This window comes from Puma concolor, chromosome A1 (assembly GCF_028749965.1).
Source record: "Puma concolor isolate L17-30 chromosome A1, mPumCon1.1.hap2, whole genome shotgun sequence".
Lineage (NCBI taxonomy): Eukaryota > Metazoa > Chordata > Mammalia > Carnivora > Felidae > Puma > Puma concolor.
Window position 1 is genome coordinate 182,508,766 of NC_141667.1, and position 144,179 is coordinate 182,652,944.

Consider the following 144,179-nt stretch of genomic DNA (forward strand, 5'->3'; position numbering starts at 1 on the left):
TTCCCTCCATTCCTGTTAGTAAATTTCAGCATTGTTTTTTCATTTCAATTTACCATCGATTATTATTTATCACTTTTATATTTAATTTATATTTTATATTTAACTCATTTCTCTTTTCTCATTCAGTACTACTTTATAGTTTTTCTATAAACCATCCAATCTCACTAAATCATTCATTTTATCCTTCCATTTAAGTTCACTACACATCCATACTTATAGAATTTCACTGAATTGAAATTCAGTAGTATTTATTACGCGGAAGACGAGCAGAATAGGATCTGTATATTGGGTCATTACATATTGATAAAATTTGTAACAGATTTTGAATGTTTATGGAAATCAGCCATTACAATTCAACCAGTGGAAGTTTAAGGACACGTCCTTTCGGAATGACATTTTCTTTAGATGAAATATTTTTGTAAAAAATGTAATTCCGGGGTGCCTGGTGGCTCAGTCTATTAAGCATCCAACTCTTGGTTTCAGCTCAGGTCATGATCTCATGATTCATGGGTTCAAGCCCCACATCGGCCTCTGTGCTGACAGTGCACAGCCTGCTTGGGATTCCCTCTCTTTCCCTCTCTCTCTTTCAAAATAAATAAATAAGCATTAAAAATGTAATTCATGGGGCGCCTGGGTGGCGCAGTCGGTTAAGCGTCCGACTTCAGCCAGGTCACATCTCGCGGTCCGGGAGTTCGAGCCCCGCGTCGGGCTCTGGGCTGATGGCTCAGAGCCTGGAGCCTGTTTCCGATTCTGTGTCTCCCTCTCTCTGCCCCTCCCCGCTTCATGCTCTGTCTCTCTCTGTCCCAAAAATAAATAAAAACATTGAAGAAAAAAAATGTAATTCATTTAATATATTTTGTAAATTTAGTCTATATTAGTCAGTGTTATCCAGATAAACAGATATATATACATCTAGATAAATTATATTAAATTTATATATATACACATATGTACACATACACACACACACACACACAGATTTTTTAAGAATTGGCTCATGTGATTATGGATACTGGCAAGTCTAAAATCTTTAGACTATGCCAGCAGGCTGAATATTCAGGTAAAAGTTGACATTACAGTGTTGGATCCAAAGTTTACCCATTCAAGACTATCTAGCCTCAGAAATTCCCCTTGGAAATTTCAGGCAGAGTTTTAATGTTTCAGTCTTGAGTCCAAATTTTTCCCTTTTGGGGCTTCAACTTATTAAATGAGCCCCACCAACATTATGGAAAATAATCTGCCTAACTCAAAATATATACATTTAAATATCAGTCACATCTAAAAAACATTTTTTAGCAACATCTAGACTTGGTTTGACCAAACAACTGACACTACATAGCTTACCAAGTTGACCTATGAAATCTCCTCCTTTTTGATGATGCCTCCATGCAACTGCTAAGCAATGTAATTTTCAATCTGTATCATATGCTTCTTCTAATTCTTATTCCAACTCTGAATCTTAGTTAAATTGTGTGCTTGCATTTTTTTCAATTTCAGAAGAGCCAGGTTCTCCACCAAAGCCAGAAGAATCTAGGATTCTTCAATACTTCCCTCAGCTAAATATCTAAAATTTATCATTTGCAGGTTCTGCTTTTCATATAACCGTGGGACAAAATTTTTCTAAGCTTCCTGCTACAGAATAACAAAGATTGCACTTTCTCCAGTTTCCATTTACATGCTCATCATTTCTTTCTGAAGATTTATGTACAGTTTGAGTTTATAAATTAAATATTTTCAGCACATATAGATAAAATCTCAAAATTGATATCTTTGTCATCCTTTCAAGTCTGAGTCCCCTTATTATGCTAATTTATTAGTCTAGTTGAAAAATATTTTATGCAAAGAATAACCAGAAAATTGATGTAAAATATGTAATTTGCAAGTATTATTTATTATCTGTGAAAATATTAATTCATTTAAATTGTATTAAATATAATAAATTATATATGAGTACTTATATCTATGTAGAGTCTATGCATTAATTATATAATTAATTAATTATATATTCATTATGTTCTATCTATATAGATACTTAGAAAACTAGGCCACATATTTATTTAATACTTGAAAGCATGCAAGTATCTCAGCTAAGATGGAAGTTTGCTGACATCAACAAAAGTAGATATGTGGAAGACTAAAATTATTCATTCATGTATTCATTCAACTCATATTCACTTGGGATTCATATATGTCATACTCTAGATGCGCATGTATGCAACGATGAACTTGCAACTTCTTGAAAGCAAAGGGCATGGTTTTTAGCTTGGTTCCTGCAACATTATCCTCATAACTTTATAAAAAGTTATGACAAAGAATGAAAGAATTGTGAGTAAATACATAAACAGGTAGAAATGAAATAAATTGAGTTTAGTTAGGAGGATAGATGCAGATGTGTGAAATTGAAAAATACACTGCATGGCAGATACACTGGTCTGTGTGTGTATAACCTAAATTTGCATTTGAGTTGGAGGAGGTTTAATTTGGAGACGTAGTCAAAAACAAAGGTAAAATTGAAGCATTTAAGGATTGGCAGAGGTTTAATGAGGGTAAATGACCCTTTAGCAGAATGAGCAGTCTGCACACAAGGGTTACTAATGCAGGAAGGCACTCAGGTAGATCAGTGTGGTGAAAAGTGAGATGTGAGTGAGGGAGGGACAGACAGGGCAATAAATAATTCATTCAGGAGTTGAGAATTCAGAAGTAAATTTTAGGTTTTACAGAGCAAATCTCTTGATGAAGAGTTTAAAATAGAATTATTACATGTTTGGATTTGCCTTTTTTGTATCTGTTGATAGCAATACCTGAAAAGTAGTGAAGCTGGTCAGGGGAAAGGGCAAGAAACCTGTTATAAATATCCAAATAAAGCCAGATAGGGACCCAGACTAGTGAGACAAAGGGAAGGTGATGGATTTCTATGTAAGATAATGGTTAAAAGGTCAGACAAAATAAGATGGATTTCTTTTTTTTTTTTTTTGATTCTGGTGTTTTATTTTTTTTTAATATATGAAATTTATTGTAAGATGGATTTCAAATTGATTAATCATTTCAAATGTGTTTGCAGTTGCACAACAATGTGAATGCACTTAATGGCACTGAACTGGATACTTAAAAATGTATGGTAAATTTTTATATTAGGTGTTCAAATACAATTTTTTTGAGAGAGCAACTGAGCAGAAGAGGGGCAGAGAGAGAGGGACAGAGGATCCGAAAGTGGGCTTTGAACTGACACGCTGACAGCAGCAAGCCCCATATGGGTCTTGAACTCACGACCGTGAGATCTTGACCTGAGCTGATGTCACAATCTCAACTCACTGAGCCACCCGGGTGCCCCTCATAAAATTTTAAACTTATTTTTAAAATTGTTGCAAAGGGGAACTTCTCAATAAGGCTTTTTATAAGTGTATACATCAGAATATAAAAAAAAAAATAATAGGTAAAACCTAGCAAAATACCTGTATTTATTATTTATTTGATTACCAAGGTGATTAAAAAAATCATGCCCTTCAGATTATTTAGAAGCACTAAAGAGTTTCCAAGGTGTGCCTGGATGGCTCAGTCAGTTAAGCTTCTGATGCTTGATTTCAGCTTAGGTCATGGTCTCACGGTTGGTGAGTTTGAGCCTGGTGAGTTTGAGCCCTGCATCAGCCCCATGCTGACGATGTGAAGCCTGCTTGGGACTCTCTCTCTGCCCCTCCCATTTCACTCTTTATCTCTGTCTCTCTCTAAATAAATAAATAAATAAACATTAAATGAGCTTACATAATTTAGAATCATATCATTGTGTTAATATTTTAAGCAAATAAGGTTAGGAAGAAAAACACATTGTATAGCTTTGTGTCACTTCCACTTAACTGATAGGAGGGGCAGGATGTTATGCAGGGAAAGAAAGTAATTCAGGGTTTAGGATTCAATACTAAGTATTATGGGCACACCTGGATCAAATATTTAAATTCTTGGAGAACCTGTAAAAATATCAAGGGATACATGAGGCAAGAGATTTTTAATCTTGGGATGGAAAACATAATGGTTTTAGAAGAATGGGGAGGATCAGAGATCATAATCATTGCCTAATTATTTGCTTCACAAGAGCTTCTTTTATTTTGAAATGAGTTGAAAGACTTTTCATCTTTCTCAATGTGTTCTGGAAGATGATGCTTTATTTATCTGACCTTATTTTTTGAATAAGTCAATAGTATACTAAAATTTCTGAGATAAAGTCTGTTCTAACTGAAAATAGCACTATAGAAAGCCACCAGGCAGGTTGTGTCATTATGAGTTACAGCCCCACATCTATACTACTGCTGTTTCCCTACAATCACTGCAATGAATTACAGTAATATATTCAATCCTGATAAATGATCTACTCAGCTTCTGCTAAAATTAAACTGACTGCAATCCAGATGAGTGCAGCCACATATTAACACTGGGTCCACCATTTCTTGTCTCTATCCTCGTGAATTATGGAATGGTATTCCTACCTTTATGCATTGATTAACATTGCTGCTACAGCTTTTTCACAGATCCATGTTCAAGTGGAATGGTAAGCAGGCTCAAACATTCTGCTGCCACATTTAATGCTGTCATCATAAAATAAATGTGTAGTGTTTAAAATCAAATCTTATCAATAACTCTAGACACAGCCATACTGTAAAATATTAATCACCAATTTCTTTTATTATTACTATCTTTTTTCCTAACATTATGAAGATTATATTCACAAATGTCAGTATTGATACCTAACAAGTAACGACTATTTTTTTTTAATAACATGCTTTGCCTCTTTCTGTAAAGTCTAAGAAAGACTCTTAAATTGGATGTTTCTGCATATTTTATACTACCCATTTTGAAAACCCAATCAATTGCATTTAGTTTTGTTGGAATGTATGGAACACACATACATATATTTCTCAGTGTTATCTCTTAAAAAAATAATGTTGCTATAATTTTCAGAAAACTAGATGCATACATTCTCTCTATTTCATTTTGTCCTTGGCTTGCAGGAAGCTCAGAATTGAATGAGGCACTTAAACATTTAACAACAAAAGCCAAGATTAGTTGTATAATCATTTTCTACTGCTCTGTATTTTAATGGTGCAATTTTATTCACCCTAAAGTAACATCAAATTCTGTACAAAGCATGTGGACATAAAGACATTGTAATTATGTGAGTTATAAAGATAACTGACTTTATGAGAAATGCATGATTTCTACACAGAAAAAAGGTTATTTATGATTAAAAGTGTATTACTACAATACTAAAATAATAGCATACCTTGACATTGAAAATTTCTATCCTATAATTTATTACATTTATCGTAAATTGTTTTTCTGAGAGCTTTCAAAAGATTGAAAACTAAAGTTATGTGCTAAAAAAAGTGCTAAAAAAAGATTTGGGTGGCATTATAAAAGTAATTGACTCAAAGACCCATATATGTTAGAGTCAACTACTCTTTACAACAGAATGTAATTAAACACACAAAGTTTCAGTATAAGTTTGATTTAGAACTTTCTAAATAGCCATTTTCTGTTTCACTCCTATTAAGATAAAATAAGGAATGCCCAGTACTCACTGTGGTCCAATCACTGATTTTTGATCAATCGAATTAAAATCCTTCTCTTTACTGGGAATGTAACACTACAGGGGTGGTCAGAGTTGAGTCACTTGTACAGAAAGGAGCTTAAAATTTCCAGGCCTTATAATGCTCTTGTTAATTGTATGTATGCATGTAATTGACTAGCAGACGTGTTTTCATGACATATTAAAATCTTGAATATTTTCCTTTTATCTGACTTGAAGAACAAGAAAATTGGAGGAGGGGTAGTTATCATTGATATTTTTCAGGTGCTCAAGTACATGAACCTGATTTTACCCAATACCTAAAAGTTGGCATAGTGATATGATGATGAATGTGTACATTATACTTTTATTAGAGGAACAATTAAAATTTACACCAGGAACTTCATGAACTTACAACTACCTCTGCAAGTCATTGGCTTTTTGCCTTACCTTTTAGTTTTCATTTATTGTTTTCTATTAATATTCTATTAATATTGTGATGATCCTTCATTCTGAAGCCTAAGCTAGAATGGAGTGTTCAAGATATTTTTTTATGAAAATTTTGAAGTACTCAGAAATTTTACTATTTTTATTTTACCCTTTTGTACAAATATTTATTAAAGCATATTTTTAGTGTTTTCCTATTTTAGCTTTTGATATATAATTTTTAAGGCAAATTTAAAGACAATTGGCTTTTATGCCATATGAAAATCTTTCTAAATTGTCAAAATTAGGAGGAAAAAATTCAGTATAACTTAAGACAACTTAATAGCAATCATGTATGATTTATTCAATTTCACTGTGAGCAACACTGATTACTCAGAATAATATTCTTGTTTATGAAGTGGCACCAACACAAAAATAACTCAATTGGATGAGATTTTTTCACTTAACCACCATAAAATACATTTTCTATCTTGTAATTATTTTCCTGTTGTATGTATCTCTCCTTTTTTTTCAGGTGACTTAGTCATTCCTTCTCTTCCATGGTTGAACATCTTCTAAAACAGAACAAATTTGGCTGAAGATAAAAAAAATCCAACTATCAGTTGCTGAAATATTACAATAATTTTGGAGTTAGGCAGCTGCTGAATTGGTTACACAGCCTGTAAATGTGTCCTAAATTTTCCTCATGCTTCCTACCTCACTTTCATAAAATGTTTAAGCCAATGGTAGCCATCTTTTAGTGTTCCACCTGGAAAATGGAAGAGACACACATTTTCTCTAGTGAAAAATTTCCTTCTTATTTGTGAAGAGAAGCTCATCATGAGAATTCCACTGGCATATCACCAGTAGCAGTAGTGTCAAAACACTCTTTGTTTTTTGAGTTTTTTTCAATAGGCTTTACATTTTAGAGCAGTTATAGGTTCACAGCAAATTTGAGCAGAAGGTGTGGAGACCTCCCATATACTCTCTGCCTCCAGCATAGTCTCCCCCATTATTAATATACCCCACAAAAGTGCTACATGTGTTGCAATCGACGATCCTCCACTGACACATCGCTACCACCCAAAGTTCATAGTTTCCATGAATTTTCACTTTTGGTGTTGTACATTCTATGGATCTGAAAAATGTACAATTAACTCACCTCTCAACTTTTTCGTCCACAGATATTCTTTCTAATTCTATTTAAAGTATTGAAATTTCTCCAAGATTCTTCGCTATAATTTTTAACTCTTATATTTTGTACCTATATTATAACAAATTCAAGCTTGATCATTTGCCCTTTGTTATATCTCTTGCATTCCTTTCTTTCTTATATCCAACACCCTATTTGTAGTTTTTATCAAGAGTCACCTATGTTGTTGCAAGAGACTTTGTTCTTGTTACTGATGTTGTTCAAAAAAGGACACACCAGTATTAACTAAATTCTAAACTTTATTCAGATTTCACTTGTTTTCTTATTAGTGTCCTTTTCTGTTCCAGGATGTAGTCTAGTATGCTACAGTGTATTTCATCATGATGCCTTCTTAGTCTATTCTGGCCTGTAATACTTTTCCATTGTCTTTCATGGCCTTGAAAGTTTTGAGAAGTATCTCTCAGACATTTGTGGGCTGTGTCTCTATTTGAGTTTTGTTGATATTGTCCTCATGACTATACCAAGGTATGGAATTTAGGAAAGAATACCAAAAAAAGTGATTTTCTCTTTATATCAATTCAAGGGATACATACTATCATCATGACTTATCACTTCAATTATTAATCATCAAGGCAGCATCCACCAGGTTTGTCCACTGTAGAGATTCTTCATTCTCATTTCTTCACAATACTCTTTCGGACCAAGTCAGTAAGCCCAATTCATACTCAAGGGAATGGATTCCGACGTGGGGTGATACCTGTGTAAATTATCTTTAGCATTTATTTATTTTTCAATCCCTTATTTATATCACTACGAGCTCATAGATATTTATTTTATTCTTTCTCTCTTATAATCCAATATTAAGAGATTAATTTTGTTTATAAAATTGTTCCAGATATTCACATTGAAAACTGTTTCAGGTTGGTTCCTGTTATGTCTTTTTTTTTTTAATTAACCCCTACTATTTGGGGGTGGAGGGGTGGGACAATTTATTTCTAGCAGTATAAGAGCTCCAGGCTCATTTTGTATTTATCCAGCCTTAGCTTTATAATAAGTCATTTTTCAGGGATCCTTGGAGATCAGAGGATAGTATTTTTATTAGAGATTGGAATTTCAAAAACAAGATCCTGTTACAGGAAGTGATTGTTGCTACTGGTATCTCACTGCTTCCAGACCCTCTATATAATATGATATAAGTATATTATCTATAATACATAATTATAAATATACCAGCATATACACATACCAACCTACATATGCACATATATCTAAACATAAGTTCATAGTAATGAATCCAACTCTAATTCAATTTCATATGGTTTATTCCCAGGTGATTTTTATTGCTCTATTTTTTCTCCAATACTATTTTTGCCACAGCAATTCTTTGTATTTAATAGACTGTGGTGTCTAATATGCAATACAAACCTGCTTTTTCCTCCATAATACATTTATTTTCACTATATTTATTTTTTACAAAGAATTAACAATTATCCACTCTGGGACAATTTATGCACTCAAATAAATTTAGAGTGCATTTTTTAAATATAAGAAATCCTAAAGCTTTAATTTTTTTGAAGTTTCACAATCATATTTTGTTGTAGATAATATAAATACATACTGAGGGTACATTAACATACCAATGCTATGTAATATTACATTTAATGTCCTAAATTATGTTTGGAGTTTAGATTAATAAGATCCTGGGGCAGGGAAAAGATTCACATGAGACTGATTCCATTCAATGGATGTGTCACTTCATAATGGTGTTCTGGGAAATTCTCCGAAATATCTATATTTTCTAATTCATGAACGTAAAGCATACTATGTAATCTCAGATATATTTAAAGATAGACAGAAAAAAATGTACACATTCACCAAAATGATCAAAGTCAACTTTTTCACATCTCTGGAAATTAGCAAAGGCCTTCAACAATCTAAAAGGAGCGTTAGAGCAGCAGGCTTTTGACTGTCTTTAGGATAACAAAATGCGTATCAGTGTGCTTATTGTCTAAACCTTTAAACAGCAGTTCACTAAATATTGCTTCAGTTGATGACATTTCTACAAGTTATTTTAAAAGTAGTCCGTTTGAATACCATAATGCATAAAGTCTTTAAAAGTAGGTTACATTCTTTTATATGTAAAATGTAATCCCAGTTGTTAATTCATCCGACAGCTCTAGAGATAGAGTCAAAAGTCTGGCAGAGGGGCGCCTGGGTGGCGCAGTCGGTTAAGCGTCCGACTTCAGCCAGGTCACGATCTCGCGGTCCGTGAGTTCGAGCCCCGCGTCAGGCTCTGGGCTGATGGCTCAGAGCCTGGAGCCTGTTTCCGATTCTGTGTCTCCCTCTCTCTCTGCCCCTCCCCCGTTCATGCTCTGTCTCTCTCTGTCCCAAAAATAAATAAACGTTGAAAAAAAAAAAAATTTAAAAAAAAAAAAAAGTCTGGCAGAGACCTTGGGGCAACTAATTAGTATACAGGACCATACCTGCATGAAGATGCAGTTACATCTGTAGGGAGAATAAAACAAAATTATCCTTTTGGGAAAAAAGAGAAAGAAAATATCTTTGTCTCAATTATTACTAGCTTATTTTTAAATTATTATTTCTATCTAAAGTAATCTTTTCTTTTTGCAATACATTGTATAACTTGAATAATTATTTTAATGTTTATTTATTTTTGAGAGAGAGAGAAAGAGAGACACAGAGTATGAGCGGGGGAGGAGCAGAGAGAGAGGGAGACACAGAATCTGAAGCAGACTCCAGGCAGGCTCTGAGCTGTCAGCACAGAGCTCAGGATGGGGCTCGAATTTACGAACCATGAGATCATGACCTGAGCCGAAGTCGGATGCTTAACCGACTGAGCCGCCCAGGTGCCCCATAACTTGAAATTTTAATGCAAAAATGATTATATTCTAGTTATTACCTTAAAATACAAATTGTCATTTAATACTAGATTTAACAAAATTTTTGCAAGTATTAATTTTTTACATTTAAGTCAGACTGTTTAAAATAATAAAGTTCACTTTTTTACTACAGATTTCATGAAAAATAGAAATGCAGAGCATTTCACAGTGATTTTAGTTCATCAGTACTTACTAAATCACTTAGTGACATATATTGAGAATTACTCTTGTCTTAAGAAACTGTTTATATAAAATTGACATTATAAGTGAATTATAAATAATGAAAAAATGTTAATGTACATTACAGAGTTATGGATTTTACTTACAAAGATACATTAAGAATTTTAATTTTAATTAAGCAAAACATAATCTCATTTTATGCATGACAATATTTTCTGCATATATTGCTTCCTTTAAAACGAATTTAGATTGCATAATGTATGTGTAAATCCAGTAAAGATATATTAGTAAGACTGAAAAATTAATTTCTGGTAGAATGAGAAAACGGCAGAAGAGGTGGAGGAAATGTGTTTGGAGGGCCGGCCAAAATATATATGTTTATCAGGCTACTTTATGCATTATTTTTCTCCAGAAGACTCTATGTGTTTGACCATGTTATTTATTTGTTTAAAGCCCAGAAACAGTTAAATTACAAGTGAACCTATAAACTGACTTGCCAAAAAATGTATAATCCCAAAGTCAATGACCCTGTTTGATTTATTTCCTTTTAGGATACTAATAATATTTAGAAATCTTATCCAAATATACTTTTTGTTTAAAGAAGAAACTTTTCTGATGGAAAATATAATACCCTCAAATGTTCTTGGAGCCAATTTACCACATTGCTATTTTCATTTTTAATTAACAAATTAAATACAATCTTTCACAGGTGTTCACTGAAAATGTATACGAAAGCAAGAAGCATTTCAGAAATGGCAAAGTAAGGAAGCATACAAATCTGTACCACTATAGAAGTGATGAGAATAATGGCAAAAATTATCAAAGTCAACTTTTTCACATCTCTGGAAATTAGCAAAGGCTGGCAACAATCTAAAATGAGTGTTAGAGTAGCGGGCTTTTGACATTTTCACTTGTCTGATAGCCATCTCATTCTTCAAATTCAAAATTGTTTTGAAAACCAAGGTACCTACAAGGAGGGTAGCTGTGAAATCAACACTTCCAAGCCACTTGAAGGGGGAAGAGTGAATATGGAGCTCTCTGAAAGCTCTCTGAAAGCTTCCTTCCCACATAATTGTCACCAGTTGACATGTCTGAAACTTTCCTAAAACAGTCATTTTCAGTGCTTGTTTTTATTTGAACTGACTCAGAGCTGTTATCAGCACAATGGCCTAGAAAGAATTCTGGAGACATTGTATGGTGCAAATTAGTAAATTTATTTAAGTAGCACAGGGACAAGACCCATGGGAAGAAAGAGCTACAATTTTGCAGAGTAAAGCTGGTGGTTATATGCTTAGTGCTCAAGGCGGAGAGAGTGTATTAGATCATAAATGTTTCTTTGAATTTTTACTTGTAAAACTTTCGCACTATTTCCCTGGAGCTTAGCATTCAGTTTGAAATTAACTATGGGTGAGAAACACAGGCAATCGTGAGACCTTTAAGAATGTAGTGACCACCATGTATTTGATGGAAACTATGGAAACTTATGGAAACTATGCAGACTATAGTTTAGCCTTCTGGGCTAAAGGTGAATATTTTTCAGCTTTTAGCCTTCATCATAGTTGGTAACACTACACTATATAATTGAAATTTGCTAAGAAAATGGAACTTAAATTATCTCACCAAACATTTGTGTGTGTGAAAAATACACATCTATAACATTTAAATTCATTAACCAGGTGCTGAATTAAATATGTGGTGATGTATTTAAACAGAATTTTATTTTTTAATGTTTATTTTTGAGAGAGAGACAGAGAAAGAGAGTCAGGGAGGAACAGAGAGAGAGAGGGAGACACAGAATCTGAGGCAGGCTCTGGGCTCTGAGCTGTCAGCACAGACTCCAACTCACAAACTGTGAGATCATGACCGGAGCTGAAGTCGGACACTTAACCCACTGGGCCACACAGGCTCCGCTTTAAACAGGATTTTAAAGCAAGAACTGTTTGAGGATAAGGCATTTTTTTGAAAAAAAATTACTATAATCTGAATCACGAGCCAAAATCAAAAGTGGAATGAAGAATGTTCACAGAAAACTGCTTGTGCAGTCGCTGAGGTGGGAAAGAACAGCATGTGATTGTCATATGAAAGGTCTGGAGACACAGTTAATCAAGAGCCAAGTGTCATGGTATATAGTAGGAATTACAGAGTAACTAGAAAATGTATGTACAAATTTCTTCCATAACTTGAGACAGCTATTCTATACTAGGATTCTTTTAGATCTCAGGCTTATATCACCAGTCTGGATAAATGTCTACCAACAATTTAAGGAGTTCCTTTTGTGGAAATGCCTAAAATATGAATATCTTCTTGGGTTTAAGCATTTAAGCATGGCCACATCCTTTACATATCAGTCAGCACCCCGATATAACTCCATCCCCCATGTAGTAACCTACTTCCCAGTACTTATGTAATATTTCCCATGACATGACATATATAAGCCTGCTATGGGCAATTAAACTGAGCAGTACATTTCACTTCTCATCTGAGATCAGCATTATTTTGTAATGTAAACAAGTTACCATTCAATTTTCTTTTCAAAATGTTTTTTAAAATTTCTTTTTCTTAAACTCTAAGAAAGGAACACAATATTTAAATAATAATTAACGAAGAACATTTATTATGAAAGCTCTAGTTGTTGTAAGCATTTATTGAAGACGTAACCTATGTTGTCAGTCTTTAGTTTGGCTTTCTAGACCAAGATTCAAAATTGTCTTTTCTTTCTTTTAAGTCCCTTGCTGCATGAATATAATGTGGCTAGCACTTGGTGAGAAGTAGGGTACCTTACAGATTTCTCAATCTAATCTTACATATTTCATAAATGTGGCTTATTAGAAGACAAAAAAATCTCACAAATATTGTCAAAATTAGAAAGTCTATAGCTATATTCATTACCCTGTATTAGTAATGCTAGGTTAATTCATTCAGAGTGTTTCATTTAAAACTGTGTGCAGTGTACATTTTTCAAGATATACGTACCATTTATTACTACTTTTATTATTTTTTTTAGTTAATCTGTTTCTGGATGAAAATGTCCAAATATCCTAAAAGGATGTATTCACTTAACCATAAAGCAAAGGATTATTGAGTTCCTACTGTGCACCAGAGAGCTTTACTAAATGTTACTGTCCTTATGTTTCTGGAATCTAGGGTGAAGGAAGGAAAGTCATCCCTAGTTGTCAAAAATCCACCGAATTCTAAGAACAATTGAGTTGTGATATCCTTGTAGGAGATGTCTCTCTCATCATTTTAGCCAACAGTGAATGCTACATCTTAAGATCTTTTTGTAAAACTAAATTTCAACTGTACAAAATATTTATGTAGTTCATAATGTATGCAATCATTTTAATACTTCTGATATGATTATGTTTATCTTTCCAAGATAGTAATTATACTGTAGTCATTTTTATAGCCCATTTAACATAACAGGATGACATTTATAGAATAGGTGATTAATAAATATGTGTTTCAGTAAAAATGAAATTACTTGTCTATCATTAATATGTTGTATTGAAAATCAGAGCAAATATATTTGGAAAGTAATAGCCTCTTTGATAAGTTACTTTAAAATTATTGTTCTTTCTTAATAAAAAAATTTTTTTAATTATCTCTATGCCAACAGGGGCTTGAACTCACAACCCCAAAATCAAGAGTCACATACTCTACTGAATGAGCCAGACTGGCACCTCTGTTCTTTTATAAATCAGCAAATAGATTAAGTATAATATGTTATCAGTTTTGTCTCCTAAAAGGAAGATCTCAAAAAATATGACTCTCTCATAAAATCAGAACAACTTAGAACTTTTTAGTGGATCATGACTTGCTCAATAACAACTAAGGGACTGCTAGTGATGGATCTTACCAAAATGTCAGATCCTCTTTGTTTAAAATATTCAGGGATAAAATCATGGTAATAAATGCCAACTATTTGGATTTTCCCCCTATCACAAATAACAATAATAGAGGGATAGATAAATAACAGTAATAGAGAGATACTCTCAAATACAGTTTCTCTTTTGGCTTAGAATGTATTAAAATCTTGATATCTTCTAACTACATTCAGAACAAATTATGTTATGTTTATAATCTCATAATGAAATTTAAAATATGTAAACTTCACGTGACTTGTAAATGTGTGGGTAATAGAGTTTCTGAAAACTTTTATCTCAAACAGAATGGGAATGGATAAGTGATTTTAATAACACATATACATTTGTATAAGTGTGTAAATATGTTTGTGGGTTTGTTTACATATAACCCTTAACCCTTCATGAACAAATCTCTTTGGAGCATTTAATAAATCTTTTCAAATTTTTCTGTAAGTATTATGTGGTTAGAACTTTTAATGATATATGTGCAGCCTGCAAGGAGATATATTCTATTGAAAATATTCTATTAAACACAATACAGTTAAAATTAGCTACCTTGGAAAATATAAAGTTACTTATTATTAGAGGTATCCAAACATATCCCTGGAAGGAAACTTTGTGGACATATGGTAGAATAGAGTCAAATTGGAACCGTCCGACTTCCAAATCTCCTCAAAGCAAGCACATAATATGATTTTTCATATAATTCTTCATGGCTCTGAAAAATCCCACTCTACGTATTTCTTTTTTTTTTTTTTTTTAATTTTTTTTCAACGTTTATTTATTTTTGGGACAGAGAGAGACAGAGCATGAACGGGGGAGGGGCAGAGAGAGAGGGAGACACAGAATCGGAAACAGGCTCCAGACTCTGAGCCATCAGCCCAGAGCCTGACGCGGGGCTCGAACTCACGGACCGCGAGATCGTGACCTGGCTGAAGTCGGACGCTTAACCGACTGCGCCACCCAGGCGCCCCTCTACGTATTTCTTTATAGGTCTTTCTCCATCTAATGACATTTCTCTTAGGAATCTATGTAATAATTCATTGCATTCTTTAATTTGGTAATGATTTTTTTGTAATTGCTGTTTCTGTATATGTATATCTTTTTAGACTGAGTGCTCACATCATACAAGAACCATCACATTCTCCCTAAATCTTTTTTAAGTGTTTATTCATTTTGAGAGAGAGAGTGAGAGCGCACACACACACACACACACACACACACACACACACGTAAGTGGGGGAGGGGCAGAGAGAGAGGGAGAAAGAGAATCTGGAGTCAGAAAGAGAATCTGTCAGCACAGAGCCCGAAGTGGGGCTTGATCCCACAAACTGTGAGATCATGACCTGAGCCAAAAGCAAGAGTTAGATCATCAACCAACTAAGCCACCCAGGCGCCCCTCCCTAAATCTGTATTCAAGATTTTACATAGCATGTGCTTTCAATAAATATTATTTGTGGCAGTATATACCCTTAATGAAATATCTAGCAATAAGTAGACATTTCAATGACTTAGAAATTCAAATAAATGTCAATCTATGTCAAACCTAGATTATATTATAATAATTGTATAAGTATTTTATGTCATTTATATTCTGCTTTGATTTATTTCCATGCCACTTCTCAAATTTTCTATTTTTGTAATAACTTAGGAATGCACAATAATAGCTGCATATCCAATTAAAACAATAGGTTTTCTTTCCAACTATGCTTTTGAATATATGGATAGAATTGTGGAATTTTTGGCTAATAAGGAAAGCAGAATTTAATTTCAGGCATAGCATCAGATTTGTTCCAAAATTATCTTAGAGACTACTGGAACAAATCAGGGCAGAGTGATATGTGGTCACTGAACAGTATTAGAAAACCTGAGAGTTAAGTGACAAAATGAAGATAATTCATAAAATAGTCGTGAATGAGCCACTGTTACTAGAATAAATCAGAATAAAGTGTTATCAAGTTGGTGGAAAGAATTGGAAAACCTGAATTAAATGATAAGATGAAGATAATTTAAAGTGGTTGAGAGAAAAATGAAATTCTGAGCTAAATCTATGTACTGTCTTTCCTCAGCTAATGGATTAACTTACAAGGGGAATAACTTTTGAATTTTTAACTTATAGCTTCCACTATTTTCCCAGATGGAAGAAAAATAAAACAAATTCCTATTCCTATATGATATTTTTTAATGAAATGAAGGAAGAATTTATAACACCTACATCAAATATACTTCCCTTTCTTCTGCACACATGGATTAGAATTGCCTAAATTGATTGATGTGTGGGATGCTGGTATTTCACATACAACCCAACTCTGAAATATAAAGATAAATCATCTATGCAACAGTGAAAACAAATATTGATACAAAACTTCTTTGGGTGATCTTGTCAAAATATCTAAAGAAATTGTGTCAAACTTTCCAGAGAATTAAAATGAAATCAAAAATTTCTAAATCAGTATGCAAATAAATGAGGTTCGTATTATGCTTCTTTTTTTTTTGAGAGAGAGAGAGGGACAAACAGAGCATGTTTGAATGAGTGAGAAAGGGGCAGAAGGAGAGGAAGAGAATGTTAACCAGGCTCCATGCCCAGCACAGAGCCTGACACAGGGCTGGGTTTCACAACCTTGAGATCATGACTTGAGCTGAAATCAAGAGTTGGATGCTACTGAGTCACCCAGGCACCCCATCATTTTGCTTTTCATCACAAGACATGAGTCGTTGTAAAGTCAAAATAAGTAAAATCAAATTAATGGCAAGTAGTATTGTAAGTGCAGATTTTAATGCAGCAATAAAAGCACTGAATATTTAAGTTTATTAAGGAGTCATTACAGACTAAGTCTAAATGACGTCCTAACTTTTATTGAAGCATAACATTCTCAATAGGATATCATATTTATTTGGGTATCTAAATTTCATTTGACAATTTAAAAGTTAATAACCAGAAAAAAATCAACACTATATATACTGTTATTTATGTAAGAATAATGGTATTTGGGTAATTTGGGCAATTTGTGACAAGGATATTCTTAAACTTAATTTACATAAAATAATGTTCAGTTTCACATACTACCAGTGTCTAGTGTGTGGGATATATTTGTGACTTGATGGGATGTTAGAATGTGATAACTGACTGCTCAAATTGCACTACAGTATTATAAATACAATACTATTTTAGTTGTAGCAAGATATTTAATTATTGCAATCACAGACTAAGTAAAAGAAAGTATGACTTGATTTGTACTACAACACTTTATAGCAATGCACTTGAACCTAAAACAAAATACTTTTGCTGATATTAAAATAATTCTTAAACAAACTTATAAAATCAAAAGCTAGTAAAGGATTTATAATAAAAAAGATTATCTCTTAAGTCTATAACTCAACTAGTTCCTGTTTTTTACACTTAAATATTTACTAAAATAATTTAATCCAATTCAATACAGACATAATCTAATAAACATGTTTTTCTTGATTGTTTTAAGCCTTATGCATTACTTGAAGCCTTTTCGTGGTTAGTAAGGGTTAGCTTCCTCATATCTGTCCCATTTCACTCTCTTCCTTCCCCATTTTCACCATATTTTCAAGTGCACATGGAACACTCTTCAGAAAAAATCGCATATTAGGTCACAAAACAGACCTCAACAAATACAAAAAGATTGAAATCATTCCATACACCTTTTCTGACCATAATACTATGAAACTAGAATTCAACCACAAGGAAAAATTTGGAGAGAACACAAATACTTGGAGAGAACACAAATAGGTCAACCAGGAAATCAAAAAAAGATATTTAAAAGAATACATGAAAACAAATGAAAATGAAAATAAAATATTCTAAAACCTTTGGGATGCAGAAAAAGTGATCCTAAGAGGGAAGTATATAGCAATACAGGTTTACTTCAAGAATCAAGGAAAATCTTAAATAAACAACCTAACTTTGCACCTAAAGGAGCTAGAAAAAGAACCCCACATGAAGCCTAAAGCCAGCAGAAGGAAATTAGAGCAAAAATAAATGATATAATAAATATATATATGTGTGTGTGTGTGTGTGTGTATAAAATAAATGCTCTAATAAAAATTAGAGCAAAAATACGTGATATAGAAACTAAAAAATCAATAGAACAGATCAATGAAACCAAAAGCTGGTTCTTTGAAAGAATTAATAAAGTTGATAAACCCCTAACCAGAGTTATCAAAAAGAAAAGAGAAATGACCCAGATAAATAAAATCATAATGAGAGAGGAGAAATAATAACCAATACCCCAGAAATATGATTATAAGAGACTATCAAGAAGAACTGTATGCCAACAAATGGGACAACCTGGAAAAAAATGGATAAATTCATAGAAACACATGAATTGCTAAAACTGAAGCAGGAAGAAATAGAAAATTTGAATGGACTGATAACCAGCAAAGAAATTAAGTCAGTAATCAAAAACTCCTAACATACGAAAGTCCAGGGCCAGACGGTTTCACAGGAGAATTCTATCAAACATTTAAAGAAGAGTTAATACCTATTCTTCTCAAATATCCAAAAAAATAGAAAAGGAAGAAAAACTTTCAAAATCATTCTATGAGGCAAGCATTACTCTGATAACAAAACAAGATGAAGATAGCACTAAAAGAGAGAACGAAAGGCCAATAATCCTGATCAACATAGATGCAAAAATTCTCAATAAAATACTAGCAAATTGAATCCAATAATACATTTTAAAAAATCATTCACCATGATCAAGTGGGGTTTATTTCTGGGTTGAAAGTGTGGCTCAATATTGGCAAATCAATCAATGTGATACATCACATTAATGAAATAAAGGATAAGAACCATATGATCATTTCAATAGATGCAGAAAAGAATTTGACAAAGTACAACCCCCATTTGTGATAGGAGCCCTCAATAAAGTAGGTTTAGAGGGAACATACCTCAACATAATTAAGGCCATCAAAGAAAAGCCCACAGCTAATATAATCCTAAATGAGGAAAAACTGAGAGGTTTTCCTCTATGGTCAAGCACAAGACAGGGATATTCACTCTCATTACTCTTATTTAACATAATACTGGAAGTCCTAGCCACAGCAGTCAGACAACAAAAAGAAATAAAAGGCATCCAAAACAGCAAGGAAGAAGTAAAACGTTAACTATTTGTAGATAACATGATACTCTATATAGAAAACCTGAAAGACTCTACCAAGAAACTGCTAGAACTGATAAATTCATTCAGTAAAGTCACAGGATACAAAATCAATGAACAGAAATCTGTTGCAATTCTATACACCAGTAATAAAGCAGCAGAAAGAGCAAAAAAGGTATCAATCCCATTTACAATTACACCAAAAACAATAAGACTTCTAGGAATAAATTTAACCAAAGAGGTGAAAGACCTGTATTCTAAAATGTATAAACACTGATGAAAGAAATTGAAGGTGACACAAAGAAATGGAAAAACATTCCATGCTCATGGATTGGAGCAACAAATATTGTACCCAAAGCAATGTGCACATTTAATGCAATCCCTACCAAAATAACATAGCATTTCAAACACTGCAGCATTTCACAGAGATAGAAAAAACAATCCAAAAATGTGTATGGAACCACAAAAGACCCACAAAAGCCAAAACAACCTTGAAAACAACAACAACAACAACAACAACAACAAAGCTGGAGGCATCACAATTTCATACTTCAAGTTATATTATGATACTTCAAGTTATATTATGTGATCAAAATAGTATGGTACTAGCACAAAAATAGACACATAGATCAAAAGAAGATAATGGAAAAGCCAGAAATGAGCCCACAATTGTATGGTCAATTAATCCTCAGCAAAGCAAGAACGAATATCCAATGGGAAAAAGACAGTGTCTTCAACAAAGTGTGAAGAGAATGGGAAAACTGGGCAGCAACATGCAAAAGAATGAAATTGGGCCACTTTCTTACACCATACACAAAGAGAAATTGAAAATTGATTAAAGATCTAAAATGTAAGACCTGAAACTATAAAAACCCTAGAAGAGAACATAGGCAGGAACTTCTTTGATATAAACCATAGCTACTTCTTTCTAGATATGTCTCCTGAGGCAAGGGAAACAAAAGCAAAAATAAACTATTGAGACTACATCAAAATAAAAAGCTTTTGCACAGCAAAGGAAACAATCAACAATACTAAAAGGCAACCTACTAAATGGGAGAAGATATTTGCAAATAACATATCTGATAAAGGGTTACTATCCAAATAAATAAAAAAGTTATAAAACTCAACACCCCAAAAATGAATAATCCAATTAAAAATGGGCAGAAGATATGAATAGACAGTTTTCCAAAGAAAACATACAGATAGCCAACAGACACATGAAAAGATGCTCAAATCACTGATCATCAGAAAATGCAAATGAAAGCACAATGAAACTACAATGGCTGAAATCAACAACATAAGAAACAGCAGATGCTGGGGATGATGTGGAGAAATGGGAACCCTCTTGCAGTGTTGGTGGGAATGCAGACTGGTGCAGCTACTCTGGAAAACATATGGAGGTTTCTCAAAATGTTGAAAATAGAACTACCTTACAATCTAGCAATCACAATACTAGGCATTTACCCAAAGAATACAAAATACTAATTCAAAGGGATACATGCACCCTGATGTTCATAGCAGCATTATTTACAATAGCCAAATTATGGAAACAGCCCAAGTGTCTATCTCTTGATGAACTGTCAAGAAGTTCATCATACACACACACACACACACACACACACACACACACACACAATGGAATATGGAATATTACTCTGCCATAAAAAATAATGAAATCTTGCCATTTGCAATGACCTGGATGGAACTAGACAGTATTATACTAAGTGAAATAATTGAGTCAGAATGACAAATACTGTATGATTTTACTCATATGTGGAATTTAAGAAACAAAACAAATTAGCAAAAAGAAAAGAGAGAGAGAGAGAGAGAGAGACAGAGGCAAACAAGAAACAGTCTCTTAACTATGAAGAACAAACTGATGGTTACCAGAAGGGAGGTGGGGAGGGGATGGGTTAAAAGGTGATGACTATTAAGGAGCACACTTGTGATGAGCACATGGTGATGTAAGGAAGTGCTGAATCACTGTATTGTGCACCTGAAATTAATATTACAATGTATGTCAGCTAACTAGAATTTAAATAAAAACTTCAAAAAATTTATTTTAATTTAAAAAATTATTGTTCTGTCCAGAACAATTGGATGGTTGAACAACAAGGTTTTTCTTCAACCTTGTAAGGAAAAAAAATTAAATTAATTCTTGGTAACTACCTCTACTTCATTTTCTCTATTTACTCTCTCAGAACATCCCTTTTGTTGGATATTCGATATTCTTGATCACCACATTTTCTGTTGTTTTTTTTTTCTATTTTCATTGATTTGTGTTTGCTTTATACTTCTTAGAAAGTGTTAATTTCTCTTCCATTAGAGTATCATCATCATCATCATCATCTTTGGCACAATGTACGAAAAACTTTTCTTGTCAGCAAATCCTGTCCCTTCCCTAAGGGCCATCAGGACATTGTGATGGCAAAATAGTTCTGTGCCACCCCTTACTTGTTTTAGGAAATGTCTGTACACAGAGAATCTTTCACTACTATAACTGAACATTCATTTTTTTTCTTCTTTTAGTATCTCCCCAAATGCTTCTCTGCCCTCATGTAGCTGACCAAGGACTCAATGTAGTTAAAGTTCAATTAGCAAGTCTTCTCACTTTCCAAACTTCGGCCTAAAATCATAGATTATGTCAACACTGTTCCTGTTTGTATTAGATAAAATTAACTATTTTCAAACATTTTTGTACCTGAACTGAAACAAAAGTGATGACAGATCCATGAGGGGTGGAAGTTAGTGAGGAAAAAGCCTTTGCTAATTTTTCCTTGGACTCGGTTTTGTCTTGGCACTATGTTTAATTTCAAAGTGTGCTCTTATTTTCTTTCTGTTTCATTTTATTTTTTTTAACGTTTATTTATTATTGAGAAAGAGAGAGACAGAGTGTAAGCAGGGGAGGTAAAGAGGCAGGGAAACACAGAATCTGAAGCAGGCTTCAGGTTCTGAGCTGTCAGCACAGAGCCCAATGAGGGGCTCAAACCCACAAACTGTGAGATCATGACCTGAGCCAAAGTCAGACACTTACCCAACTGAGCCACCTAGGTGCCCCTTCCTGGGTTTTTTGTTTTTCTGTGTTTTTGTTTTTTAGTTCTTGTTTTATAGATGAGCTGATTTCTCTTATATATTTTGAAGTTTTCTTCTGCTTTTTGCATTAGCTCTGATTTGGATTTCTTTTTTCCTTTTCTAGTTGTGATTTTCCAAGAAATCAAGGAGTAAACAAATAAGTAAGTTCTGCTTTCATGAGTAAGTCAAAAAGATAACAGGAAGGATGGTTAAATATTTGATGAATTTAAAAAGTTAGTATTTGTTAAGATCTCCATAAAGTTCTTGGTACTTGGTTAGCATTATTTGTTTTTCCAATTAAAGAAGGATGTTAACAGTTAGGAGGAAAAATAAAGCTAGAAAAGAGGTAGGGAAAATAAGGAGTATTTCAACTTTAAATAGAACAGTCAAGAAAGGGTGATGGGAAATACGAGCTATAAGTAGAACACTGTAGGAGGTCAAGTAGAAACGTGGAAGGGATTCACAAATCCCTTCACAAATAAGGATTCTGGATGGTAAAGGGAAATAAAGCTTCCTAAGGCAGGGCTGAACTTGGAGTGTTTCAGGAAGAGACCCATTTGGCTGGAGTGGAATCTGCAAAGGGAAGAGTATTTATAAGGTGCAGTCAGAGAGTTAACAGGGACTCAGATCTTTTGTGGCCTGAGAGACTATTCTGATGAGTTTTTCTTTATTTATAATCTACAAATATGAAATAACTTAATATTTCATATGTGAAACTACATCATATACTAAGAAAATCCAAATTAGTCTTATACTAATTGAATAAACATTATTAATTTTAGCATGCAAAATTATGTTGAGCTATAGCCAAAAATCCCACTTATAGTAATTGCCAATAGAATGTCAAAATTGAGTTTTTAAAAAATAATTGTTGTGTTTCAAATACCACTCATGCGTTCAACAAGTATTTATTGAGTACCTATTTTGTACTAATCCTTGTTATCATGAATAGGGATGAAGCAAGGAGGAAAAAGGAAAAACTAACCAATGTCCTGCTTTCTTTATGTCAATATCCCAGAAGAAAGACAGACAACCATGATCAAATAGGTTGATTATAATTACAGAAAATGTGCCTTAGAGAAGTGAAGCAATGTAACAGAATAGAAAATAAAGGGAGGATGATATTTTGGATAGGAATTATCCAAAGGGACTGTTAAGCAATCTAACATTACTTTCTAGAATCTGCCTGAAAGTATCAGTGGCACAAATTTATTTCTCATTTGTGTTAAGTCCAAACAAGTATTCCTTGTTGAGAAGCAGCATTCCATTTGTTGTACAAGCCAAGAGGCTTTCCTGCCTCTTGGTTCTGCTTCCCCCTATGGCCTGGACATAATTACTTTCAGTGGTGCAGGAAAGCAAATATATGATTAAAAGTGGAATGATTTTTTCTTTTCAATAGGCGATCTTTGGGGTTACTGCGCATTACTCACACTCCCACTCTGCTGGTGGGAACTCACTCCCATGGCCACTTGCAACTACAAGGTAGGCTGGAATTGTCTAACTCTGCACCAAGGAAGGTGAAGCAGGCTTGGGGAACACCTGACCAATTTCTAGCGAATCTTAGCATAGAACTGAGTGCATGGAAGGAATTCACCACATTACCACCCATAGGACCATAACTCCAAATGGAGGGCAGGGTGGCCAGAGCAGATGACAGAAGAACCAGCAGCTAGCTGATGAAGAGATGTGGTAGGATTTGACCATTTTATCCAAGTGTGATGCTTGAGTATTTGAGCAGTGGAATGATACGATCTATATTTTAAAGGGATCACTCTAATCTGTTTTGAGGATAATTTGCTGTGATTGAGAAACAGTGGAATTGAGGAGATGATCGAATGACAGTTGATATAATCCAGGAAGGAAGCTTTATCAGGAGATTTCCTAGAAGTTCCTCAGATGTTCTAAGAAATAAATAGCTTGGTTACGTTATCTAAGAAATAATAGGATTGAGCATCCTCCCAGGGTTGTTATTCTCTGAAATTAAAGCAGAAATAAATGAAGAAACAAAAACAATAAGAAGTGTTACATTGGGAGATTAATTCTCAGAAAATATTTCATGAACAAGAAGAATAGGCATTGCTTGAAAATATTACCTATTTATTGAGGAGACACAAATTTTGGACTACGAAACATACCTACTCAATATGATTTACATACCCCAAACTTCTTCATTTCACTTTAAAACACACTGTGCACCACTTAAATTCTTATTGACAAGTGAAACTTTTCCTTGCTTTTACATATAGCTGGATAATTATGGCCTTGGAGACTGCTGTCAGTTATGACAGTTCTTACAACATCAGCATTCTGGGGAGACCCCTTTGTGTGTGACAGTTCTCTACAGAGCCATTCTATCCTACAGAAAGAAGCACTGCCAAAATGATTTCAGTTGTAAATTGTGCCAAAATGCCAATTTGCTTCTGCCTTCTCAATTTTGGATACCATAAGGGTATTTCAAGGTTAGTCATCCACTACAGAGTAGTGTAGGCAGAATTTTATTACCTGTGCCAGACAGTCAAATTGCTAAGGACCACACATAGCATCCTTTCTTCATTCTCCTAGAAATACTGCAAATTATATTTATCTCCTTAGCCTAATTCTCATTTGTAGAGGTACCATCAATGGATATTGATTCATAACAAAAGATAAGAACTAACACTTTCAAATCCATAAAAGCAATAGGTAAAGTATGTAAGTCCTTTCGGTATTAATAATCTCATTTACTCATATAGACTTTGTAAACAATACCATGGTTCGTTCTGAATATAAATACTGATTTCAAAAGGTGACTCACAGGGCCCTTATAACCAAAAGATTAAGGTCATTTGCAATTTGAAACATTGTGTACATATATCCATTGTGGATTTTAAAATATAGATTATATTTTCTTTAATTTTCAGGGAGTTACACTTTTGGAAACAGATTTAATCTCTCTCTCTTCCCCGTGTGTGTGTGTGTGTGTGTGTGTGTGTGTGTGTGTGTGTGTAAGGGAGAGAGAGAGAGAGAGGGAGAGAGGGAGAGAGAGTTTCTGTTTGGCTTCTACTAACTAATATATGTGAAGGTTGAAACCCTAATGATGAAAATTTTGTTTTGTATTTTAAGGCATAGGACCATGTGTTTGGATATTTGGAGCTATTTGCATAGTTTAGCTGAATAGAGTTCAGATTATTTATAAGTGAAACAATGTTGGAAATTATATTTTTAAATTAAAACTATATTTTTAGAAAATAATTGTAATTACACATATATACGTTGTTTAATGCCTTTAAAATAAAAGACTTGGTAATGTACATGTACACACACACACACACACACACACACACACACATATATATATATATATAAAATAATCTTGAAGGAGGACCATCAAGAGGAGCTTAGAAGTAAGTTGCCATATTTTATTGTTGTTGGTTATATTAGACTTAAATTTTTCATGGGTAGAAGATGATTTCTGGAGTTAATTGAATATGTCTTGACAAAAGAAAAAGCTTTCTGGGGCTGACTCACAAAGATGTATGTGGTCAAAATGAGTAAATCAGAAATGCCAGCAGAATGAATAAGAAGGAAATTGGTTATATTGTGTGTAAAAAATTCTTCTACATCCATACTCAAAATATATCTGAAAGAATAAATATTTTACTTTTTTTTCCTAATCCAATTATTCATGCCTTTAAATCATGATGGCTACACTACAGTATTCTGATTGAGTGTACCAAATTCATTAAAAAAAAAATCTAGCTAAAAGAGGTTTGTTTTTTATAGGAAGGAGTTTAAAGGAATAAACTGCAAATTACATTATCTGGTTAGTTTTATATTTCCACTGAAATAAATCTTGCTCTCAATTCTCAGTACAGCAGATAATTTCAATGTTGTGTTAAATATGTAGCAGCTGGAGGTTGCCAAATGAATGTATTGAATGAGTGTATTTTAGTGAAGTGTGTACTATCTTTTTTGACATGCATGTAATGATAACACATTTTCTGGCAGCTGGATTCCCTAGGGCAAAATGAAGCTGTAATAGAAGATAAAACAGCCAGCTTATGTAATGACCATAAAATAGTATGTATATATTTAATGAAACTGTCTTAAATTGGATGAATGACTTTAGCTGAGGTCATATTTTACAATTCATATTAGTCAAACACTCTTCAATATCCTGAGTAGAATGATAAATATTAAAACAGATGCATATAACTAAATTTAGCTCTTGTAAACAAAATCTCAAATTTTACTTAACATATCAGCAAACTGTCTTAGCAAAGCAGTTTTTAAATGAAATGATAAAATGATTTTAGTAATTTGAATTTTCCCAACCATAAAGATATAAACAAAATTATAGAGAGTTTGGTGGGATTTTTTTCTTTTATTTATAATCTGATCTTGAATACATGAAGAATTTTTGTACAAAATACTAGTTAGATATTATAGCTTACTCACTCTCACAAAAAATGCCTACAGTCAGCCAATTACTTTCAATGGTGATTTTTATTCATAAGAACTACAATGTTTATCAAATGTACACTTTTAAGTATATTTGTGCCTATAATCTGGCTTTCTATTCTTACCCATCATGACTTGCTTTAATCTGCATCAATGTAATCTGGAGTTTAGTTAATATTTGAGAATGTTTAGTTATACCATAGAAGAATAAAAGTAAGATATCAGGGGTACCTGGGTGGCTCAGTTGGTTAAGCGTCCAACTCTGGCTCAGGTTACAATCTCAAGGATCGTGAATTCAAGCCCGCATTGGGCTCTCTGCTGTCAGCATGGAGCCCTCTTCCCCCCTTTCTCTGCCCCTTACCCGCTCACTCTCTCTCTCTTAAAAATAAATAATTTTTTTACAAAGTAAAATGTCAGATAGGTGAGTTTCATGAGATATGCTGATATATATAATGAATATGCCATAAAATATGAAAATAATGGTAGAATTTATAAAACGCTTTAAGTATGGATCCTAACATCTGAGACTTATAGAAATAGGTAAAATGCATTGACTAGATGATAAAAGATGTAAGAATATCCTTAATTCTGAGGAATAATAATAATAGTAATAATAATAATAAGGAAGCTTAACATTTATATAGATTGTGACATAAAATGAAAGAAAATAAGAAAACTAAAGGCAAATAAAATTGCCATGGAAATATTAACTCTCAGGCGTAGAACTTATTATTTAAGGAAAAATGAATAATAAAAAGGGGGTGATGTTTCAAGAGATGATAACGAGTTTTTTTTAATATCTCTGGGACACGTGTAGTTATTCATATCTCTCATATTTATTTATTCAAAAACATTTCTAGTTCTAAAGGTACACTATGCATTAGCATACTGTTGTACACAGTATTTTGCTAAATGTTTGAATATACTTTATGTTTGTGACTGTTAATTATTCATTTCTAATATTGATAGTTTCCTCATTTCTCCGGTTTTTATGTTCAATCTTATTGGCAGTTGTGTTTTCCATTAAAATATTTTTAAAAAATTCTTTCTTATATTTTAAAATGTATTTTGCTCTTTCTGATTCTTACTTAATTTGTCCTTTATATATGTATTACCTCCTTCCCATGACACTAATATTTATTATGTTTTAAATTTAGTTGCTCAATGGTTATTTTATTTAACTTTATTGATTAATAATAATAATATGTTACCACATTAAACACTTGCTTGTGAGTACTGTTTTGTTAGCTCCCTGTTTGCTTTTCAGATATTTGTCCACCTTAACAACAATATTTAGGGGTAATTTAATTAAACAAAGATGAATTTATTCAGGAATACAGTAAAATTGCAATTTGGGGAAAGCAAACTACAACAAACAATCAGCAAATCTAAACAGCCAAAAGGAAGGCTAGTTTTTATTAGGTTTGTGGATGAAAAGGAGAAGGGTTGTTTTGAACATCACTTCACGGGGAGAGAATGAGAGCTTGAGGTGGTTTCTCAGTGGCTGCAAGTGGGGGCAGTTACTGAGGTATGTGGAAATCTTACTTCTCTGGTCATGTAAGGTGAGATGAGTAGCATATGTGTGAAACCTCTCTCCTCATGACATCCTGATTCCACTTTATTTATCTTTATTAAAAAAAAAATTAAGTTGGGGCACCTGGGTGGCTCAGTCTAAGTGGCTGACTTCCGCTCAGGTCATGATCTCACAGTTCCTGAGTTCAAGCCCATGTCAGCCTCTGTGCTGACACCTCAGAGTCAACCCTGCTTCAGACTCTGTGTCTCCCTCTCTCTCTGCCCTTGCCCAACCTGTGCTCTGTCTCTCCCTCTCTCTCTCTCAAAAATAAACATGAAAAAAAATTTTTTTAATTTTTTAAGTTTATTTATTTGGAGAGAGAGAGACAGAGCAGGAGAGGGGCAGAGAGAGAGAGAGAGAGAGAGAGAGAGACTCTCAAGAAGGCTGTGTGCTGTCAGCATAGAGCCCAATTTGGACTTGAACTCTTGAACCATGAGTTCATGACCTGAGGCAAAACCAAGAGTCCTACACTTAACCAACTGAGCTGGCCAGGCACCCCTCCTGATTCCATTTTAAATCAGGTTTCCTTGAATACAGGCCAACATGGTGGAGAAGTAGGGGGAATCCATACTTCCCACATCTCTCAAACAAATAAGTCTAGAAGCCAAAGGTCTTTGTTCAAAGTCCTGTGAGGAAAAGAGACTGAATCTACTAGGAAGAAAATGGGAAAACTGGAAAAAAGATAGGTGGGTGACTGTGAACTGGGGGAGATAAAACAAAAAAGGCCATGTAGGCGCCGAGGGGAGGGACCCCTCTTCTGTGGAGAGACAAAGGGAAGAGAAAGAGCGGCTAGGGAAGTGTAGGACCGTTTCTGGCGGAGAAAGACCTCAGATTGAGACTGAGAGGGATCTGATCTCTAACTGTGGGGCTTTCTTCCGACTGGAGCTGGCTCCCTGTTCATGCACCTGGGGAGGAGGGGAGCCAGGGGCCTGGGTGCAGTTGTAGGTTAGGGTCTCAGTCTACAGTTGGAAAAAGTTGTTTCCTCCCTGGAGGACTGCCCAACAGTACAGAACCTGCCTGCATTCACCACCCCTGGATGCAGCGGATGGACCGAGGGCGCAGTCTGAAGGAGGATAAGGTGGCTATTTCCCTGCAGTGCTGTGGGAAAAGACAAAGCCTGCCTGTTTCTGCCACCCTGGAGGCTCACGGCGGTGAGGGTGGCGGCTCTCGGTCTGTAGTAGGAGAAAGCTGTCCTCCCTGAAGTGTGGCGGCACAAAGCCAGCCGGGACCACATCTCAGGCCACACTGAGAGGTGCTTCCCCAGTGCCAGAGCGAATGAAGTGGAACTTTGAATCCTAGCCAAGCACAGGGTCAGGGGAGCTGGTGGAGGGAGAATGACCGCCTTGTTTGCACCCGAGGCACAGTGAGGACAACTCAAACAGAGTCTGCCGGGTCCATGGAGAAGAGACTGGGAGAGCGCCATTCCTCCCTCTCCCCCCGCCCCCACCACCACCACCACAACCAAGGTGGGGCCTCAGAGATCACTCTTGGGGCCCACAGTGGAGGTGGGTCCAGATTATAGTAAACCACGCCCCTTTGCACTGGGTAACTGCCTATCCACCAGAGTGGCACAGACCCTGCGGACAGGTACTCCTGACAAGCAATGCAGCATTGCCTGGATTAACTCTGGGTCAATTCTGGATATATAGATATATTCTGCCCCAACCCCCATTTCTCCTCTTTATCTCTTCCCTCCCCTAGGCTGGTTACTCTGGTTATCGGTCTGTCTAAATAGACGCATTTAATCCATTGTCTTGATACATGTTCTACACCTCCTTCTTTACACTCCTTTCTCTCTCTCTGGAATAATCAAGCCATATAGTTTCTCTTTTGGGGTAACTTTATCTTTGTTTTGTTTTCCCCACCTCCTTCTTTATTTTTCTTTCTCTCTCCCTGGATTAAACCTTTTAGTTTCTCTGCTTAATCAAGGTTTATCCCCCCCCACACACATTTCTCTCTTTGTATGTGCTCTTCCATCAACACAGCCTCCACCCTCTTCTTTACTTGTAGTCAGTGTTTTTGGGTTTTTTGTTTTTAGTCTTTAGTTTTTTGTCTTTGTTTATTTGTTTGTTTGTGTTATTTGTTTGTGTGTATGAGTGTTTTTGTCTCCTGTTTGTCTATCTGTTTTCCTTTACAGGGATACCCCAAGGAACAAATTAAAGCACATCTGGTGGAGGGTCCAAAATATCACTACCAGTAGGATAATAAAATAACCAAAGTCACAACAACAGAGACTAAGTAACAATCTTTGAAAAAACACCTCCTAAAGGGCCAGGCCCTGGACAGTGTATGACCCCCCCTTTAATATAACAGTGCTCACAGGTGCAAAGCACACAACAAGCTTTTAAAACGCATAAAGGACAGAAAACTAGCCAAAATGATGAAACTGAAGAATTCTCCTCAAAAGAAATTCCAGGAAGTAGTGACAGCTAATAAATAGATCAAAACCGATTTAAACAATATAATAGAAAAATAATTTAGAAAAATAGTCATAAAATTAATTGCTGGCTTGAAAAAAAGCATAGAGAACAGCAGAGAATCTATTGCTACAGAGATCGAGGGTCTAAAAAATAGTCAAAATAAATTTAAAAAATGCTATAAATGAGTTGCAAAATAAAATGGAGGTGGCCACAGCACGGATTCAAGAGGCAGAGGTAAGACTAGGTGAATTAGAAGAAAATTTATGAAAAAAGAGGAAGCTGGGAAAAAGAGCAATAAAAAAAAAAATCCAGGAATACAAGGGGATAATTAGAGAACTAAGTGACTCAATCAAATGAACAATATCCATATCATAGGAATTCCAGAAGAAGAAGAGCGAGAGAAAGGAGCTGAAGGTGTACTTGAACAAATCAGAGCTGAAAACTTCCCTGATCCGGGGAAGGAAACAGGCATTGAAATCCAAGAGGCACAGAGAACCCCTTTCAGATGTAACTTGAATCGATCTTCTGCACGACACATCATAGTGAAACTGGCAAAATACACGGATAAAGAGAGAATTCTGAAAGCAGCTAGGGATAAATGGGCTCTAATTTACAAAGCTAGACACATAAGGGTAGTAGGAGACCTATCTACTGAAACTTGGCAGGCCAGAAAGGAATGGCAGGAAATCTTCAATGTGATGAACAGAAAAAAAATGCAGCTGAGAATCCTTTATCCAGCAAGTCTCTCATTCAGAATAGGAGAGATAAAGGTTTTCCCAAATAAACAAAAACTGAAGGAATTCATCACCACTAAACCAGCCCTACAAGAGATCCTAAGGGGGACTCTGTGAGTGAAATGTTGCAAGGACCACAAAGTATCAGAGACACCACTACAAGCATGAAACCTACAGGTAATACAATGACTCAAACCATATCTTTCAATAATAACACTGAATGTAAATGGACTAAATGCTCCAACCAAAAGACATAAGGTATAAGAATGGATCAAAAAACAAGACCCATCTATTTGCTGTCTACAAGAGACTCATTTTAGACCTGAGGCCACCTTCAGATTGAAAGTGAGGGGATGGAGAACTATTTATCATGCTACTAGAAGTCCAAAGAAAGCTGGAGTAGCCATACTTGTATCAGACAAACTAGACTTTCAATTAAAGGCTGTAGCAAGAGATGAAGAAGGTCATTATATAATAATTACAGGGTCTATCCATCAGGAAGAACTAACAATTATAAATGTCTACGTGCCGAATATGGGAGCCCCCAAATATATAAAACAATTACTCACAAACATAAGCAACCTTATTGATAAGAATGTGGTAATTGCAGAGGACTTTAACACTCCACTTACAGAAATGGATAGATCATCTAGACACACGGTCAATAAAGAAACAAGAGCCCTGAATGACACATTGGATCAGATGGACTTGACAGATATATTTAGAACTCTGCATCCCAAAGCAACAGAATATACTTCCTTCTCGAGTGCACATGGAACATTCTCCAAGATAGATCACATACTGGGTCACAAAACAGCCCTTCTTAAGTATATAAGAATTGAGATCATACCATGCGCACTTTCAGACCACAATGTTATGAAACTTGAAATCAACCACAGGAAAAAGTCTGGAAAATTTCCAAAAGCATGGAGGTTAAAGAACACCCTACTAAAGAATGAATGGGTCAAACAGGCAATTAGAGAAGAAATTTAAAAATATATGGAAATAAATGAAATGAAAATACAGCAGTCCAAATGCTTGGGATGCAGCAAAGGCAGTCCAGAGAGGAAAATACATTGCATCCAGGCCTATCTCAAGAAACAAGAAAAGTCCCAAATACAAAATCTAACAGCACACCTAAAGGAAATAGAAGCAGAACAGCAAAGACACCCGAAACCCAGAGAGGAGAAATAATAAAGATCAAAGCAGAAATAACCAATATCGAATCTAAAAAAACAGTAGAGCAGATCAATGAAACCAAGAGTTGTTTTTTTGAAAAAATAAACAAAATTGGTAAATCTTTAGCCAGGCTTTTCAAAAAGGAAATGGAGAGGACCCTAAAAGATAGAAAAATGAATTACAATGGAATTATTACAATCAATCCCTCAGAGATACAAGCAATGATCAGGGAATACTATGAAAAATTATATGCCAAAAAACTGGACAACCTGGAAGAAATGGACAAATTCCTAGGCACCCACACACTTCCAAAACTCAAACACGAAAAAATAGAAAATGTGAACAGAACCAGTGACGACATTGAATCAGTTATCAAAAAGCTCCCAACAAATAAGAGTCCAAGACGAGATGGCTTACCTGCGGAATTCTACCAGATTTTTAAAGCAGAGATATACCTATTCTTCTCAAGCTATTCCAAAAAATAGAAAGGGAAGGAAAACTTCCAGACTCATTCTATGAAGCCAGCATTACTTTGATTCCCAAACCAGACAGAGATCCAGCAAAAAAAGAGAACTACAGGCCAATATCCCTGATGAATATGGATGCAAAAATTCTCAACAAGATACTAGCAAATCGAATTCAACAGCATATAAAAAGAATTAGTCACCATGATCAAGTGGGATTCATTCCTTGGGTGCAGGGCTGGTTCCATTATCAAAAATCAATCAATGTGATAAATCACATTAATAAAAGAAAAGATAAGAACCATATGATTCTGTTAATCAATGCAGAAAAGGCATTTGAAAAAATTCAGCGTCCTTTTTTTTTTTTTTTTTTTTTTATATATGAAATTTATTGTCAAATTGGTTTCCATACAACACCCAGTGCTCATCCCAAAAGGTGCCCTCCTCAATACCCATCACCCACCCTCTCCTCCCTCCCACCCCCCATCAACCCTTAGTTTGTTCTCAGTTCTCAACAGTCTCTTATGCTTTGGCTCTCTCCCACTCTAACCTAATTTTTTTTTTTTTTTTTGTTCCCCTCCCCCATGGGTTTCTCTTAAGTTTCTCAGGATCCACATAAGAGTGAAACCATATGGTATCTGTCTTTCTCTGTATGGCTTATTTCACTTAGCATCACACTCTCCAGTTCCATCCACGTTGCTACAAAAGGCCATATTTCATTTTTTCTCATTGCCACGTAGTACTCCATTGTGTATATAAACCACAATTTCTTTATCCATTCATCAGTTGATGGACATTTAGGCTCTTTCCATAATTTGGCTATTGTTGAGAGTGCTGCTATGAACATTGGGGTACAAGTGCCCCTATGCATCAGTACTCCTGTGTCCCTTGGATAAATTCCTAGCAGTGCTATTGCTGGGTCATAGGGTAGGTCTATTTTTAATTTTCTGAGGAACCTCCACACTGCTTTCCAGAGCGGCTGCACCAATTTGCATTCCCACCAACAGTGCAAGAGGGTTCCCGTTTCTCCACATCCTCTCCAGCATCTATAGTCTCCTGATTTGTTCATTTTGGCCACTCTGACTGGCGTGAGGTGATATCTGAGTGTGGTTTTGATTTGTATTTCCCTGATGAGGAGCGACAGCGTCCTTTCTTAATAAACACCCTTGATAATGTCGGGAGAAAAGGAACATGCTTAAACATCTTAAAAGCCATTTATGAAAAGGCCACAACTAATATTATCCTCAATGGGGAAAAACTGAGAGCTTTCCCCCTGAGATCAGGAACAGGGATGTCCACTCTCACCTCTCTTGTTTAACATAGTGTTGGAAGTTCTAGCATCAGCAATCAGACAACAAAAGGAAATCAAAGGCATCAAAATTGGCAAAGATGAAGTCAAGCTTTCACTTTTTGCAGATGACATGACATTATACATGGAAAATCCTATAGACTCCACCAAAAGTCTCCTAGAACTAATACATTAATTCAGCAATGTCACCGGATACAAAATCAATGTACAGAAATCAGTTGCATTCTTATACACTAATAATGAAGCAACAGAAAGACAAATAAAGAAACTGGTCCCATTCACAATTGCACCAAGAAGCATAAAATACCTAGGGATACATCTAACCAAAGATGTAAAAGATCTGTAGGCTGAAACTACAGAAAGCTTATGGAGGAAATTGAAGAAGGTACTAAGAAATGGAAAAAGATTCCAAGCTCATGGACTGGAAGAATAAATACTGTTAAAATCTCAATACTGGGGCGCCTGGGTGGCGCAGTCGGTTAAGCGTCCGACTTCAGCCAGGTCACGATCTCGCGGTCCGTGAGTTCGAGCCCCGCGTCCGGCTCTGGGCTGATGGCTCAGAGCCTGGAGCCTGTTTCTGATTCTGTGTCTCCCTCTCACTCTGCCCCTCCCCCGTTCATGCTCTGTCTCTCTCTGTCCCAAAAAAATAAATAAACGTTAAAAAAAAAAAATTAAAAAAAAAAAAATCTCAATACTACCCAAAGCTATCTACATTTCAACGCAATATCAATCAAAATTGCACCAGCATTTTCTAGAAGAATCCCCTTGCGGGGAACCACAAGAAAACCCAAATAGCCAAAGTAGTATTGAAGAAGACCAAAGCGGGAGCCATCACAATCCCAGAATTTTGCCTCTACTACAAAGATGTAATCATCAAGACAGCATGGTATTCACACAAAAACAGACACATAGACCAATGGAATAGAATAGAAACCCCAGAACTAGACCCACAAAGTATGGCCAACTAATCTTTGACAAAGCAGGAAAGAACATCCAATGGAACAAAAACAGTCTCTCTAACAAATGGCTCTGGGAGAACTGGACAGCAACATGCAGAAGGTTTAAACTAGACCACTTTCTCACACCATTCACAAAAATAAACTCAAAATGGATAAAGGACCTGAATGTGAGACAGGAAACCATCAAAACCCTAGAGGAGAAAGCAGGAAAAAACCTCTCTGACCTCAGTCGTAGCAATTTCTTACTTGACACATTTCCAAAGGCAAAGGAAGTAAAAGCAAACATGAACTATTGGGACCTCATGAAGATAAAAAGCTTCTGCACAGCAAAGGAAACAATCAACAAAAGTAAAAAGCAACCAACAGAATGGGAAAAGATATTTGCAAATGACATATCGGACAAAGGGCTAGTATCCAAAATCTATAAAGAGCTCACCAAACTCCACACCCGAAAAACAAATAATCCAGTGAAGAAATGGGCAGAAAACATGAATAGACACTTCTCTAAAGAAGACATCGGATGGCCAACAGGCACATGAAAAGATGCTCAATGTCATTCCTCATTAGGGAAATACAAATCAAAACCACACTCAGATATCACCTCACGCCAGTCAGAGTGGCCAAAATGAACAAATCAGGAGACTATAGATGCTGGACAGGATGTGGAGAAAAGGGAACACTCTTGCGCTGTTGGTGGGAATGCAAACTGGTGCAGCCCCTCTGGAAAACAGTGTGGAGGTTCCTCAAAAAATTAAAAATAGACCTACCCTATGACCCAGCAGTAGCACTGCTAGGAATTTACCCAAGGGATACAGGAGTACTGATGCATAGGGGCACTTGTACCCCAATGTTTATAGCAGCACTGTCAACAATAGCCAAATTATGGAAAGAGCTTAAATGTCCATCAACTGATGAATGGATAAAGAAATTGTGGTTTATGTACACAATGGAAAACTCCTTGGCAATGAGAAAGAATGAAATATGGCCATTTGCAGCAACGTAGATGGAATGGAGACTGTTAGGCTAAGTGAAACAACTCAGGCAAAGAAAGACAGATACCATATTATTTCACTCATGTGTGGATCCTGAGAAACTTAACAGAAGACCAGGGGAGAGGGGAAGGAGGGAAAAAAAAGTTACAGAGATTGAAGTAGGCAAACCATAAGAGACTCTTAAATATTGAGAACAAACTGAGAGTTGATGGGAGGTGGGAGAGAGGGGAAAGTGGGTGATGGGCATTGAGGAGGGCACCTGTTGGGATGAGTACTGGGTGTTTATGGAAACCAATTTGACAATAAATTACATTAAAAAAATAAACAAAAACATTCTATGGAAAAAAAATAAATCAGGTTTCCTTTATTCATTTTTACAGTATATAAGCTCCTGACTGATGCAAGCGTTACTTAGGGAATTGCCTATATGGTTGCATTATTAGAATGGTTTAGCATTTTATTATTAAGTAAATTCTATCACATTCTGATCAGATGATATGGTTATATTTCTAACTGTTGATGCAAGTACAGAATTATCTTTAAATGCCAAGTGCCATATGTACGTATAACTTGCATTATTTAAATTTTATCATGTTCTGTCTTTATCAATTGATCTAATAGAGACTGTTTTGTTTTATTTGATTATTCCTAGATTTTATGTTTTGTTGAATATATTTTGACTCATCTGTTTAATTTATAAAAGCTCAATATTCTTACATTCAATCAAATTATGTGTTTTACTATAGCCCTTATTATTCCATTTAAATGTGCTTCCTTGAATTATCTTTTTTGTTTCACTAATATTGCAATTACTACTCTATTAATTTTTCACAAAAATACACAAAGTATTTTGATTTTATATTTTCACTATTAAAAAAAAACTTTGGCAATTTTTTTTATATTTAATCCTACTATTTATACTTATCATTAACTATCATATTTGATCTTAGTTATTTTTGTTTGTTCCTATTAAGTGTTATATTCCTCAGTATAGTAAATCACATATAAATTGATTGGAGTATGACTTGCATGAATTGTAAAATGCACTTATGTTATATACTTTCTCTGCTAATTTTAAATAAGTGATGCTTAAAGTATTTAAAAATTAAAAGAATGAACAAAATTTTATATTTTTCAGTTGATTCTTCTTTTTAAGAAATGTCATTCTTTATTTTGTTCAATATATTTATTAGTTTTTTAATTTTTATTTATTTTTTGAAATTTATTGTCAAATCTGTTTCCATAAAACACCCAGTGCTCATCCCAAAAGGTGCCCTCCTCCATACCCATCACCCACCCTCCACTCTCTCCCACCCCCCATCAGTCCTCAGTTTGTTCTCAGTTTTTAAGAGCCTCTTATGCTTTGGCTCTCTCCCACTCTAACCTCTTTTTTTCTTTTTCCTTCCCCTTCCCCATGGGTTTCTGGTAAGTTTCTCAGGATCCACATAAGAGTGAAAACATATGGTATCTGTCTTTCTCTGTATGGCTTATTTCACTTAGCATCACACCCTCCAGTTCCATCCATGTTGCTACAAAGGGCCATATTTCATTTTTTCTCATTGCCATGTAGTATTCCATTGTGTATATAAACCACAATTTCTTTATCCATGCATCAGCTGATGGACATTTAGGCTCTTTCCATAATTTGGCTATTGTCGAGAGTGCTGCTATAAACATTGGGGTACAAGTGCCCCTATGCATCAGTACTCCTGTATCCCTTGGGTAAATTCCTAGCAGTGCTACTGCTGGGTCATAGGGTAGGTCTATTTTTAATTTTTTGAGGAACCTCCACACTGTTTTCCAGAGGGGCTGCACCAGTTTGCATTCCCACCAACAGCGCAAGAGTGTTCCCTTTTCTCCACATCCTGTCCAGCATCTATAGTCTCCTGATTTGTTCATTTTGGCCACTCTGACTGGCGTGAGGTGATATCTGAGTGTGGTTTTGATTTGTATTTCCCTAATGAGGAATGACATTGAGCATCTTTTCATGTGCCTGTTGGCCATCCGATATCTTCTTTAGAGAAGTGTCTATTCATGTTTTCTGCCCATTTCTTCACTGGATTATTTGTTTTTCGGGTGTGGAGTTTGGTGAGCTCTTTATAGATTTTGGATACTAGCCCTTTGTCCGATATGTCATTTGCAAATATCTTTTCCCATTCTGTTGGTTGCTTTTTACTTTTGTTGATTGTTTCCTTTGCTGTGCAGAAGCTTTTTATCTTCATGAGGTCCCAATAGTTCATGTTTGCTTTTACTTCCTTTGCCTTTGGAAATGTGTCAAGTAAGAAATTGCTACGACTGAGGTCAGAGAGGTTTTTTCCTGCTTTCTCCTCTAGGGTTTTGATGGTTTCCTGTCTCACATTCAGGTCCTTTATCCATTTTGAGTTTATTTTTGTGAATGGTGTGAGAAAGTGGTCTAGTTTAAACCTTCTGCATGTTGCTGTCCAGTTCTCCCAGAGCCATTTGTTAGAGAGACTGTTTTTGTTCCATTGGATGTTCTTTCCTGCTTTGTCAAAGATTAGTTGGCCATACTTTGTGGGTCTAGTTCTGGGGTTTCTATTCTATTCCATTGGTCTATGTGTCTGTTTTTGTGTGAATACCATGCTGTCTTGATGATTACATCTTTGTAGTAGAGGCTAAAGTCTGGGATTGTGATGGCTCCTGCTTTGGTCTTCTTCTTCAAAATTACTTTGGCTATTCGGGGGCCTTTTGTGGTTCCATATGAATTTTAGGATTGGTTGTTCTAGCTTCGAGAAGAATGCTGGTGCATTTTTGATTGGGATTGCATTGGATGTGTAGATAGCTTTAGGCAGTATTGACATTTTGACAATATTTATTCTTCCAACCCATGAGCATGGAATGTTTTTCCATTTCTTAGTATCGTCTTCAATTTCCTCCGTAAGCTTTCTATAGTTTTCAGCCTACAGATCTTTTACATCTTTGGTTAGATGTATCCCTAGGTATTTTATGCTTCTTGGTGCAATTGTGAATGGGATCAGTTTCTTCATTTGTCTTTCTGTTGCTTCGTTATTAGTGTATAAGAATGCAACTGATTTCTGTACATTGATTTTGTATCCTGCAAGTTTGCTAAATTCATGTATGAGTTCTAGCAGACTTATGGTGGAATCTATCGGATTTTCCATGTATAACGTCATGTCATCTGCAAAAAGTGAAAGCTTGACTTCATCTTTGCCAATTTTGATGCCTTTGATTTCCTTTTGTTATCTGATTGCTGATGCTAGAACTTCCAACACTATGCTAAACAACAGCAGTGAGAGTGGACATCCTTGTCGTGTTCCTGATCTCAGGGAAAAAGCTCTCAGTTTTTCCCCATTGAGGATGATGTTAGCTGTGGGCTTTTCATAAATGGCTTTTATGATCTTTAAGTATGTTCCTTCTATCCCGACTTTCTCGAGGGTTTTTATTAAGAAAGGTTGCTGAATTTTGTCAAATGCCTTTTCTGCATTGATTGACAGGATCATATGGTTCTTATCTTTTCTTTTATTAAAGTGATGTATCACATTGATTGATTTGCGAAAGTTGAACCAGCCCTGCATCCCAGGAATGAATCCCACCTGATCATGGTGAATAATTCTTTTTATATGCTGTTGAATTCGATTTGCTAGTATCTTGTTGAGAATTTTTGCATCCATATTCATCAGGGATATTGTCCTGTAGTTCTCTTTTTTTACTGGGTCTCTGTCTGGTTTAGGAATCAAAGTAATGCTGGCTTCATAGAATGAGTCTGGAAGTTTTCCTTCCCTTTCTATTTTTTGGAACAGCTTGAGAAGGATAGGTATTATCTCTGCTTTAAACGTCTGTTAGAACTCCCCAGGAAGCCATCTGGTCTTGGACTCTTATTTGTTGGGAGCTTTTTGATAACTGATTCAATTTCGTCGCTGGTTATGGGTCTGTTCAAGATTTCCTTTTCCTCCTGTTGAGTTTTGGAAGTGTGTGGGTGCTTAGGAATTTGTCCATTTCTTCCAGGTTGTCCAGTTTGTTGGCATATAATTTTTCATAGTATTCCCTGATCATTGCTTGTATCTCTGAGGGATTGGTTGTAATAATTCCATTTTCATTCATAATTTTATCTATTTGGGTCATCTCCCTTTTCTTTTGAGAAGCCTGGCTAGAGGTTTATCAATTTTGTTTATTTTTTCAAAAAACCAACTCTTGGTTTCATTGATCTGCTCTACAGATTTTTTAGATTCTATATTGTTTATTTCTGCTCTGATCTTTATTATTTCTCTTCTTCTGCTGGGTTTAGGCTGTCTTTGCTGTTCTGCTTCTATTTCCTTTAGGTGTGCTGTTAGATTTTTATTTTGTATTTTCTTATTTCTTGAGATAGGCCTAGATTGCAATGTATTTTCCTCTCAGGAGTGCCTTCGCTGCATCCCAAAGTGTTTGGGTTGTTGTATTTTCATTTTCATTTGTTTCCATATATTTTTCAATTTCTTCTCTAATTGCCTGTTTGACCCATTCATTCTTTAGTAGGGTGTTCTTTAACCTCCATGCTTTTGGAGGTTTTCCAGACTTTTTCCTGTGGTTGATTTCAAGCTTCATAGCATTGTGGTTTGAAAGTATGCATGGTATGATCTCAATTCTTGTATACTTACGAAGGGCTGTTTTATGACCCAGTATGTGATCTATCTTGGAGAATGTTCCATGTGCACTCGAGAAGGAAGTATATTCTGTTGCTTTGGGATGCAGAGTTCTAAATATATCTGTCAAGTCCATCTGATCCAATGTGTCATTCAGGGCCCTGTTTCTTTATTGACCGTGTGTCTAGATGATCTATCCATTTCTGTAAGTGGAGTGTTAAAGTCCCCTGCAATTGCCATTCTTATCAATAATGTTGCTTATGTTTGTGAGTAATTGTTTTATATATTTGGGGGCTCCCATATTCGGCACATAGACATTTATAATTGTTAGTTCTTCCTGATGGATAGACCCTGTAATTATTATATAATGCCTCTCTTCATCTCTTGTTACAGCCTTTAATTGAAAGTCTAGTTTGTCTGATACAAGTATGGCTACTCCAGCTTTCTTTGGACTTCTAGTAGCATGATAAATAGTTCTCCATCCCCTCACTTTCAATCTGAAGGTGGCCTCAGGTCTAAAATGAGTCTCTTGTAGACAGCAAATAGATGGGTCTTATTTTTTGATCCATTCTGATACCCTATGTAAAAGTCATTCTTTCAATAGCATTGAATTAACACATTATATAAGATGTAGAAAAAAGTGTCCAGTGTCACAGTTGTTGTTATGTTCTAATTTCTGATTGGACACGTGTATGTGGATACACCTATGGATATCTTTAGCATAAACTTTTTTATAGGTTATTTTTTTTTTGTTTCCGTGTTGGTTTGTGTGCTAGTTTTAATTTTAATTAGGGAGAATTTTTCTGTCTTTTAGCCATCTTGAAGAAGGTTATAAGTAACTATAATAATGGTTATAGTCACATGCCAATTTTGAAATATTGATATAGTCTAAATTAGCATATTAATGAATTATTTTATGATGAAAATAATGGAATAAAACCAACATTTTATTAGTATCTTTGGAGAATATTAAAAACTATCTAAAAATGATATTAGAGTAAGAGTGCACATATATTACATATGAATATTTTTTTCTGAATATTTAATTTTATTAGAAGTCAAGCATATGTTGCCTAATTAATCATGATGTTTTCTTTGCAGTAATGCAATCAAAAAGTGTGATGATTATTATTGAACTATAAAGGCAATCAAATATAGACCAGTGTTAAATTTTATCTGGGTTTATTGAATATTTTAATCATGGGAATAATTTTAGTAAACATATTAATAGCATACTAGATATTATCTTTTTTCTTAAACCTATGAGGAAAATACTGTTATCATCATTTTACAGATAAGAATACTGAGATTTATAGAGGTGAGCCAAATTTTTTAAGGCCACATAGTTAGAAAGCAATGAGGCTGGATTAGAATTCAGGTAATCTGATTTCAGAATCAGAATTCTTAAATTTACATATTTGCCCCAACCCATCCCACTCTTTTCTTTGACTTGTATATTCTCTTTTCAATTTCTTCCCTTTCTTTTTAAACCTCACCCCCAATTTGTGTATAAATGATAAGCCCTATGTCTTTATTTCCTGTTTGGTGATAAGAATAGTGAATGCATGGGAATCCAAAAGCTTAGTTCTTCGACCCTTTTAAGCTTTCCTTGTTTCTTGAAACTTTTACGGGAGCTAATTGCAGTACAACGCCACAAAACCAATATGGTGTAGATTGCCAAGAAAACTCAAAAAATCATATGCAAGACCTGGTACATACAGGTGAGATACTAGAAACTAGAACTTGAAAGTTAGAGAACTGTTTTTGTTGTTGTTGTTAACATGAAATATTGGAAAGCAAAATTGTGATACAAAAAATGCTTTTTATAAAGTAGAACATTAGAATGTATCTGACAAGTGACATATAATAAGTGTAAATAAAATCCATGAAATTACTTTCAGAGTACCAATGTCCATAACCACATATTGTAGTAAAAATTCTTAGGGACTTCAATTGACACACATTTCAATGAATTAACATTTTGATGTGAGCACCAAAATGCTTCATGTGATCTTTTGAAGTATTTTATAATAACAAATCTTCATGTGATATTCATATGAAATTAATAGAAGCACAGTGTATAAAATACATGGTAGATTTACCACATTCTTCCTCTTAGACTGACTGTATTGAACTTGGTCATCCTTTTATCACATCCTCTCCCAGCTTTCTAATCTCCTTTAACAGCTCCACATTTTTCCAGATGCCCAGTTCACTAAGAGGAATACTCTATTTTTAAATTCTATTGCTTTCTTCTTTCTGCTACCCAAAAAGCACACAGAAATTCCACCCAAATGTAAAGGTTGTTCATTGTTTCTCAAAATATTTCTAATATTTAACCATGTCTTACTTCAACTTTTATGATCTTTTAAAAAAAATTTGTATTGTTTATTTATTCTTGAGAGCGTGAGAGAGAGCAAGGAGGGGAGGGACAGAAAGAGAGGGAGACACAGGGTCTGAAGCAGGTTCCAAGCTCCAAGGTGACAGCACAGAGCCCGATACAGAGCTCAAAATCATGAAGCGTAAGATCATGACCTGAGTCAAAGTCAGATGCTTAACCATCTGAAAGCTACCCTGGTGCCCCCAACTTTTATGATCTTAAATATACTTCCACTTTTTGGTAAATTCAACTTGTGACCAATTCTGCCCTTTGCTAACCTAATTTTTGCTCTGCAATCACATGGATCTGTCTAATATATAATTATGACAAATTCACCCTCATTGCTTTCCTCCTAATCATTGTAATAAAACTTGTGCTCCTAGGCATAGCTTGAGGGTCTAATACATGTAATAAATTATATGATTATTTCCTACCTCCCCAGTGTCACCTCATAGCACTCTATATCATAAACATAATATAATCTAGATACATAAGCATTCTTTCTTTTTTCTTAAAAGACAAAATTCAAAATTTTTTTCTCATTTTTAGGGCCTTGCTAATTGCTTTTTTTTTTTTTAACAGAAATAATCATTCTTCAGTTATTTGGAGAACATTCAAATCTCTTTATTCAGGTCTTGACTAAACTGTTATCCCCCATGACTGCAATTTCTAAAATGTTATCTTCCACCCCATTTCAGTCATTAATAACTTAGCATTCTTTATTTTCCACATAGGATATAATATTATTTGAAAATATTGTATATTTCTATTATTTTGATTGTCTATCCAACCATAATACAAACACCAGGAAGTTCATAACTTTATTTGTAACATCTAAGGCAGAGTGCATAGAATCCCTGAAAATGTTATTTATTAAGTTAACCAATTAGTTACAAAAAGAATCTGAAATTTTGTGACCATCCATCAGATATATAATGGAAAGATTAAATAATTGCAGCAAAAATTATTTTAATATTTTGGCAAAATGTTTTTTTACATTTTTTTAATGTTTATTTATGCTTGAGACAGAGAGAGACAGAGCATGAGCAGGGGAGGGGCAGAGAGAGAGAGGGAGACATAAAATCCAAAGCAGGCTCCAGGCTCTGAGCTGTCAGCACTGAGCCCAATGCTGGGCTTGAATCCATGAACAGCAAGATCATGACCTGAGCTGAAGCAGACACTTAACCGACTGAGCCACCCAGGTAGGTGCCCCTGGGCAAAATATTTTTATAATCATATATAAATTCCAAATCTTTAAAATTATATTTTCTTATTCTTTTTAGTGGCTTGATCATTATTTACTCATATAAGAAAAGTAACTCTTAATATCTAAGTAGAGGGTAAAAATGCCACCTAACAAGAATTGAAGCAGAATTTCTCTAATTCTTATCTTTGTTTCTTTTTCATAGAAAATGAGGATAAAATAAGGATAACATTTGTATAGAAAAGGAAATCTTCCTGTCAACTTTCACAAAAATATAATTTTTTAATGCAAAGCAAAACAAAGCAAAGACAACTGGAACTTAGCTCAAAACACATCCTCTGAAATGACAAAAAAAATCACTGAAGGTATAGAGAGATATCTTCCAAAGAGATTTACTTCCCTTGGAAGCATGTGTTTAGTTTACTAAGGGGGATAAAATCTTAAGAAGAGTTTACATTCCAAAGATTTTGTTTACATTAGGAAGATGATTCTTCTCTCCCTCTCTCAGGAGAAGACATTGGCAGCTGAGCAGTGTATAACCTGTATCAATGTTCAGATTCATAATCTTGGGGTTCCTCTCCTGTGGTCGGTTTAATCTTTTTTTTTTGCATATGCTCAATAATATTTGACCTTCATAGCATCTGCTTGGGAGAGAATGAAACTTACGGATCTAATGTGTTTTTTTTCTGTAAGTATTACGTCTGAAATCGGTTCCAGAAAATGTGTGTTTCATGATAAAAATGAATAAATATGGATATTAAAAACATACCAATTACTTATAATTCTTACAAAAGCACTGATTTGTGACTACAAACACTTATCCTATTTCTTTACTAAGTTTTTGTAAAAATGTTTAAAAAATGAATCAAACATGTCTTTTGCTTTTCTCCATACCTCATTTTAGTCTCATGCAAACAGCTCTGCTGAAAAGGGAAATCCCATCCATTGACTTAGAGTTGCCAACAGTGGCTGTAACAGTTGGAGTTTCCAAGTGTACTTCATTGTGATCTATGTTAGATTTTATTTTAAGAAATATTAACACAAATTATTTTAAGAGAAAATTGAGTACATTTTAAAGAACATTTTCAAATAGCAAACAAAATATGAAAAGGTGTGAAGATAATACTGGAATACGTTTAAAAGGAATTCCCACTAAACAGCTTAACTTTTATCTCACTATGTTTAAAGATCAAAGTAATCTGAATATCAGAAATCAAGTTGATAATCATACTAGAACTGGAAAATTTGGGGGAATTATCCTGATGTTATGCTATATTTCTAATAACTGCTATGTTCTGATTAAACAAGTACATTTTAATACTTTGCTATTAATATTGTGAGTTAAAAATAAGTTATATTTTGTGAATACCTTAAAAGATAAAATATTTAATAATTAATCTTAGTAATTAATACATATGCCTCTCTAAATATGTTTCTCAAAGCCAAAACTTCTAAAATTAGTTACTCCTAACACCTATAATATCAAAGTTAGTATTTAAAGTTCCAACTTCCTTCAAAATAGGTTTTGCTCTTGGGACACCTGAGTGGCTCAGTTGGTTGAGCGTCGGACTTCAGATGTGATCCCACGGTTCATGAAGTTCGTGAGTTTGAGCCCTGCATGGGGCTGCTGTCATCCCAGAGCTTACTTCAGATCCTCTGTCTCCCTGTCTCTGCCCCTTCCCCATTCACATGCACATGCACCTGCACACGCTGTCTCTCTTTCTCTCTCAAAAAATATTTTGCTCTTAAACCCAAATAGTGTATATTTACAATTAAGTTTAGGTGAAATAGAAAGTTAAACTGAACTTTGAAAATGCAGATCCTATGAAACATTAAGCCTATGGAATTTATAAAGAATGAAGTTAGAGACAGCTATGTTTAAATGTTTTCTAGTTTTTCTTTAAATTAATGTGTAGATTTTATTATTTATATATTTTTATTAAAAATGTTTTTAATGTTTATTTACTTTTGAGAGAGAGAAAGAGAAAGAGTATGAGCAGGTGAGGGGCAGAGAGAGGGGGAGACACAGAACCCAGAGCAGGCTCCAGGCTCTAAGGTGTCAGCACAGAGCCTAAGGCTGGGCTCAAACTCACGAACAATGAGATCATGACCTGGGCTAAAGTCTTACACTTAACCATCTGAGCCACCCAGGCACCCCTAATGTGTAGATTTTAAATAAATTTATATCAGCATTGTTTTCGTTACATTGTGTTGACCATAGTTTTGTTTCATTTTTTTAAAGTAAAATTGTACTCATAACAATTATGACACACTTACAATAGCAGGACCCATGCCATGTTTACATATATATATATATATATATATATATATATATATATATATGTGTGTGTGTGTGTGTGTGTGTTTGTGTGTGTGTGTGTGTATGTACACATATATATAAATTTTTTTACTTAAATTATATATAATATAATATATATTTATATTATATGTATACATTCACATGTGTCTTATGAAATGAGGAAAAGATCTTGTTCTTAAAAAATTCATTTGGGAGCTTCAGTAAATTAACATCTACTTTATGATCCACAAGGTTATATACATTTTTTAATTTAATGAACCTGTAAACATTGGTCAATGTAACATTTATGATTGATCCTTACCAATAGAAAGATAAATATTTTTTAAAAAATAATTAGAGTGTATCTGCTCTTACTTTGTAACTTATTAGGCTAGAAGAGATAATGAAAAGTACACATGTAGCTATAATGTAAGTCAAATTATTATTAATGACATAAAAATTTCTGGAGGCAAAAAATAGATATAAAATAAAATTTACACATACCGAATGGAGAAAAAATAGGGAATATGAGTGTTTGAAACAACTTTCAGTAGATGATGGTAAAGGAGACAATTTTCTAGACAGAGATGAACAACCAAAGTCATGTCACATAGTCTGGAAATCCCATGGTTTGTGGCAGAAATGGTGAGTAACATAAAATATATGCAGGGTAGTCAGGGCTAAGAAACTGGAACCACATATACTGGTTTCTGCCATGTCTCAAATTCCTAAGCACCTTTCACTTAGGAACCTAAAACTTTGGGGAAGCCAAAGTAAATAAAGGGGCACCTGGGTGGCTTAGTTGGTAAAGCTTCCAACTTCAGCTCTGGTCATGATCTCACGGTTCATGAGTTTGAGTCCTTCATCAGGCTTTGTGCTGACAGCTCAGAGCCTGGAGCCTGCTTCAGATTCTGTGTCTCCCTCTCCCCTCTCATGCTCTGTCTGTCTCTTTCTCTCAAAAATGAATAAACATTAAAAAAAATAAAATAAAATAAAAACCCAGCATGTTTATTGCTTTTGAAAAAAAGAGATTGAATGTAAGGAGACTAGAATCTTACTGCAACAATCCTGGTGAGATAAAACTAAGAATCTGAATTAGAGTCATTAATTACAGCACTATAAATGAGAGTAGAGAGTAATGACATAAGTGGATTCTATAGCCGTTGGCCGATCCAGTTGCCCTTAAGTGAGAAATATGAGGCAGAGACAGCAAGCAAATAGGGAAGACAAGTTCCATCACTTCCACCATCCTCAGGAAAGCTTGTTCTTCTTACTTCAACTAAAAACAAGACATTTATCAAATTATGGCCCTCCTCCCCTTCTTTTCCCTTTCCCTGCTCTTCCTTCTGACTTGCACATGCTTACACTGACTCATACATGTACACATTGCTCACATACACTCAAGCAAATACAGTTAACACCAGTGTCATCACCTGTAATCACTACCAACAGCATGGTTTTCAGGTCCTGCCATCCTGTTTCAGGTTGACGGTACATATAAGTTCTTCTCACATTAGCCATTTTCTCATAACTTTTCCTTACCCATTCTCACAATATCTACCTTGCCTTTACTTTTCAATTACAGAACTCATATACTTACAATTTCTCTCTATGTGTTGCTTTCAGCCATTAGTTTAATTTATCATCTTTAAATGGAACTAAATCAGAATTGTTAATAATATAATAAGATCTAAATATCTATAAAAATAAAACTATACATGGCTGAGACTGAAACAAAGTGACTCTTTTTTAAGCTTTACGTATGGAAATGTTTTATAACTAAATAAAAACCCAGAGGGGAAACAATTCTGAATTCACCAATATAATTTTTAAAAATACTCATTAAAATAAAATGATAATAAACTGGCAAACAATAAACTGACAAACTGAGAACATATTTGCAACATATATAATAAAGTGCTAATAACCTTAATGTAAAAAGAGCTGTAACAAATTAAGAAAGGAAACCCAGAATATACAACTTGGAAACAACCTAAATGTCTATACATAAAAAGGTAGTTAAAGTATGATTTATACAAACAAGGAGGAAGAAAGAATGAAAAAGGACTTTATAGAACTGATGTAGAGTGCTTTCCAAAACATATTGTAAGAAATGTTGTTAGTTGCAAAAAAGCAAATTATCAAAAATTATATATAATATATATTATACTGTCTATAAAAATGTAGGAAATAGAATGGTAGTTGCCAGGGACTGGGGGAAATGGAGGAATATTTTGGGGTTTTGGTCAAAGGGTACAGAATTTCAGTTATAAACGATGATTGAGTCCTAGAGATCTACTATAAAGCACAGTGCCTATATAGGCATTTACTGTATTGTATTATATAATATTGTATTGTATACTTGAAAATTTGCTAAGAGAATAAATCTTATGTTAAATATTCTTATTGCAAATAATACCTTTATTATTATGAATAATTGTTATATCATCATTATTATTTTAAATATAGATGATGGGAGGAAACTTTTAGAGGTGATGAATATGTTTATGGCATAGATTGTGGTGATATATATTTGTCTCTAAACTCATCAGGTTGTATACATTAAATACGTACAGCTTTCTATATATCAGTCATACCTCAATAAAGTGGTATAAAAAATAAAAAAGAAAATACACTCATATCTCTTCTTTTGCTTAAAAAATACAAAAAGGGCAATCTAGAAACTAATAAAATTGGGTAGTTGTAGGCAGTGGGTGGAAAAAGGGAGAAATGAATGTGAGAATAAAAACAAGGCAGAAGAAATGAGGAACAAGTGATACATCTCTGAGTATACCTTTCCTTAAAAATTTTTTTAATGTTTATTTAATTTTGAAAGAGAGAGAGACAGAGCACAAGCAAAGGAGGGGCAGAGACACAAAATCTGAAGCAGGCTCCAAGCTGTCAGACTGGGGCTTGAACTCACAAACTGCAAGATGGTGACCTGAACTGAAGTGGGATGCCTGACCAACTGAGCCACCCAAGCAAACTGAGTATACTTTAAACAAACAAACAAAAATTATTATGGTAAAAACGCTTAACATGAAACTAAACTTTTAGCAAAGTCTAAGCATGCAATACTACTTTTGGCTATAGATACAATGTTGAGCAGTAGATCTCTAGAACTTATCCATCTTGCCTAAATGATACTTTATGCCTATCAGTTAGTAACTCCTTGTTACTGCTCCTGGCAACCACCATTCCACTTTTTGATTCTATTCGACTATTTTAGAAACTTCATATAAGTGGAATCATGCAGTATTTGTCTTTCTGTAGAATTAAAATCAAGATCTCGAAAAGGTACTTGTTCTTACTTGCTACTGTTGTGGCATTGAGTATGATCAGAATTGGGTTTTTGTTTATTTCAGGTATATATAACTTATAATTAAACCCATTGGAGTATATTTACTGAATTTTCTTAAGTCTAACATGAAAGACCAAATTTATGTAAATATTTTAAATTTAATGAAATATTGTGTGGCAGCTTTAAAATCCTAGTCAGATAATTCTAACACCTGAGTCATCCATGGGATGAGAGAGTAGTAGCATGGAAGCCCAGCAACCCACACAGCTTTGTTAAAACCATGAGGACAAGAGGGGAATGTTTTTCTCTTGTCATTTGGCTGGTGGTCTATAGCAGGTATTGTCAAAAAGGTTTTCTGTCCTTCTGAGCCACACTTTTCCCAGTCCATTATCTAGAAAGAAGGGCTTTTGATGAAATTTTTATTTGCCACTGTTGGAGTTTCTTGTTTGGTAGCTTCTGTCATAACCTGTCAAGATATATGGGAGATAACAACAACAACGAAAAGAATAGAAATTCCTCAAATCACTAGGTCTCTTAGTAACCCTCCTTTTTCTTTCCAGTTTTCAAAGTTTTATTATCTGTGATTTTTTTTTTTTTTTTTTTTTTTTTTTTTTTTTTTTTTTAGTAGTAAGTGGAAGGACCTAGAAAGAATTGGACTACTCCATCTTACATAGCTCTTAATCATCATTACAAATGTATGTGGTTCAGGCCCTCACTTGATGGTCTGACCCTGCCACTCAACACTTATTAAGGTAATTGCATCCATGGGGTGCCTGGGCAGCTCAGTCTGTTAAGCCTCTGACTTCAGCTCAGGTCATTATCTCACAGTTTGTGGGTTTGAGCCCTGCATTGGAGTTCTATGCTGACAGCTTGGAGCCTGGAACCTGCTTCAGATTCCCTGTCTCCCTCTCTCTGCCCCTCCCCTACTTGTGCTTTGTCTCTCTGCCTCTCAAAAATGAATATATATTAAAAAATTAATTGCATCCACCCAATTCTGTTGCTTTGAAGCCTTGCCGTATTCATTATTTGGAAGCAGCCCAGGATGGGCCTCTTAGATTCCTATGCATATTGTTGGATATGTCAAGATTGCAAGGCCCTGACTACTCATTCAATCTATAGCAAGAAATTATTGTCTTGAATCAAATAAAAAAAGAGAACATATTGATAAAACAATTAAAAGTTATAGAAAAAGACAATGCAAATTATAACTGGAAAATACAATGACAGTAATAACAACCATAACACCACCAACCAAAAAACTGTATGGGTTTAATAGTACAGTGGAGATGACAGAGAATAGAATCTGTGAACTCAGTGAACTTGAACTCAGATCAGTTGAATTTACTCAATCAGAACAAAAGAAAGAAAATAGAGGAGGAGGAGGAGGAGAAGAATGAGGAGGAGGAAGAGGAGGGGGAGAAAATGAATAGAGTCTTAGGAACAAGAGCAACACTAACAAAAGAGGTAACATTCCTATCACCAGACTCCCAGACGGTAAGGAGAAAGTATGTGGGGCCATAAAAGTATTCAAAGAAATAGTGATATTAAAGTTTCCAAGTGTGGTTAAAGGCATAAATCTACAGATTTAAGAACCTGAACCTCAAATAGGATAAACCTAAAACTTATGCCAAGTTATACTATAATTAAATGTCTAAAAGGTGATGATAAATCATCTTGGAAGAAGTCAGAAAGAAATGACCTTATGTATAGCAGAAAAGCATTTCAAATATGGTGGATTTTTCATTTGAAATTGTGCATGTCAGAAGGAAATAAGCATGCTTCAAGTGTTATAAGAAAAGAATCATCAACTGTGAGATCTAGAACTGACAAAACTATCCTTCAGGAGTGAAGACAAAGTGAGACATTCTCAGATAAAGCAAAACTAAAAAACTTTGTTACTAGCAAGCCTACCCTTTCCATACACAGAAAAGAAATGATAATTGAAAAATGCATGGGATTTCAGAAAGGAAATTGAAACATGAAATCTTTACAAATAAGGGTAGACTATTAATCTCGTGATTTTCTTAAATCATATTCAATGGCTGAAGTAAAAATCATAACATCTGATGTTGTGTAGGATGTATACCAAGGAAATTCTTAAAATAATTATATAAAAATTAGGGAGGGTAAAGGGACCTAAATAGAAGTAAAATTTGAGGTGGCACGTCAGTGGCTCAGTTGGTTAAACGTCTGACTCTTGGTTTCAGCTTAGGTCATGATCTCACAGTTCGTGAGTTCCCTGCATCAGGCTCTGTGCTGAGAGTGTAGAGCCTGCCTAGGATTCTCTCCTTCCCTTTTCTCTCTCTGACCCTTTCTGTCTCTCTCTCTCAAAATAAATATTATTTTAATAATGTTTATTACTTTAAAAAATTTTTAAAAAGAGAAGTAAAATTTTGACATTTACTTTAATTGGAAAAACCATTAGTACCAGTAGACTGTGATAAACTTTTTTATGTATATTATAATATCTAGACCAATCACTAATAAAACCATGTAAGGCAAATACCATAAAACACTATAAATAATAAAAAATAAATTATGAATAAATTTCACTTATCTTGGACTATTCAGGCTACTATAACAAATTACCATAGATTGAATGGCTTAAACAACAAACATTTAGTTCTCACTGTTCTGGAGGATGGAAAGTTCAAAATCAAGTTTCCCTAGACAGGTTAATTTCTTCATGAAGGCTCTTTTCCTGTCATGTGAACAGCCATCCTCTCACTGTATTTTCATATGGTAGTATAGAAAGATCTCTGTTTTCTTATTGCTGAATGTCCAACTTTACAGATAAAGGAAATAATGCTGAGTCCCTGATATGCCACCATCCCTCAAAAAAAACATACTTGATTATAGTAGACTCTGTCAAGCTAATCCAGTGATTCATTCTTAAAGGAATAGGCATATAATTCAAGTATGTTTTCCTTTCCTTCCCAAAGGGCCTTAGCCAACACAACCGGGTAGAGCCTTATTGAGTGTTTGCTCTGTCAACATTGGATCAATTTTACCATCATATCTGTCCAAGGTTCTTTCTCATATTATTCAAAATGTTGGGAGTGGCCAACATGACATGAAATTTTTGCACTTTTAGAAATATAATTAACATTAAACATTAAATTATTTTAAATAAAACCTCCATTTCAGGGGCGCCTGGGTGGCTCAGTCGGTTAGGCGGCCGACTTCAGCTCAGGTCATGATCTCCTGGTCCGTGAGTTCGAGCCCCGCGTCGGGCTCTGTGCTGACAGCTCAGAGCCTGGAGCCTGTTTCAGATTCTGTGTCTCCCCCTCTCTCTGCCCCTCCCCCGTTCATGCTTTGTCTCTCTCTGTCTCAAAAATAAACATTAAAAAAAATTAAAAAAATAAATATAAACCTCCATTTCAAACTAGGTTTTAAAGAGCTAATAAATATTCCAGTGACCATTTTTATATTTTATCTGCATTGTCTGTGGATGGTTAATGTACTCAGTGAAATCAGTTGTCTTCCCTAATTTTTTAAAAATATTTTTATCTATCTATGTGTCTACCTATAATCAATTTTAAATTTTGTAGAAATAAGCATAATATAATGGCTACTAACACTGCAGCTAGCCCCTGCATGACTAAGAAGAGAGTGGCTTCCACCATCTGATTAATACTGAGTTATTGCTGGAAATTAGTACTAGGTATTATGGTAAGAATACTAGGTAAGAATAGTAATTAATAGAAAAGGTAAGAATTATTTTCTCCATGGATAGAGAGAAAGCACAGCAAAATCACCTGGCAAAATATGCTCAGTATTTAAGAAAATGCTACATCTAGACTCACAATAAATTAAAAAAATATTCTTTTTTCAATATTCCTAACATGGAATGTTAGGTTGAAGAGCCAGTAATGTCCGAGAAAATTTCTACCGTGGCATCGCATATTATCAGAGACAAATTTTTGTTTTGTTTTTTGGTTTGTTTATTTCAGGTATATCTAATTTATAACTAGACTTACTGAAATATATTTACCGAATTTTCTTAAATCCAATAAGAGAAACCTAATTGATATAAACATTTTAAATTTGTCCATGACTTCTCAATAGCATAATTATCCCATGTGTTGATGAAAGCAACTTTAGTTAAATGGAATATCTTGTAACTACTAACATAATTATTTAAGAGTATAAAGTGTAATTGAAACCTTTATTTCTATAATATTAACTTTAAATAGTTACAAAATGGAAATCCATGCTTTGACTAAAACTAAAGAATCAAAATAAAGGAAGCAACTAAAAACAATATATTTGAGTTGTAAAAGTATATACGTTTTGTATAAGTACATTTGAAATCAAAAGATTTTTTAGTAATAAAAAACTGTTTTAAAAATTTCTTCTGACTGATTTTTTAAAAAATGTTAATCCTTGAGAGAGACACAGGGAGAGAGAGAGAGAGAGAGACAGAGACAGAGAGACAGAGTGCAAGCAGGGGAGGGGCAGAGAGAGAGGGAGACACAGAATCTGAAGTAGGCTCCAGGCTCCAACCTGTCAGTACAGAGCCTGACGGAGGTCTCAAACTCATGAACCACAAGACCATAACTTGAGCCAAAGTTGGACTCTCAACAAACTGAGCCACCCAGGCACCCCAGTCTCCTGACTGCATTTTTTTTTTTAATTTTTTTTTTCAACATTTATTTATTTTTGGGACAGAGAGAGACAGAGCATGAACGGGGGAGGGGCAGAGAGAGAGGGAGACACAGAATCGGAAACAGGCTCCAGGCTCCGAGCCATCAGCCCAGAGCCCGACGCGGGGCTCGAACTCACGGACCGCGAGATCGTGACCTGGCTGAAGTCGGACGCTTAACCGACTGCGCCACCCAGGCGCCCCTCCTGACTGCATTTTTAATCAAGTATGAAATAGTTCCCTTAATAGAGTTGCAATGTAAAATAAGTATAGTGAAGGTTGTTCAAATTTTTGATTACTTGAAATATATATGTCTTAAGGTTTTAACTCAGTTTGTTTTCAGTGAGATAGGGCAAATTTTCCAAAGTGATTTAAACCTTTAAGGTAAATTGGTGGAGATATCTAGAGGAAAGTATCTTTATTTTGAGTGTACGTGACTAATAGTTACATTTTCATCTCATAAATCTGTAGGTAAAATTTAGTCATTTACTAAAACTCTGATTTACAACATATATGGATTTTTCTTTGAAGTAAAGAAGTCAGAATTACATTAGAAGCAAGCAGCTACAAATAAAATATGTTGAACTTTATACATGAAGATGACACTTCTGATATTCCTTGAATTGGATGAAGCATTGAGTAATTTTTTCTGGAAATTAGATGGTTGCGCTTTAAATTATCTGGTTTCTTGTTCTGTACTCTGAACTAGCTGTCACTCTAGTGAATAGAATTCACTCTATTTCTCTATGGGCTCCTGGAAACATTTAAAATTTTAGTTAATGAATTTTTATATTTCAAAACATTTCATATATATATATAAATAGATATTACAATATTAATAGGCTTGAATAAATATAAATTCAACAATGATCAAATGCATTTGAATAATGATGTATTATAAAAATATAAATAGGTTAGATATTTCAATAATTATTTCATAATAATTTAAAATTTTAAGAAATAGATGTACTACTAGATTTTCCCAGGGGAATTTGAATATATGATACCTAATGTTAGAAGACAACCATGTTCCATTGAATTACATTTTTAGAAATTCTGATTTATGCAAACAATCAATTAATAAAATAAAACCTGATCTTAGCCATACTTTCTATGAAATTTTAATGGGTTGAGAAAGGTAATTCAATTCAGTTGAATATACCAAAATTCTGCATAAGATACATTTTTTTTCCCAGTACTTGTAAATATATTTCAGACACTAAAAGTGTCATTTTTTTCCTTTTTCAAGTTTTTATTTAAATTTCAGTTAGGTTACATACAGTGTAATACTAGTTTCAAGTGTACAATTTAGTGATTCAACACTTTCATACAACACCCAGTGCTCATCACAAGTGTACTCTTTAATCCCCTTCATTATTTAACCCATCCCCCACTCATCTCTCCTCTGATAACTATCAGTTTGTTCTCTATACTTGAGTCTGTTTCTTGGTTTGCATATCTTTTTTCCTTCCTAGGATCGTGTTTTGTTTTTTAAATGCCACATATGAGTGAAATCATATGGTATTTTATTTACTATTTTTCCTATAACTTAAACAAAATTATGAAAAAATAAAGTTAAATTCAAAATGTGCTAGTGTCAGGAACCATCTTTCTTATCAAAACTGTGTCTTAAGCTGTAACTCCCTTAATGATTATTATTATTTTTGGGAAAATAATGTTTATTGGCTCTTCTTTAATTTTTATTTATTTAAAAAAATTATGTTTATTTTTGAGAAAGAGAGAGAGAGTCAAGAGTGCAAGCAGGAGAGGCAGACAGAGAAGGAAACACAGAATCTGAAGCAGGCTCCGGGCTTTGAGCTGTCAGCACAGAGCCCAATGCAGTGCTCGAACCCACAAACTGTGAGATCATGACCTGAGCCAAAGTCGGGTGCTGAAGCGACTGAGCCACCCAAGCACCCCTTCTTTAATTTTTAGACACTCATCAATGAATAGCATGGGAAACCATCAAATGCATGCATATTAAAGGCAATTGTTTTTAACAATCAGAAAAAATGTATATATAATAATTATTTGAATAAGAACACCAAACTATTAATAGTAGTTTATTCGAGTGGTGGCTATGCTTTAATTAAATACCCAGTGCATAATATTAACTTAGTCAAAATCTCAATTCAATGAAGATTATCAGCAGCAGGCAGTGTGAGGCTCTTGTTACTTGTTACTATTGTTGTTACTGTTGTTTTTAACTCTATTCTCTTTTCCAATTCTTATTATTTTTCTCTTGTAGGGACTTAAATGAAATTTGTATTTTTCACATATTTAATTATATTTTACACAAAGACATTGCGTTGTACATGTTATCATTTCCAGCTAGCCATTTAGAAGAACTCTCTATGTAGCTCTAACTATATCTAATTTGTTTTTTCCAGTTCCATAATTTTTCATAGTATATATCAACCATATTTTGTTATTGCACTTGTAAGTTTCCAGGGCACTCACCTACCTGCTACCAAAGGCAATGATAATATGAATATCTTTGAGGATACCTACCAGTGAAATATGTAAAGATTACACTAGGAAGTATGTGTAAGAGTAGAAATTCTGAGTAATAAAGCACATGCATTTCTATTTTTACATGCAATGTCAAAAAAATATTATTTTACATTTCACTTCTTTCCCTGAATGTTTCTGTATCTTTGTATTCTTGCCAACACTTGAAATTATACAGATTTCTAATATTTAGAAATATTCACATTCTGTTGAGTGTGAATAGGTTCAATTACTATTTTGATTTGCATCTTATTACTTACTATTTTTCAATATCAGTTTGACCATCTGTGTATATACTTGTCAAGAACTAGCTTTTTCTGTCTATAATCTACGTTATCTTTATTCTTAGGCAATTTTCCTTATAAGCTCTAGTATTTCTACTATTTAGGCAAGAATTTGCTGAATATTTTATATATTAATTCCTTCTTAGTCTAGGATTATCTGGGTCTAATCTCTAAGCTTTTCCAAAGTGGTTAATTTTGTCTACAGTATTTTTTGTTAATCAGAACATTTGTTTACTTTTATTATTATTTTATTTTTTTGTTAATCAGAATATTGAAATTCTCCAGAATCAGTTCCATCATTCTTTATACTTTTTGGGAATTGTGTATGAATTCACTGTTCCATTTTATATCATTTTCTCTATAGATGTTTCATAGAACATGCTTCAGTTTGAATCTGTCTAATGTTTTGTTACATTTTTCAATATGGTAGGTATGCCACAGAAATAATGATGTAGTCTTCTTAGTCTATTATATCAAGAGGCAGATGATGCCAATGTGTTCCATTAGTGTTTACTTTGATCACCTGGGTAAGATGCTAACTTTATGGTCTCTTCATTGTAATGTTATTATTGTCTCCTTTTTAATTAATAATTGCATGGTGGGAAGACACTGTGAGACTGTATAATTACAGTATTTTTTTGTTTATTCATATTGTAGAAAACAAGGGATCATCAGAAATTGTTTAATATTACAAAGTTAAAAAATATAAAATAAAAATGGAATAAAGAAAGAAGGGAACAGAACACATTTAGGAATTAAAAGAAAAGCTTAAAAATTTAAAGAATGTATAATTAACTTTCTCAAATATTGTTTCTATGTGTAACAGTAGAGATTTCTATAAAAATAGTACAAACAAGCAAATGTCTTTTAAAAACTTGACATATTATAAACATATGCTTTTTTAGTCATAAAATTTAAAGATAGAATGAGAGACAGAGACAATGAAAGAATGGAAAGATAAAGAGCAGCATTCAGCCTAACCAATATTAAAATAATCAAAGCTAAAGTAATAAAATAATGTCTGTGGTTCATGAAAAAAATAGTTTAATAAAGATATAATAGACATAGTATGTGCATATATATATGGTATTTACTGTTACACATATATTGATTTGATATATAACAACTAAGAAAACACAAATACTGTGCAAAATGAAGGTTTATCAAATTAAATAATAATAAAGGCACCTAAATGTAACACACGATCAGATATTTTCACTCATTACTTTTATGATGATTCTTGCGTGAATAATTTGTATGATGGTTATCAAACGGAAATTTCTTAACTCTCCATAGTTTCTTATCAGTTGGCTTTTCTTTTTTTAATTTTGTAATGTTTATTATTTTTGAGAGAGATAGAAGGACAGTGTGAGCGGGGGAGGGCAGAGAGAGAGAGAGAGAGAGAGAGAGAGGGAGACACAGAATCTAAAGCAGGCTCCAGGCTCTGAGCTGTCAGCAGAGCTTGATGCAAGGCCCGAACTCAAGAGCTGTGAGATCATGACCTGAACCTAAGGTGGACGCTCAAATAACTGAGCCACCCAGGCGCCTCAATAAGTTGGCTTTCTATTGTAAAGGGACTCTTTTCCTGCTACACCATTTATTTTGGTATTTATGCATCTCTATATGCATTTATTTATAGCAGTGTGTTTAGTTTCTCATTTCATTCACTAATTGTATCCTTTTTTTATCACCAGTCCTTTACACATGCCCCCATTTTTCTTTGATTACTATTTTATTTTCTGCCACCACAAAATATTTCAGTCTCATTTTGTAACTATATTGACCTGACCTGGAGGCAATCATGTCTTCGAGGAACACTGGCTCCTTTTTGTGAAGAATAATATTTGCATAGAATGATATTTGAATCTAAAGCTGAAGTGATAATTGTGCTCATTTCTTTTGGGGTGTCATTGCTTCTCAAACTTCTCAGTGGATAGATCAGGAAGTAGATGCATGAATTCTTAGAAACTCATACATACATGTATGCGTGTACATATATACACAAAAAATGTATATCTATATTACTATAAACAAAATAATGAGTTAATCATTTCAAGCCAGTTCCCTTTTTGCCATATTTATTTTTCCCTTCCCTGTCAGTGAGAAACCATTACCAGAATATTTTTACTTATTTGTCAGTCTAGAATACATAAATAATATATTCTGGTTCAAAATTGCTAGCCCATGGATATGTAAAAAAGAAAACAAAATCCTATAAATTAGAGTTTATGTAGTATATTTTTGCTTCAGCTTGAGGGTGTATAGATTAAATACTGAACTCAATTTTTAGTTGTTACTTTCCCTTGCCCATCTATCCTTCACTCTTGTTATGTAATTCACTTAAAATATATTTTAGTTTTTTGTTCTTTTTTGTATTTCATTTTAAGTATAATTTCCCTATTGTTGTTTATTATAAATAATTTCTTTGGGTATGTGAAACCCACCAAAGTTCCAAAAGACTGGACTGTACAAAAAGAAAAAGTCAGAAAAGTGACTCCATATTACTGCTATCCTTTTAACGCAGTTCCCATTCACCTTCATTAGGTACCCTGCTCATTGTGCTATGGTATAAAATTCATAGTTTCCTTTTGCAATATTCAAATACAGTAAAACCTTGGTTTGCGGGCACAATTCGTTCTGGAAACAAGCTTGTAACCCAAAACACTCATATATCAAAGTGAATTTCAAGAACCATTGGCTCAGTAGTTATCATGTGACATTCAGCATCATGTACTATTCATATTGCAAGACATTCCTCATTTATCAAGTTAAATTTATTAGAAATATTTGCCCAGCTTGCAGAACACTCACAGAACAAGGTACTTGCAATCCAAGGTTTTACTGTACCTGTATATTTTGCTGTTCTCCTCACACTTTATTTATTTACTTTTTTACATAAAGTGTAGTGACAAATGGCATTTCTAAAAAAAGGATACAAAGTAGAGAATAACTGGGTTAAGACTGACTATCTTCTTAGTAGAGGAGATAAGATGGCAGAGTAGTAAAAGGACCTTACGCTTGCCTACTCCTTCAAACACAGCTAGATAATTATCAAATAATTCTGAAGACCCAGGAAATTGACCTGAGAAGTAGGAGAACTGCACAACCTAGGGAGAAAAGAGGCCATATCATGGAAGGTAGGAGTTGTGGTGATGTGATTGGGGGTGAAAAGAATGGAGGACGCTGCAGAAAGGATAAATCCTGATCATGGACAGTGGAGAGAGAGAGAGATTTTGAGGGTGCGGGGGGAGAGATAAAGCAGCAAATAGGTGATTGTACAAGAAAAACACTTCCCCAAAACCATTGACTGGGAAAACCAGAGGGGGTGATTATTGCAAGTTTTTATAAGCAGTAGAGATGAGAGTAAGGTTTTAGACGTCTGTGCTATCACCAGTGTCAAGCCTGGCAGGCATAGCTGTGCTCCTGTGAAGAAGAAAGGCTGAGGCCCAGGAGTGGACAGCATGCTCTGTGGATTCCCTGGGTTGCACTGGGAGAGATAGTTCCCCTTCATGGAGTGCATTTGGGAGAAGTGGCACTGACTCTCAGGGGACAAAAGAGCCAACGGGTGCCATTGATCTGCCTGATTCATTAGCATAAGAGCAGAGATGCCTGTTGAGGGCAGCTGACATGGATGCTGGTTTTGGTTTTTTTTTGCAACACTTTACAATAAACTCCAAATGTCTTGCACAGTCATGTGGCTGCTTTTCTGGGAAAAACACCTACCAGCCACAGCATGTTGACATCCTCTCCCAGAGAATCAGCACAAGTCTGCACAGTGCCAGGTCCCTAAAATTTGGAATTTTGAAACTCAGCTGCACACCTGAGATAAGACACAGGAGCACTCCACCACCGGGAGGGCAGAAGGCTTGGATAGAGAAAAGGTGAAGGCAGGGATCTGATGGAAACCTGGGACAAAAGAGGGGATATTGTTCCTTCTGTGAGGACTTCCTGAACAGTGGTGGACACCACCTCCCATCTCCAGGGAGGAGAGCAGGCTGATCCCATTTTTCACCCTTCCCATAAGAATGGCTGGGCTTTAGTTAGTGGGACAAGGCACACAGTGGAGGCCTGTTCTTACACGAAGCCCCAATCCCCTGCAGATGCCTCTTTTACTAGGGCCAATATGATTGGGAGGCAGAACAGCAGCAGCCCCCCTGCCCAGAAGACCAGTACAAACCACTTGCACAACAGGTCTACTGATCATAGAGTGCTTCCAAACTTCAGCTTTAGTGGAAATAGGACCAGGCACAGTCTTTCCTAACATACAAAAGATAGAGACCTAAGCAAAATACTAAGACAGAGGATTTCATGCCAAAAGAAAGAACAAGAAGAGGTCACAGCCAGGGAGATAATCAAACCAATATAAGTAATATGCCTGAAGCAGAATTTAAAACAACAATCATAAGGATATTAGCTGAGCTTGAGAAAAGCATAGAAGACACCAGAAAGACACTTACCACAGACATAAAACCTAAAAACTAGTCAGGCCAGAATAAGAAATGTTACAACTGAGATGCAAAACTGACTGAATGTAATGATGACAAGGCTCGAAGAAGTAGTTCAATGAATCGGAGAAGATAAAATTATGGAAAATAATTAAATTGAAAATTGAAAAGAAGAGGGAAATAAAAATACAGCATTAAAAATGTAGAGGTAGAAAACTCACCGACTTCATAAAGCATAATAACATTCACATTGGAGTCCTAGAAGATAGGTAAAAAGGAGCAGAGTGTTTATTTGAGCAAATTATATCTATAAACCTACCCAATCTGGGGAAGGAAGCAGATATCCAAATCCAGGAGGTACATAGAACTCCCATCAATATGAACAAAAACCATCCAATTCCAAGACACATTACAGTAAAATTTGTAAAATACAGAGATAAGGAAAGAATCCTGAAAGCAGCAAGGAAAAAGAAATCTCTGCACAGAAACCTGCCCGGCCAGAAAGGCATGGCATGAGATATTCAATGGGCTGAATGGGAAAAATTTGGAGTCAAGAATACTTTATCCAGCATGACTGTCATTCAGAATAGGAGATAAAGTTTCCCAAACAAACAAACAAACAAACAAAAAAAACAACAAAGGAATTTGTGACCACTAAACCAGCCCTCCAAGAAATACTAAAGGAGGTTCTTTGAGTGGGAGAAAAAAGAGCAAAAGCAACAGACTTGAAAGGTAGTAGAGAAAATTTACAGAAACAACAAATTTATAGGTAAGACAATCGCACTAAATTAATACCTATCAATAATCACTCTGGATGTAAATCGACTAAATGCTTCCATCTAAAAAATAATGGATTTAAAAAAAGACCCATCTATATGCTACCTACAAGAGACTCATTTTAGACCTAAAGACACCTCCAGATTGAAAGCGAGGGGATGGAGAACCATCTATCATGCTCATGGACATCAAAAGAAAGCTTGAATATCCATACTTATAGCAAACTAAATTTTAAACTGAAGACTGTAACAAAAGATGAAGAAGGGCACATAACATAATACAGGGCTCTATCCAGCAAGACTATCTAACTACTGTAAATATTTATGCCTCCAACTTGGAGGCACCCCACAATATAAAACAATAACAAACATAAAGACACTCATTTATAATAATACAATAATAGCAGGGGACTTGAACACCCCATATACAGTAATGGACAGATCATCTAAGGAGAAAATCAACAAGGAAACAATTGCTTTGAATGACACACTGGAACAGATGGACTTATGGGCATATTCTAAACATTTGATCAAAAGTAGAATACACATTCTTTTTGAGTACACATGGAACATTCTCCAGAATGGATCACATACTGGTTCAAAAATCAGGCCTCAACAAGTACAAAAAGATTGAGGACATACTATGCATATTTTTAGACCACAATTCTATGAAATTAGAAGTCAACCACAAGAAAAAAATTTGGAAAGACTATAAGTACATGGAGATTAAAAAACATCCTACTAAAGAGTGAATTGGTTAACCAGGAAATTAAAGAAGAAATAAAAAAAACACATGGAAACAAATGAAAATGAAAACACAACAGTCCAAAACACTTGGGATGCAGCAAAAGCAGCATATGAGGGAAGCATACAGCAATACAAGCCTACATGAAGAAGCAGAAAAGTGTCAAATATACAATCTAACCTTACACTTAAAAGAGTTAGAAAAGGAACAGTAGATAGAGCATAAGGCCAACACAAGAAGGGAAATAATATTAGAGCAGAAATAAATTATATAGAAACAAAAATACCCCAAACTGACAGAATAGATCAATGAAACTAAGGGCTGTTTCTTTGAAAGAATTAATAAAATTGGTAAACCCCTAGTCACTCTTTTCAAAAAGAAAAGAGAAAGTATCCAAGTAAATAAAATCATGAATGAAAAAGAGGGTATCACAACCAACACAACAGAAATAAAATAAAAATAAAAAATTAAACACAACAGAAATAAACAGAACACAACAGAACACAACACAACAACACAACACAACAGAAATAAAATAAAAATAAAAAATTTTATTAAAAATATGAGAATATTATGAAAAATTATATGCCAAAAATTAGGCAATCTGAAAGAAATAGATAAATTCCCTAGAAACATATAAACACTAAAACTGAAGCAGGAATAAATAAAAAATTTGAACAAACCCATAACCAGTAAAACAATTAAAACAGTAATCAAAAATCTCCCAACAAACAAAAGTCCAGGGCCAGATGGCTTCCCAGGTGAATTCTACCAGATATTGAGAGAAGAGTTAATTCTTACACTTCTCACACTGTTCCAGAAAATAGAAATGGAAGGAAAACAATTTCAGACTCTTTCTATGAGGCCAGAATTACCTTGATTCCAATATGAGACAAAGACACCACTAAAAAGGAGAATTACAGGCCAATATCCTTAATGAACATGGATGCAAAAATTCTCAGCAAGATACTAGCAAATTGAATCCAACAGTACTTTAAAGTAATTATTCGGGGCGCCTGGGTGGCTTGGTCGGTTAAGTGTCCGACTTCGGCTCAGGTCACGATCTCACGGTCGGTGAGTTCGAGCCCCGCGTCAGGCTCTGTGCTGACAGCTCAGAGCCTGGAGCCTGTTTCAGATTCTGTGTCTCCCTCTCTCTCTGCCCCTCCCCTGTTCATGCTGTCTCTCTGTCTCAAAAATAAATAAACGTTAAAAAAAAAAAAAAAAAGTAATTATTCACCACAATCAAGTGGGATTTATTCTTGGGCTGTGGGGGTACTTCAATATTCACTAAACAATCAATGTGATATACTACATTAATAAAAGAAAGGACAAGAACCATGTGATTTTCTCAGTAGATGCAGAATAAGCATTTGATAAAATACATTTTCCATTTTTGATAATAACTCTCAACAAATTAGGGATAGAGGGAACATATCTCAACATTATAAAGGCCTTATCCAAAACCCAATATCTAATTTCATCCTTAGTTGGGGAAAACCTGAGTTTTTCCTCTAAGGTCTTGTATAAGACAGCGATGTCCACTCTCATCATTGTTATTTAATATAGTACTGGAAGTCCTAGCTTCAGCCATCAGACAACATAACGAAGTAAAAGCCATCCATATAGGCGAGGAAGAATTTAATTTCACTATTCACAGATGACATAATACTCTATTTAGAAAACATGAAAGACTACACCCCCAATTGCTAGAATTGATATATAAATTCAGCAGAGCCACAGGAGATAAAATCAATGTACAGAAATCTGTTCCACTTCTATACACCAATAATTAAGGAGCAGATAGAGAAATCAAGGAATTGATCCCATTTACAATTGCACCAAAGACTGTAAGATACCTACCAATAAACCTAACCAAAGAGGTAAAAGATATGTACTCTGAAAACTATAGAACACTATGAGAGAAGTTGAAGAGGACACACAAAAAAAATGGAAAGACATTCCATACTCATGTATTAGAAGAGCAGATTTTTTATGTCAAAGTAATATTATTACTGAGAAACAAGATAAAACAAGAAGTCCTGTGAAGCATGAGATTATCTCTTAAAGGTTGATGTTTGTCTTCATGTTCTAGATATTTGATTTTTACCTCTCTTGTGAATTTTTTTGGCTTCATGATATTATCCTAACATCTCAGAACATAAATTATTCTTATACTAATTACTTACACAACGAATATAAATCCATAAAATAAATAGTATTACATAGAAAAGTTCTTGTGAGATCTGAATAGATCATCATTTCTTGATGTTAGAAATCCTAGACCTATGGAATATAAAGTTGACATCTATTCCATATTTGCTATCATTTATTATACTCTAGTAAATATTATAGTGATGTATACAGTACATTCTCTTATCTGTTCAATGAGTAGAAATGTAAATTTTGTAATATTAAATAAAGAGACCTGATAAAACAGTCATCAAATGAATGACATTGTTAAGTGATTTTATGTGATAAACAGTATAGCTAAATGTTAAGAAAAATAAGTGGAAGGAATATACCAAGAAAATGAAATATAATTGAAAGTATGAGAATAAAAGTTAAAATGATATTTATCACCTAATTTAAAAATCTTAATATACATTTATACATCTATCTCTCTCTCTCTTTATAAGGCTATACAAACAAGGGTTCATACTGATACCTCTAATCTATTTAATATATACTTAGCATAAATATATTTATTGTGTTATTTGCTCAGTCCTAGAATATACAGAAAACAATTTTAAAATTGTCACTCACACTCTGAGTAACAAATATACATCCTGAAGTATAACATTTGTTTACTGTTCTTTTTGGCTTGAGCTCTACATTAGATGGTCAAATGTTGCATTCTGAAGTTACCTAAATTCATCCCCCTTCCCTGCTTCTGTCTTCTATGGTTATGTTATTCATTTGAAATTGAGGGATTCATTTAGTTCCATTTGTATTCCATTGTGAGTTTTCTTTCCCTCCTTTGATTTTATTCTTTAGTATGTGAAACATTAATATGACTCTAAAAGATCTGTATAAAGTGACATATTCAGAAAATCATTATCCCCATTCCCTTTGTTTCATTATTGAGATACAATTAACATGTTATAAAATTCATTCTTTTAAAAATATACAGTTTGGTGGTTTTGAGTATATTTACCATGTTTCATTTTCCTGTTTATTCCATCATGCTCCCTATCCATACCTAATATTAAACAAAGTTAACAAATTAGTTAACTTCTGGGGAGCCTGGGTGGTTCAGTCGGTTAAGCGGCCGACTTCGGCTCAGGTCATGATCTCACGGCTTGTGAGTTCGAGCCCCTCATCGGGCTGTGTGCTGTCAGCTCGGAGCCTGGAGCCTGCTTCGGATTCTATGTCTCCCCTTCTCTCTGCCCCTCCCCTGCTTGTGCTCTCTCTCTGTCTCTCAAAAAATGAATAAATGTTAAAAAAAACCCAAATTATTTAACTTTAATTCTATACCAGATATTGTGTCTTACACTTTATAATTACCTTATATATATTTTATATAATCTTATATATAACTTTTCTAAATATATATTTACATATATATGTTATATATATACATATATATGTTATATATATAATACATATATATGTTATATATATTCTACATATATATGTAGTATATATATAACATATATATGTAATATATATATATACATATATATATATATACACTTCATTTATTAATGAGGCTACTAAAACTTAGAATACATAACTTCTGCAATATCAAAGTACCGTGTTTATAAATTTGGCTTGGAAACCAGGTCCTCTGAGGCCAAGAACCATATACTCACTAACTCTCAAACTCCTCTACTGTTATAGTCCTGGCATGGATACCACAACACTTCATCAGGATTTTTGCATAAGTGCTCAACTGGTATCATGGTCCTTCCTTGCCTATGTTTGTTCTTTGCAATGCAACCATAATGCACTGGAGAATCGAGCTCATATCATGTTTCCTTTCTGCTTGAATTTGTATAAATTTTACCCTTTAAATGAGAATAAAGGTCTAAGTACTTCAATGGCCTAAAGTTTCAATATGTTTTTCCCACCTGCATTTTTATGATTTCATCTTCTAACACTCTATCTAATGAACCAGCCATGCTAGAATACTTGCTAACAACAAATAGTTTCTCTCCTTTAAAGCTATTATTATTATTATTATTATTATTACTATTACTATTATTATTTTTTATACCCACCTTTCTTAATATCATGTCCTTTCCATGTGTCTTAACTTATCAGAGAGTCATTTTCTGACCACAATCCACTTTTGCCCTTCCCTGGCATTTCATATCCTCTTCATATCCTCCTCTTCATTTCAGTAGCATTTATTACTGACTGTCATAGGTTAAAAGTCTACCATTATTCTTCTGTTTCCATAAGAATGACATCAAGGAATATGATGGTTTTGTTCCCTACGTAATCCACAGCACCCACAACATATACTACTCCAACAAAATAAGAGATTAAGCTTTTATAGACCAAAGATGATGATGTGCTATAATATGTAGAACAGATTTAGTTTAATTCTCTACTCCAGAACTATCAAAGAGAAGAAGTAAACTAAATAAAGATATAGTATACTAACATCTGCTGTTGAATTGATTCCAATTATACTAATGAATCTTGATATTGCCATTTTCTATCATACAGACAATTATTGTGACCAATTAATTATATAAGATTTTATTAAGAAGAATTTCTAAATTCTGTAAACTTCCTTAAAATCGGTTATTTGCAGCAGAAAAATAGAAGAAGTTAATACAGCAATCTGTTGCTGGATGTTTAGTTCTTAATTATAGACATTCATCGCATGAATAGCTTTAGCTAAATATGGACTAATGAGGATCTTTTCGAAAACAGAAACTAACTATTCAAAAGCTATTTGTTCACCTCTAGTTTAAAGGTAAAGTCGAAAGAAAAGATATGTAATAGATTCTGATAAGTACTTGGAATAAAAACATGTTAAGAATTACATTACAGCCATGAAATGCTTATCACTAATAAACTAAGTATAAAATTTTCTTTATTCTTCTTGACGGATAAAAGGGATAGTAAATACCTTGACTCTGATTTGAAATGTTTCTCATCAGCTGGAATTTGATCTTGGCTAGGGCATAGTGACTAAGGAAAGTTTGATATCTTCCTTTCCTTTCTTCCCCTCTTCTTTCCCCTTCTTCTCCTTCTCCTTCTCCTTCTCCTTCTCCTTCTCCTTCTTCTTTTTTTAAACATTATTTATACTTCTCCCATTCTAAATGGAGCATTTTAGAATACACGGGAAAAAACTCATATTTATGGGTATTTGTATTTTGTTGTCTACATTAATGAGATGATTTTTAAAAAATAATTAAGTTTATTTATTTATAAAGAGAGAGACAGCATTAAGTGGGGGGAAGGCAGAGAGAGAGGGAGAGAAAGAATCCCAAGCAGGCTCTGTGCTGTCAGTGCAGGCACAATGTGGGGCTTGATCTAACCAAACTGTGAGATCATGACCTGAGCCAAAATAGAGTCAGAAGCTTAACTGACTGAACCACCCAGGTGCCCCGAGATGGTGTGTTTTGTTAAGGAAATAGACTTGCAGATCAGTAAAAAAGAATCAAAATATTGGCAAAAGGAAAGTAAGGCAAAAAATAATCCCATAGTGTTTAACATTTTTAGATTCTATGGCACCTGAATTTGTGATGTCTGCTATAAAATGTTTTCAGAATACCATAGCTTAATAATTTACTCATATGACAAAATGAATGATTTTATCAAGACCATTTCAAAAACAGATATGACTAATAAAGGAAGTAGAAACTTCAAAACATGACATGACATTGCTGAACTATTTGAAAACACTCAATTTTTCTATAAACAATATAAACAATAGAAATGTGGGACTCATGAGAAAGTTGTATATAGATAATAAGTAATCAATTTGCTCATGATATCTAGATGCATTTATGGATGCTTTTAATATTCAAGGTGAGTTAGTGGTATAAAATACCTAGATTCAACTAATGCTTTAAAATTTTTTTTTCAACGTTTTTTATTTATTTTTGGGACAGAGAGAGACAGAGCATGAACGGGGGAGGGGCAGAGAGAGAGGGAGACACAGAATCGGAAACAGGCTCCAGGCTCTGAGCCATCAGCCCAGAGCCCGACGCGGGGCTCGAACTCACGGACCGCGAGATTGTGACCTGGCTGATTCCGCCGCTTAACCGACTGCGCCACCCAGGCGCCCCCAACTAATGCTTTAAATGTACAGTATGTTAAATGTATGAAACAGCAAATATAGTAGCAATAAATAAAAAATTTAATGAAAAAACGAGTGCTGCTTTTAGATACAAAGGTATAAACAAATAAATCATTATTATGACACATGTGGGCTAACAGCTATGAATTCCCTAAATTGGTGACACTCAGTATGGTCCTATTATGCCCATGTGTGCTCAGCCCAAAAAAAACCGATAAAACTCATAACTGTTCTGCAAGATAACTGGCAAGCTACAGCTCTTAGCAAGGCATATTTTCACCTATTCTTATGAATAATTCTAATAGAAGATGTGTGTGTATCATTGGCTCTGTCATCTTCCATCTGTTGGGGACCCTTTGCTCAAATCTTGACTCTAGTTCATATAACCAAACTTTTTGTGGAGAAGCTGGTGGTGGTGGAAAGATGAGAGAGAGAGACAGAGAGAGAGAGAGAGAGAAAGAGAGACAGAGAAAGAGAGAGGCAACATATAAACATTGCATAACTCAGTATTCAAACAGTATAACCCTTCCATCCATGAGTACCTTTTCCCAAGTATATTTATCTCTTGATTCTCTCTGTGCATTTCAATTTAATCTGATAAGTATATGTTTCAGTTACCTTAAATTGGTCTGTGAGCATTTCTGTTCCATGACATCTGGGATAGTTACATGATATTGCACTTGGAAGCTACTATTTCATAAAAATAATTGACAATGACATGATAATGATATGACATGACAAGACACTACTGCCCTTTGACATTGGCGAAGATCAAATGCATCAACAACTTGTTTTGGAGCCTTATAAGTTTCCATTTCTACACATACCACTCCCCATCAGCCAATGGAACATTCCCACTTAGAGCCCATGCCTCTATGTTTGAAGATTATGCACTGGGTACCTGGGACTAAAATTCTGAATTTAAATGATTCTGAGACCAATATCAGAATCTGCATGGGCCTTTACTGTAGATCTATCTTCAAAGTGGCCAAGAGGACGAGTTTTTAGAGCACATGAACAAAACTTGCTAACGTGGGCAGTGCGTCCATCTGCATGTGTTCAAGACACCCCATTGTAGTGCAGGAGGAAACCATGGATGGGCAGAGGATGTAGGCTGGGGGCCAGGGTGGGTTCTCTCCACAATGCCATATTTCATTCTGGCAGTAGAAGGAGTCTAATAATTCCAAATTCAAACCTGGCTTTCCAGGACTTTATAAAGGTATATTTGTCAAAGTGGAAAGATAGGATATATTTTATTTCACAGTCTGTTAACTTGGTTTTTAACTTTTAAGTATTTGGACATATGGTATGTGGGCTGCCTTTTGTACCCAACCTTCTTGCAAGTACTAAGACTGGGACTGCCTTAAGGCCCTTATTTATCTATATAAAGAAGGAAAGTATAATACCATGTGAAAACAGAATGATTTTTGAAGCAATACCAGAACTTCGACTAAAATATTACATAATTTTCAAACAATTTTCTTCTTCCAAAAAGTATTTAGCAAGTTGGTTGTTCTAAGTTTGAGAAGCATTTCAAACAGAATAGCTGAAGTTTAAGGGAAGGCAGGTTTAAATACATACATGAAGCAATAGAAACTAGGAAAAATGAAGTTTGGTGGCACGAAGTAATGCTTTAGTGAAGTCCTCTGGAAAAAGTTAGAAGTTGGAACAGTGTAGGAACTCAACTTGATATGAATACAATATTTCAGTCAGTTGTTCAGATATACAACTATAACACTTGAACAAAACAACACCAGGACAAAAATCAGTTACTCATTCACCTAGCCCATTACTCATAAGGAATTTTATTACTTACCAATCCTATCTTAACAATGTCTACTGTTAACATGGTTTGATATACAGAAAAGTAATAATTATGTATGCTTTTGGTTATTTAATCATGCAATAAACCAAAGTACTTACTAACTCATTGATTTTTCCTGACATTTCCTGAAGATGCTGGTAAATGTCACCATGTTTGGAAAGTTTTTACTGTTGACTGGTCTTTATTAAAAACTTAAGAGTTCCCTTCCTATTGAAGAATAATCTATAATTTTATCATCTATAGTAGATAAAAGTAAATTGAACACCAGGGAAAATAATTTTAAAAAAACCCATAGAAACAAAGATAATTTGAAGCACACACACAAAAAAAAAACTTTTAAAAATATGAGCTTCTAAAAGTTTTCAGAAAAATTTTGCACATCCAAACATAAAAGTAACTTCTATAAAAGAACAGTAACTAAAGAGAAAAATGTGTTACTGAATGTTTTTAAGAAGGAATAATCTGTAATTAAGAATTGCTGAAGAACATAAAGGGTACATCTAAAGAATCAATTGGTGTCTTACATATAATAGAAACCATAAAGTATAAAAATGTGAGACACTATATATTCTACATATAATAATTTTTATTTCTAAAAAAAAAAGAAAGAAAGAATAAGAATGGAGCAGGAGTAGAAAAACAACAAATAAAATGTTAAAATAATAATTACTGAAATCAACCTAAGAAAATTATATGTCTTCAAGTGGAGAAACACTGGCAAACTGCCCAATCTCGTGATTTTTGGCATATATAATGATGTATTTTGAAAAAAATTTCAGCATTAAAAAATAAGTAATATTCATGGAGAAAAACAAATCTGTAAATTGGTAGTTTGAGAAATTACTTTGAACCCAGAACTACAAACCCAACCAGAACCACCCTCCAATTCTAAGTGAATGCTAAAGTCATTTTCAAATGTGCAAGGACTCAGAACTTGTAACGCACATGGGAATATATACATATATTTTTTTTTAAACATTTTTTAGTGTTTATTCATTTTTGAAGGAGAGAGACAGAGCATGGGTGGGGGAGGGGCAGAGAGAGGGGGAGACACAGAAACCAAAGCGGGTGCCAGGATCTGAGCTGTCAGCACAGAGCCCACGTGGGGCTTGAACTCACAAGTCTCACAAGTGGTGAGATCATGACCTGAGTGGAAGTTGGACGCCCAAAGGACTGAGCAACCCAGGCGCCCCTATATATTTCTTGAGCATCTACTACAAGGAGAAAGTAAGATAAAAGAAAGCATATCAATAAATCAGTGTTGGGGGCTGTCAAAAATAACAGCTTTATAATGATCCAGGGAACATTTGAACTTATGAAAGTACTTAAAGAAAAAGGTGATTCTATGTGTAAAATTTTAAGATAATTTAGTAGGAATTATTCAATTTGTATTGGCTACCAGAAATGTGTAACTGAATTTGTCATTCCCATAGGGGAAAAAGAAAGCTTTATAAGGAAGACATAATCCCAATATAAAAATAGAAAAAATACATTGTGATTTTGTGAAAAATGATGATCTGTTGTAGGAAGAGGCAGTCCATTTCATCATTGCGCTTAAAATATTCACTTTGAGCAGCAGAGTTAGTAGAGTTGCATTTCTTTCTTTAATGTCTTTATACATTCCACTATGTTCCTCAGTCAATAATATTAAACAGTTAAAAATATGAGTGACTTATTGAACGGTACGTTAAGAATGATACTGACAAAAAGAGCGATAATTATGGACAATAAAAAGACAAATGTGGTTTAAATCTATAAATTGACTTCCACCCCAAATGTTCACTATTTCTTCAATCTTTCTCCTGCATTGTTTCACTGCCATGTTGCATCAGCTGCATTCAGTGTTTCAGTATCATTTATTAGTAAGAGGACAATATTAAAAGAGAAATCAGGGGCGCCTGGGTGGCGCAGTTGGTTAAGCGTCCGACTTCAGCCAGGTCACGATCTCTGGTCCGTGAGTTCGAGCCCCGCGTGAGGCTCTGGGCTGATGGCTCGGAGCCTGGAGCCTGTTTCGATTCTGTGTCTCCCTCTCTCTCTGCCCCTCCCCCGTTCATGCTCTGTCTCTCTCTGTCCCAAAAATAAATAAAAACGTTGAAAAAAAATTAAAAAAAAAAAGAGAAATCAGAGAAAACAAAGAAATAAAATCCCTAACTCCGTATTCTAAAATACGTTTTTTAAAACCAATACTTTTGAGGAATAGGAACTATTTTGCAATTTAAAATGCTATATTCCGAAAGAATAAGCATGTAACAGTTATGCCCTAAGAACGGACTGGAAAGATAATAAATAAAACAACAGACCACCCCTGAAAATTATTTACATTTTTCTGATGAAGGAAAAAATTCAGAAGCAGAGATGAGACCAAAATAGTGCTACATTACTATCATTTAAATCTCAGTGGAAGATTTAACCAGGATGATAAAATTTCCATAACATTTGAGAACTCCAGTACACATCACATTGCATCTTACTTTGTGGGTGAAGCTGAATATGTGATAAGCCTCACAGAGCAATCTTGCATTTAAAAAAAGCATGGCGTGTGGACTTAAAGTATCAAGCGTGTGAAGCTGTGTTTAGGTATGGAGACCCAGAGTAAACCTGGGTGACTTCCAGACATAAAGAATGCATTATGTGATAATCAGAGAGCACAATAGGGGACAATAGCCGCTGTGTTTACATTTGGAGGTACAGAGTAAACTCATTCTAAAACAAAAGCATATAGTGAATCCCTAAAAGGCACATGTTAAAAAGGAAGTGTCAAAAGTCAGCAGGCAACATACAGTTCAACAGAAGCCATTTAGGAGAGGTAGATCTCCAAGAAACATAGAGAGGTTTCACATTTTTGCCAGGAGGAAACTGAAGCCTTCTGTCACTAAACCACTCCCAGGGTAGAATTAGACCAGTATTTAAGAAGATATGAAAGTGATCAGACAGAAAAAAAAAATGGTAAAACCAGTGAATCTAAAAACAAACAAATAAACTAAAAACCAGTGTCTGAGCAACCCAGGTATTGTTAATTCTGCAAAACAATAGTGAATAGTCAGAATGAGAGTTTTGTATCTGTTTTATCTGTTTAAAAAAATATCCAATAATTCTTAAGGTAAAAAGAATAACCGTATGCTTTTTCAGTATCATGCTGGACATTGTGTAGCAACCCAGTCTCCATCTCTGCTTAAGAGTCTCTGATTGAAAAGCATGTACTTTTTAGGGGTGCCTGGGTGGCTTAGTTGGTTAGCAACTGACTCCTGATTTTGTCTCCGATCATGGTCATGGATTAAGCCCCAAGTCGGGCTCTGGGCTGGCAGTGCAGAGCCTGCCTGGGATTCTCTCTTTCCCTCTCTCTCTCTTCTGCCCCTCTCCTGCTCATGTGTATGGGCTCTCTTTAATATATATACTATATATATTAAAATTAATATATATGAAAATAAATAAACTTAAGCAACGTGTGTACCTTTTAAAAGTACGTACTCTTTTGGGGCGCCTGGGTGGCGCAGTCGGTTAAGCGTCCGACTTCAGCCAGGTCACGATCTCGCGGTCCGTGAGTTCGAGCCCCGCGTCGGGTTCTGGGCTGATGGCTCAGAGCCTGGAGCCTGTTTCTGATTCTGTGTCTCCCTCTCTCTCTGCCCCTCCCCCGTTCATGCTCTGTCTCTCTCTGTCCCCAAAATAAATAAACGTTGAAAAAAAAAAATACGTACTCTTTACTATTGATTAGGATATTTTACATTTCTGTAATTGTAGCTTCTAGCTAGTGAAAAAAACTAACGAAGATGCAAATGATGCATACAGAGTATGTATGATAGAGCTGCAATTAAGTTCTGTTCATAAGAAAATCTCAAAATTTAAAGTTTATTGTCCTATAGAACTTTAATTTTGTTGCTAAATTAGTAATCTTATTCAAAAATTCTTTCTCTTAGCCACTATGCATGCATCACACTCTCACTTTCTTTTGGAATTAGCCTGAATATCATGCTAGAGTCTCCATTAATGAGTTACATAGCTGACTCTCTCTCCTTATATTTTCAGTTAAAAATTAAGATTATTGAAAATAATTTGTTGCTACAAAATTCCCAGGAAGGAATTTTTAATATTGCATGAACTGCAAAACTAAATTAATATAGTTTGATTTGTTGGTTATTTATCTAAACTATTCTAGAAAAGAGATACTGTGGTGCATTTGAGTGACAAACATTGAGGGACTTAAGAAATTAATGTGTAAATATTATCAAACCTACAAAAATACAACAAAAATTATTTTATCTAATAAAGACTCACACAAGTCAAATGTTGCCTTGAATGTAAGTTCCAGCCTTTCCCCAACTGCTTTTTTCATACTCTCGTGGAATTTAGGCCCAAATTCCAGCAAATTCTCTGGAAATGGACTTTAGGTCACATCATGAAGTCCATACTGTAACCATAGACACCAACATGTTTAGGTAATTTGAGATTGCACTTTTAAAATGACCATTACTTGATATAAATTACAGACTTAAAAAAATTTTTTTTTAATTTATTCATTTTTTGAGAGACAGAGAGAGACAGAGCACAAGTGGGGGAGGGGCAGCGAGAGAGGGAGACATCAGAATCTCAAGCAGGCTCCAGGCTCTGAACTGACAGCACAAAGCCCGACACGAGACTTGAATTCACAACCTGTGAGATCATGAGCTGAGCCGAAGTCGGATGCTTAACTGACTGAGCCACCCAGGCCCCCCAAATTACAGATAATTTTTAAAAGAGTTTTTAAAGCCTGAATAATTTGAAAATCTGTGAAAATGTCAGGATGCCAAATGAGTGTGTGGAAAGGCAAAACAGATTATAATTCTGCATGTTAAACGCCTAAACAATCATCAGAAGGCAGAAGAAACTGTTTCAGCTGGGGTGTTGGACTAGGGAAAAAATGTTGCAGAAGGCAGTGACGGAAGAGACAAATTAAGCTCATTTTTATCAAGCAGCAGTAATATCTATTCTCAAATAATTTTGCATGGGAGGCCACTTCCCACAATCCTCCCCCAAATTAATTTAAGGGAGGACCTAATTTCCATTAAAATAGTTTTTACTCCATACATACACAATATTACACTCTCACAGATACACTGCAACACACTGCCAAATTGGAATTAATTTTATGACAACTGTATATCTACAGAATCCTTCTCATTGAAACCGCATTATGAAATTCTTTAGGTATTGATATAAAATGAATATCAAAAGTAAATGTGGTACAGTGTAAACATTAGTGGTGAGAAGTAACACAGATATGACCTAACAAGGTGCATTTAAGATTATGAAAATAAAATATTCCAAAAGTGAAAGTTAGTTACCTGCTTAACACAATTATGAAGAATGAAGATTTGGTAATCTTGTATATGTGCTAGATATATGTGGAATACTTTAAGCAAACAAAACACAGTGTCAAACACATAGTAAGTATTCAATTGTTACACTGTAAAAAACAAACAAAAAAAAACACCTCACCTAATTCCAGATATTTTGTCTATCTTTATTCAGTTATCATTTTGGTAGTGCTGATATTAATTGGAATGAAATATAGCCTCTTCAAAGTTTCTCACATTGATGATCCATGATAATTTGTATGAAGGTATATAAAAATAGAGAAGTAAAAATCATACTAACTTTTATAAAATCAAATATATGAATCTAATCTTTAATATAAGAGTTTTCAGTACTGGAGGACATAAAGTAATCAGGATACATTCCACGTCTATTTTATGTAGATGGGGGAAAAAAAGATCTGTGTCTGCATAACACTTAGTGAATCAGTGATTTGGGAAATTATTTTAAAAATATTCCTTTAATAAAGATGAATGCTTGATCACATTATGTTAACAGGTTTTAAGAAATCTGACAGTAATAACAGTTTTTAACCGAGAAGTAAATCAGGACAAGCTTGAGTATTCCAATTCTCATTTCTGGGCATACTGGTACATAAAATGTAGATTAACAAATATACACAGTTGACAAAAATAAGCTATGAGAAATGGGTGTGAAGATTAAGAAAACTGCATGCAGCTAGGTCAATAGGAAAACCACAGAAAATGTTATTGGGGGGTGACTAACACAGCAAAGAAATGTTGAAACGTACAAGACCTAGAGGTGTGAGTGTGATAGAAACTGCCGCATGGGGACATCTTGGCAAGCAGGAAAGAAACAGGAAGTAAGATAAGGAACAGCAAGAGATGCCATTTCATCCAGCTTCAGGCAGCAAACCCTAAGGCTGTGTTTCCTTTAAATCAAGGAGAAACAAGTAGATACTTCTTGAGGCAGACCTTGCATGGGGCACTTGACTGGACCCCTGAGGATCACAGAATCAACAGTGAATTAGAGGATACTGTAGAATAAGTCACTTAATCCTTCTGCATATTTTGATAATGATTAAAGTGTTAATGTCTGTACATTTTTCACTTCATTACAATGCTGGGGAAATATTAAGTGAGAGAAGAGAAAAACAAAATCTGAAGAGACATGAAAAGCTGAAGAGAAAATGAATAGCAACATCACTGCATTAATCCTACCTCTACCCTCACCCTGCTTTTGACTAAATTCCACACTCATGCGAAATAGGAGGAATGTCAGCGTCCAGGGATGAAGCGTCAATATTAAGTCAGGAATTTCATATAAGGCACAACAGAAATCTACTACACGTCAAGTACTTCAGGTTCTATTATGTTCCTTCTGGGACTAGAAAGGTTATTTGTAGAATGATCCTAATTTACCAGATTGCCTGGGAAAAATCTCCAAGTCAAAGTCATCTTCTAAAATAATTAATAATCATGCTTACTTTAATTCTTGCAAACATTTTGTTTGGAATATAAATTATAGGGTCAGCATAGCTATGGGGCTAATAATGCTCATGTGAGCACAGTGACTTGGGGGAGGTGGTGCAGTAAAGTTGTAGGTGGATGAATTAAAAAAATTAGGCATTGACCTCGCTCCCATTGTGTGTGTGTGTGTGTGTGTGTGTGTGTGTGTGTGTGTGTGTGTGTTTACAAAAAGCAAGACTGTCAGTATGGTAGTTCAGTTTGGAGGCAGGGTGAAAGAAGCAAATTCTCACTTAGAGTAACATCATAGCAAGGAAATAAGAGACATGTTAAAACTGTGACAATCAAGAAACATTTGAATTAGCGCATCATTCTTCATACAGTAAGGATAACATTATTTTATTGTTACAATAGCAGTTATATACCACTTAAGTACACCTGGCACTTTCCTGATCACCTTATTTCCATTACCCTCTTTAAGTCTCATGTGAACCATAGGTAATAGGTACTGTTAGTCGGATTATTTTGTAGAGATGGAAACTGGAGAAAAAATTACTGGTCTGAAGTCACACAGTGCTAATTAGATAGACAATATGTCAATGTAGGCCCTGTGGAGTCTCAGCAGGAACTTTCATAAATAACCACTCAAACAGTGTTGCCTAATAAACATTCAGTAATGATGGAAATGTTCTACCTTGTTGTCCAATATGATGGTCACTAGTCACATTTAATGAGCAAGCATTTGAAATACGGATACATTAAGTTGAAATTTAATTCTATTTACTTTAATTAACTTTAATTTACATAGTCAAATGTGCTAGTAGTTACTATATTAGGACAACTCCAGAAAATTAATAAAAAAATAATACATTTTGTGACTTTTACTTTTTTCTCATGCTATGTCCCACATTATTAATTTAAAAAATTGAGTTTCTAAGTGTCAACCAATTAAACCTTTTTTTTTAAGTTTATTTATTTATTTTGAGAGAGAGAGAAGAGGAGAGGCAAAGAGAGATGGAGAGAGAAAATCCCAAGAGGGTCCGTGCTGTCAGCTCAGAGCCCAATGTGGGGCTCAATCTCATAAACGGTGAAGTATCATGATCTGAGCTGAAATCAAGAGTTGGATGCTTAACTGACTGAGCCACCCAGGCACCCCAACAGGTTAAACCTTTTTTTAAGAACACAATATGATTTGTAGATTATGATAATGAACATATCAGAAACACCTTTTTCCTATACTCTCTATTAAAAGTAACTTTTTAAAGCACAGTATTTATAGAAGATTTTATTTTTTTTTAAATGTTTTTTTTCAACGTTTATTTATTTTTGGGACAGAGAGAGACAGAGCATGAACGGGGGAGGGGCAGAGAGAGGGAGACACAGAATCGGAAACAGGCTCCAGGCTCTAAGCCATCAGCCCAGAGCCCGACGCGGGGCTCGAACTCACGGACCGCGAGATCGTGACCTGGCTGAAGTCGGACGCTTAACCGACTGCGCCACCCAGGCGCCCCTATAGAAGATTTTAATACAATGGCTAGACTCATATTTAACTTTGAAACATTTATGTTACAAAAATCCATGATTTTAAAATGCATTTTTAAAATTAATAACTTCTTTCCAATTAAATATAACTTAAACTGTTCAGTAGTATTTCATTCTGCCTATCTTAATAAATCCACACACTACAAAATCTTGATTTTGCCTATAGATATTCTTAAAAAACTTTTTTTTAATGTTTATTTCGTTTTGAGAGAAAGAGGGACAGAGTGTGAGCAGGGGAGGGGCAGAGAGAGAGGGAGACACAGAATCCAAAGCAAGCTCCAGGCTCTGAGCTGGAGCGCCATGCAAGGCTCGAACTCACAAACCATGAAATCATGACCTGAACGGAAGCTGATATTCAACCAACTGAGCCACCCAGGAACCCCTCCCTGCCTATAGATATTCTTAAAATATCATTGAATTAAAAAAAAATGAAACATTTATTCATTTGAAGTATATTGAATAATCATTTTTGATTAGTGGCTTTTACAACATTGGAGATGTGCAAGTTCCTGTCTTTCTAACCAACTTGGAGTAACACTGTATATGTGAGGCTCTTTTACACACACTGAAAAGCTACATGAAGGCTTTCATAACCCTAATGGATGCATCTGAAAACAGTTTGCTATTTGCACAAATCTTGTATACAGTTCTTACCAGTGTTGCTTTTGTAACTTTTGTTGTTTATGAAGGGTTTGTTTTTGGTTTCAGTTTTTTTAAGAGATAGGAATCAGACATTCTAAGATACAAACTTTGAGATCATATATATATGTATACATCTTATTTAATAAAAAGTTTGGGGCACCTGGGTGGCTCAGTTGGTTGAACATCCAACTTTGGCTTAGGTCATGATCTCATAGTTTGTGGGTTTGAGCTCTGTGTCAGGCTCTGTGAAGACAGCTCAGAGCCTGGAGCTTGATTTGGATTCTGTGTCTCCCTTCTTTGCTCACACTGTCTCTTTCTGTCTCTCAAAAAAATTAATTAATTAATTAATTTTTAAAAAAAGGTTCATTCTTTTGACACAAGCAAAGGATAAAATAAGTGAAGCTTTGCTTTTATAAAAACATATACTTCCCATTTCTGTGCAAATTCTAAACACATGCAAACCTTTGTAAGATGAATGAATGGTAGAATAAATACCATGCTATCATTCAATATTAGTGTAAAATATTTTTATGTTAATAATGAGCAAAAATTTGTTTCCTAGTTTGTGAACTTTGAAATAAATAGCAAAAATATAGCTGTCATTTTCAGAACTATCCCAATATAAAAAATGCACAATTGCATTTTACATATTTAATGCATCCAAGAATATTGTGATAATGTTTATTTTTTATTTATTTTTTTTTAATTTTTTTCAACATTTATTTATTTTTGCGACAGAGAGAGACAGAGCATGAACGGGGGAGGGGCAGAGAGAGAGGGAGACACAGAATTGGAAACAGGCCCCAGGCTCTGAGCCATCAGCCCAGAGCCTGACGCGGGGCTCGAACTCACGGACCGCGAGATCGTGACCTGGCTGAAGTCGGACGCTTAACCGACTGCGCCACCCAGGCGCCCCTGTGATAATGTTTAAAATAATATACCATAACTGTGGTATTTTCATATAATAGAATATTACACATCAATTAAAATGAAATTACTGATGCTCTCAACAGCTGATAACCACGTGTTTGGCTGTTAAAACTGGAGGGAGATGCTTACAACATATGGCAGGTGAAGGTAGAACTTCTATGCATACCACCAGTAGGACAGCCAGCATGATAAAGCATTGTCCAGCCCAAATATTAGGAATGCTGAGGTTGACAATCACTGGCCAAGATGTAAGAAAGTCAAACTTTTTAAACTTATCAAACTTCTAAAAAAAGAAAACCATAAGAAAAAATTTTCTTTACCTTGTGTTAGGCAACACTGTCTCCATTTGACAGTGGGCTTAAATAATTAAAAAAAAAAACTTGGACTTCATAAAACATAAAAGATTTGATCTTCAATATTAATTGTTAACAAAAGGAAAAGGAAGATTCAACCACAGGTTAGGAGACAAGATTTTTTTTTAAGTAGCTGGCAAAGTACTTAACTTTAAAAAAATTTTTTTAATGTGTTATTTATTTTTGAGACAGAGAGAGACAGAGCATGAGTAGGGGAGGGGCAGGGAGAGAGGGAGACACAGATTTTGAAGCAGGCTCCAGGCTCTGAGCTGTCAGCATAGAGCCTGACGAGGAGCTCGAACTCACAAACCGCGAGATCATGACCCGAGCTGAAGTCGGGCACTTAACCAACTGAGCTACCAAGGCGCCCCAACAAAGTACTTATTTTGAGAATATATGATGATCACTTTATGGCTTACAAGTGAGACAAATTACAGAATTAAAATAGAAGTAAATGATTTGAACCAATAGCTGACCCAGAGATATATGCATACATATGTACTAACAAAAGATGTGCAAATTAGAGAGTGTTAATATACCTGATAATTGGGACTCTTAGCACTGCTGTTGGGAATTTAAATAGGTACACACATATTGACTAAGAATTTGACAGTTTCTTGAAATGTTACGACTATATCTACCATATCTATTCCAGTCCTAGGTAAATGAGCAAAAGTAATAAAAATCTGTCATCACACAAATACACTAACACAAATGTCCACAATAGCTTGATTTTAATAGCCTTAAACTGGAAACAACAAAAATTCCAGTGAGTGACTACACAAATATATAGTGATATAGCCTAACACGGAGTACCACGCATCACTGAAGGACCAAGTATTGTCTCACTTAACATCATAAATGAATTTCAAAATGACTTTAGAATTGCTGAATAAAAAGAGACAGAGATGGTGCACACTTCTTATTCAATATTATTAAATTATTAAGCTAAATGTAAGATCATTTTTATTGAAGTGAGAGAAATCACACCAGTGGTTGCCCAGGTATTATTTTAGCTAACGGTAACTAAAAACTGAAGAACACAATTTGACAAATAGCTATCTCTTTAGAATATTTCCCCAATATATCTGCTTTAACAATAATTAAACAAATAAGTATTATCAAAATTTTACAATCCTAAATTCTAGGGCACACACAAATATGTACAATTAATTGTTTCTCAGTTATAAATAGGAAATTACATCATATCACTAAATTCCTGGGAAATATGTATATTTAATGAACTGGTGAATGCAATAGGCAGAAAATTAAAATGGCAGTGCAAATAATGAAATCAAGTATTTTCCCTTGAAAACATGGCTTCAACTTAATCCAGTATATATTAATGATGCCTCTTAAAATCAAATTTATTCCTTATTATAAAGCAATGAGCTATGAAAGGATTTCCACATATAAATGTAATTTGGAAATGGGATGGACACAAATACATAATTTTATAGGTAAGTAATGAAATGCTGAGACACAATTAGATGATATACTTTCAGACCTTATGAAATTATATAAATGGAAATGCTAGCAGCAGTAAATCAACTACATTACTTCCTCTTCTATCAGGTGTTCAAAACCCTGGTTGTTTGAAAAGGGCCAATGCGCATAAAATATTTTGAAAATGTAAATCATAGACAAATATGACAAAATTATCATCATTCCTTTTTAAATTCTGTCTTATCTCTGATGAGGTTGGGTGCAATGGCTCAAAAGCCTGAAGTTGAATTTTTCCTCTGAGAAAGATCTATTGTCTAATGAAAGAGATTAGTAATGCGTAGAATAAGTCCCACATGAAAGTTTCAAATGATTGGTGGAGAAGTTTTGGGAGAGTTCAAGATCACTTTTGTGAGAAAAGTCCAAGTAAGTTTTACTGGAAGATTATGTGAAATATCGAACAGTGGACTCTCAGTTATTTTTGATGTAATGTTATAAAAGCAAGTTGTAACTGAAGAAGGAAAGCTTGAACGAAAGCAACAGAATGGAATCTTTGAAGTTGTACTGTACAAAAATACATCCATTTTGTGTCAGTGTAACACACTCAATTATCATGGATAAAAGGACAGTGTTAGGTTAATGTACTAGGTAGGTATATAATAGCTAATGATGATAATTTTAGTATATGCAAAAGTTTATATACTGCACTGGCTTTTAAAAGTTTTATAGAATGATGCTATTGAAAGAAAACATTTCTTGGAGAAAGTTCAGACTCCTATGACTATCAATCTACAGCCTTGATATTTCACACATCTAGTGTAGTTCCTGGCTTTCTGCACTCCAGTGCATAAAATACTTCCTCTTGCCTTCTTTTGGTGGGGTGTAATTATGCAGCTAGTTCTGGACTGAGAGCTCTTAGCTGAATACTGTGTTAATGTCTGCTGACTGGGGTATTTAACTAAGATAGTAGGAGGGAAAAGGGACTGAGGAATATACAGGAACTCTGGACTCTTTGTAATTTTTCTGTAAATCTTAAACTATTCTATAATGAGAGTTTACTAATTTTTAAATGTAGCAAATTAAATCCAATAGTATATAAAATGATAATTTATCACACCCATGTGCATTTACCACAGAAATATAGAGTTGCTCTAACGTTTGAGCATTAACAAATACAATTCATTTTGTAGGAATGAAATGAAAATGAAAAAAAAAACAATAAAAAAACAAAATAATACCAATAGATGTAGAAAAAAACATTTGCTAGGTTCAACCATCCATTCTTGCTAAAAATTCTTAGCAACTTATGAGGAAGAGGGAATATCTTCTATCTCAAAAAAGGCATCTATGTAAAACCTACATACAGTTAACATGTTCTTTAATGGTGAAGACTGAATGCTTTCCCTGTAAGATGAGAAACAAGGCAAGGATGTTGACTCTTACCACTTATGGTGGTTTCAGCCAGTGTAAAAAATTTAGAAAAGTAAATAAGTCACCAGGAAAAATAAGTGTTTACATTTTCTATGTAGAAAATTGTATGAATTCAACAGAAATGCTACCAGAACTTGTGAGTTTAACAAATATGGTAGACACAAATATTTTTGTATTGTTTGTTATGTCAGTCAAACAGCCTACACTTTTATTTACTCATTTTCATATTTACAAAGTAGACCATTATCACAATGCTATCATTTGTCCTTGTTTAATCTTTTCTCCCAATGCCTGTGTCTTCTGTCTCTTAGTCGACCTCTCATTCTTTCTCACACACTTTGATTTTTCTGTTTTCCATGTATTTCATATAGATCTTATCAATAATCCCTATTTTGTGACTTCTAAAATGAAAACAAAGTTTGGATAACAGACCAAGTTCAAGTGAATGACAAGTCGAGTTCTGAGCCTTTATTACAAATTGTCTAAAAAGTTTCAATGGGCATTGTTTAAAAAATCTTTTTTTATATAGTTCAAATGACTTTTATATTTATTTATTTCTTTATTTTAGCTTCACATTTTTTTTAAACTTCCAGTTAGTTAACATACAGTGTAATAACATTTGGTTCAGGTGTAGAATTTAGTGATTCATCACTTATTTATAACTCCCAGTGCTCATTACAAGTGCCTTCCTTAACATATCTGTCACTGATTTAGTCCATCTTTCCACCCACCTCCCTCCAGCAAACCTCGGTTTGTTTTCTATAGTTAAGAGTCTGTTTTATGGTTTCTCTTTTTCCTCCTCCATGTTCATTTGTTTTGTTTCTTAAATTGCACATATGAGTGAAATCATATGGTATTTGTCTTTCTCTAACATATTTCACTTAGCATAATAGTTTCTAGCTCCACCCATGTCATTGCAAATGACAATATTTCTTTTTTTTATAGCTGAGTAATATTCCATTGTATATAAATACCACTTCTTTACCAATTTATCAGTGGATGGATATTTGGGCTCTTTCCATAATTTGGCTATTGTTGGTTATGCCGCTATAAACATCGGGGTGCATGTATCCTTTTGAGAAGCTTCTGTACTGTTTTCCATTGTGGTTGCATGAGTTTGCATTCCCACCAGCAGAGTAAGAGGATTCCTCTTTGTCCATATCTTTGTCAATATCTGTTGTTTCCTGTGTATTATCGATTTTAGCCATTTTGACAGGTGTGAGGTTATATTTTGTAATTTTGATTTGTATTTCCCTAATGATGAGTGATACCTGACATATTTTCAGGTATCTGTTGGCCATCTCGAGATCTTCTTTGGAAGAATGTCTATTCATGTCTTCTGCACATTTCTTAACTGGATTATTTGTTTTGGGGGTATTGAGTTTGATAAGTTCTTTATAGATTTTGTATACTAACCCCTTATCAAATATGTCCTTTGCAAATGTCTTCTCCTTTTCCGAAGTCTGCCTTTTAGTTTTGTTGTTTCCTTCACTGTGTAGAGGATTTTTATCTTGACGTCCCAATAGTTCATTTTTGCTTGTTTCCCTAGTTCAAATGATTTTTAAATCACAAAGTCTTACAGTCTTTAATAATTTTTTTAATTTGCCTCAAATTGCTTTAAGATCAATTGTCATTTTATTTATATGAAAATGCATACAACAATTTGAGAATTTTAATTGCAGGAACTTAATGTATTTTGTATAATCTTTGCAATATGATATTTGCCTATATGGAAAACTACCGTGTGTTTTCGGTTTTTTTTTAATACTTATTTATTTTGGGGAGAGCACACGTGGGGGAGGGGCAGAGAGAGGGGACAGAGGATCCAAATTGGGCTCCATGCTGACAGGAGTGAGCCCAATGTGGGGCTTGAACCCATGAACTGCAAGATCATGACCTTAGCCAAAGTTGGACATTCAACCAACTAAGCCACCCAGGTGCCCTGTTCCATGTGATTTTTCAATTCAGGAACTGTTAGAGGGTAATACTTTCATTGTATTATTTTTAGAAAATTTTAAATGTTTTACTTAGTTTTGAGACAGAGAGAGACAGAGTATGAGCAGGGGAGGGGCAGAGAGAGAGAGGGAGGCACAGAACCCAAAGCAGGCTCCAAGCTGTGAGCTGTCACACAGAGCCCGTCGCAGGGCTCAAACTCACAAACCGCGAGATCATGACCTGAGCCAAAGACGGACACTTAACTGACTGAGCCACCCAGGCGCCCCTCATTGTATTATTTTTAATAACAGGTGATACATTGCAGGCTTAGGAGACAATTGAGCATTTTTTTTCCATTGGAGTTTGCTTTGTTATTTTATTTTTTATTTATTTTTTGTTTTGTTCTTTTGAAGTTTTTACCAAGAGTAGTAATTAATATAAAATCAATGTGGGGGTGGGGGGTGGCACTTAATGGAAGCTTTACAGGTTTTCAGAAATGTAGTATTTAAAAAATGTGAACAGAATATTGATGGGTTTAGTGATGCTTGTATTACAAAGAAAAAGTAAAGAATGAAAGTCACAGCCGTCAAAGTATAATTATAATATACAAACATAAACAAGAAAGTATATGCTTTCAGGTAAATTTGTGTAATTTATGACCTTTCACCTATAGTGCTCTGATGTAATACGTTTTGTATAGATTGATTTTTAGTTGACAGAATAGGAGCACATGTTCTATAATTTCATAGCATGTAAGATATATTAAAATAATGGTGAGCGTCATCAAGATCAATAAAAATAATAGTATGTCTAATTCAGATATGTTAGGCAGTTTGTTATATTCAAATGTCTTTCAAAAAATGTTCATTCTTTCAAAAAGTAATTTGTACAAAACAGAATGAGTTATTTTTGCTTCTCAACATATTGTTGTCATGCTTTTAATTGGAGGATACTCTTAATCATATACAGCAATCTTTGTATTGATTCCTGGAACAGATTACAAATAGGCTGTGAGCATTCTGGAAGTCATTATTTCCAAATTGCAAAGAATCAAGCAATGATTATCAAGGTACAAGAGTGCTTGATAACACAATCAAGAATTTACATAATTCATTATGATCTCTTTATCCAGGAAGATGTAATGATAGCATGCAGTAGGGAGATAAATTATAGAAAATTGTCTGCTTACAGCTTCATACATATTTAAAAGAAAGATTATGTTTCTGATCGACCAGGCTCTGCATTATCAAGGCTCTTTTGTGCAAAGTTATTATGCTCCTGTTGTTACAGGCCTTACTTCTCACCTTGGTCTTCTCCTCAGTGTCCACATATAAAAGTATCTATATGAATATCATTATTTATAATGCATATATATGTATAGGTGTGTATTCACATATACAAATATTTTAAAATATTTAAAATAATAATTGATGACTTTTTGAAACTAAAACAAATGTAGCTTTTTCTTTTTACAATTTGAGGTCTGCCTTCTTTAATTACTGTCACTCATTCTAAAATTCCTTTATAATACTCAATAGAAAATATAATGATGATTTTAATAAGACAGTTGAAGTTTAAAAAATGGTATATAGAGATGATTTGCATTTTATTTTTATTTATTTTTATTATTTTTAGAGAGAGAGAGTGTGTGTGCAAGTGGAGGAGAGGGACTGACAGGGAGAGAGAAAATCCCAAGCAGGGATTGCCATGGTGAGTGTGGAGCCCAACATGGGGCTCAATCTCATGACCCTGCGATCATGATTCTGTGATCATGGCCTGAGCCAAAATCAAGAGTTGGCTGCTCAACCAACTGAACCACCCAGGCACCCCAAACATTTGCATTTTATTTATTTCTTAAAATTTTTATTATTTTTTAACGTTTTTATTTATTTCTGAGAGACAGAGCACAAGTGGGTAAGGGGTAGAGGGAGAGATACAGAATCCAAAGCAGGCTCCAGGCTCCAAACTGTCAGCACAGAGCCTGATGTGGGCCTGAAACCATGAACCATGAGATCATGACCTGAGCCTAAGCTGGATGCTTAACTGATTGAGCCACCCAGGCACCCTTGCATTTTAAATCCATCTATGACATTAGAAGCCTTTGCTATTTTAAGCTAGCTATTTTTTCTATCTCAATTTGAAATATGAAATAAAAATTAAAGGTATGACTTCAAATTTGATTAATACAATCTCATATTTTTAATATAGTTAATGCTTCATTAAAATTAGGGGCGCCTGGGTGGCGCAGTCGGTTAAGCGTCCGACTTCAGTCAGGTCACGATCTCGCACTCGGTGAGTTCGAGCCCCGCGTCGGGCTCTGGGCTGATGGCTCAGAGCCTGGAGCCTGTTTCAGATTCTGTGTCTCCCTCTCTCTCTGCCCCTCCCCCGTTCATGCTCTGTCTCTCTCTGTCCCAAAAATAAATAAACATTGAAAAAAAAATTAAAAAAAAAAATAAAATAAAATGAAAACAATATTATTTCTTGTGGATATATATCAAATGTCAAATAGTAAAAATAGATAAAACATTTCCAATTAGTTATGTGTCCTAAATAGTTTCTTATAAATATGTATATTTGATATTTGATGTGTTCTTTTACACACTTGCTATCTCAGAAGATAGCACATACACTAACTTGAATATGAATCAGCCTGGGAAAACTGGGCGTCATACATAAGTGATGAATCACTAAGTTCTACTCCCGAAAACAATATTACACTATATATTAACCAACCATGATTCAAATAAACACTTAAACAAATTTTTAAAAATCAGGCTGGGATAAAGAACTAAAACAACAACAACAACATTTTTCTTAATTTTGTCCTTGAAACAGATTTAAAAAGAGGCTGTTCTCTATATGGTAACTTTAAAAAAAATCTAAACTGCCTCCAAATTTTTTCCTAGTGATATCAGTTCCTTCTTTTGTTTTACTTCTATTGGTATATTAAGACACTATCTAGATATTGTTCTTAGCTAGAAATCTATAGAATAGCCACAGAAAATCCCATTGTTCTCATTAGCTCTTGAGGTCAATTACTTGGCCCAATCTATACAGTTTATATCTCCCGACCTTGTCCACTAAGTTTATCAACTTTATTACTTTTCTGAGTTCTCTATGTTGCTGGCATCCTTAACTCCTATGGCAGTGCAACTAGGGTCACATTTATGAAGAAATATTTTTTTAATACTCACATGCTTAAAAACTTAAATAGTGTTTCCTTGTTCTAAAGGTAATTTAGACCTATTTAATGTAGCATCCAACAATTTTATGGTCAGAATGTCTCCTTTTTTCCCCCAATTCATATTTCATACTCTCTTTTCTGGCTTGTTCCCATGCCTATGTCATCAACTGTCTCTTATTCCACATGCTTCCCCTTCTTATATTTTTAACTTTCTTTATGTTAACTAAATTCTGGAAATTTCCTCTCAGTTAACAGCTTTGACACAAATCCTGTGATAACCTTCTTTGAGTACTAACATGTGGACAATAATGCTCAAATCAGACTCCAGACTTATGAACAAACATATAGGAAAGCCAATATTGAGAAGCCAACACAAAGAAGTTGTTTTTATTAGTGTGTGAAAAAGGAGGAAGAAAATTAATGAGATACAGAAACAGAGAACAGAGTCATAAGATCCAAAATTAAAAAAAAAAAAAATGCTTACACTTGAAGAAGAATCCTAATAGTTCTCTTGATTATGAATAACTTCCAGAAATGACATCATCTCTAGCCATCCAAGATATGAGTATTTAAACCTCTTCTACATCTTTTGGTCTTTTAAATCATTTTTATAAACTGAAGCATACATATCGACAAAGGACACTTAGGGTGGCGAAAAAGTCACGATGTAAATGAAATATCATACAGCATAATCAAAATACTGTCTCTAAAGAATCACAATTACTTTTTAGTAATTTTTTTAAGGTTTATTTATTTTATTTTTGAGAGATAGAGACAGAGCACGAGAGGGGGGAGGGGCAGGGAGAGATGGAGACACAGAATCAGAAGCAGGCTCCAGGCTTTGAGCTGTCAGCACAGAGCCCATTGCGGGGCTCCAACTCCTGAACCGTGAGATCATGACCTGAGCTGAAGTCCATTCTTAACCGACTGAGCCACCCAGGTGCCCCAGTAAATGTTTTTAAATAAAATAAATTATCATTAATAGTTATGCCACACGATCGGATTACAAAAACAGCAACTGAACTTAATTTTCCCTCCACCTTATTTCTCTAGCTTATACTTGTAAAAAATAAGCAGTTTTAGCCTTCCAATTCCCACCCCCTCACTGTATGAAAAAAAAAAAACACACTGAAAAGAAAGAAAGGGACACGTCATAAAAAGAGAAAGAGATTATAGCAGAAAAGAAAATATAGGGAGAAGAGGAAGAGATAGATCAAAAAACATAAAAGAAAAAGAGAATCAGAGAGAAGGTGCTCCTCATGATGAGTACCGGGTGATGCATGGAAGTGCTGATCACTCTATTATACACCTGAAACGAGTATTATGCTGCATGTTAACTAACCGGAATTTAAATAGAAACCTTAAAATAATGTTTAAAAAAGGCAGAAGAAAAAAAGAAAGAAAGCATAGAAATGAAGGATTATGTGAAAGTAGTTGCTGCTAAATCATCATTTTCTACCTGATCTTATTATTTTAAAAATAAAATAATAATTTCCATCAATTTTCCTCTGAAATAAGAGAATGAAGAAAGGCATATATATAACAGAATCCAAAATATTTACACAATTCACCATTTTTCTCACTGACATTGTTCATTCAACCTCATAGAGTAGAAAAGAGGGATAAACATACTGAACAAAGCTGCTATCTTCTCCCGTGCTAGCTGAGGGGTATGAACACATATTGACTGTGGTAAAACTGAAGATGTTCTGCTTGGCTGTAGATCCACTTCTCCATTAGCTTTGCCTCTTGGGCAAAGTGTATCCTAGCTACCCGAGTGTCTAAAAGAATGCAGTTAGACCAGATAAACCCATCAGAAATCGAAACCTCTGTGATTCTTTTCTTTCTTCCTCCCCCACCTCACTGGATTTAAAAAGATAAGTCACTGCTATTAAGTCAGAGAATGTGGAAAAAGTCTTAAGGTTAAAATTAAGTAATTTCTAGTATCTTTTAAAAACTCATTATTGCAACTCTAGTGGTTTTACTTCAGAGAGGTCTAGCATAGATTATTTTTTTAAATACTGTAAACTACCTTGTGGCTAAGAAGTTCTATCAAAGTAATACAGATATTTATCCTCTTTGGATTTTTAGGCTTATTTTCTTAATATTGTCAAGCAACATGATGCCTGTGACCTATATAACTTAGGAAATGTTGGTGCCAGTTGGAAAGGTTTTTAATACATAATTTTAATGATCATAATGAACATTCCAACGTTGTCTAATGCAGAAATTGTACCAAAGCGTATGTGTATATCTAAACATGACTTTCTTTTTTTTTTTTTAATGTTTATTTATTTTTGAGACAGAGAGACAGAGTATGAATAGGGGAGGGGCAGAGAGAGAGGGAGACACAGAATCTGAAACAGGCTCCAGGCTCTGAGCTGTCAGCACAGAGCCCGACGCGGGGTTTGAACTCACGGACCGTGAGATCATGACCTGAGCCGAAGTTGGACGCTCAACCGACCAAGCCACCCAGGCGCCCCTAAACATTAATTTCTAAATAAAGTGACTGTTTTAAAGATACTATACATTTCAGAGAATAAATCTGGTCAGCTTAAAAAGATTTTATTTAATGGAAATTAGGACAACAAATAAATTCACATGCTGAATTATTTTTTGGCTATCTTACCATATATATATGTGTTAAAGTTTTACTTTGTTAAAAAGACAGAATCAGATAAATCCTTTTGTATGTGAATATTACAATATGTCATGGTATGAAAACAAAACCAAAACCCTCAGTGTAACAGGAATAATTTCCCAGTAAATTTAATATGTTCCATTGCTAGAATGACAACTGAAGATATCTTAGTTAAACAGCTGATTGACAACTAAAGATATTTTATCAAAATCAGTAGTATAGCAATAACACTATAATGGTAACAACTGTTCTGTTATCAATATTGCAGAATTTTAAAGTAGTATATTTTTGTATTCTACTATTTGGTTGGTCCCTTTAAAACAAATCAGAGGTCTTTGGATTTTAAAAATAAACTTTACAAAATATATTTTACTTTAACTAGTATGTTTGTAGGACAATTGCTTTAAGTAATATAAACTTCAATTAATTTTGAACACACTTTATTTTTTCTATTTACTGTCTTTCTAATACACTGTTTAGAAAGGAAGGAAGGAAAGAAGAAAAGAAGGAAGGAAAGAAGGAAGGAAGGAAGGAAGGAAAGGAGAAAGAAGAGTTTAAAACGAATATGAAGTTACTTTCTTTAAAAATATATGTGACCTTTACCTCATTGCCTTTGCACATCCTGTTTCCTATTCCTAGAATTTCCATCTTCTCTGCCTAGAAAACTGCTCACCTTGCAAGTGAGAGATGTCAGGTCACCTTTCCAGCTAAGTTTGCCTGACTTTATTTTGCAGACACAAGGGTTTTTTTCTCTTGGATCTCTAATGAACTTTATACATACACACACTTCTTTTTTAGCAGTCAATTTACTAGAGCACAATTGTTTATAAGTCCAATTCTCCACTTGGCTTTAAGCACTCTAAGTACAAGGATAATTTCTATTCATGTGTATATGCCTCAAAGTACATCATAGATACTCAGCAGATTTCATGGATACACACATATTATTTTGTAAGGTTAGTTTAAAACACACACACACACACACACACACACACACACACACACACACACACGTTATTTTTCTATTTCTCTAACTTCTACATTCAAGTCCTTGGGAGATATTTCCCAAACCATTTTGTTTTTGTCAACTGGTTGGATAATTTTTCTTTTAAAGCACTGTCATTATTGGCAATCTTCATGATGATTAATGAAAAGAATAATGACAAAAAAATATACAAGCCTTAAATGGCTGTTCTTGTAATGGATAAGTGCATTTCCTTAAAAGGAATTAGTAGTTTGGAATAAAATTTTATAAACAATTACACATGGGGAGACTTTGTTTTATTGCTCTTTTGAAATGAGCTATCAACATATAAAAATCACAAAACAGACAATAGGACAATTAAAGTTGATTAAAATATTTAAAAAATAGCATGAAGACAATTTTAAGTGTAATGTAGATTGCTCTACTTAATATTTTAATTGCTGTTGATCAAGTAAAAGATATCTCAATGTGATTGACATAGCATTATCTTCAATTAGTGTTAATGAAACCTATGCAGACTTGCTTTTCATGTGACTAATAGCCATACCACTGTGGTTTAAGAAGTATTTTAAGTTAATGTTACCTATGTTAATATGGGGTTATATTTATATTTGATATAAATCAACATTACAGATAAAATGTGAAAGTGACTTCTGTGGTATTTGGGTGACATGTGAAGAGCCAAATCTTTTCACCTCCTTCTTTCTCATTCATTTAAGAGCTCTATTTATGTCTAATTTACATAAATGAAGTGCACACTTTTAAAGTGCAATTTGATCTATCTTGACATATGGTTACAAGTTTGAAACTATTACCAAATCAAGTTAATAAACATCTCCATTATCCCCCAAATATTTTCATGCCCTTGGAAAATATTGTCATACCCTTTCACAATCCCTTCTTGCGCACCATCCTCACTCTCCTTATCTCTGATCAACAGCCACTGATCTACTGTGCTCACTATAGATTAGTTTTCATGTTGTAAAACTGTACATACAAGCAGTGTTTCCTTTTTTGAAAAACATTACTGTTGTATGAATTGATGCTTAAATGTTTGTATTACTGAATAGTACTTCTTTGTATGAACATACCAAAGTTTATTTATCCCCTTGTGAAGGAACATCTGGGTTGTTTACACATGTTCTTATCACAGATAAATATTTGCATTCAAGTATTATCAAGATCACACACTTTCATTTCTCTTGGCTACACATAATAAATAAGTGGAATATGGTAAATGTATTTTTAACTACTGTGAAACTGTCAAAATGTTTTTAAAAATGATTGTGTCATTTCATATTCCTACCAGTGGCACTGGAGAGATCAACTTGCTCCACACCCTTGTGAACACTTGATATGATTATTTCTTTTTCAATTTACCCATTCTGTTGGGATTTTGTTTTTATTCAAGTATGCTGAGGTCAAGAGATCAGGAAATGATTGCCATGGAAAAGATAGTTCTTTACTCAGCTTTCCAAAAGTAGGGAGCACACCACTCCAAACAGGAAACCCCAAACAGGAAAGCATCAGGGTTGGTCTGAAGGCAAAAAGAATGAGGAGAAAATATGGACAAAAGCCTTTGTTGTGGTTTTCCTGGGAAGGAATGGTGATGCAGGGTAAGCAGCTGAATGGGCTTACGACTGGATGGTTTGAATAATTTCATCAGCTCTGGGGTACAGGTGTGGTCTCTAGTTGTCTTTTACCTGACCTTGGCAGGTGCAGCGGAAGGATAGTGTCGTGGACTGCTGGATACTGATAAAAGGAAGTGGGTGAAGATATGGACTCTGGATTGGTTGACTTGCATATCGAAGTTTTGCTTATAGGCAAACCTTTTTCTATCTCTAGAATCAGCTAAACCTAGGAGTTGCACTCCTACCCTGGGTCTACAAATACCAAAATGTTAAAGCATCACAAAATATAGCAAAATAATAATAATAATAATAATAATAATAATAATAACAACATGATTAATACAACAGTAGTATGGAAATGTGGTTTATTCTTCATTTCCAAATGACTAATGAGGTTAAACATCATTTCATATACTTAATTCTTTGCCATTTGTATATATTATTACTTGAGGAGTGTATTCGAATATTTTGCCAAGTTAATGTAAGGTTGTCTTCCTCTTATTATTAAATGTAAAAGTTATTTATGTTAAGTAAATTACTTTGGTAGACGTGTTTTACAAATACACATTGTGTGTGCTTTACTTTTTACTCTGAAGAGCAAAGTTTTTAAATGTTGATAAAGTAAAATGTATTAATTATTTGTTCTATCATCCCTGCTTTCTGTTGTACTTAAAAAATCATTGTTAAACTCATTATACTGACATTTTCCCCTATTGATAAAAGTTTTATAATTCTGGCAATTATATTTAGGTTATCTATGTTCATGCATTCTTTTTTTACAGTATGTAATAAGGAGATATATCCATATCTATCTATCTATCTATCTATCTATCTATCTATCTATCTATCCATATCTATATCATATCTATCTATCTATCTATCTATCTATCTATCTATCTATCTATCTCTAATCTAACTATATCTATATCTATGTCCCAATGCTTTGTTAACAATGTCGTCCTTTTCCCAATAAATTGCTTTGATATTTTTGTCAAAAATCAATTGATCATACATGTGTGGGTCTATTTCTAGACTCTTAACTCTTTTACATCACATTGACTTAGCTTATACCAGATTAGTATAAATTTACTGTATATCAGGTAATATAAGTCCCTTTTCTTTTTCTTATTTTCAAAGATGGCTTTCCAAGCTTTTGCCATCATTTTCATGTAAATTTTACACTCAATTTGCAAATTTTTGCCTAAAAACCTGCAGGGATCTGATGAGGATTGCATTAAAGTCTATTGAACAGTTAGAAAGAGAATCAATATCTTAAGGATAGAAGAGTTTTCTGATGCATGAACATCATATATCCTTAAATTTATTTAGGTCTTTATTTTCACTGAGTGATATTTTATATTTTTTATTTTGGAGATCATCCACATCTTATAAATATATTCCTGCATATTACATACTTTATGTTATTATAAAATATTGTTTTTTATTTTCACATGTGAATTTGATTGTAACCTAATAACAATACAATTATTTTATGTACATTCATCATATACCATGTAACACTGCTAAACTTACTTATTAGATTTTATAACTATTTTTTGTAGAATGCTTCAGTTTTTCTACAGACACAATTTTTTTGTGTGTAAATAAAGACAAATTTACTTCATTCTTTCTAATCTGGACACTTTCGAAAAATTTTTTCTTGATTTATTTATTTGGCTAATGCCTAAAGTGAATTGTTTACTCTAAGCAATGAGAGCAGATATCCCCGCTTTGTTCCTGATCTTATAGAAAATACATTTAATCTTTCCCCACAAAATATAAATTTAGTGTTGTGTTCTCTTGAAATGCTTTTTATGTGTTTCAAAAGGTCCCTTCTAATTCTAATATCCTGGGAATTTCAACATGATTCAATGTAGGATTTGTTAAATAATTTCCCCACATTCACTAAGACTATACTTGATTTCTTTTTATATATTTGTGTTTTATTTGCTTTTAAATATTAAATATTGTAAAAATATGGGGTGATTTTTCTGATAACTTTCTGTTACTGGTTTGCACTTCACTTTATTATCATCATTGAATGTATCTTCCATGCTTTGAATTATTTTAAATTTGTTGAACTTTTGTTTATGGTCTAGGATATGGCCTGTCTTCATAATTTCAATTTGATTTCATTGTGGTCAAAGAGCATTTTCTATATGTTTTTATTATTTTGAAGTTTTTGAGACCTTATGACCTCTTAGAAGGTAAATTTTGACAAATCTGAGAATGTCTTTTGAAATTTTTGACACCTTATGACCTCTTATAAGGTCAATTTTTACAAATTTGAGGATGCATTTAAATAAATATTCTGTATTTTTAAAAACTGTCTATAAATGTCAACTCAATAAATTTTGTTAATATTATTGTTGAATCTTCTACACTCTTAGCTGATTTACTTTTCATATGGCTTCCATTACCAGTTGAGAATAGATGGTAAAATCTTCCATGATGATTATGATGATTCTTTCTACTTTCCTTTTTATTTCTGCCGAATTTTACCTTTTGAATCTGATATCAGCGCCAAACAAATTTGATTATGACATCTTTATAATAATAATAAAAATATTTTCTCATCATAAAATTTGCATATTTATTTCTCACTCTACTTTGACCTATTGTCTAGTTTCCTAATACTAGTATAGTCATAGGAATTTTATTTAATTTTCCACTCTATTTTGTCTCCACTCATTTAATTTTTACTTCAGACAATAAGAGTTTTCCTCTTGGCATTCTTATCCTACTTGGACCACAGGAAAGGTATCTTATTTGATAGATACATCCCATTTAAATGCATACACTAGGTTGCCATGGCATGGCAAATTCATACAGCAAATATGTCACCTTAGTGCTCTTTTACCTATCCTAATCCATAGCTTCCTATTTTCTCTGTCCTGTAAGGATTTTATTAACATTAAACCAGGTCAAATATCTATTTCTTTTCTTTTTTTTAATAATTAAAAAAACTTAATTTTTTTTTATTTTGAAAGAGAGAGAGAGAGCAAGCACGTGAACTCAAGTGGAGGAGGGGCAGGGGAAAAGGGAGAAAGAATATTAAGCAGGCTCCAGCCCAGTATGGAACCTGATGCAAAGCTCAGTCTCATGACCATGAGCCAAAATCAATGGTCAATGCTCAATTGACTGAGCCACCCAAGTGCCCCTTGTGTTAGTTTCTACTAGTATAATTTAATATTTAAATATTTAAAGACCAAGGATAAAAATAGAAAACAACTGTTAATAAAGGATTGGGCTGAATATTTTTGATATTCAGAATATGCTGTAATCCAATGAGAGAAGTATACACTTTTGAAGGAGTTTGATAGAAACAATGTATAAATCATACTCATAAAAAAAAAGCAGAGTAAAACAAGACAAAATAAAACAAATAACAACAAAAGTAAATTAAAAGAGCTGTAAATAAAATACTATAGGATTAATAATAAAACTCATGTGCTTTCTGAAAAGACTAACAGAGTATCAAAGTCCTGCCAAATTTTATTAAAAAAGAGATATATTTATGAATATATATGCTAAAAAATAAGGCAATTACTACAGATTTCTCCATGAATTACATGGATTTAGTGTTAATTTTTATTAACAAAATTACTATTACTTATGTAAGTGGGTTTTAAATAATTCTTCCCATAAAATGGAGGTACTATTCAATAATTTAGAGAAATGAAAATATGGACTCAGATCCAGTAACTGCCCCAACCATTCAAGTGTTTCCTCTCTTCCTTCAGGATCTCCTCAAGTCACAGAGTGTAGCAGGATTGGGAGACCATAATGCATGTCTTCTGTATTTAGTGTAGGTGTTATTGTCCACTCACTTATGCTCTCCTCTTAGCAGGTCCTTCTGAGACAAATCTATGGAAACTGTTTCCCACACACAGAGAGGACAACTTAGGGTCACAAACGCAATGTACCATTTGCCAGAAAACACTCTGGCCAGAGAAAAAGCTAGAATGGAGGCACAGCCCATAGCTGGCTGGTTTCATGTGAAGAATAGGGGATGCCAGAGAGGTCCTTTACATTCCCCTGTGCCTCAACTCACATGTTCCAAAGTTGACAAGGTATAGAACTGTTCTTCTGCTGAATGGAAAGCCAATTAAAGCATTCAGTCAATTTAAAAAAGCACTTTGTTTGGGTGGAGTTATTCTTTGAGTGTTTGGGCAGAGGTTATTTATTAATAGGTACACAGGTATTTCAATATTCTAATAAACTATATGTATCACCATGTTCATTAGCTGAATATTAGCTCTGTATATAATTGAGATTTAAAACTCAACTACATTGTGTACAACTTTATGCAAATCTTTTTGAAAATTTAATTTCAATGGGAGTATCAGGAACAGATGTGTGTTCTTCAACTCATATATTTTAGTTAAATTACTCTATAATATTGCTGCTTTGGCATCTATTTTGTATGGTTAAGTGGCCTGCAGGGACCTTGAACTGACATTAGCCCTTCTTGCTAGTACATGCCCTACATAACAGTCTGCAAGGTCATAAACGAGTTCAAGTTCTTGATATGACTTACTGATGCCTTAACGATGAAGTCTCTCCTGCTTCAGTTCCTTGCCCTTGTGCATCACTTAGATAAGACCTCCTTCAGAGCCAAACAAAACTCTGTTCTTTTTGCTTTGAATTACCAATCTGGCCTTAGCCAGGGAACCCAAGAAACACTCCACCCACAGACCCTCATAAAGCCATGTGCCCTGGTCTTGCTGCTTAAACTCTGCCTACCGTACCTTGTAGCCCCTCAAGGTATACTATGTACCTCCTCTAGGACCTGTAAGGAATAAACTTCTCTATTTCATTTTGCCTTGCTAACTTTGTTGAAACATAGCTTAACATCAGATGCCCCACTTGGAGCTCTGCTTAACAAATGTTAATTTAATAAAATCAAAACAACATGTAAAATTGGATCAAGAAGAAATAAAAAATTCAAACAACAATAACCAGCAAAGAATTTGGATGTTAAGCAACATGTATTATTGCATTCTTTCCCAAAACAAAGTGTGTCCAACTTACATTTTTATCAGTTAAAAAATGTTAATACTGTATGTAATTCCAGAAAATAATAATATAATGAAGATGCCCACTTAATTCAATGGAAATTTAGTACCAAAATGGATAATGAAGAGGTTAATAGTGTAAGTCAATGTCACTTATGAAGGTCAATAAAAATAAGTACTTAGCAGAAATATTAGCTAATTATAATCAACTCTTTATTCATAACATGACCAAATAGGTCTTATCCTAAAAGATAATAGTTTGACACCAGAAAATCTACCAATGCAATCAAATGTCTTAGTGCTGTCACGTAAGTATTTTATTTGATTAAGAAGCACAGTTAGCAGAGACAGTCCAAGCAAATGGTCTTTGCCTGTTATACATGCTATTATTGCCTTGTTACTTACTCTTGTCTTTATATAAGAAACCAATATTTATAAAATAATAACATTTCCCAAGAATCCTTCAGCAAAACATGTAATGCATATATATAACACATAGTATATATAGCAAATGTGAAGATCATGCCCTGAGATAGTATTTGGTTCACAGAGAAGGATCAATATGCTGATTTTAGAGATTAAGATACTCTGTGGTAGCTTGAGGGCACCCAGGGCATCTCTCCACTATATCTTTGATCTACAAATAGGAAAGCTTCTTTCCTTTAAAATTGCCTAATTTAGTCCTACAATGGGAGAGAAGAGCTATGGCTTAAAACCTCATCAGTCTCTAAGGAAAAACACTTTCTTCATTTTAAGAGTGATTACTTTTGTTCAATAGGATATCTTAATACAAGAAAATAGACATAACCATCCTTTCTCATGGGTATAACAGTGAATTTGTATTATGTAGTGTGACCTATAAAGAAAATGAATAAGTGCATATTTTGAGTACATAAGCTGACCAACCTGGGCAGTTAGAATCCTAGAATATGCCTCAGTAGAGCAGTAATAGAGTAACAGAGAGGGAAGCTAATGCCAACATGCCACTGTGACGCCAGAAGTGTGACTTGTAATACTGATTGACAGCAAATTGACATTGGCAGATTCATCACAAGGTATGATCAGGATGTCCAAAATACCCAATTTCCCTCTTTTATACTCCATTAGATTTTAATAAATTTCAATAAAAGCATCAAATAACTTTCTGGATATTTGATATTGTTCTGGAATATTATTTTAGTCATGAAATTTTATGGATCTAAATTGCTTTTTTGATACTCTTTCCTTCCATCTGCTCAGTGAGTCCTTTTTAAATTTCCTTTCAACTTTGTTTTTATTAGACACCGTTACTTATGCTCAAAATACATAAACTATTTTTTTTTGTTTTCAAACATATCTGCAGTTCCTATTAGATTACTAAAACACAAAAAATAAAACCACCAAAAAATGCTTAGCTTTTTAGCTAGTTTAATGAATCTTTTCATGTGTTAGGCAAGATTTGGTGCAGAAAGAAATATGCTACACTTGCAGAAGCAACATAATGTGTCAAAAAGATGCAATAAGATTTCTGCATGATTTAACATCAAATAGAAAGGAAAAAGGAAATGATAATTATTGTATGTATCAAATGAAAACCATCAGGCTGAAACCTGAAGGAAATATTTTCTGGGAACATTCAGCTCAATAATATTCTCAATTCAGTGATTTAAGATGAATTCTCTCTCTTGGGTGAGCAGAGCCTTCTTGAACTAAACATTTATATTTACTTTGGTGTGAAAATCACATAATTCAATTAATTTGGATTTGTCTTTACTATCTTTAGGATACTTATGAGATTCTACAAACATTAATTTTAGATTTGTCATAAGTATTTTTAATCACATACATTCCAAGATAAACTGGGTAAATTAAACATGATTATTGATTACTCTTCTGTCTATATAATGAGATTTTATGATTTCCTTTAACACTCACATCTGACCTGAAAAAGAGGCTGAAATTTCCTAAAATAATTTCAAATTATTTCTGTCCTAATGTAATTGCTCCTGTAAACGTAATGCCCTGCTAGTTTACTGATCACAATATAATATGCTTTTTATACTCCTGTACTGTTGACTACCCTTCATTGGTACATTAACTCACACCATTTAAAACTCATTTTCTTTTCCCTTAACTCTATACTAATAAAATCTGACAAAGTTATGAGTTCTCCTTTAATATTCTTCCCTACCAAATACGATTACTGATATTGCATAGTAGTTAAGTGCATGGGCTTTGGGATTAGACAATTCTAGGTTTGAATTTAAATATTGTCATTTTTAAATCCGGGAAGTTGCATAACTCAAATTTAGTTAAATTTCATAGCAACTGATCACCTTGTTTCAAAAATGGTAATTAGAATGTCTCACCTAATGTTTTAAGTATTATATGTGTAATGTGTGAGTTATTTAGTACAGTCCTGGCCATAGTGAGTCTAATTGCCTTCTGGCTGATGTGGTAAGCCATTAGTATTTATGCATTTGGCCATCTATATAATATGATAATTCTTGAATATTTTAAATGAACAGTGATTTAAAATTATCTACATATGATATCTACTTTTTTTAATACTTGTGCTCTCTTTTCCTATCATTCAACTTTATTTCACATTTATCAAGTTAATCTGATTGTTCCCAGTAGTATGATAAGACAAAACAAAGTTTACCAAATGGTTTACTAAATAGAAAACAAAGTATAACTTCTTGCTAATATAAAACTTCACTTCTAAATTATCATTTATGTGAACAAACCATCATGTAATTTCTACTTCTAAGAAGCTCAAAATACTGATTTGAATGTCTTTTAGTTTTCTCATGAAGATAGGTAATTGTAAGTCCTACAAAATGTTTGTTTAAAGAATGGACAAAGTGATCTGTGGTGATAATAATGACTTCAAATGAACTGAAAAAATGTGAAAACATTTTCTTCAATTATAATTTAGACATTAATTATTAAGTATATATCAAATAAATGCCAAGCAATTATTAATAATTTATTTGTATAAATCCTAAAACCCACTTATCCTCTGTTAGGTTCTCAAAATTAGAACATATGCCATAGCTTAAAATATTCTCTGTATTGCTTTGGTTGAAAGAAGCTGTCATCACTACCTAAACATAAAGATGCAATCAGGAAATTATTTAAACTAGAAATAGAAATAACCACTTACATCACATTTAGTTTCTGTTCCTTTTTCATTTTTTAAAAATATTATGTCTTTTGTTTACTGTCTAGGGAAGAAGGAATTTAGGCAAGATTTATATTAAATTATTAGAAGTAACTGCATGAATGAAGACCGTCAGAATTTGAGCTGTCAGACTTGCCTTAAGTTAACTTCAATGGATGCATTTCTTCTCAGTGTCCTAAAATTTCTTTCAACCATGTATTTCTGTCCAGTCAGAAATATCTATGACTATTGTTTGCTTCTCTTTGTTCAACTCAGTTTCTCAATAATCACAGGTTACTATCAGACACTTTAACATGATTACACGAAGGACTAAGTCAGCAATTGATTCAACAGCATTAATGAGAGGTTATTAGATACATAGGGTCTTATTATTTGATCTCTGTTTAAAGTATTTTGACTTTAATGAAGACAAAATTATTGGATAGAGGAAGAAATCTCAGGCCCATACTTAAAAGGAAGAAGTACAATTTGAATAGTCACCAGCTGAATAGCTCTTTAGATAGTCTTCAAGGGAAGTACAAATAGTAAGCATAACTATTTATTAATGAAGAATATCAGCTGTTAAAAGGTAAATACTAGGGGCGCCTGGGTGGCGCAGTCGGTTAAGCGTCCGACTTCAGCCAGGTCACAATCTCGCGGTCTGTGAGTTTGAGCCCCGCGTCGGGCTCTGGGCTGATGGCTCAGAGCCTGGAGCCTGTTTCTGATTCTGTGTCTCCCTCTCTCTCTGCCCCTCCCCCGTTACTGCTCTGTCTGTCTCTGTCCCAAAAATAAATAAAAAACGTTGAAAAAAAATTAAAAAAAAAAAGATAAATACTAAAAATATTAGTTTGCTTGCTCATGCAATTCATTTATCTCTTGTAGATGCATCTGAGTCCACCCTGATGCACTAAACATTAACTTGTTAATTTACCTTTATAATAATTTTCATATATTATATTCAGTAGTGATGTCATATAACCTGCATAAATATAGCTCCTAATTCCAAAAAGGCCTCTAGGTTCATGAAAAACAAAAAAACTTGACTTTCTTTATAGTACAGAGGTTATTAAGAAAATTACTACCTTTGGGATGCTTGGATGACTCAGTCAGTTAAGCATCAGACTTCAGCTCAGGTCATGATCTCACAGTTCATGAATACAAGCCCTGCATCAGGCTCTGTGCTGACAGCTCAGAGCCTGGAGCCTGTTTCAGATTCTGTGTCTCCTATCTCATGGCCCCTCCCACACTTATGCTCTGTCTCTCTCAGGAATAAATATTAAATTTTTTTTTTTAAATTCTATCTTTAATTTGTATAGTCTGTATTTCAATCAGCTTTTGTTATATAACAAACATTTCAGTGACATAAAACAATAATTTATTTCTCACTTACATTTCTGTAAATTGGCAGATGTGAAACTCATCCAGGTTGGATTCAGCTGGCTTTGGCTCCAAGCCAGGTAGATCCAAGTCTACTCAGACATCTATCTTTCTTCTTCATCCAGAAGCTACCTGAAATAGGTTAATCTCATGACATAAAGCAGGAGAAAAGAAAAAGCCCAACGACTGCAAAGGCATGTCAAGCCTCTGCTTGCAACATATCCTTAACAGCTCATTTGGCCATAGCAAATTACATGCCTGAGTCTAGTATCAATGAGGTGAAATAGTTCACTCCTTCCATGGAAACTGAAGATGGGGAAAAGAAGTGCTAATTTCCTGAACAATAACTGAGTCTACCACAATCTGTACAAGAGTGATAGTAACAACTTCATAGTGCTGTGTAGAAAACAAGAGGTGTATAAGTGCCATGAAGATTTAAAGTACTAAAACATGTAAGGATATATTTACTAACACTTACTATTAATAGAATACCAGATGGGAGCCACTATGATCTGTTAGTTGGTTCAGAACAAATGGTAACTAATTTAGGAATTTGTGAAATGTCTTAGTGTGAACTAAATAGCTGGGACCCGGAAATACATAAAGTTTGGTGAAATGATGATTTTCTTAATGAAAGTAGAGCAATGATCTATTGTTTAACTATATAAACATTAATCCAATATCTGTAATTACTCCCAAGTTGAACTAATCCTAATAATATCAAGAATTTAGATAGATAGAAATAATAGATGATGATGATGATGATGATGATGATGATGTTGATAACAGATACATGATAGATATATGTCATTGTTGTCAATCAGTGTGATACTATAAAATCAGACACAAAACCATGCTTGAGAGTATTTTTGATGTTTTAAATTTTATATAATATCAATTTTTAATAGTGAATTTTACCAAAACAAGTGCATAATTGTGAATAATTGATGGCATTGCCATCAATAATTTACTTAAAGCATAAATCCACTGAGGTCATTTAAAAGGTATTTAATATATTTCATTTAATTATCAGTATATTTATAGAGTTAAGTGCTCATATGTATAATTCACAAGCAAAAAAAATCAAATTCACAATTTTTTAAATTGCTCCAAATCCACCCATCTGGTCAAAGAAAGAGAAACATTCTTCCACGTGTTTACAATCTTGGTGAATTTTATTAGGATCTTCATTGTTTGCAATTCCAAAATCTCAGGTTAATCATAACATAATTATGATAACATAATTATGTTTTCAGCACTTTGACAATCTATCACCAATCTTTTAGATCCAAAGCATTACCCGATGTACCCGTTTTCAAATAGTTTTCCTTCCGCTGTAGTTCAAGTCCTCATGAACTCTAGCTCAGGTGTACATGCCTTTATATCTAGCTGTGCAGCCACTATGCCTCTTTTCAACTTTCAGAGTTAATTTCTTTTCAAGCAATTAAATTGTAGCATTTGGTGCAGAATGTTTTAATTTTAGCCATTTTTTTAAGTGCAACCTTAAATATACCATTAATATGATCGTTCATCATAGGAGGAGGAGGCAACATGGTGGAACAGCATGGAAGTTTTCTTGGGTCTCACATCCATGAAATACAGCCAGATCAACATTAAACCACCCTGCACACCTAGAAAACTGATTTGAGGATTAACACAACAATCTATACAACCTGAACCACAGAACTAAGTAGGTATGTGGCACAGAGAGGTGAACTGGGGGAGAGAGAAGCTGTGGAGGGCAGGGAGCTGTTTTTGCTTGCGGAGAGAGGAAAGAGACAGAGGGGAGAATATGGGAAAAGCACCCCGCCAAAAGCAGCTGGAGAGAAAGTGGAAAAGTGGAAACAGCCTCAGGGACTGAACTAAAAAGGGAGAAAGGAGAAAGGAGAGAATTTAAATTCCATTAAGACTCTATAAACAGGGGGAGTGCAAGTCTCAAACTCTGCAGCTTAATACCTGACAGTGCTCTGGTGAGAAGGGAGAAACCGCAGAAGCAGAGTGAAATCTGGGGTCTTCGGGCAACACAGGCAGATGTGGTTCCCCTGCTGGGAGGACATCTGGTAGAGGCTGTCTGTGTGTCCCTCCCCCCTACAGGCAAAGGCCACAGTGGGCCCAGGAGAACAACCACATTCGCTGGTGCTGGAACAAGGTTGTTAAGGGTGAAGCCTGGTACCAGATGTGTGTTGTGATTTTCCATAATCCCTGAAACGCTGCTGCTACATGATCTTGTGAACTTTTCCTGGGGTGGTCTGGCACACAGCCACAGTCTCTGGGCATCAGCAGCAGCGCAGTCCCACAAACATTCCTGCGTGCGGCCAGCACCTGGACATTGCTTGGTGAGACTCACCTGCAGAGGGACAGAACAGGTCAAAGCCACAGTCCCTCAGAAATAAGGGGTCAGGAAAGAATAGCCACATTTGAAATAAAATGCAGTAGGGAGGTGCTGCCTGGGGCTTTTTTTTTTTTTTTTTTGCCTTGTAGCAAATGGGCCTGCAGAGATTTAATTGATGTAGAAAATACAGACTTGTCACCAGAGTTGGTTATAACACGTGAGCCAGCACCGAAGCACACAGATGAACTAAACAACAAAACGGACTTTTTTCCCCATGGCAGACTGATGCTTACAAAGCACGTGGGAGGAGTAAACAGTTTCTTAGTCCCTGACAAATGCACGGAGGGCTGGCAGAAATTTGGTGTCTATGTAGGAGAGAGGCAAGGGCTACCCCATAGTTTTCGAGACAAACAGGGGGGGATTTTATTTAATAGTAGTACAGATGTCAGAGTACATCCCCTCTGTTCGGAAGCGGGGCTGCAGGGAGCTCAGAATCCTCACTGCCAATGCCAGGTGCAGCCTCCCAGCTCCGAGGAAGGGTGGCAGGGGTAGAAACAAGAGAAAACCAAGATGAGGACCAGAAGCCATTCCAGACTTTTCCTATAGCTTGGTGGCTTCTTGAAAGTTGTATGCTTGCGACCCTGAGACTCTAGCGGGGAGGGCTCTGGGGAGGAGCCCGAGGGAAGGGAGCACTCCTGAGGACAGTCGAGTCCCAGGAGACAGAAGATGAGCAGCAGAGCTTCCAGACAGTGTAAAAGCGGGGAGTGGAAGGAAGCCGAGGAAAAGGATGGATGCGCCATTACTGATGGGGAGAATAGAGTTCTGATGCTAGAGACTGGTTAGCTGAGTGACCCTGTTTTAACCGCTCCCATGCATGTGCATACAAACCTACAAGCACCACAACAATCCACCCCAGTAAGCTAAACAACGCCATCTAGTGGAGAACAGAGCAGTTACACTAAGGGCCACACAACTAGGCCAACCTCACTCTTCAAGAACACAAATCTTTCTGCCTGCTTAGTTTAAGGACTATAGTTTGACTTCTAGGAGAAAACGAAGTAATTTCAGTCATATTTCAATCTGTTCTCTGGCCCATCTATTCAATTTTCTTTTTTTTTTCTCTTTTTTTTTGGTTTCTTTTCTTTTTCATGAATACAGAAAGAGAAAAGAATTATTTTTACTTTCAATTTTTATTAAAAGTACTTTTCTTTAACATTTTTCTAATATATATTTTACTTTTGTGTAAATTTTTTCAATTGTATTTTACTTCCATCATTTCATTTTATTTTCTTTCAGTGTATTCACTTTTTCATATTGTCAAATGATATCCTTTTTTTCCCCTTTTTTTCTCTAATCTATTGAGTCACTTTCAGCACCCAGACCAAAACACACCTATGATCTAGCATCATTTATTCGTTTTTTTGTGTGTATGATTGTTTTTAATTTTTTATTTTTAATATTTTTTTTAATTTTAGTTTTTTCTACCTACCTCATTAATTCCTTAACTCCCTTCAAAATGATGAAACAAAGGAATTGACCCCAAAAGAAAGAGCAGGAAGAAATGACAGCCAGGGGCTTAACCAACACAAATACAAGCAAGATGTCTGAACCAGAATTTAGAATCATGATAATAAGAATACTAGCTAGAGTCGAAAATAGATTAGAATCCCTTTCTGTGGAGATAAAAGAAATAAAAGCTACTCAGGATGAAATAAAAAATGCTATAACTGAACTGCAATCTCGAATGGCTGCCATGGCAGCAAGGATGGATGAGGCAGAACAGAGAATTAGCTATATAGAGGACAAACCCATGGGGAATAATGAAGCAGAAAAAAATAGGGAGATTAAGGCAAAGGAGCACAATTTAAGAATTAGAGAAATAAATGACTCATTAAAAAGGAACAATATCAGATTCATAGGGGTCACCGAAGAGGAAGAGAGAGAAATAGGGGTAGAAGGGTTATCCGAGCAAAACTTTCCTAACCTGGGGACAGACACAGACATCAAAATCCAGGAGGCACGGAGGACTCCCATTAGATTCAACAAAAACCGACCATCAACAAGGCATATCATAGTCAAATCCACAAAATACTCAGGCAAGGAGAGAATCATGAAAGCAGCAAGGGAAAAAAAGTCCTTAATCTAGAAGGGAAGAGAGATCAGGTTTGCAGCAGACCTATCCACAGAAACTTGGCTGTGCTGATTCAGAAAAATCTGCAGCCAAGAATTATTTACCCAGCAAGGCTGTCTTTCAAAATAGAAGGAGAGAAAAAAAGTTTCCCAGACAAACAAAAATTAAACGAGTATGTGACCACTAAACCAGCCCTGCACGAAATTATAATGGGGACTCTCTGAGGGGAGAAAAGATGAAATGAATAAATAAATAAATAAATAAATAAATAAATAAATAAATAAACAAACAAACAAACAAATAAATACCAAAAGCAACACAGACTAGAAAGGACCGGAGAACACCACCAGAAACTCCAACTCAACAAGCAACATAATGGCAATAAATCTTACCTATCAGTATTCACTCTAAATGTCAATGGACTCTATGCTCCAATCAAAAGGCATCGAGTACCAGAATGGATAGGAAAACAAGATCCAGTAATAAGCTACTTACAAGAGACCCAATTTAGACCTAACAGCACCTTCAGATTGAAAGTCAGGGGATGGAGAAGCATCTATCATGCTAATTGTTGACTAAAGAAAGCCAGAGTAACCATACTTATATTAGACAATCTAGACTTTAAAATAAAAACTGTAAAAAGAGATGCAGAAGGGCATTATATCATAATTAAGGGGTCTGTAGACCAAGAAGACCTAACAATTATAAACATTTTTGTGCCAAATGTGAGAACACTCAAATATAGAAATCAATTAATCACAAATATAAAGAAACTCATTGATTATAATACCATAATAGTAGGGGAACGCAACACCTCACTCACAGCAATGGACAGATCACCTAATCAGAAAATCAACAGGAAACAATGGCTTTGAATGACACACTGGATCTGATAGACTCAAAAGATAATATTCAGAACATTTCATCCTAAAGCAGTGGAATATACATTCTTCTCCAGTGCACTTGGAACATTCTCCAGAATAGACCACATACTGGGACACAAATCAGCCCTCAGCAAGTACAAAAAGATCAAGATCATACCATGCATATTTTCAGACCACAAGGCACTGAAACTTGAAATCAACCACAAGAAAGATAACAAATACTTGGAGACTTAAGAACATCCTACTAAAGAATGAATGGGCTAACCAAGAAGTTAAAAAGGAAATTAAAAAGTAAATGGAAGCCAATGAAAATGGTAACACCGCAGCCCAAAACCTCTAGGACACAGCAACGGTGGTCAGAAGAGAAAGTATATAGCAATCTAGGCAGAAAGGTCTCAGATACACAATCTAACCTTACACCTTAAAGAGCTAGAAAAAGAACAGCAAATAAAACCCAAAACCAGGAGAAGACAGGAAATAATAAAGATTAGAGCAGAAATCAATGTTATCGAAACCAAAAACAAACAAACAAATAAACAAAAACAACAGAACAGATCAATCAACCCCGAAGCTGGTCCTTTGAAAGAATTAACAAAATTGATAAACCACTAGCAAGTTTGATCAAAAGGAAAACGAAAGGACCCAAATAAATAAAATCAAGAATGAAAGAGGAGAGATCACAACCAACACAGCAGAAATAAAAACAAAAATAAGAGAATATTACAAGCAATTATATGCCAATAAAATGGGCAATCTGGAAGGGAAAAATTTCTAGAAACATATACACTACCAAATTGAAACAGGAAGAAATAGAAAATTTGAACAGACCCATAACCAGTAAGGAAATCAAATTAGTAATCAAAAATCTGCCAAAAAACAAGAGTCCACGGCCAGATGGCTTTCCAGGGGAATTCTACCAAATATTTAAGGAAGAGTTAACACCTATTCTCTTGAAACTGTTCAAAAAAACAGAAATTGAAGGAAAACTTCCAAACTCTTTCTATGAAGCCAGCATTACCTTGATTCCAAAACCAAATAACAAGTGGGATTCATACCTGGTATGCAGGCCTGGTTCAATATCTGCAAAACAATCAATGTGATTCATCACATCAATAAAAGAAAAGAATCATATGATCCTCTCAATAGATGCAGAGAAAGTATTTGACAAAATACAGCATCGTTTTCTTGATAAAAACCCTCAAGAAAATAGGGATAGAAGGATCATTCCTCAAGATCATAAAAGCCATATATGAGAGCCCCTATGCTAATATCATCCTCAATGGGGAGAAACTGAGAGCTTTCCCCCTAAGGTCAGGAAAAAGATAGGGATGTCCACTCTCACCACGGTTATTCAACATAGTATTGTAAGTCTTAGCCTCTGCAATCAGACAACACAAAGAAATAAAAGGCATCCAAATCAGCCAGGAGGAAGCCAAACTTTCCCTTTTCACAGGTGACATGATTCTCCATATGCAAACCTAAAAGATTCCACCAAAAAACTGCTAGAACTGATTCATGAATTCAGCAGAGTTGCAGGATATAAAATCAGTGCACATAAATTAGTTGCATTCCTATACATCAACAATGAAGCAACAGAAAGAGAAATCAAGGAATCGATCCCATTTACGGTTGCACCAAAAACCATAAAATACCTAGGAATAAATCTAACCAAAGAGTTGAATAATCTATATGCTGAAAACTATAGAAATCTTATGAAAGAAAATGAAGAAGACACACACACACAAAAATGGAAAAAGATTCCATGCTCCTGGATAGGAAGAACAAATATTGTTCAAATGTTGATGCTACGCAAAGCAGTCTACATATCCCTATCAAATATCAAATGCAATCCCTATCAAAATAACACCAGCATTCTTCACAGAGCTAGAACAAATAATCCTAAAATTTGTACGGAACCAGAAAAGACACCGAATATTCAAAGCAATCTTGAAAAAGAAAACCAAAGCAGGAGGCATCACAATCCCAGACTTCAAGCTATACTACAAAGCTGTAATCATCAAGACAGTATGGTACTGGCACAAGAACAGACAATCAGATCAATGGAACTGAATAGCGAACCCAGAAATGGATCCACAAACGTATGGCCAACTAATCTTGACAAAGCAGGAAAGAATATCCAATGGAATAAGGACAGTCTCTTCAGCAAGTGGTGCTGGGAAAACTGGACAGCGACATGCAGAAGAATGAACCTGGACCACTTTCTTACACCATACACAAAAATAAACTCAAAATGGATGCAAGACCTAAACATAAGATAGGAAGCCATCAAAATCCTTGAGGAGAAAGCAGGCAAAAACCACTTTGATCTTGGCTGTAGCAATTTCTTACTCAACACGTCTCTGCAGGCAAGTGAATTAAAAGCAAAAGGAACTACTGGGACCTCATCAAGATAAAAAGCTTCTGCACTGCAAAGGAAACAATCAACAAAACTAAAAGGAAACTTATGGAATGAGAGAAGATATTTGCAAATGACATATCAGATAAAGGGATAGTATCCAAAATTTATAAAGAACTTGTCAAACTCCACACCCATAAAACAAATAATCCAGTGAAGAAATGAGCAAAAGACATGAATAGACACTTCTCTACAGAAGACTTCCAGATGGCTAACTGACACATGAAAAAATGCTCAATATCACTCATTGCTGGAAGCCGAGCTATCCCACCCTGATGGCAAGGTCCAAGCTGTGGACGGATTGGCGACTGCAAGGCGGCCCACTGACAGTGAAGCTTCTTGTACTCCCACTTTTAGGCAACTAGGCCTTAATAAAAGTACCTGGGGTATTGTCTGTTGCGGAATTGCCCTCGACAGGCCCCCTGGGAAAAGAACCATTAGGAAAGAAAATAAGTTTCTGCAAGAAATTGTGCGGCCTTACATTTAGCCCTGCCATCCCCTATGGAGACTCCTCTACTTACAGGAAGGATAGCCTCATACATTTGCCAGCAGAGGAAGCCGACAAAGGAGAGACATGGATTTGAAAGCCCCACTCCGGCAACTAAGGAGTGTATCTCTAGGCACGGGTGACTTCAATTTCTAGGCCCACCTGGCCCCCTGGAGGCATTCCAGATGATAATTCAACCTAGTCAGTTAAAGTACAGAATGGTTCATTGGTTCCTAGGTGCATTGTCTCTCTGAGAATGTATACGGCATGGGTTTCTAAGCCCTCTTGGCCTCCTCCTGGCACCTTGGACCCAGGTGAACACTTTTGTTCTTCAAACCACAAATAGTTCGGGGAAACAACAAAGAGGTCATGTCCCTGTAACTGTTTCACTTGAGATGTTGAGAGATAGATGGCCTTTCATGAGAACAGCAAAGCAAATGCTTTATAGATTATAGATAAATGCAGATGCATAATGGTATAATGTAAGAAATTAATCAATAATCAAAGGGTATGAGGGAACATTATGAGAAAATTGCCATGTTATTTCTTAAAGGTTGACTACACATAGGAACATTTTAGAATTAGGTAATGTTAGAAAAACATAGATGACGTATGCTACCAGGAAATCACTAGCAAATATAATGCCATGTTTGCCCCAATAAATCGGCCAGTTCAACACACTGCTGTTGTCTGTGTCCATTTTTATTTTGCTTTGTTTTGTTTTCACTTTTTCAAATGCCATTCATCCTTCGGGAACCCCTGGTTGCTGGAGCTGGTCTTCAGCAACTCATCATCAGGGAAATACAAATCAAAACCACAATGAGATACCACCTTACACCTGTCAGAATGGCTAACATTAACAACTCAGGCAATAACAGATGTTGGAGAGGATGCGGAGAAAGAGGATCTCTTCTGCACTACTGGTGGGAATGCAAACTGGTGCAGCCACTCTGGAAAACAGTGGAGGTTTCTCAAAAAATTAAAAATAGAACTACCCTACAACCCAGGAATTGCACTGCTATGTATTTATCCAAGGGATAAAGGTATGCTGTTTTGAAGGGTCATATGCTCCCCAATATTTATAGCAGTACTATCAACAGTGGCCAAAGGATGGAAAGAGCCCTAATATCCATCGATAGATGAATGGATAAAAAAGACGTGGTATATATATACAATGGAGTATTACTCGCCAATCAAAAAGAATGAAATCTTGCCACTTGCAACTATGTGGATGGAACTAGAGGGTGTTATTCTAAGTGAAATTCCAGAGAAACACAAATATCATGACTTCACTCATATAAGGACTAAGACACAGAACAGATGAACATAAGAGAAGGGAAGCGAAAATAATATAAAAACAGGGAGGGGGAGAAAACATAAGAGACTCTTAAAAATGGAGAATAAACAGAGGGTTGCTGGAGGGGCTGTGGGAAGGGGGTTGGGCTAAATGGGCAAGGGGCATTAAGGAATCTACTCCTAAAATCATTTTTGCACTATATGCTAACTAATTTGGATATAATTTAAAAAAATTAAATTAAATTAAAAAATTAAAAATTAAAAGAAAAAACCAACAAACAAAAAAAATATTTTAATTAGAGAAAAAACAAAACAAAAGAACCAGAAGACCTGAGTTTCAGTATGTTATTCCTCAACTTTACTGTGTTCTATTTGTAAACTTTTAAATTTTGTCTGAAAATGATCATTTCCATGTGCCTTATGTAAATCATAGGGTTGTTTCTGAAGATCAAGTGAATAATGATGTGATAAATTATAAAACATTAAATAAACATAAATTACTCTTATAAAAATATGATTGTTCACCATCAAATTAAAATACTTTAAAGATGATATCTCTTTTGAAATGCCTGGGTGGCTCACTTGGTTAAAAGTCCAATTCTTGATTTTGGCTCAAGTCATGATTTCACAGTTTGTGAGTTTGAGCCTCTCATTGAGCTCTGTGCTGACAGTGTGAAGCCTGCTAAAGATTCTCTCTCCTTTTCTCTCTGCCTCTCCTCTCTCTCTCAAAAAATAAGTAAACTGGAAAAAAAATAATTAAAGATGATGCCTTTTTTGACAGCTCTGCCAATGTTAGCTCTTCTCTTGTCCTCCATTTTAGGTATCACTGTTATCTATTTGATGTATACATTCACAGGTTTTTAAAACTTTCTTTTTTGTATGTTTACGCACATATTTAACTGTAAAATTCTATACTATCAGTTTGTGGGTATGTTTTTTTCCCACAAGCTATATATTTTAACGTATCCTTTGATTTTTAAAATGTATATGTTTACAATTCTAATAATTTCAGCATTTCAAATATAGATTTATATTTAAATTATTTCTATAAGAATATATTGCTACATTGCTCTTCAGTTTATGGGTGTACCCTAAGTTTATTTAATAATATTCTAACAATGTATGTATACACTTTATTTTTTTCATTGTTAGGAAAAAGAATCCTTCCCAGGCATTAATGTCCACATTTGTCACACCTACACTAAGGCACATCTTTAGAGAATAAACAAAGTAAAATAATTGCTTAGATATAAGATATGCAAATTTCCATTGTGATTGCTTTTTTCAAACTACTTTCTATAAAGCAATTCATTTTCTGCTTCAACAACAGTTGGCATTATTAAAAGCTGATGGTTAAAATATGCTAATGATGTCCTAATCTGCATTCTTTTATTATTAATGAGATGAGGTACCTTTTTATTGGCTATTTTTATTCCTTTTTTGGGCTCCATTTCATTTCTGTTTCCAATTATTTAATTGAGTTGCTTTATTTTCTTTATTTGCTTTGTAGGAAATATTTATGTATCCTGGATATCAATCCTTTGTGTGTTAAACATGTGGCAAATGTTTTCTCTCAGTCTGTTGCTTGTCTTTTAATTATATTTATGGTAAATTAGAATTTTAATTTTGACATTACCAAGTTATCAAAGTTCACTTTATAACTTTTGCCTTTTCGGACCTATTAAATTTTTTTCTCTGCCATAGCTACAGATATTGCATGCTAATTTTATTCTAATTATTTTAAGATTTTTAAAACATATACTTGAGAGCCAGAACCCTTTGTTAACATCCTAATATGCTGTTTAGTACTTTTATGGCATTAAACAAGAGACAATCTCTGTACTTCAGTTTCCTAACTATAAAATTGGAATTCTAAGAATAGATAATATGTTTATTATTACTTAGCATATTGTCTGCCGCCCAGTGTGCACTATATCATGGACCTTCTTTTTCTTAAACTTTCACACCTGGTTTGGCATATATTACATAATTTAAAGGAAATTGAAATATATACACACATCATTTTCAAAGAGCCTATTTTGCTCCATTGTTGTACTCCATTACTGAATCAACAGCCTGTGTTGTAATCACAGTTACTGGATACTGTAACTTGTGCTTCTCACTGTAAAGGAGTGGCTTATATTATAACAATTATTCCCCTGAGACTAACAAAAAACCTTGAGGGGTGCCTGGGTGGCTTAGTCGGTTGAGCATCTGACTTTGGCTCAGGTCATGATTCCAAGGTTTGTGGGTTCAAGCCAGGCATGGGGCTTGGTGCTGCTAGTCTGTCAATGCAGATCCTGCTTCAGATCCTCTGACCCCCTTTCTCTCTGACTCTCCCCTGCTTGTGCTCTCTCTCTCTCAAAAAAAAAAATCTGAATAAAATTAAAAATACAAAAAATATAGTATAATCAAAAGAGAGAAACCAAGTCAGGAAGGGCCAAGAGCTCAAGGCCAATGTGAAGACATTGAGGTAAGTTCGTTTTCCTGTGGAAGGTATTTGCCAATATATGTGTGAAACCAAAGTGAAAAATTGGACCTTAGAATCTTCCTTCATGGTAGAGCTTTGCTTAGCAGGTTGACGTTTCAGTTTCGAACCAAGTCTATGTCCTAGGTATGAATCAATTACTTACAAAGACAGTTGTAATCTTGAAAATTTTCAGTATCAGATTTATAAAGGTGTTATTCACCTTTTTTAGCTTCTAGTAGAATAAAAATAAACACTCTTTGGAGGAGATAATATTATTCAACAATAGAAAAATACACATTTGTCCCCTGCTCTACTTTAAAAGTGACAGAAGTAATTGCACTAGTGTAGATTGGCTAGAATTAATAAATACTTTGTACTATATTAACAAATTCGCTTAAATATAGCAACAGAAACAATAAACTGAAGACTACATAAATGAAGCTAAAAAATCCCCTAAGTAAATTTAGCTTAAAATCACTTATTTCAAAAGCAGACTAAATCAATTTATTTCTCACTGTATATACACATATGGTAGCACTATAAAGAAAAAAAAATGAATTATACAAAATTTAAGATACAGTTACCTCCGAGTATATGGTAGGGTGAATGTTTTAGGAATGAGTAAGTCAACTGGTTTGAAAGGCACAGGTTATATTCTATTTAAAAATTCATTTTGGTAATTTGGCATTTTATCAATATTTTCACACATTGATATTCATCATAAATACTCTTAAATTATTCACATGATATTTTATAACATTAACACATTTTAAAAGTCTCCTTGGCATTTTATATATAAATAAATTGTTTTACAACTCTGTAGGTAATACCTTCATCTTATAATGTGGTATAAAATATTTATTCAATTTTCATCTATTCAATTACTTTGTGCTTATGTTTCACTGATCATTTGTCCTTACATTAATTATTTCAATTGGAAATGCTGTTATAACTTTGAACATTTCTGTTAAAAGTGTAGAAAACAGGCTTTGGTCTATTTATATATACCATAAACATTAAAAAAAATTAAAAAAAAATTCCAAAGCTATATCTGAAACTCCAAAGAGCAATTGAACTTTAGGAGATATGGATAACTAGTGATTTTTTACTGGTAATGTGAATCAGTTTTCAGGCCTGTTTCACATTAGAGAGGAGAAAACAAGAATTGTTCAGTAGCTTAGGAAATTATCTAGTTCTACTCTACCAACTATGAATAAAAACAAGTATAATTATCCCTCAAATTCCAGAAGATATTTTAACCATATATTTCTTACATATTTTATCGAATATTGTTGAATTATCAGTGCCCAAAGATATAAATAAATAAAACATTCTTGCACCCTTATCTTTCAAATCTAATTTATTAATTCTAATAAAATAAAATGTGTTACCCTATGTTGTGCACATAAGTGTTACAAGTATTCTAAAAATATAAGAAAAGTTTTGGGTAAAATATTTAGGAATGCTTCACAAAATAATTATAAAGAAATATGTATGTGATGGTTTCAATCAGATACAGTTATGTTATATTGGTATATACACTTGAAGAATAAGAATAAAAGAAAAATAAATTATGTAGTGTGAATGTTTTGTCTTCACTTTTTTGTTTTTGGTTTGGATGCATGTGCCTCATGAAAAAATGGTTCAGCAATACAAAAGAACTGTTACATGAATTTTCCAGATTTTACCTTACACTGCATAACTATTGTCCATTTAGTTTCACTGCTATGAAGGAGTAAGATGCCAGTTTCTCTCTCTCAAAAAAAAAATGTGTGAACTTATTAAATGGTTAGGTCTAGGAAAGAGAGTATGGTTAAAGAAGAATATTTTTGTACATTGTTACAGCTGCTTCTGTGGGGTGTTGAGAAATTTTTGCATGCATTTCTGCAGATGTGAGGGTTTCTAAATAAACTTAGTAAAAATTTAGGATTATGAAATAAGAGAAATACAAGTCTAATTATTTTACAAGAGAATGGACAATGAGAGAACCCCAGAAATATTTACCCAATTCTGGAGGTTTGGGTTTATATTTCAAGAGAAAATCAGATCAGGGAGCTTGGAGGCATATCTAGGTCAGAAAAGCTGAGGGTATATTCAGGTTTACCCTGCCATTAGAGAGAAATATTTACATCTTAAATGATTAGTGTAAGAATTCAATATTCTTTTAATCCTTTCTCCAAAAGGCAAAGATTTTCCTCCTCTCTGGCAGAGGTAACGAGGAGACAGGTACCTCTTTGCTATGTAGAAGTAAAGAAAATTATTTTTTCTCCATTTTCTCACCTATGTGGAAAGAGGTGGAGAGGTCACTTACTAATGGAATTTGTCATTTGGTTTTCATTATTTTTTTCCAAATAGTATGCATTTGGGTGGGTGAGAGTGAAATGCCGTTATTATTTTGGAAGTAGAAAGAAGAAGAAAGAAGAAGGAAGAAAAGAAGAAGAAAGAAAAAGAAGAAGAAGAAGAAGAAGAAGAAGAAGAAGAAGAAGAAGAAGAGGAAGGGGAGGGGTAGGGGGAGAAGAAGAATTTTTTTTTAGTAATCTAGAGTATCATCATGTATGCCTCTAGAATAAAATTCATAAAGACTGATATTAAAAATATAATAAATTATGACACCAAGAGTGAATGCTTAGGTAAACTAGGGACTTTGGTTGATTATAATATATCAGTGTATATCATCAATTGTAAAACAAATTACCTTTCTGTGGGATATTTACAATGGAGGAGGCCATGCACCTGTGAAGCAGGAGTATATGGGAAGTCTCTGTTTCTTCTTACCAGTTTTGCTGTGCACCTAAAACTGCCCTAAAAAATTAAAGTCATTAGTAAAAAGCAAATATAATTGCTTCCAAAAAGGATGATTTCTTTTGTGGAAATTAATTTCTAGTATTGTAAAAGCCAAGCATAAAGACCAGTAAGGTAAATTAAATATTAACTAGATGAGAAGTAGGGTGTTAAGTATAGCAATTTTAAATTCTATATTATTTTGTAGTATTTTATGCTTAAAATAAGCTTAAAAAACTCATGTCACTAACTAAAGATATGGTACTTAACAATACCATCAAACAACAACTGATTAGAATTGGCATACATAGACTACTTCATTCAACAACAGCAGAATACTTATTCTTCTCAGGCTCACATAAAACTTTCACCAAGATGGACCACATTCTGGAATTGCAACACACCTTAACAAATATAAAAAATATAAATTACACAATGTCTGTTTTCAGACCACAATAGAGTTAAATTAGAAATTAATAATAGAGAATTAAGTGGAAAATCCCCAAATAATGGAGCTTAGACAACACATGGGTAAAAGAAGAAATCTCAAGAAAAATTCAAAAAACATTCTGAACTAAGTGTGAATAAAAACTAAACCTAGTAAAATGTGCGACATTAAGCAAAACCAGTGTGCAAACATATTTTTTTTTAGCATTGGATATACACATTAGTTTAAAAAAATCTAAAATCAATAATCTGTGCTTCCACTTTAAAAAGAATAATAAATTAGGGGTGTGTGGGTGGCTCAGTCAGTTAAGCATCCAACTTCAGTTCAGGTCATCATCTGGTGGCACGAGTTTGAGCCCCACATCGGACTCTGTGCTGACAGCTTAAAGCCTGGAGCCTGTTTCAGATTCTCTGTCTCCCTCTCTCTCTGCCTCTCCCCTGCTCATGCTCTCTCTCTCTTGATCTCTCTCTCTCTCTCTCAAAAATGAACATTAAAAAAATTCAAAAAAAGAATAATAAATTAAGTGTGAAGTAAACAAGTAAATAAATAATATAGCTTAGAAAAGAATTTGTTAACACTGAAAACATGAAATCAATACAGAAAACAAACTAAACCAAAAGCTAGTTCTTTCAAAAGGTCATCAAATTGATAAGCCTGTAGGTAGGCTAATTAAGAAAAAAAAAAAAGAGAAAGGGTAGACAACAATAATATCAGAAATAACAGAAGGAGTATTATGTATAGTACATTGGGTGAATATATTTTTATATATAATATAGGAATGGGACTTATGAATCATTTGTTAAACTCGTAGTTTTGAAAACTACCAAACATTTTTCCAAAGTCACCATACTATTTTGCAGTTCCCCTAGCATTATATGAGAATCCCAATTTCTCTTCACGGTCACAGGTACTTGATGGTCAGACTTTTTAATAAAAGTCCTTATATAGAGTATGCAATGGCATTTAATTAGGATTTTAATTTGAATTATCCTAATGACTAATGATGTGAGTGCCATTTTATTCTTTGTGTTTCCATATAAAAGTATCTGTTAAAATAGTCTGCATATTTGTTAATTAGATATTTATCTTTATACTTTCTTATATATTTTAGATACCATTATTTTAATAAATATGGCTTTTGAAAATGTTTTCTCCAAGTCTTTGGATAGTCTTTAAATTATCTTGAGTATCTTCAGAAAGCAGAATTCTTAAATGTCGGTAAGTATAATTTATCATTTTTTATTTTGTTATCTGTGCTATTTATTTTCTATATAATAAATGAACTCTGAACATAATGCCTCAAAGGTTTTCTCCCACATTTTATTGGAAGCCCTTATAGTTTTGCCTTTTACATTTATTTTTAAAATTCATTCAGAGTCAAATATAAATGGTATAATGATCAGAGTTCCTTTTTTTCAGTAGATTCTTTGGAATTTACCATGTAGATGTAATCCTATTTATACATAAAAACACTACTATTCTTCTTTTCTAACCTGTTTGTTTATACTTGATAGATTTATTATTTAAATTTAAATTATTTCTATGGCGCATGAATTTCTGGTCATGACTTCATTAAAACTGCCCAATATATGCCTGTACCCATCAACATTTGAAAAACAAGTAGTTAATCCCTCTCTGAATTCATTAATATTAACACAACACATGTTTTCCAAAGCTAAAGCATTGCTGAACATAAGATAATAATCCAAAATTTTTTAAATGAGAAAATTTTTACTCAGTATAGTATGGAAATACAATTGATGCAAATACTTAATGTTGTCTTCAAGAAGCCTTATAGATAAATACAGGTAAGAACACAGAAATATTTTACCAATATCTTAATTACATCAGTATGCATAGCTGTAGATATGATTTTATGTATTTTATATTTTGAAAAACTGAGCAAAAAGATAAATATATTCATGATTTAATTTAGTCTCAAGAACAATCTTAAGTATTGAAAGTATATAGGAAATAGCTAAGAAAGCACATAAATCATAACATTTTTAAAGACCATGAATAAATTTTGAGATATTAAAATTATTATTCTCTGTGTGTAAAACATGTTATCTCTTGTGAAGCAAGTTAGATATTTGGAGTTTTCAAAAAAGATTTTTTCTTTTTCTTTCCTTTGTAAAGTGATAGTAGACTATTTTGGACAGCAACTCATTGGCATATTTGAGCATGTCACTCATATAACCTGTAACTATCAAAACATTGACTATATCTGAACAAAAATGACAAATTTTGACTATGATATAATGGAAGAGATCGGTTAAAGTATTCTCAAAATTCCCCTCAAAATCACACTGGGCATTTTCCTCTAATTTTTATTGTTGATTTTCAGGTTCTTCAATTTATATGTTAATGCCTTATCCTGTGTCATGTACAGGTGCGATGTGCAATCACTGCTTTTCAAAATAGCAATAGTTACAACTACAGATTACTATGCCTTTATAACTGCAGGAACAAATGAAGAAGAAATTGCTTTAGTTTATGACTGAAACAAAAATGATATAGCTATTTTTTCTAAAATTATTAAATAGATAAAGATAAATATCTAGATATATGTTTTCAAAATAATGTGTTATTTTGAGAGTGTTCTGCCTCTTTGACTGGTCTAACTTCATTTGTAAGCTACAGAGTAGATAAATTACTGCTAACAATATCACTGCCTTATATTGTCCATGTGGTCCCATTTTGCACATCATTTTATAAAAAGTAATTTTTCTCTGTCAACAGAATAATAGTAAGCAATTTTAAAATATTCACTAAGCCAAAAAACACATTAAACATTTAACAGGGGCTCCTGGGTGGCTCAATCGGTTAAGCATCTGACTTCGGCTCAGGTCATGATCTCGCGGTTTGTGAGTTTGAGCCTGGCGTCCAGCTCTGTGCTGACAGCTCAGAGCCTGGAGCCTGCTTCAGATTCTGTGTCTTCCTCTCTCTCTCTGCCTCTCCCCTGCTCATGCTCTGTCATTTTCTGCCTCAAAAGTAAAATAAAACATTAAAAAAAAAACATTTAACAGGATGATGGTACACCCAATATCAGAAAAATTACTGCCTGTGTTCTCCCCTAGGATTTTTATGGTGTCAGGTCTCACATTTAGTTCTTTAATCCATTTTGAATTTATTTTTGTGTATAGTGTAAAAAAGTGGTCCAGTTTCATTCTTTTGTATGTAGCTGTCCAGTTTTTCCAACACCATTTGTTGTAGAGAAGGTATTTTTTCAATTGCATATCCTTGCCTCCTTGAAGAAGATTAATTGAGCATATAGTTATGGGTTTATTTTTGAGTTTTCTATTCTGTTCCATTGATCGATGTGTCTATTTTTGAACCAGTACCATACTGTTTCTATCACTACAGTTTTGTAATATAACTTGAATCCTGAAATTGTGATGAAAAGCTTCTGCACAGTAAAGGAAACAACCAACAAAACTAAAGGACAATCTACAGAATAGGAGAAGATTTTTGCAAATGACATATCCAATAATGTATAAATAACTTAAACAACTCAACACTCCCCCCCCAAATACTCCAATTAAGTAACAGGCAGAAAAGATGAACAGACAATTCTCTAAAGAAAACATAAAGATGGCCAAAAGACACATGAAAATGTGCTCAACATCACTGATCTTCAAGGAAATGCAAATCAAAACTACAGTGAGATATCACCTCACACCTGTCAGAATGGCTAAAATCAAAAACCCAATAAACAACAAATGTTGGTAAGGATGTGGAGAAAACAAGGAAATTCTTGCACTGTTGTTGGAAATGCAAACTGGTATACCCACTATGGAAAACAGTATGGAGGATCCTCAAAAACTTAAAAATAGCACTACCTTATAATCCAGTAATCACAACTAGTAAAATACTTCTGGGTATTTACCCAAAGAACACAAAAAAACATTAATCAAAAAGATACATGCACCCCTATGTTTAATGGAGCATTATATACAATAGCCAAACTATGGAAGAAGCCCAAGTGTCAATCAATAGATGAATGGAAAAAGAAGAGGTGGTACACACACACACACACACACACACACACACACACACACACGGAAATATTCAGCCATAAAAAAGAATGAAATCTTGCCATCTGCAAAAACATGGATTGATCTAGAAAGTATAATGCTAAGTGAAATAAGCCTGTCAAAGAAAGACAAATACCATATGATTCTAATCATATGTGGAATTTGAGAAATGAAACAATTTGGGGCACCAGCGTGGCTCAGTCGGTTGAGCACCTGGCTTCAGCTCAGGTCATGATCTCACAGTCTGTGAATCCGAGCACCGTGTTGGGCTGTGTGCTGAGAGCTCAGAGCCTGGAGCCTGCTTTGGATTCTGTGTATCCCTCTCTCTCTGTCCCTCCTTGGCTCATGCTCTATCTCTCTCTGTCTCAAGAATAAACAAATGTTAAAAAACAATTTAAAAAAGAAATGAAACAAAAATAATGATTAAAAAAAGAGAGAATGAAAGAGAGAGAGAGAGAAACCAAAAAACAGGCACTTAAAAAACAGGCACTTTGTAGAGAACAAAGAGATGTTTACCAGAGAGGAGATGAGTGCGGGCAATGTGTGAACTAAATGGAGGGAATTAGGGGTGTATCTGTCTTGATGAGCACTGAGTACTCTATGGAACTGTTGAATCACTGTAGTGTACACCTGAAATTAGTACGGCACTGTATGTTAACTACACTGAAATTAAAATAAAAACAAACCCAAAAATACAAAAGCACACAAACAAAAAAGAACTTAAGTAATTTGTATTAAAAACAAAATCAACATGTTTCAGTTCATTCCAAATTTGAATTCAATCTTTATAAATTAAGGACTTGGCACCTTCTATTTCTGAGCACTGGAGGGAAGGAAAAAGCATGGGCAAACTGCTTGGGCAAATTGCCTTACTTCCAGTGGCTTCCTTCCCAAATCTTGTCAGCTTAGATTGTATTTTGTCTGATGTCAGATAACTTTGCATATTTACTTTGTAGCTTCTAAGATTCTCATGACACCTCTTCTGCTACCTTCTAGTCACCTACTTGTCTTTGCATGTTCTTGACCTTTTACTCCAACTGGTATTGCAGTAGCTTTCTCTGACGGAAAAGATAAATGCCTGTATCTAACGCATTATAATTTAACTATTTGTCCACCTCAGACTTTCATCCAACTTTTAAAGACCAAATGCATAAACAAATTATTCATTGCCAGTTATACAGGAAATATTCATGAATCACTTCATAACTGAATCCTTATTGAAAATATGAATCAAAAGTATTATAAAGACAAAGTAAATTGAAATAAAACACTCCGTTATTCAGAACAATTTGTTCTGCTTTCTTAAATTCTGCATTTTTCTATTTGGTATTCACTAATAACAGGGCCAAACCAACAGCCATAGGGATGAGCATCTTACCTAACAATTAGAGCCCATAATCTGAACCACCCTCTTACCTAACTTTCACATTTCAAACCAAGGTTTCTCCTGCCCTAAATCACCCGGGATCATCTACTAGACAACTAGAGACCACATCTATGGCACAGAGCTCACATATATTATTCAAACTACACAATCCTGACCTTTTTCTCATACCTTCCCTTGCCATTCCTGCAGAAACTCAAGTAAAAACTCTGGCTTCAGCTTCCCCTCACTCCTCCTTTCTACTTCTTGCCCAAACTTCACGGTTCCCCATGTGTCCCCACATGGCATAATGTGCTCCCTCATTTTGGGAAATGTAACTAAGATAAATCTCCTTTCAAAGGCACCATCCTCTCCATGTCATCATTCAGTCACCTCTGTAAATTAATATCTGGAGGATATAATTACTACACTGTCATAACAAAATTGTCAGTGAACACTGAATCTATTTCAAACAAAAAGTTATCAAAAACTAGGGACTTTGCTAAAACAAAATTTGTATATACTTGTTCTCAACCATATGAAAGAAAAAAAATAATACAAAGACCTTGGAATCAACTACTGCTCTCTAAAATATAATTCAGAACCATTTGTCAATGTCTAATATAGAGACACAGATTAAAATAAAGATGTTAAAACTCTAAAACATCAGTGCTTCCAGTGATTTTTATAACCTCAGTAGAAATTATCTTAAGTAACTGATACTATAAAATGAAGGAACATTTGCATAAATTTTGGAAATCTTTCTGTTTATCTCTTCCTAAATACAAATATATTCAATATATAAACCTTTAAATACACATGTGTCATTATTTCATTCTTTAGAAACCTTCCCTTCACCATTTTCCCCTCTCTTTCTTTGCCTCTCTTTATTTATATGAGTTTCTTGAATGTTATTTGTAGAATGATATCACTGGTGACCTTGGTTTGACCTTATTTATTGATTTCTGTGCTTGATACCTTATTTATTGTTTTATACTTTTAAAACTCTGAACTTATTAAAAATAACTTAATTGTGTTAACACAAACAAAGACAGACAAATATCTTCTTCAAGGTGGTGAATGATTTTGGGAACAAGCAAAATTGAGTTTAGCACATTTACAAAATAACATAGAAGATGAATAATTAAATGGCATGACATTAATCATTAATGTAGTTTTTCAAGGACAAATAAATATCATCAGGATTTGTCATGATGATATAGTAACAGATATACCCTTAACTCCATGCTAACTGCTGAATTCCTATTGTTCTAGAGTTACAGCAAATCTAAGAAGTTGGGTACATGCCCACAATTAATGCCTAGGGATTTGAAGCAATACTTAGGTCATGTGGTCAACAGATTATTAACAAACCTAGTCCCACCAAGAGATACTCAGGGAATACAGAATGAGTTTAACATTATTTCTCTTGACCTCGCCCCAACCTTACTCTCCCTCTCCAGTTCTAGGCTCTTCTATTTAGAAACATATGACTGACCTTTTATGTAGGACTTAAATCTAATGCAGGAAAACTATGTCACTTCACCTCACTGTGACCAACACTCACAACACCCATAACAGTGTGACTTATATAGGCATTCTCCAACATCAAAGTAGAAGCATATGTGTGTGACCAAAGGCTAATGTTTTTGTGGAAAAAAAAATTTCACCAAAAGAAGCTCTGGCAATTTAAATAACTAAAATCTTATATCATGTCTTCTTTATTTTTCATCTTTCCTTATGTGGAAAGAACACTACTTAATATTGTTGATTATGGAACATTTATTACTAATCTATGAGACACAAGTATTTGTGGAATTAATTGCTGGTTACATGTAATTTTATGCATATTCATGAAAGCATAAGTAAAAGTATCTTTTATAATATAGCCAGTTTTTTTTAGTCTAGGTATTGTTTTGTTTTGTTTTTTTGAGAGAGAGAGAGAAAGAGAAAGACAGAGAGAGAGAGAGAGCATGGGAGGGGCAGAGAGAATGCAGAGCCTGATGTAGGGCTTGAAGCGGTGACCATGAGTTCATGACCTGAGCCAAAATCAAGAGTCCTACACTTAACTGACTGAGTCACCCAGGCATCCCAGACATTTTTTAGATACATTCTCACATTCCGTTTTTGAAGAAGAAATGTAATTTGTTCCTTAAACAAAACTACATAGGATGAGTCTTTAGTAATTCCTGGAGAATACATTCAGTCATCAGCTACTTTGAATAGTCTGAAGGCTCTTATTTCGGATCCCATAGTCTGGCATTTTATAAATATCCCCAAAGGAGAATGGAAAACCCATTACATAAGCTGCTTCATTCTAGTTGAGGTATTGAATTAAGAACTAAAATACATGGTATTTTCCACATGTTCAAACTTAAAGTCTCTAGTATGGCTATCTTATTTATTGTGGCTTTCATTCAATGATGTGTAAAACAAAAGTGACTTTAAAGAAATATATTGCACTTTAAATTAAAACAGAAACAACTGTTAAGTGATTTCACAGAAAGGAAATCGGAGAGAAAGGCAATAATAATGCAGTGCCATAAAAACAAAGTTGTAGAAAAAGAAAGTTCTAAGAAAGAGAATTATGCTGTGAAAGTTTTTAAGCTCCATACAAGTGGAACAAGTTTTCAAATATGGGAGTATGAGTCTCAACTGGAGTCCCTGGAGAATTCTCTGTGGGACAGAAATATCAGGGAGAACATTGAGCACAGTTAGCAGAATAATGCCTTAGAAAGTGGCAGTTTTTTGGAGGAGTGGGTTGAAGGTTTTGAAGACATTTTATTAGTAAAAGAGAAAGAGAGAATTAAAAGGAAAAAATGCAAAAGTGAGAAAATAGAAAGATTAGAATTTTGTTAAGAAAAGAAACTTCAATTTTCCATGGGCAGAGATCGAGTGTGACATCTACATTTGCCAAAAATCATAAGATGGGTATGACATGCTCCCTTATCAATTCCCCTTGTCCTATTTTTATTTCTTCATTTACCTCTTCTCTTTCATGAATTTCTGGCATTTGGTCAATGCCATTTGGAAATAACTGCTGTTGCTGAATTTCATTTAGAGAAAGTGACAACACACATCTATGACTATGACATTTAACCTACTAAATGTAAAAGTAAAAGATCATATTAAGAAATGCCATCACCTACATAGGAAACAAGAGAAGATTGGCTCAGGGTGTATTGAAAATATCTGAAAATGAAAACATATTATAAACCTGCAAATAGAGAGGCCCTATAGGAAATTATATTTTTATATGATAATTTAGTCACATTAAGTAAATAGAGATTAACACTATATGTATTTTTATAAATTATAGTTTTGGTAATTAATTCTTTAAGCTTTAATGCCACTATAACTTTTCTAATTTGTCAAATTATTGTACAGTCTATTAGAATCATGCATTACCAATTGGGGTCAATGAGTAATTTCTTTTTATTGATTTATGTCAGAGACTAAGTGCTATTATTTTGATGCTGTGATGAAATAAAGCACTGGGAATCAACAAAACTTAATTCTGTTTCTGAGGTTTTAAATAATTTTTCTATGTGAAGAAAATGTACAATATATTTCAAATATCTCATCACTATAATGAATCATAGCCATTGTTTCATGCATTAAACTTTAGACACACTTGCTGGGTAACTTCATATATCTACAGCCTTTAAACTTTTTATTCTCCAGATTCATTGAACAATGTAATTTAGTGCTTTAAAAGAAAGAGAAAAATTGTATTATATGTGTATACAAAAAAACAAATAACAAATGGCAATCACGTCCTTGCTTTCTACTTCTTGACGTACACCTTTATAGTAGAAGATTCTCATAGATTGAGAATTCTTCACAGGAAAGATGTGACTTATACTGAAATAGTTGTTTATTAAAAGCCCTTTATGGACTATCTCAGCTGTGCCAGAACCCCATATGTCTTAATTAGATAGAGTCTATGTTTCTTTCTTTTTTAAAAATTTTTAATGTTTATTTATTTTTGATAGAGAGAGAGAGAGAGCGAGAGAGCGCACAGTCAGGGGAGGGGCAGAGAGAGAGGGAGACACAGAATCGTAAGTAGGCTGACGTGGGGCTCAAACCCACAAACTGTGAGATCATGACCTGAGCCAAAGTCTGGCACTTAACCAACTGAGCCACCCAGGTGCCCCTAAGTTCCTTTGTTTCCAATTCCATACTAGTGTAATCAATGTAAAGCCCACTACAGCAGTCCATACATGTTTCTAGGTTCAGAATACCATACCTTCATTTCTTCAATTTTAGCTAGTTTTGAAATAGCTTAGGAAAAAGGAAAGATAAGAGTAGGATGACTGTCATTGTCAAATTTCCTGAAAATATTCCGAGTAGAAAAAAAAATATTAATAATGATTTACTCAACTCCTTCCTATCACTTAACAACATACAATTAATAAAATATTACACTAGTCTGATTTAGTCTTGCTAAAAATTTATCTAAACTATGTTTTTATCTTGTCAGGTCTAAAAGGAAATAGATGACACAATAAAAGTGTATTTAAAGTTAACAATGAATTTGCTGTTCATCGTGGTACATGTAGAGAGGAACTAGAATGAATAGTGAAACCTCCAGGGACTAGCAGTAACTAGAAGCTATTACTATACTTAGCTTTGCATAGAAGAGACAACTTTTATCTGAGGTTAGTAAGAGTTACAGCCATGGAAGTGGGGCCACCCAAATGTCACTGTGGTTATAGAAAACGTAGCCATTGACAAAACAGTGGCCCCACATGGATAAAGCAGATGGAATATATACTAAGTTGTCTATCTCACCCTATCTTTTCACCCATACTACAACCAATGGACAAAATATCCAAAGGTCAGCCTGCTAGTAGTCAAAAAAGTCTGAAGAGGATGAAAATTAATCTTGTACAGAAAACTGAGTAAAGTCATCATAGGTATATACTAAAGCAAAAACATAGTTCACATCTAAATACTATACATTTAAGTTGAGAAAAATTCCAACATATTTTTAACAATCTTTGTTAGAATTTATTTCTCAAGATTTAATTACTTCACAGAGAATTTTAAGAAGTGTACAATTCAATGTTCAAACAATTTAACAATTTAATTTCAATTAACAGTTATCTAACATAAGAATAAAACAAAGAGTCACTGCTAATTCACAAACCATCTCAGATTCTATTCTTGGAAAGAGAATGGATGATGGTATAGATCCCTAAACTTACTGTATGAACTCTACCTGGTTATTGAGCAAAAGATTTAGTAAAGACATGCCATGAAGTCTAAAATTTGTATTATCTAATATTGAAATAGCACAATTGGAAATTTACTTTAGGCAATATGTCAGACCAAAATGTAGTGGAAGTTGGTTGGGAGCCTCTTACTGCAAAAAAATTGGATCTTAATTAAACATAATAACTTCATTAAATTAGATGAATCTGTATCTAAGAAGAATGAGCAGTAAATAAGAAGATGATGTGGATAGATTGAGATCTATCTGTCAATGAAACAAGGGACCAGAAGGTTATGGCACTTTTCCTTGCCTTACTGTTACATTTTACCAGGACTTGTTTAGATGGGGCAGGTTGAGGTTAGCTGCTTGATATGAGGGCTGATATTTGTGAGGACATTTAAGATTTATTTTGCCATGATATGTAATATTACAGAAGCTGTGGATTATATTTGGGTAGGAAACTGAGAAGGGCCCTAGTGTCTGGCCATCTGGGTATTTCAAAAGCCCATCGTTGTGGACCAAACATAAGCCTGTGTCCATTGCCTGTCAGCCTCAGGTGCCAACAGTGGCTGTGCCTTAACTTTCTAAATTCTGGTAATACTGGTCAAATAAGTGTTTTTTCAAATATGGCATCCCAGGAATGGCTTTGCTGCTTACTAAATTATTTCAACTATAAACTATTTAAAAAGAGCACAGATTCTTATTAAACTGATAAATAACCATGTTAGCATAGAAACAATAATAATCAACAAGAGGTTCCTGAATTCTGGAGGGGGTTCAGGCAGAAAGAAAAAAATAAATGTTTCATTTCTATTTGTAGTCTACTACTAATATGAGTTGTGGATAGTTTATGAGAAAAGCCAGAGGTATCGAGAAAATAAAATTTTAAGGTATTAACAATAGTTTTTAAAAAGCTGCAATCATGCTCCATCTATTCATTTATTCCTTTGTAATTAACTCTTGTTCCACATGATCTTGGGTTATAATTCTTATAGTCCCATCTCAGTTAATGTTCTGGATATCCTCAGTCCACTAGTATGTTCTCCAAATTATTTAAGTAATGACATAAGAAGCTGTATCCAGAAATACCTGGCATACTCCTATTCCACAGGACTCTGATACAGTCCTTCTTTGTTGAAGAAGTACTGTGGAATGAGGCTGATTTACATGTATTTACCAGGACCTATCAGTATAAAACAAAACAAAAACAAAAACAAAACAAGCAAAAACATATCTGGAAATAGATAAAAAAGACTTAAAATGGTTGTGATTAAATTATTACTGGTGACTTTTAAAAGTAAATGATCTGATCAGAACTCATGACAAGAATAATGCAACTAAAAATGAAATTTGATTCTTTCAGTGGCACACAAGAAAATCAATCTGAGAAGGTTTAGACAAAATATCTATAAAAATGATAAAACATTTTCAAATATTGGACATTATGTCTAATTTTGGAAAATGGATAAACATAATCCGTACAGAGAAAAAAAATTCTTAAATGTAAGATATAGTAATCCTGACACATTCTGTACCATGAATATATGATATGGTTAGAATCTACCAATATGTCATTATCAAGTAGGAAGATTCAGTATGTCTGAAGTAGGTCTTACACAGATGCCTGTATATTAATAAAACTTCACACGTAAGTGGTGTGAATCCACAACTGAAAACTACTGGCTTAAAATCTAAACTCAAAGAAGTAAAGTTGTGATCAGGTTAATGTTTAAAAAAATAACTGATTTTATAGTTGATGACTTTATAGTGTTGTTTTGTAACATAAGGCAAGGCAGAGCAGGATCCTGATAAGTAGAAACGCATATATCGTGGCAAATGACGAAATTGACATAACTCTAGGAACTTCCCCTACAGCATAAGATTTCTGAAATATTTATGTCAATAACATCTTACTCATACACACTTAATCTAAGAAAGACTGAGCAGCAGAACTGAATTCATGAGGCTTTCCAAGAAACCTACCAATAGTAGCATGTCAAAGAAAACTATTTCTAGCATCTCTCTTTATTCAAAGTGAAAAAAAATCCTTTGCGATGTTTCTGGAGCCCTCTGGGAAAGCTTAAAAACAGGTTTTTGTTCAAAGGATATCATTTAGGATGTGATTTAAAAAGCAAAATATTAATATTTGTCAGGAGGTTTAAATACTAGGTTAATAATATTCTGGCTTACTAAGAAAAAAATACTTGACAGTCTATTAAACTAAAGAAACAAAAAAAAATTAAAAAGTCAATATATCAAACAACAGGATTGTAAAGAAAGTTAACTTTCTAAAGTGTAATGTCTTGTTCTATTAAATAATCAAGAACATGGTAAAGTCAATATAAACACAGAAAATTATACTGATAGGACATAGAATCTTTGCCTCTTATGTAGGTTAGTCAGAAGGTAAAGAAAACCTTTTGTTTTTGACAGTCTTATAAATAAATCCATCAAATCCTAAACAGCTTTGACCAGGAAAAATAAAATTCCATTTCCATGAATTTTCTACTACTTCATATATCCACTCAGGTGTTGTCTCGCATTTTCCTCTCATTCTAGGACAACCAATCATTTCTCCTTAAGGCAAAACTACTCTCTTTTCCTTAACAGATTCACATCCTGTGTACTTTGCATACAAAATGTTCCTTTCATAAAACACAAAACTACAAAAAAAACCCCAAAAAAACCCAAAACAGAAACAAAAAAAAACCCATGCTCCTTTCCACAAGAAACAACAAGTGTTGGTGAGTATGTGGAGATGGGAACCCTTCTACACTGTTGGTGGGAATGCAAACTGCTGCAGCCACTCTAGAAAACAGTATTGAGGATCCTCAAAAAGTTAAAAATGGAACTACCCTATGATCCAGTAATCACACTACTTGGTATTTAAGCAAAAAATACAAAAAATAATAATTCAAAGTGATATATGCACCCCTAGGTTTATAGCAGCATTATTTACAATATCCAAATTATGGAAACTGCCAAAGCATCCACTGACTGATGAATGCATAAAGAAAATGTGGTGTGTATACACACACACACACACACACACACACACACACACACACACATATATACACACACACACACATATATATATATATATATATATACACACACATATATGTATATATATATATATATTTCATTATATATATATACACACACACATATATGTGTATATATATATATATTTCATTATAATGAAATATTACTCAGCCTTAAAAAAAGAATGAATTCTTGCCATTTGCAAGGACATGGATGGAGCTAGAGGGTATTATGCCAAGCATAATAAGTCAGTCAGAGAAAGAAAAATACCATATGATTTTACTCACATGTAGAACTTTAGAAACAAAAGAAATGAGCAAAGGGAGAAAAAAGAGAGGCAGACCAAGAAACAGACTTTTAACTGTAGAGAATAAACCAATAGGTACCAGAAGTGAGGTGAGTGGGGGCATGAGTTAAATAGGTGATGGGGATTAAAAAGTGCACTTGTTGTGATGAGCACCAGATGATGTATGGAAGTGTTGAATCACTATATTGTAAACCAGAAATTAATATTATACTGTATGTTAACTAACTACAATTCAAATAAAAACAAACAAACAAACAAACAAAAACCCAAAAGCAAAAGACTAAGTGTGATGTGGTTTCCTATACATATAGGATCCTGGAACAGAAAAAGGAAATTAGGTAAAAACTAAGGAAATTTGAATAAAGTATGGACTTTAGTTAATAATAATGTATCAATATAGGTTAATTAATTACAACAAATGTGCCATGATAATGTACACTTGATCTTAGCCAAAAGGCCAAAAAGCGATGTAAATGTGCCATGCTAATGTAAAATTTTAGTAATAGAGGAAATTGTGTAGAGTCGAGGGTATATGGGAGGAACTCTGCTCAATTTTTCTATACATTTAAAACTCCTCAAAAATTAAGGATATTGGGGCACCTGGGAAGCTCATTTGTTTAACCATATGACTGTTGATTTCATCTCAGGTTGTGATCTTACAGTTCATGGGTTCGAGCCCCATATGGGGCTCTGTGCTGACAGCACAGAGGTTGCTTGGGATTATCTGTATCCCTCTTTCTCTGCTCTCTCTCTCTCAAAATAAATAAATAAATAAACAAACAAACAAACAAATAAATAAATAAATAAATAAATTTAAATTAAGGTTATTATTGAGGGGAGGAACCAAGATGGCGGAACAGCATGGAAGTTGTTTGTGTGTCTCACATCCATGAAATACATCCAGACCAACACTAATCCATCCTGCACATGTAGAAAACTAATCTGTGGATTAACACAACAATCTGCACAACCTGAACCACAGAATTCAGCAGGTACATGGCATGGACAGGTGAACATGGGGAGAGAGGAGCCACTTTTGCATGCTGAGAGAGGACAGAGACGGCGGGAGGGGGAAGAATATGGGAAAAGCACCCCTCCCCAAAAGCAGCTGGAGAGAAAGTGGAAAATTGGAAAGAGCCACAGGGACTGAACTAAAAAGGGAGAAAGGAGAGGGATTAAATTCCATTAAGACTGTAAACACGGGGAGCACAGAGTCTGCAACTCTGCAGCTCTATACCTGGTGGTGCTCTGGTAGGAAGGTCGATAGCCTGGAGCAGAGTGGGGTCCAGGAGGTTCTTAGGCCACACAGGGAGAGGCAGTTCCGGGGCTGGAAGGAAATTTGGTAGAGGCTGTGAGGCAACCTGGTCCCAGCAGACCCCAGAGAACGGCCACATTCGCTGGTGTTGGAACAAGGTCATTAAGGGTGAAGCCTGGTGACAGATGTGTGTTGTGATTTTCCATAATCCCTGAAATGCTGCTGCTACTATCTCATGAACTTTTTCTGGAGTGGGCTGGCACCTGGTCGCAGTCTCTGAGTATCGGCAGCAGCACCATCCCGCAAACGCTCCTGGGTGTGTCCAGCACCCGGCCATTGCTCTGTAAGACCCTTCACAGAGGGGCAGAAGGGGTCAAAGCTGCAGTCCTTCAGAAGTAAGGGATCACGGAAAACAGCCACGTCTGAGACAAAACTTGGGAGGGAGGTACTGCATGGGGCTTGGTCACGGACAATGTAAAAGCAGGGAGTGAATGGAAGCTGAAAACAAAGGACAGGTGCACGATTGCTGAGGGGGAGAATACAGTTCCGATACTACAGACTGGGTAGATGGGTGACACCATTTTCACCGCTCCTGTGCATGTGAATACACACCTAAAAGCACCACCACAATCCACCCCAGTAGGCTAGCAGCGCCATCTAGTGGAGAACAGAGCCATTACATTAAACCCCGTTCAATTGGGCCAATTTCACTCTTCAAGAACACAAGTCTCACCGCTTGCTTAGTTTATGGATTATAAAGTGCTTCATAGTTTGACTTCTAGGTGAAAACAAAGTAATTTCAGTCATATTTTAGTCTGTTAACTGGTCCATCTATTCAATTTTCTTTCTTTCTTTTTTTTTCTTCTCTTGGTTTCTTTTCCTTCTCTTGAATACAGAAAGAGAAAAAATTCATTTTTATTTTAAATTCTTATTAAAAATATTTTTCTATAACTTTTTTCTACTATATTTTTTACTTTTGTGCGAATTTTTACAAATTTTATTTTACTTCCATCATCTCATTTTAGTCTACTTCAGTGTATTCATTTTTTCAAATTGTCAAATGATATCCTTTTCTCCCCCTTTTTTCTCTAATCTATCAAGCCACTTTCTTTTTTTTTTTTTTTTTTTTTTTAATTTTTTTTTTTTTTTTATTTATATATGAAATTTATTGTCAAATTGGTTTCCATACAACACCCAGTGCTCATCCCAAAAGGTGCCCTCCTCAGTACCCATCACCCACCCTCTCCTCCCTCCCACCCCCCATCGACCCTTAGTGTGTTCTCAGTTCTCAACAGTCTCTTATGCTTTGGCTCTCTCCCACTCTAACCTCTTTTTTTTTTTTTTTGTTCCCCTCCCCCATGGGTTTTACTTAAGTTTCTCAGGATCCACATAAGAGTGAAACCATATGGTATCTGTCTTTCTCTGTATGGCTTATTTCACTTAGCATCACACTCTCCAGTTCCATCCACGTTGCTACAAAAGGCCATATTTCATTTTTTCTCATTGCCACGTAGTACTCCATTGTGTATATAAACCACAATTTCTTTATCCATTCATCAGTTGATGGACATTTAGGCTCTTTCCATAATTTGGCTATTGTTGAGAGTGCTGCTATGAACATTGGGGTACAAGTGCCCCTATGCATCAGTACTCCTGTGTCCCTTGGATAAATTCCTAGCAGTGCTATTGCTGGGTCATAGGGTAGGTCTATTTTTAATTTTCTGAGGAACCTCCACACTGCTTTCCAGAGCGGCTGCACCAATTTGCATTCCCACCAACAGTGCAAGAGGGTTCCCGTTTCTCCACATCCTCTCCAGCATCTATAGTCTCCTGATTTGTTCATTTTGGCCACTCTGACTGGCGTGAGGTGATATCTGAGTGTGGTTTTGATTTGTATTTCCCTGATAAGGAGCGACGCTGAACATCTTTTCATGTGCCTGTTGGCCATCCGGATGTCTTCTTTAGAGAAGTGTCTATTCATGTTTTCTGCCCATTTCTTCACTGGGTTATTTGCTTTTCGGGTGTGGAGTTTGGTGAGCTCTTTATAGATTTTGGATACTAGCCCTTTGTCCGATATGTCATTTGCAAATATCTTTTCCCATTCCGTTGGTTGCCTTTTAGTTTTGTTGGTTGTTTCCTTTGCTGTGCAGAAGCTTTTTATCTTCATAAGGTCCCAGTAATTCACTTTTGCTTTTAATTCCCTTGCCTTTGGGGACGTGTCGAGTAAGAGATTGCTACGGCTGAGGTCAGAGAGGTCTTTTCCTGCTTTCTCCTCTAAGGTTTTGATGGTTTCCTGTCTCACATTCAGGTCCTTTATCCATTTTGAGTTTATTTTTGTGAATGGTGTGAGAAAGTGGTCTAGTTTCAACCTTTTGCATGTTGCTGTCCAGTTCTCCCAGCACCATTTGTTGAAGAGACTGTCTTTTTTCCATTGGATGTTCTTTCCTGCTTTGTCAAAGATGAGTTGGCCGTACGTTTGTGGGTCTAGTTCCGGGGTTTCTATTCTATTCCATTGGTCTATGTGTCTGTTTTGGTGCCAATACCATGCTGTCTTGATGATGACAGCTTTGTAGTAGAGGCTAAAGTCTGGGATTGTGATGCCTCCTGCTTTGGTCTTCTTCTTCAAAATTACTTTGGCTATTCGGGGCCTTTTGTGGTTCCATATGAATTTTAGGATTGCTTGTTCTAGTTTCGAGAAGAATGCTGGTGCAATTTTGATTGGGATTGCATTGAATGTGTAGATAGCTTTGGGTAGTATTGACATTTTGACAATATTTATTCTTCCAATCCATGAGCAGGGAATGTCTTTCCATTTCTTTAAATCTTCTTCAATTACCTTCATAAGCTTTCTATAGTTTTCAGCATACAGATCCTTTACATCTTTGGTTAGATTGATTCCTAGGTATTTTATGCTTCTTGGTGCAATTGTGAATGGGATCAGTTTCTTTATTTGTCTTTCTGTTGCTTCATTGTTAGTGTATAAGAATGCAACTGATTTCTGTACATTGATTTTGTATCCTGCAACTTTGCTGAATTCATGTATCAGTTCTAGCAGACTTTTGGTGGAGTCTATCGGATTTTCCATGTATAATATCATGTCATCTGCAAAGAGCGAAAGCTTGACTTCATCTTTGCCAATTTTGACGCCTTTGATTTCCTTTTGTTGTCTGATTGCTGATGCTAGAACTTCCAGCACTATGTTAAACAACAGCGGTGAGAGTGGGCATCCCTGTCGTGTTCCTGATCTCAGGGAAAAAGCTCTCAGTTTTTCCCCGTTGAGGATGATGTTAGCTGTGGGCTTTTCATAAATGGCTTTTATGATCTTTAAGTATGTTCCTTCTATCCCGACTTTCTCAAGAGTTTTTATTAAGAAAGGGTGCTGGATTTTGTCAAAGGCCTTTTCTGCATCGATTGACAGGATCATATGGTTTTTCTCTTTTTTTTTGTTAATGTGATGTATCACGTTGATTGATTTGCGAATGTTGAACCAGCCCTGCATCCCAGGAATGAATCCCACTTGATCATGGTGAATAATTCCTTTTATATGCCGTTGAATTCGATTTGCTAGTATCTTATTGAGAATTTTTGCATCCATATTCATCAGGGATATTGGCCGGTAGTTCTCTTTTTTTACTGGGTCTCTGTCTGGTTTAGGAATCAAAGTAATACTGGCTTCATAGAATGAGTCTGGAAGTTTTCCTTCCCTTTCTATTTCTTGGAATAGCTTGAGAAGGATAGGTATTATCTCTGCTTTAAACGTCTGGTAGAACTCCCCTGGGAAGCCATCTGGTCCTGGACTCTTATTTGTTGGGAGATTTTTGATAACCGATTCAATTTCTTCGCTGGTGATGGGTCTGTTCAAGCTTTCTATTTCCTCCTGATTGAGTTTTGGAAGAGTGTGGGTGTTCAGGAATTTGTCCATTTCTTCTAGGTTGTCCAATTTGTTGGCATATAATTTTTCATAGTATTCCCTGATAATTGTTTGTATCTCTGAGGGATTGGTTGTAATAATTCCATTTTCATTCATGATTTTATCTATTTGGGTCATCTCCCTTTTCTTTTTGAGAAGCCTGGCTAGAGGTTTGTCAATTTTGTTTATTTTTTCAAAAAACCAACTCTTGGTTTCATTGATCTGCTCTACAGTTTTTTTAGATTCTATATTGTTTATTTCTGCTCTGATCTTTATTATTTCTCTTCTTCTGCTGGGTTTAGGCTGCCTTTGCTGTTCTGCTTCTATTTCCTTTAGGTGTGCTGTTAGATTTTGTATTTGGGATTTTTCTTGTTTCTTGAGATAGGCCTGGATTGCAATGTATTTTCCTCTCAGGACTGCCTTCGCTGCGTCCCAAAGCGTTTGGATTGTTGTATTTTCATTTTCGTTTGTTTCCATATATTTTTTAATTTCTTCTCTAATTGCCTGGTTGACCCACTCATTCGTTAGTAGGGTGTTCTTTAACCTCCATGCTTTTGGAGGTTTTCCAGACTTTTTTCTGTGGTTGATTTCAAGCTTCATAGCGTTGTGGTCTGAAAGTATGCATGGTATGATTTCAATTCTTGTAAACTTATGAAGGGCTGTTTTGTGACCCAGTATATGATCTATCTTGGAGAATGTTCCATGTGCACTCGAGAAGAAAGTATATTCTGTTGCTTTGGGATGCAGAGTTCTAAATATATCTGTCAAGTCCATCTGATCCAATGTCTCATTCAGGGCCCTTGTTTCTTTATTGATCGTGTGTCTAGATGATCTATCCATTTCTGTAAGTGGGGTGTTAAAGTCCCCTGCAATTACCACATTCTTATCAATAAGGTTGCTTGTGCTTATGAGTAATTGTTTTATATATTTGGGCGCTCCGGTATTCGGCGCATAGACATTTATAATTGTTAGCTCTTCCTGATGGATAGACCCTGTCACTATTATATAATGTCCTTCTTCATCTCTTGTTACAGCCTTTAGTTTAAAGTCTAGTTTGTCTGATATAAGGATGGCTACTCCAGCTTTCTTTTGGCTTCCAGTAGCATGATAAATAGTTCTCCATCCCCTCACTCTCAATCTAAAGGTGTCCTCAGGTCTAAAATGAGTCTCTTGTAGACAGCAAATAGATGGGTCTTGTTTTTTTATCCATTCTGATACCCTATGTCTTTTGGTTGGCGCATTTAGTCCATTTACATTCAGTGTTATTATAGAAAGATACGGGTTTAGAGTCATTGTGATGTCTGTATGTTTTATGCTTGTAGTGATGTCTCTGGTACTTTGTCTCACAGGGTCCCCCTTAGGATCTCTTGTAGGGCTGGTTTAGTGGTGACAAATTCCTTCAGTTTTTGTTTGTTTGGGAAGACCTTTATCTCTCCTTCTATTCTAAATGACAGACTTGCTGGATAAAGGATTCTCGGCTGCATATTTTTTCTGTCTAGCACACTGAAAATCTCGTGCCAATTCTTTCTGGCCTGCCAAGTTTCAAAAGAGAGATCAGTCACGAGTCTTATAGGTCTCCCTTTATATGTGAGGGCACGTTTACCCCTTGCTGCTTTCAGAATTTTCTCTTTATCCTTGTATTTTGCCAGTTTCACTATGATATGTCGTGCAGAAGATCGATTCAAGTTACGTCTGAAGGGAGTTCTCTGTGCCTCTTGGATTTCAATGCCTTTTTCCTTCCCCAGTTCAGGGAAGTTCTCAGCTATTATTTCTTCAAGTACCCCTTCAGCACCTTTCCCTCTCTCTTCCTCCTCTGGGATACCAATGATGCGTATATTATTTCTTTTTAGTGTATCACTTAGTTCTCTAATTTTCCCCTCATATTCCTGGATTTTTTTATCCCTCTTTTTCTCAGCTTCCTCTTTTTCCATAACTTTATCTTCTAGTTCACCTATTCTCTCCTCTGCCTCTTCAATCCGAGCCGTGGTGGTTTCCATTTTGTTATGCATTTCGTTTAAAGCGTTTTTCAGCTCCTCGTGACTGTTCCTTAGTCCCTTGATCTCTGTAGCAAGAGATTCTCTGCTGTCTGCTATACTGTTTTCAAGCCCAGCGATTAATTTTATGACTATTATTCTAAATTCACTTTCTGTTATATTATTTAAATCCTTTTTGATCAGCTCATTAGCTGTTGTTATTTCCTGGAGATTCTTCTGAGGGGAATTCTTCCGCTTGGTCATTTTGGATAGTCCCTGGCGTGGTGAGGACCTGCAGGGCACTTCCCCTGTGCTGTGGTGTATAACTGGAGTTGGTGGGCGGAGCCGCAGTCAGACCTGATGTCTGCTCCCAGCCCACCGCTGGGGCCACAGTCAGACTGGTGCGTGCCTTCTCTTCCCCTCTCCTAGGGGCGGGATTCACTGTGGGGTGGGGTGGTCTGTCTGGGCTACTTGCACACTTATCAAGCCACTTTCAACACCCAGACCAAAACACACCTAGGATCTAGCATCATTTATTCGATTTTTTTATGTCTATGTTTGTTTTTAATTTTAATATTTTTTAAATGTAATATTTTTTATTTTTAATTTTTTCTACCTCATTAATTCCTTTTCTCCCGTCAAAATGATGAAACGAAGGAATTCACCCCAAAAGAAAGAGCAGGAAAAAACGACAGCCAGGGACTTAACCAACACAGATACAAGCAAGATGTCTGAACGAGAATTTAGAATCATGATGATAAGAATACTAGCTGGAGTCGAAAATAGATTAGAATCCCTTTCTGTGGAGATAAAAGAAGTAAAATCTAGTCAGGATGAAATAAAAAATGCTATAACTGAGCTGCAATCTCGAATGGATGCCACGGCGGCAAGGATGGATGAGGCAGAACAGAGAATTAGCTATATAGAGGACAAACTTATGGGGAATAATGAAGCAGAAAAAAAGAGGGAGATTAAGGCAAAAGAGCACAATTTAAGAATTAGAGAAATAAGTGACTCATTAAAAAGGAACAATATCAGATTCATAGGGGTCCCAGAAGAGGAAGAGAGAGAAATAGGGGTAGAAGGTTTATGCAAGCAAATCATAGCAGAAAACTTTCTTAACCTGGGGAAAGACACAGACATCAAAATCCAGGAGGCACAGAGGACTCCCATTAGATTCAACAAAAACCGACCATCAACAAGGCATATCATAGTCAAATCCACAAAATACTCAGGCAAGGAGAGAAAAGTCCCTAACCTACAAGGGAAGACAGATCAGGTTTGCAGCAGACCTATCCACAGAAACTTGGCAGGCCAGAAAGGAGTATATTCAGGATATATTCAATGTACTGAATGGGAAAAATATGCAGCCAAGAACTCTTTATCCATCAAGGCTGTCATTCAAAATAGAAGGAGAGATAAAAAGTTTCCCAAACAAAAATTAAAGGAGTCTGTGACCAGCCCTGCAAGAAATTTTAAGGGGGACTCTCTGAGGGGAGAAAAGATGAATGAATGAATGAACGAATCAATGAATAAATAAATAAATAAATAAATAAATAAATAAATAAATAAATGCCAAAAGCAAGACAGACTAGAAAGGACCAGAGAACACCACCAGAAACTCCAACTCTACAACCATCATAATGGTAATAAATTCTTATCTATCAGTATTCACTCTAAATGTCAATGGACTGAATGCTCCAATCAAAAGGCATAGAGTAACAGAATGGATAAGAAAACAAGATCCAGTTATAAGCTATTTACAAGAGACCCAATTTAGACCTAAAGATACCTTCAGATTGAAAGTCAGGAGATGGAGAACCATCTATGATGCTAATGGTCAACAAAAGAAAGCCAGAGTAGCCATACTTACATCAGACAATCTAGACTTTAAAATAAACACTGTAGGGGCGCCTGGGTGGCGCAGTCGGTTAAGCGGCTGACTTCAGCCAGGTCACGATCTCGCGGTCCGGGAGTTCGAGCCCCGCATCGGGCTCTGGGCTGATGGCTCAGAGCCTGGAGCCTGTTTCCGATTCTGTGTCTCCCTCTCTCTCTGCCCCTCCCCCGTTCATGCTTTGTCTCTCTCTGTCCCAAAAATAAAATAAATAAACGTTGAAAAAAAAAATTTAAAATAAACACTGTATCAATAGATGAAGAAGGGCATTATATCATAATTCAGGGGTCTATCCACCAAGAAGACCTAACAATTGTAAACATTCATGCGCCATATGTGAGAGCACCCAAATATATAAATCACTTAATCACAACCATAAAGAAACTCATTGATAGTAATACCTTAATAGTAGGAGACTTCAACACCCCACTCACAGCAATGGACAAATCATCTAATCAAAAATCAACAAGGAAACAACGGCTTTGAATGACATACTAGACCAGATGGATTTAACAGATATATTCAAAACATTTCATCCTAAAGCATTGGAATATACATTCTTCTCCAGTGCACATGGAACATTCTCCAGAATAGACCACATACTGGGACACAAATCAGCCCTCAGCAAGTACTAAAAGATCAAGATCATACCGTGCATTTTTTCAGACCACATCACTATGAAACTCGAAATCAACCATAAGAAAAAATATGGAAAGATAGCACATACTTGGAGACTTAAGAACATCCTACTAAAGAATGAATAGGCTAACCAAAAAGTTAAAGAGGAAATTATAAAGTATATGGAAGCCAATGAAAATGATAACACCACAACCCCAAACCTCTGGGACACAGCAAAGGCAGTCATAAGGGGAAAGTATATAGCAATCCAGGCCTTCTAAAGAAGGAAGAAAGTTCTCAGATACACAACCTAACCTTACACCTTAAAGAGCTGGAAAAAGAACAGCAAATAAAACCCCAAACCAGCAGAAGACAGGAAATAATAAAGATTAGAGCAGAAATTAATGCTATTGAAACCAAAAAAACAGTAGAACAGATCAATGAAACCAGAAGCTGGTTCTTTGAAAGAATTAACAAAATTGATAAACCACTAGCCATTTCATACATATTGGTTATAACTTAACCACAGTAACTTCTCTTTCATGGAGAACACTAAGGAATGGATACTTGTGAACTGTCATACATTTTGTCAGCATTTTGTGGCAGACTAGAAGAACTTATGAATACACATTTCACAAGTTTTTTGTGTGAAATAT